Here is a 144,179-nt window from a genome sequence, read left to right on the forward strand (position 1 = left end):
TGGATAAAGGCACAAAAAACTTGATAAAACATCGAAAATGAAACGTATAAAATAGTATGTAGAACTGCTTGGAAGTTTACCAACAATATCAGCAGAAATCTCGTGTGGTTTTTCAGCAGTAATGTGATAGGTTTCTCTAGATATTTTTCTATTAGCGAACTTAGATGTAGCACAATCAAGGCAGTCTTTCATGCATTCTTGAATGCATACCTCAAACCTTTACAACAGAACACTGATTTAGGAAAAGCTAGCCATTTTCTTTATCTCAAATGTTCGTTAACATGTATCTTTTGGGCCCAATTCCGAAACCATTTTTGAGTTCTCGGATTTCTTTGATAAATTACACCATCCAAAATTTTTACTTTATCCAGGAACTGTAAATCTGCTGCCAGAGATCTTATCTTTACACAATAATCATCTGAAACCTGACATTCTTTTATTTCATCAAAATTGAGAAGTGACTCATCTTCTTGAGACATGAAATTTACTCTGTATATGTGAGGTTCCTTTTCTTTGACATCGGGCGGATACCTGCTCAAAATGTTCACGAATCTGTTTTCTACTCCTGGAAAATGTACAAACTCCAAGTGAAACCTCTGGAGTTTTAGAATCATGAGGGTCGTGCGCGGATCCAAGTTCTTTAGAGTCAACGGATGTTTTATTCCGGCATTATCACAATGTATGATAGCTTTTATTCCTAATAGATAGGAAAACTGCTCTCACAAAAATAACACTGCCAGTAGTTCTAACTGAAATATTGATAACAAGATATCATGGGCTTTAAAACGTCTGCTGGCGTAAACAATTACATTCATTTCTTCTTATTATTTAAGATGTTTTGCAATATAACCAGCGAGATTTTGGGCAGTGGCATCAATATAAATATGGAATGTTAGATCAAAATGTGGCTGAGTAACGCAGGAGGTGAACTCAAGATGACTCTCAATTTATCGAAATATTCTAAAGCTTCAGGCGTCCATTAAAATGTATTCACTTTCTTTAAGAGATCGTAAAAAAGGTGATGCTAACTTTGAAAAGTTACTCTTCTCCATCCAACGAGCCCCTTTTTATTTTAGGGATAATGAACCAGAAGACCTTCAAGTGCTTCTTCTTTTGGGAATTGGAAAATGTCGATTCGCTTTGTTATGTTTGGGATTCATCTGTATAGAATTTCTACTTATTACATGTCCTAAGATCAAAATTTCGCATTTCAAGAACTGACATTTCTTAAAGTTCAATGAAAAGTTTCCTATTCGGAAAATTTCTAATACTCTTTCGAAGTGAGAAAAATGATCCTCGTACGAAGCTGAGAAGCACGTCACATCATCTAAATAGCGTATGACAAAATTCTTAGTACTAATATCAAAATAATGATTCATAACACTTTGAAAAACTGATCCTGAACATTTTAGTCTCATTGGCATTTGTTAAAAGATGAACTGTTTTCCTAAATAAAGGAAACTAGTACAAAGAGATTATGCTGAATGAAGAACAATACCATAGTATGAATCCGTAGAATCCAATGAAAAAAAAAACTTGTTGACCCTGACATAGATTTGAAATGTCTTTTGTTGGTTCTACCTGTAACCTTGGTGATACGACTTTAGTATTCAATTTTCTTAAATATAATACAGGCCTCACGCTTCCTGATGACTTGTGAACGCAATGCATTGGGTTTTTATAACGACTAACACATTGTTTCACGATACCAATTCGTATCCATTTACTTAAGTTTTTTTTTCTTCCGAATTCAGCCTGCACATATTGAGGAATAGGGCAAGATTTACCTACTCCTAGTTAATTATCCTTTAACTGGATATTATACGGCTCCGTCTTTATTTCTCTCGGATACTCACAAAACAGCGTACAATATTTCAGCAACAATGAAAATAATGTTGACTTCGTCTCATTATCTAAGTCACTTCCTTGACTAACAAAATTCTAGATTTCTTCTTGGGATATTACGCCCTCATCTTCTTTTTGGATCGGATCATGCACTTCTAGCATTACCAGATATTATATTATATATTTAAGATATTATATTCATTTAAGTTTACTGTAACTTTAGTTTCGTTAGAATCCTCGAAGGACAGGATTTTGTTTTTCCAATCTAGCACGGCATTATACCTTTTAATGAATGGAGCAGCTAGTATCACATCGGTCTTTAGTTTTTTTCACCAAATACACTGGCGTCTCGAATATATTACCCTGGATATCTAGATTCAAAAGTTGATAACCATTTACTAAGTATTTCTCGTTTCCAGAAAAAACTACACATAATAATATTCGGAACTGGGCGCAATTTGGCGAAATGATATTTATTCTTTATTTTATTCCAAACAGATAAATTCAGTAAATGTAATTCTGAGCAGCAATCGATTATGCATCTTCTGGGAAAAACAGCTACTTGACAATCTACAGTAGGAAGATGACACTTTATAATAGCTATCCTAGGATCTCTTAACTCACTGTCTGAATCAATAACAAAATGTATTTGCAATGGCACGTCTTGACTATGTGGTACAAGTAGATCATATTCTTGCCAAGATTTGAAAGCTAATTCTGAGGACGATTTTTCAAGTTTTTTTTTTTTTTTTTTTTTTAACGCACAACAGCTACCCACTGAAATCTCATTAACTCGAATTTGTTCTTCATCCATTTCTATAATGATATTAGACACACAAAAAAGTTATCGCCATGCAAATTGTTCTTTAAATTGAAGCCTCTGATACTTGAGTTATTTTCGAAATGTGAGTACTACAGGGAACTCAAATTGCAGTCGAAATCGGCCCCTTTTAACTTCGACTGCACGGGAAATTTTCCTAGCGCGAGTGATGAATATTACCGTATTTCTGTAAGGATTTCTCAGTGGAATGATCTCCCGTATGATAATTTACATTTATTTTGCCTTCATCATTCTCGGATAAATATTGTATTCTAGGAAAATCATTAGGATACGAATTTGACTCGGGGTTGACACGTCTCCAATTTGTGTGATAAATCCTATTATTATCACTATTATACATCCTCCTCTTACCACGACCATTTCTTCTGAATATTATTCCGATGGTAACGATAGGGCTTGTAAGAATACCGATAATTCTCATGATCGGATGCTTCACTGTTTCTATTACCAATAAACTGTTATGCTTGCACCGAAGAATCAATTTCCGTTCTTTTACTCTCTTGAACATGAACGTTTGTAACAAGAGCTCTTTTTGTTTGCTTTAAACTAGAGAATTGACACTCTGCAACGTCCGCCTGTGCTTCCAATTCAATCAGATGAGCAATTACGTATCCGTAAACTGACTACAGACTAGTCTTAACAATTTTGACTCCCCTTCTGGCAAACCCTCGAGCATTAAATCTACTAACTCTGTTTCATTAACCGTATCGCAAATACTGTAATATTGCTTTATAATGTACCTTACAAAATCTACCGTTCGTGGGAGCTTCACTTTATCGTAACGAAGAGCTTGCAACTGTCCTTTCTGTGCACGTTCCAGTCGCGCTGTGAAATATTGCTTTCTAAACTGATAGACAAATATATTGAATGACTTTGTTTCTCTCGAAACTCATATTAGAAACGATGACGGCGAATGTCTTAACAATCTCTCAATAATCAAACATTTTTTTCTTTTATTCAACAAATATATCACTGATCATAAATGTACTATACACATATATATATATATATATATATATATATATATATATATATATATATATATATATATATATATATATATATATATATATATATATATATATATATATGTCTCGAACGAACATACTGGTAAGCGCCACAACAGCTGACAGTGAGTTATTAGGTGAAATGGGTTGTCACAGTACCGCAGAAGAATATTGTATACAGTAGTTAAGTTTCGGAAATGTATCTGGAGATGAAAGGGCAATCTTGTTGGAATTTGACGTTGAATGCATGGGAATTGTCAACGTTCTCTTTCGGTTTACGCCAGAACTACGAAATGTGACAAGTCACTGTGTTCGCCCCAGCCGCCCATATATGCTCAAGCGATCCAAAGTCACAAACATCCAAATTCAATCTTCTATTATAAAGTGCTTTGGTCGAAAAGTTTCATGGGTCTGGAAGATAACAAAATGAGTACTAATAACAACACATCTGGGCTCGTTTGAGATATTGACGACACAGTATTAAACATGCGACGCATGTAGTAGTGCTTTGTGTATTCCTTTGCGAATATGTTTTTTTTTCAAAGGGCAACAAGTTTTCATTATTGAACATTACTTTCCCGGTGGATATTCTTATGCACGTGATGAGGATGAATGTCGCAGATAATATCCTCATGAAATGAAATGAAAATCTTTCAGATTAGGTACCACGGTTTTCCGGGACGTGCTAAAGGAGACGATGATGAGCAATGAATGCAATGGTGAAATGAAAAAGTGGGATTAAATGGGAAAACACCGAGAAAAAACACACAAAAGTAGTTTGTCCAGCACAAAGTCCACGTGCCACGATCAAAAATGTCCCGATCGGATAGTGCCAAACAATGCAACCATTATCAGATAGACAAACTGATAATTCCATTGTTTCACAATAATTATATAGAATCTTTTAATTTCCTGTAATATAACGTAAATAATGGTTTGAAGTACGGTGAATTCCAAATTTAATTTGTAAATATAAAAGAAAATATCTGAAAGTACCCAACTTTCTATGGAAATCCGAAATACAGACAATTAAATATTTGTAACGTTGGCACTGTAAACAAGTATTGTATAATATAGCTTCGAGAGGATGTTACCTGACAACCTCTCACAACTTAAGTTACAAATTCCGATTGCAAATTTCACCAGAGCATCGTTTCAGGTATATATATATATATATATATATATATATATATATATATATATATATAGATATATATATATAGGTGTGTGTGTGTGTGTGTGACTCCGCAAAGAGGTTAATACACGAAAGTTTCGATCTATTCCTCACATTGATGTTTTAAGTGGGGTCACATATACCTAGGTACACTCCGCATCAAAAAAATTGCGACAGCTAACGCCGTGCAGTTAGGCCACCCAATATACACCTTTTTATCTCATAATCGTGTCTGGCAAAGATACCCCATATCTCTCCTCCTTTCTTCTCTCCCATACTAAAATTAGCTAACAACATGAGCGCAATTCTAATTTCAAACTACACATATATTAGTATCGATAAAATGAAATAATAAAACCGAGACGGAACAAGATTCGTAAGTTGATTTAATGAGAAACTGAAACACACACAATGGAAATTGAAACCAATGGATGTCTATTAGACAGAGTTTCAGAAATTTGGTAGAGAGAGAGAGCAGGTGAGAGAAGAAGAGAAATAAAAGGGAGAACAGATAAAACTGTGGAATTCAAAAGTAGGAAGAAAAGAATCTAACATTATAAAGTTCCGTTTCCAGAAACCCAACAGTAATACAGAAATAACGTTTGTTTTTATATATTTTTTCAGGACTATTCGAATATATAGAGGACGCATGAAACATTCATTAAGTCACTTTCAAAAAGGGTAGCATACTCAATTTCCAGTAGAACTGTAGATCTCACAGACACATCTAAGATAATGTCAACAGTTTAACACACATGCTTTGATTCCGCGCGGTTCGGTTGTAAATTCGGTAGCGTTCATTCGACGTACTGATGCAAACCACATCCTAATAAACCCTGTAGGTAGATTAGGTCATATCTTTCCTTCCAGTATACTAATACAAAGTAAACTAAAAAGGAAAAAACGAAAAGAAAAAGGAAGAAAGAAAGAAAAATAAAATTGAATGAGCGCTATTTTACTGGTAATTTTATTAAATGTCCAAACTCTGTCATAATGAAAAGTTACAAATGTTCAAATGGAAAATTAGATGTTCCTTATAGATATAGCAGACCTTGCATGTTTCAAATTTCAACGTGAATAAATCACATTGAATTATAGGATGGAAACAAATTTGTGTCGAATTAGTATAAATAAAATTTTGTTTTCAAATAACCAAAGAGGTTGCCATTTTCTAGTATTTTCCGAAGATTGTTCTGTTCCGAACATCCAGCATCACTTTCATCTCTTGCGGATATAACGTAATTTGCACAGATAAAATGAACACGCTAGAGCTCAAACGAATCATAGTGTCAGTCTAATGATGTTGGTTAGCTTATGGACCACCACTTGGTTCAGGATTCAAAGCCGTAGTGACCCGGTTATTCGACTGAGACTATGTAACCAAGATGATAAAAAAATATATTTTGCTTCTTCCCTTGCGTTGAAACAGTATTTCTTTCAGAGGTGACCAGGACTAGAAATGTTATCCCCAGAGCACCAAAACTCGACGCTGAAGTTGCCAATGAAATGCATTCTCCAAACCAGGTCAATCGGTCTCTTGCTCCGTTTTAACCTTGGAACACGCACACGCACATGAAGTGCGTGTGTACGTGAGAGAGAGGGGATAGAAGTGAAAGATGTAAAGACAGGATAGAGAAACGCCAAGAAAGAAAGAAAGAAAGAAAGAGAGAGGCGAATATAAATATGAAACATACTTATCACTACAGTCCATGATGAAGAACACACACACTGTTTATTCGTATTTTCGTCTGTGATGCTTTGAAAGTTCTCCAACACAAGATAAATCTATGTTTGCAGCCATTATTTTATGCGAAAAAGTTATACTACATGACGAGTAATCGAACTCAGATTTTCCGCTTGGAAGTCTGGTACTTTACAACTACACCACCGATTGCTCTACCCAAACTTTGTCCAACAATTGCTGTAATATTTCTTTCTGAGAACGATAACACGAAAATTGTTTACTGCAGATCAATGAAGTGTTTCGAATATCCCAGCAAATCCCTTGCCCTTTCTCGAACAACATTCGTCAATCGTTTCTATCATGATAAAGGTGTTTGCTTCCACATTCTTAAGCATTGCATGTATAATATGACAAATCGATTCCTCACTATCGCTTTGTAAAAAGTGGAACTTGGGTGTGAACATGATTTCAACCTATGCCTGACAGTTTTATTAATCGTAACTCCATTACGTTACCGTTACACTATCATGCCACCTGAAACTTGAACCCAAATATTACTTACTTTAGGCTTGATCTTTGGAACGATCAAGCTTCTTCCTGTAAGGTAATTTCCACCTACGTTCACAACGAAATTCATTTATCCAATGACCTAGAGAGAAATTAGTGCCCACTAGTAAAGGAATCAACATAAATCCATGAAAAATTACAGAAATAAAAACATATTATGAATTAATTTCACCTTGCAAGTTCAAAAGTACACGAATAATAATAATAATAATAATAACAACAACAACAACAACAACAACAACAATAATAATAATAATAATAACAATAATAATAATAATAATAATAATAATAATAATAATAATAATAATAATAATAATAATAATAATAATAATAATTATTATTATTATTATTATTATTATTATTATTATTATTATTATTATTATTATTATTATTACTAGCATCAATTTCCCGCTTTGCTGGGCTAAATTGAGAAAAATAATAATATGCTCCGCTATTCAGTCACTTTTTTCTATTACTAGAGCGCTCTTTGATATCGGTCATTTTCGATCAGTTTTATATTTTCCACGTTGCGGAGCACAACCTCTTGAGTGTTGTTGTTCATTTTAGCAACCCGGAACACTATGAATTGGACAATGATATTGGTTATTTTGATCTTTTTAATATGTCTGCCCTTCCTCCATCTTGCGGGCCGAATTTCGATTTAAACGGCATCACATGTGTCACTATTCATCTCAGTGTGTCCAAAAATTATAGATTCGATACTAATATCGGTCGTTTTTCGTTCTCTTCTAAATGTTGCTATCCTTCTCCCTTTCTGAAGTTACACTATCAAAATGATATGAGGAAAACCATCTTGAGTTCGAACTTAATCCAGCTTGAAAATTTTATCGAGATTGGTACGGTGGTTCAATACTTATATATATATATATATATATATATATATATATATATATATATATATATATATATATATATATATATATATATATATTCCTTTTCCATTCCCCTTCTCTAAGTTCTAGCGTCAAAGTGATATCATGAGAACCACTCCAGGCTCGAACTTCATCCATATTGAAAATTTCATGCAGATCTGTCCAGTGGCTCAAGACTTATTAACTGATTAACATAGTCACTTTTACTTTTATTTGCATTGATTTTTGTATATCTCCCCGTTCTCTCCCTTCCTTACATTCCTCCATCAAAGTGAAATGGTTAAAAACATTCCATACACAAACGTAATCTGTGTTGAGAATTAATCCAAATTGGTCGTTTGGTTCAAAACTTATTAAGTTTTCTTCATTTTCTATATTTTTCCATTCTCCTCCTCCCCTAAGTAACACCACCAAAACGAATAGATAAAAACACTCCAAGGTCCGAACATTATAAATGTTGAATATTTAATCGATATCGGTCGGGTGCTTCAAGAAACTATAAGTCACAGTCACTTCAATTTTATAATATAGGCTATTATTATTATTATTATTATTATTATTATTATTATTATTATTATTATTATTATTATTATTATTCGCGTCCTTTTGAATTCGCACGGTGAAATTACTGCATAATATGTTTTTGTTTCTGTATTTTTTTCCTGCATTGACTATGGTTTCCTTTATTAGTGGGCACTAACTTCTCTCTAGGTCGTCGAATAAATTAATTTCGTTGTGCACCTAGGTTCAAATAAATTACAGGAAGAAGCTTGATCGTTCCAATGATCTAGGCTAAAGTAAGTAATATTTGGGTTCAAGTTTCAGGTGGCATGATAGTGTAAAGGCAACGTAATGGAGTTTCGACTAATACAGCTGTACAGCATAGGTTCAAATCCCATTCAAGGCAAAGTTGCATTTTTTACAAAGTGATAATGAAGAATCGATTTCTCATATTAGTCGTGCAATGCTTAAGAATGTCGAAGCAAACACCTTTATCATGATATAGACGATTTACGAATGTTGATTGGGAAAGGGGAAAAGATTTGCTGGGATATCCGAAACACTTCATTGATCTGCACTAAACAATTTTCGGGTTATCGTTCTCAGAAAGAAATATCACAGCATTTGTTGGACAAAGTTTGGGTAAAGCAATCGGTGGTGTAGTTGAATATACCAGACTTCCAAGCGGATAGTCTAAGTTCGTTTCCCCGTCTCGTAGTATAACTTTTTCGCATAAAATAATGGCCGCAAACAGAGATTTATCTTCTGTAAGAGAACTTACAAAACATCGCTGGCGAGAATCCGAATAAACACTGTGTATTAGGGTGGAGTGAAAAGAGGCCAAAAATTTTTTTTTTTCGAAATTCGATTTTGGATAGGGGGCAAAACTTGTATCATATCGTAGTACTTTACCATGCAAAATTTCAATTCTCTAAAATAATTTTTAGCCGGGGCGCAATGGGCCTTAAGTTTGATAGATTTTATAAATGAATGAAAAGAGCCCAAATTTTTCTTTTTTAAAATTCGAATTCGGATATAGGGCAAAAGTTGCATCATATTGTAGTACTTTACCACCGGAAATCTCAATTCTCTAAAATATTCTTTAGCAGGGGCGCAATGGGCCTTAAGTTTGATAGGTTTTGTAAATAAATACACGTTTGTTGTTCATTTGTGCAATTATTAGGCAGCTCTTCGCTTGAGGAAAACTGTAATTTGAAGATGTTAAGATTCGTTGTCATGTCCAGGTGGATTTTTAAAGCTATCAAAGTTCATATTCTATGTTACAGGCTACATCAACCCATAACTCACCACATGGAGGTGGCTGCCATCGAGTTTCGTCCCACTTACCCACCAGTATTAGATTGAATGTTTCATAATTTCATTCACGTCTTCAAGCAAAATACTGCGACTTTATTTGAAAAGTAGTCATGTATTTTTTTTGTCAAATTTGGAACGAATAAAAAAATCTCTCCTGGCTCATATACTGACGAAGAATCTTCACTAAGTATTTTCACTAATCTTTCCACTGCTTGCGTATAACATGGAAACTCAGGGATAACAACATTTGTACTTTCTCAAGAACAAATTTCTCGCAATTTATCATCTGTGATATGAGTCAGTATTGGCGGTTCTGTTGTTACACCCATTTTAGTTTATCATTTCTGTGTAATTACTAGCCTCGAAGTTTAATAATGGCACCTGGAAGGAACGAGTTTCACAACGTTTACATTGTTTTCTGGATTTGAGGATTTTATCGGCAGCAATGATTCGTGTAGCTGATCTGTAGTCACCAATCATGACAATAAGAATATTTTCAGAATTCGCATAGAATGCATTTCTGGAAATTACTTTATTGACAAAAGTATTTTATGGTTCTTGCAAACATCTCGAAAGTCTTATGATCAAGAACAAATGTTTAGCTCCGTATTTGGCAAGAGGTTTGTTTTATGCTGAACCACACTGATACATATACTTTTACTACGAACTTTACGAGAGTTTAGAGCTCCTCTGAAGAATTTGGCGTTGATATATATAGACGCGAAAGTCTGCAAGCCATTGTTAACCAGCTAGTATGAGTAAGTTTCCTAGGTTTCTTATCTGCTTGGTTTTTATCACAGCCTCCTCTTATGACAGATTGACATATTCCATACAAATATATTTGATCATAACTGAGATGACGCACGTTTAGGCATGTAGGGAGTTCTGAGAAAATCTTTCCGAAGCTGCACACTGGATTCGTCTCACATTCACCAATGATCTAACAATCTCTTTTCTTTGTCCAAGTAACACCAAATCCACAGATTACCATTTTTCTACTTATCCTTTGGTCTGATAAAACACTCTTTCCTATTCAGGCATTTTGAGTGTCCAGTACAACGACACACTGTGAAATCTAAACACTTACAAGCTGCTAAATCGAATGGTTTATTGCCCTGCTTCTTCAATTCTTGCAATTTATTTCTTCTTTCATGCTCTCTCTTACTGCCAATTTTAAACATATTTCCTGTGGTAACTGTTGATCACTATTGATACACGGCCGAAAGAAACAACATGAATTGAAACACGTTACCAAATGTCTTCCATCTTTTCTACCACCTTCGTGGAAACCAAATTTTCTGCTGGTTCTTTACTTCCGCCCCCTTTAGCTGCTGACGCGTAAATAAATAACATGCCATAACGTCTTCGTAAGTTGGAAGCGCTCTCCAGTCGAGATCTTTAGCACTACAAAACGTCTCTTCTGCTCTTGACACATTCTACCTGGTTGATTTTGCCATCTTTCTTCTTCTTTATAGCACAAAACAAAACCATCAGATGTTAGGCTGTAATACAGTGGTATATAATAAACCCATCAGTAACTATAAAAGCGCAAAACTAATCAAGTCACTAACGTAGCAACATGGCCCCTTACCAGGCACGTGTCCCGAGCACTCGTACAACACACCAACAACAATCGAGAGTCAAGCTGCCAAACAGTTGCACAAGACTTTAGCACCTGCACGAGTGCGCGCCCTGATTTCGTTCTATACCCTCTTATCTCCACCCACCAAACTATTATACTAGTGACTTAATACTGCCAACAAGTTCATTATACCAGAAAAAGACTGTTACTAAAAAGCAAAAAGCTTCTTTACGGTAAACTAGCAAATTGCTTATAGTTGATCACTTTTCGTCTAATTATTCCCAAATTTCAGGGCCATTGCGCCCCGGCTAAAAATAATTCTAGAGAATTAAAAGTTCTTGTTGTTATCTACTGATACAGGATGCATCCTTTGCACTTTATCTACACTAAAATTTACAGTCTGCTTCCAGCTAAGATCTGCCAAATAGTAACACAGTAAATGGAAATTTTTACAAAATCGCAAATTTAAGTCCCCTTGCGCCCCGGCTAAAAATTGTTTCAGAGAGCTGAAATTTTCTGTAGTAAAATATTATGATATGATGCAACTTTTGCCCCCTATCCAAATTCGCATTTCGAAAAAAAATTTTTTCACTCCACCCTACTGTGTATGGTCCTCATCATACACTGTAATAATAGGTATGTTTCATATTTATATTCGTCTCTCTTTCTTGCTTTCTTTCTTGACGTTTCTCTATCCTGTCTTTGCATCTATCGCGTATCTCCCCTCTCTCACACGTACACTCGCATTTCATGTGCATGTGCGTGTTCCGAGGTTAAAACGGAGCAAGAGACCGATATATCTGGTTTGGAGAATGTATTTAATTGGCAACTTTAACGTCGAGCTTGGTCTGGGGATAATATCTCCAGTCCTGGTCACCTCTGAAAGAAATAATGTTTAAACGCAAATAAATAAGCAATATATATTTTTATCATCTGGATTACCGAGCCTCAGTCGAATTATCGGGTGACTACGGCTTCGAATTCTCGACCAAGTGGTGGTCCATAAGCTAATCAACATCATCCGACTGACACTATGATTCGTTTCAGCTCTAGCGTGTTCATATTATCTGTGCAAATTACGTTATATCCGCAAGAGATGAAAGTGATGCTGGATGTTCGGAACAGATAAATCTTCGGAAAATACTAGGAAAAAGCAACCTCTTTGGTTATTTGAAAACAAAATTTTATTTATACTAATTCGACACAAATTTGTTTCCATCCTATAATTCAATGTGATTTATTGACGTTGAAATTTGAAACATGCAAGGTCTGCTATATCTATAAAGAACATCTAATTTTCCATTTGAACGTTTGTAACTTTTCATAATGATACGGTTTGGACTTTGATATAGGGTATTTCTGATAAAAATTTACCAGTAAAATAACACTCATTCCATTACCTTTCTTTCTTTCTTCCTTTTTCTTTTCGTTTTTTTTAGTTCACTTTACAGTAGTCTGGAATGGTAGATATGATCTACGCTACCTATTGGGTTTATTAAAATGTGGTTTGCATCAGTACGTCGAATGAACACTACCGAATTTACAACCGAACCGCGCGGAATCAAAGCATGTGTGTTAAACTGTAGACATTATCTTAGATGTGTCTGTGAGATCTACAGATCTACTGGAAATTGAGTATGCTATCCTTTTTGAAAATGACCTAATGGATGTTTCACTCATCTTCTATGTTTTCGAATAGTCCTGAAAAAAAATGTTATTTCTATATTAGTGTTGGATTTCTGGAAAAGGAACTTTATAACGTTAGGTTCTTTTCTTCCTACTTTTGAATTCCACAGTTTTATCTGTTCTACCTCCTCTTTTTCTTCTTCTCTCGCCTTCCCTCTCTTTCTTTCTCTCTCTCCCTCTGCCTCATTTTTGAACCTCTCTGTAATAGACATCCATTGTTTTTTTTTTTCAATTTTCATTGTGTGTGTTTCAGTTTCTCCCCAAATCAATTTATTAATATTGTTCCGTCTCGGTTTTATTATTTCATTTTATCGAAACTAATACATGTGTAGTTTGAAATAAGAATTGCGCTCATGTTGTTAGCTAATTTTAGTATGGGAGAGAAGAAAGGAGGAGAGAGAGGGGGTCTTTTTACCAGACATGATTATGGGATAAGAAGGTGGATATTGGGTGGCCTAGCTGCACGGCGTTAGCTGTCGCAATTTTTTTTTAATGCCGAGTGTACATACCACTCCTTGACCAACACACTCCAAACGAAAGGTTAGAATTTATAATGGATAAATTTCTTCGTGGATCAACTCCCCAGCAAAAACCTGCTCCATTGCCTACAGATTTGACAACCTTCGTTAACGGGCTTAAATGTAAGGCGTGGGTTGCATTTTTTTCAGGCTTTTGTGTTACCAGCAAATGGGTTGCACCCATCATAATGGAGCTGTAGCGGTAAGTAGGGGAGTTAAATTTACTGTTCACTACACAAGGCCTACAATGTGAGAACTATTATTAAATGATAATTCATACTGACTCATGTAATAATATTCATTAAAAAAAATGAAGTTATTGTATTTTTGCAGAATCATAGATATAACTTATCTATATGTGAAAGCATTACTCTTATTCATATTTTTTTATTATATAACTCTTTATTATGTTAGCTTATTCGTACTTATTTTTATTATTCCTTCAGCCATAATACTACATCAGAGCAAATCTCAGGAAATAACATGAATCCTACTAAATATTTGTCAATTAATGCTGGTGACGTCATTCACTCAAAACTTTGTACATCGTCAGGGCGTGCGATGCGTCCGTTACTTCCAAAATTAAATAAAACACCGTCATCGGGAAAATGTCCCAGCCAAAGAAGAAAGACAGTCGTAAGTCAAAGACTTACTTGGGCCTCAAGGTAAGTTAGAAATGTTAATCTGAACAAATAATAATAATAATAATAATAATAATAATAATAATAATAATAATAATAATAATAATAATTATTATTATTATTATTATTATTATTATTATTATTATTATTATTATTATTATTATTATTATTATTATATAGTTTAACCATGAAAGATTTGAGCAATATATAGGTAATTGGCATAATTTTTAATATTACAAAATTACAGAGAAACGATTCGGGGGTTCAGTTTGCAATCACATAATTGTATAAGAATGTTCAAACTATTTTGAAATGGAAGAGCCAAGAAACAAATTTTATTTTGAGAAGGAAATCGGACCTGAGCCATTGATCCCAACTTGTAGAATAACGTTATATATGATTTACAAATCAGTCAGTCTTTGTTCAACGCGTATTACCTGTAAGTGCAGTATTGTTTCCAAATTAAAATAAGTAAAACGTACTTATTAGTCTGACTAGATTATCAGTTATAGTGACAATAATGCACTTCTACAAAATGATGCTTAAAGTTATTGTTAATAACTTGTCTATGACATATACATCGGATGTAACTTTTTTTCAATTGCAAGATTACATATTTTATTATCAAAATTATTTTTTAAAGTTAAGTATATGCGTCATTTTGCCACTTTATTCCACAAATATATGACTGATGATATGCATACAGGGTGGCCCAAAAGTAGACATACATTTCCGTACTGACCGGCTCAGGGTATTTTCTATAATTTGTTTATTGTTATTCATACAAGCAGTGACTTGCATTCTCTTGATTATTTGTTTTTAATGTTTCTTCAATCATACCGTAAACTTGGAACAAACAGCAATAAATCAAGTAATTATCTTAATAAGCTAAAATGTCCTACTTTGTAAAATTGTTATCCTACTTTTGGCACACCATATATATATATATATATATATATATATATATATATATATATATATATATATATATATATATATATATATATATATACATATGCGTGTGTGTGTGTGTGTGATAGGCTCGAACGAACATACTTGTCAGCGCAAATACAACACAAACTAAGTTATTAGGTGAAATGGGTTGCCATAGTGCCCAAGAAAGATATAGTATACAGTGTTTTAATTTAGAAATGTATCTAGAGTTGATAGTCCAATCTTGTTGGTGAATGCATTTGAATTGTCAAAGTTCTCTTTCAGTTTGCGCCACAGCTAGGAAATGTGGCAAGCTATTATGTTCTCCGCAGCCTCCCTTATATATTCAAGTGATCCAAAAGTCACGTACATCCAAATTCAATCTTCTATCATATAGTGTTTCAGTTGAAAGGTTTCATATTCCTGGAAGAAGTCACCATGGGTACTAACTACAACACATCTGGATGTGTTTGAGATATAGATGACACAGTATTGAACGTACGACGGGTGTACTAGTGCATTGTGTATTCCTTGGTGAATATGTTTTTTTTTTTTTCGAAGGGCAACAAGTTTTCATTATTGAACATTACTTTCCCGGTGGATATTCTTGTGCACGTGATGAAGATGAATGTCGTAGAAAATATTCTGATGAAATGAAATGAAAAATCTTTCAGATTTACGTTCCACTATTTTCACGGCCATGCTAGAGACGGTGATGATGCTAGAGACGGTGAGACGGCCATGCTAGAGACGGTGATAAGTAATGAATGCAATGGTGGAATGAATAAAGTCGGATGTAAAGAGAGAACACCGAGAAAACCCACTGAAAAGGTGTTTGTCCAGCACAAAGTCCACCTGGCACGAGCAAAAATATCCCAATCTCACAGTGCCTAACAATGCAACCATTATCAGATAGAAACCTGATAATTCCATTATGTAGAAGTTTTTAGTTTTCTGGAATATAAAGTAAATAATGGTTTGAACTACGGTGTATTCCAAATTTAATTTGTAAATATCAAAGAAAATATCTGAAACGACCCCACTTTCTGTAGTAATCCGAAAGTCGGAAAATTAAAAATTTGCAAATTTCGTGCTGTAAACTAGTATTGTTTAGTATAGGTCTGAGAGGAATTTACCTGACAAGATCTTATCGCAAGCCGTGTGGACTTTGTGGTGGACAAACACCGTGCTCGTGGGTTTTCCGGGGATTCTCCCGTTTCTTTCCACTTTCTTCATTCCACCATTTCACTCATATCTCATCATCACCGTCTCCTTTAGTCTAACCGGCATAACCACGGGAACTAAAACTTAAAGATTTCACTCCATTTCATTTCATCTTATCACAACTAAAGATGCAAATTTCATATTCCGGATTGCTAATTTAAGTAGAATCTTAATCGTTTCAGGTATATATATATATATATATATATATATATATATATATATATATATATATATATATATATATATATATATATATATATATATGTGTGTGTGTGTGTGTGTGTGTGTGTGTGTGTTTGTGTGTGTGTGACTTCACAAACTAATTAATGTACGAAAGTTACTCTCTATTCCCCACAATGGTGTTTTAAGGGGGGCTATAATATAAAATAATAAATGCCTAGGTTTATACCACTCATTGAACATTACACTCCAAACGAGTGGTTAAACCTTAGAATGTATAAAATTCTTCGTAGATCAACTCCACAGCAAAAAACCTGTTCCATTGCCCTACAGATTTGGCAACTGTCATTAACGGGCATAAATGTAAGGCGTGGTTGCACTTTTCCAGGCATTTGTGTTACTAGCAAGAGTATTGCACTCATCATAATGGAGCTGTAGCGGTAAGAAGGGGAGTTAAATTTGGTGTTCACTACACAAGGCCTGCAATGTGAGAACTATTATTAAATTATAATTCATATTGACTCATGTAACAATATTCATAAAAAATGAAATTATTGTATTTTTGCAGAATCATAGATATAACTTATCTATATGTGAAAGCATTACTCTTATTCATACTTCTTCTTATATTACTCTTTGTTATGTTAGCTTATTCGTACTTATTTTTATTATTCCTTCAGCCACAATAATATAACAGAGCAAATGTCAGGAAATAATATGAATTCTACTGAAGATTTGTCAACTAATGCTGGTGACGTCATTCACTTAAAACTTTGTACATCGTCAGGGCGTGCGATGCGTCCGTTACTTCCAAAATTAAATAAAACACCGTCATCGGGAAAATGTCACAGCCAAAGAAGAAAGACTGTCGTAAGTCAAACACTTACTTGGGCCAAAAGGTAAGTTAGAAATGTTAATCTGAACAAATAATAATAATAATAATAATAATAATAATAATAATAATAATAATAATAATAATAATAATAATAATAATAATTATTATTATTATTATTATTATTATTATTATTATTATTATTATTATTATTAATATTATTATTATTATTATTATTATTATTATTATTATTATTATTATTATTATTATTATTATTACATAGTTTAACCATGAAAGATTTGAGCAATATTTAGGGAATTGACATACTTTTTAATATTACAAAATTACGGAGAAACGATTCGTGGGTTCACTTTGCAATCACATAATTTTATAAGAATGCTAAATTCTCATACTAGTTTGAAATGCAAGGCCAACCAAAAAAAATGTTTTGGGAAGAAAATCGAAGCTGAGCCAATGATTCCAACTTGTTGAATTACGTTATATATGATTTACAAGTGAGTCAATCTTTGTTCAACGCGAATTACCTGTAAGCGCAGTAAATTTGCAAATTAAAATAAATGAAAAGTACTTATTAGTCTGACTAGATTATCAGTTATAGTGACAATAATGCACTACTATAAAACTGATCCTTAAGGTTATTGTTAATAACTTGTCTATGACATATACATCGGATGTAACTTTTTTCAATTGCAAGATTACACATTTTATTATCAAAATTATTTTTTTTTAAGTTAAGTATATGCGTCATTTTGCTACTCTATTCCACAAATATATGACATGATATGTATACAGGGTAGCCCAAAAGTAGGTATACAGTTCCGTACTGACCGGCTCAGGGTATTTTCTATAATTTGTATATTGTTATTCATACAAGCAGTGACTTGCATTTTCTTTATTATTTGTTTTTAATGTTTCTTCAATCATATCGTAAACTTGGAACAAACAGCAGCAAATCAACTAATTATCTTAAAAAGCTAAAATGTCATACTTTGTATGATTATTATCCTAATTTTGCTCCACCTTGAATATATATATATATATATATATATATATATATATATATATATATATATATATATATATATATATGTGTGTGTGTGTGTGTGTGTGTGTGTGCATGTGTGTGTGTATGTATGATAACCTCGAACGAACATACTGGTCAGCGCAACTACAGCAGAAACTGAGTTATTACGTAAAATGTGTTGCCATAGTGCCCAAGGAAAATATTGTATATATTATTTTAATTTAGAAATGTATCTAGAGTTGATAGTGCAATCTTGTTGGAATTTGACATTGAATGCATTTGAATTGTTAAAGTTCTCTTTAAGTTTGCGCCACAGCTAGGAAATGTGACAAGCTATTATATCCTTCGCAGCCTCCCTTATATATTCAAGTGATCCAAAATTCACGTACATCCAAATTCAATCTTTATAGTGTTTCAGTTGAAAGGTTTCATATTCCTGGATGAAGTCACCATGGGTACTAACAACAACACATCTGGATGTGTTTGAGATATAGATGACACAGTATTGAACGCACGATGAGTGTACTAGTGCATTGTGTATTCCTTGGTGAATATGTTTTTTTTTTTTTTTTTTTCGAAGGGCAACAAGTTTTCATTATTGAACATTACTTTCCCGGTGGATACAGAAAGTCGATCCGCGTATATGTGTCCAACTTTGAAATAGCACTAACCTTATGAAAATCAATGGGACCACCATCGGTTGGCCTCAATGTGATGGCCATGTGTTCTAGCAATAGCCCTGCACTGTAACTTCCACTGTAGAAGACTACGACGAAGTACAGGAAGTGGAATCTTCACCCATTCCTCCCGGCAGGCTTTCCACAGGCCCCTGAGAGTAGTGACACGACGAGAAGAAAGTGCCCTTTTCAGTAGACAAAACCCACAGAAATCTATGGGACTGGCATCTGGTGATTTCACTGGTATATCATGAAATGGAATAGCACGAATCCCGGTGTCTGTTTCCATCTGCTTCAGAAAGTTCTGGGTAGAACGAGATGTATGTGAGGAGGCCTTATCCATATGCACAGACACTTGCTTTATGGCATGCCCATACAAACGAGGCAGATCTTCTGTGTAAATCGGGGTCGGTATATGTTGCTGAAAGAATGCAGAGTTGATTTTACAGTTCTTAGGGACCTGACGAATTGTTAACTTGCCCTGATAAGAGTAACCGGCGACAACCATAAATCCTTTCGAGAAAGTTGCTTTGCAATGAGGGATGAACGCAGGACAGCTTTTTGCATCTCGCGAAGTATAAGTTATCGAGCGAATTTTGCCACAAACTGATAGATACACCCATGCTTCATCTAGTGTGTCCACCAACTTCCACTTTTCCCCAGACAGATGGCGTTCATAGAGGCGCCTGCTCTTGGTCTTTCTCTCACGGCGATGGGCCGCACTTAGGTAATGTCCATGAGTTTTAAAGACCCTCCGGAGGTTTAATTTCTCACTCAGGGCGCGGTTAACAGTTGACTGTGGTATGTGGAGTCGAGCTGCCATCACACGTTGCGGAGGGAGATTTTCTTGTAAGGCTATTCGCCGCAACTTAAGAGGTACTTGTGGAGTCACTGTGGTACACGCTCGCTTCCTCGACCCCTTAGTGGGTGAATGCTTACCTGGTATGTCTTCTTTTTTATACTGGTTGATTATATTCTTGATAGTCGTCGAACCAAATGCACAACCATTTTCTTTGCACTGTTCTTGAATTTTAGAAACCGAATATTTTGCGTGGAAAAGTCCAATTACGTAGCCATTCCAAAAGCGGTTCACCTTTGGAGCCATGATGCACACGATACACAGTTTTGCTTGGCAGACGATAGAATGGACCTCCATGTATAGCACACGCGTTTAACCACTTGGTTCGGTCGCTGCTGTAGTCAGGGGTACGGGTGTAAAATTGGGCACATATACGCCGATCGACCTTCTGTATTCTTGTGCGCGTGATGAAGATGAATGTCGTAGAAAATATTCTGATGAAATGAAATAAAAAAAAATCTTTCAGATTTACGTTCCACTATTTTCACGGCCATGCTAGAGACGGTGATGAAAAGTAATGAATGCAATGGTGGAATGAATAAAATGGGATGTAAAGAGAGAACACCGAGAAATCTCCCAAAAAAGTGTTTGTCCAGCACAAAGTCCACCTGGCGCGAGCAAAAATATCCCAATCTCACAGTGCCTAACAATGCAACCATTATCAGATAGAAACCTGCTAATTCCATTATGTAGAAGTTTATAGTTTTCTGGAATATAAAGTAAATAATGGTTTGAACTACGGTGTATTCCAAATTTAATTTGTAAATATCAAAGAAAATATCTGAAACGACCCAATTTTTCTATAGTAATCCGAAAGTCGGAAAATTAAAAATTTGCAAATTTCGTGCTGTAAACTAGTATTGTTTAGTAGAGATTCGAGAGGAATTTACCTGACAAGATCTGATCACAACTAAAGATGCAAATTTCATATTCCGGATTGAGAATTTAAGTAGAAACTAACATCGTTTCACGTATATATATATATATATATATATATATATATATATATATATATATATATATATATATATATATATATATATATATATATATATATATATATATCGGGTGGTAGGTAATTCCAACGACAAACTTTGCGAGGTGATTCTTTATAGAAAAGTTCTTATAAACATAGGTCGAGAAACCTCTCCTTTCAGAGTTATGAACAGCCGAAAATTCGAAAAATCATGTCGAATCGAAAAACGCTCTGCCTTAGAAACTATAGATCCTATCCCAAGCGGTTTAAGGGACTACACAGGAAATAGTATGCAAACTATCTAAAATCTACGTTTTACCATCCTCCGTTATCGGCGAAACGAACGCGGTATTAGTACTTAAAGAAGTATCTATATACCTCAATTTCCTTTCTACAGTTCGTTTCCCCGATAACGGACCACGGTAGATCATAGATATTTAGATAGAGCGCATATTAGTTCCTTTGTAATTTCTTATACCACTTGGGACCGGTCCTGTAGTTTCTTAAGCAGAGCGTTTCGAAATGTGAATTTTCGAATTTTCAGCGGCTCATAACTCTGAAAGGAGACGTTTTTCGTCCCATGTTTATTATAACTTTTTTTCTTTCATTTCATATAAGGAACCACCTCCCAAAGCTTGTCGGTGGAGTTATCTATATATGGTATAGATATATAGGGGGTATATTTATATATATATATATATATATATATATATATATATATATATATATATATATGTGTGTGTGTGTGTGTGTGTGTGTGTGTGTGTGTGTGACTCCACAAACTAATTAATGTACGAAAGTTACGCTCTATTCCCCACATTGATGTTTTAAGGCTGGTTATAATATAATTTATATTTAGGTATATACAACTTATTGAACAACACACTCCAAACGAATGGTTAAACCTTAGAATGTATAAATTTCTTCGTAGATCAACTCCACAGCAAAAACATGCTCCATTGCCCTACAGATTGGGCAACTTTCGTTAACGGGCTTAAATGTAAGGTGTGGGTTGCATTTTTCCAGGCGTTTGTGTTACCAGCAAAAGTATTGCACCCATCATAATGGAGCTGTTGCAGTAAGTAGGGGAGTTAAATTTCATGTTCACTACACAAGGCCTACAATGTGAGAACTATTATTAAATTATAATTCATACTGACTCATGTAGCAATATTCATAAGAAAAATTAAAGTTATTGTATTTTTGCAGAATCATATATATAACTTACCTATATGTGAAAGCATTACTGTTTTTCAAACTTCTTCTTATAGGTACCTTCCATTTCAACTCAGGCAAAAAAATATAAAATTGTACCATCACCATCTCAGATATTGTTGAAACTATTTTATAAAAACTAGACATGTTTTAAGAGACCCATATTTTTTTTGTTTTGTCGAAAAATAATTTCCCGCTAAGTAATGGGCCATCAAAGACGGGGAGTACAATTTTTGAATTGTAGAAGACATGGAAAATGGTCAACTTCGGAGCCTCACCATTCGGCTATGGAGACAGGTAGAGTTATAATTCTTGTTGTGGTATGTACATAGGGATATAAATAAACTATATTTTATTATAATTTGGTTTACGCATGTGTATCTTTCTGTACATAAATTAACAAATGAACGTCAATTTATCTGAAAACTCGAAGTTTGCGAATTTTTTTCGACCACTTTGGTTCGAATTTTAAAATTGTGTTTTCGCCGTTGGTAAGACCTAGCTACCCGCTTTCCGAAATAATGTTTGTGTCGCTTCTGTGTGCAACCGTTTTGTCGCAAAAAAAAAAAAAAAAATCGAGAAATTGTAAAATTTTCAAAAATCACCATTTCTGGGTGGCATTTTCTCGAAAACACCATCTTTTAATATTCTGAAATTTTGTCAGATGGTTCAACTTTACATGAGTAATAAACACATCAAATACCATTCTCGATTAATGCTTTATGAATTAACTGCAGTCTTTTAAAGTTAGTGAAGTTTCGTTAACTTTGATGTCACAGTTAGCAACACTGGGAACAATAAAATTGCAATGATTTGATGATGTTTGTGGTTCACATTAATTAAATGAAGAATAAAAGGTTTTCTTGACTGTTTTTTTTTTCATTATTTTGATCAAGAAGGCTCTCTGAAATAGTAAAATGAGCCTCCCCCTACTCCTCCGTTTTCTTAAACCGAAATAATCTGAGGCGCAAATTATGATTACGAAACGCACAAATTTCAAGTTCACTTATTTAAAATGGTCTTCGGAAACAAAATTTCACTGATTTATTTTTATTTTTATTTATTTATTTATTTTTACATGGACCAATCATTTGCTTGGTTGGTATCTTCTTCACTGATAGCATATAACCGTGCAGGTGCTCCAATAGGTGTTGGCTCACTCACAACTCGTCCAGGAGTGGATCTAGGGGGAAGAAACTTTTTTATTTTATATATAAATATAACCGATCTCAGAGTTTTGAGCTCTTAAAAGTAGCTCTAAGTAGCAGAATTACGCCCCTCCCCCCTGCAGAAGTCCGTCCTGGATCTGCCCCTGCGTAGCACATTGTCGATAGTCACAAATGCTGAAGGTCCATGTGGAAGCATAAACAGCACTTCAACTTCACGTAATTCACGATTTATTTCTAATATTTCTGCTACGCACCACTGGTTATCATATGTATGTAACAAAAGTTCCTTTTTGCAGATTTCTTAAATCTACACTTTGAATTGCAGAAGTTAAATTTTGGGGGAAGCATGAAGTTAGTTCATGGTGACCCATTACTATCATAAAAACTTCGCCATTTTCCGAAAGCCAAAGATGACTTCGTTGAATACCAGTTACCGGTCGAATACTTTCCCTTTTTTTTCTTCCGGAAGTCGTCGAATTCAGTTCCAGGCAACAAAACGAGAGTCATACCCGGAGTTTGTACTTGCACTATACTCACGAGTTCTTCTGCGGTTTTAGTGGGGGTGCGGTGGCTCAGCAGTAGAGCGTTCACCTCCGGTGCTTGGGGTCCCTGGTTCGATCCGAGATCGCGCCGTGTGGGCTTTGTGGTGGACAAACACCGTGCTCGTGGTTTTTCTCGGGGTTATCAAGTTTCATCCCACTTTCTGCATTCCACCATTTCATTCATTTCTCATAATCATCGTCTCCTTTAGCCTAACCGGCATAAGCATGGGACGTAAAACTTAAAGATTTCATTTCATTTTTTTTCTTCTGTGGTTTTAATACTGTGTATCTGTATTTGCCTAAGGTTATGCCACGTTGCCACATTCTTTACACCTTCCCCCCACTCAATACCGTCGCAGAGACTCTTGCATAGCCTTTTAACGAGATTATTGTTTTCCCATATAGCATACGTAACACTTTTATTTTCATCAGGATCAATAATTAAAGACTCCACACTTATTCCTTCCACTCCAGGACATTCACCACATTCTTGAAGAATACAGTAGTCATTTTCTACAGATCATACTACTAAAGAAAATAGGTCACTCATGACAGCTTCAATACAGGCTGCACCTTTGATTTGTAGCAACGCAGTAGCAGCTAACTTAAAATTTGCACAACACACATACACACTTCTCTCGCAGGTTGCGGACTGATCCACTTTAGTCCAATACTGTAAAATTCCGAGTGACCCGTTCTTATGTTGGGATTGTTCTGTTTAAAAAGTCAGTAAATTTCTTTGGAACGCGTAAGAAAACGTTTCGTTTTTTTTAAAAAAAAAAAAAAAAAACTTTTTGTCCTTTTTCGATCACTGTAATGGCATCGCACTTAATTGAGACTTTGTCTGGAGCATTCCAAATCATCACTGAAGTAATAGTTCAGGCTTTTTGTAGATCATCAGAATTTATTGGATGGCCATTTCAAGTAAACTTAAAATTTGTGTGTTTCGTAATTGCAATTTCCACCATAGATTATTTCGGTTTAAGAAAACGGAGGAGTAGGGGGAGGCTCATTTAACTATTTCAGAGAGCCTTCTTGATCAAAATAATGAAAAAAAAAACAGTCAAGAAAACGTTTTATTCTTCATTTAATTAATGTGAATCACAAGCATCATCAAATCATTGCACTTTTATTGTTCCCAGTGTTGCTAACTGTGACATCAAAATTGACGAAACTTCGCTAAATTTAAAAGGCTACAGTTAATTCATAAAGCATTGGTCGAGAATGGTACTTGGTGTGTTTATTATTCATGTAAAGTTGAACCATCTGATAAAATGTCAGAATTTCAAAAGATGTTCGAGAAAATGCCGCCCAAAAATGGTGATTTTTGAAAATTTTACAATTTTTCGAATTTTTTGCGACAAAACGGTTGCACACAGAAGCGATACAAAAATATTTCGGAAAGCGGGTAACCAGGTCTTACCAACCGTAAAAACATAATTTTAAAATTCGAACCGAAAGTGTTCGGAAAAAAAAATTCGCAAACTTCGAGTTTTCACATAAATTGACGTTCATTTGTTAATTTATGTACAGAAAGATACACATGCGCAAACCAAACTATAATAAAATATAGTTTATTTATATCCCTATGTACATACCACAACAATAATTATAACTCTAACTGTCTCCATAGCCGAATGATGAGGCTCAGAAATTCACCATTTTCCATGTCTTCTACAATTCATAAATTGTACTCCCCTCTTTGTGGCCCATTACTTGGCGGGAATTTTTTTTTCGACAAAACAAAAAATATGGGTCTCTTAAAACATGTCTAGTTGCTATAAAAAAAGTTTCAACAATATCTGAGATGGTGATGGTACATGCTCTGCCTGAATTGAAATGGAAGGCACCTATATTATTCTTTCTTATGTTAGCTTATTCGTACCTATTTTTATTATTCCTTCAGCCATAATACTACATCAGAGCAAATCTCAGGAAATAACTTCAATTCTACTAAATATTTGTCAACTAATGCTGGGGACTTCATTCACTCAAAACTTTGTACATCGTCAGGGCGTGCGATGCGTCCGTTACTTCCAAAATTAAATAAAACACCGTCATCGGGAAAATGTCACAGCCAAAGAAGAAAGACTGTCGTAAGTCAAACACTTACCTGGGCCAAAAGGTAAGTTAGAAATTTTAATCTGAACAAATAATAATAATAATAATAATAATAATAATAATAATAATAATAATAATAATAATAATAATAATAATAATAATAATAATAATAATAATAATAATTATTATTATTATTATTATTACTATTATTATTATTATTATTATTATTATTATTATTATTATTATTATTATTATTAATATTATTATATAGTTTAACCATGAAAAATTTGAGCAATATTTAGGTAATTGGCATACTTTTTAATATTACAAAATTACAGAGAAACGATTCGGGGGTTCAGTTTGCAATCACATAATTGTATAAGGATGTTCAAACTATTTTGAAATGGAAGAGGCAAGAAACAAATTTTATTTTGAGAAGGAAATCGGACCTGAGCCATTGATCCCAACTTGTTGAATAACGTTATATATGATTTACAAATCAGTCAGTCTTTGTTCAACGCGTATTACCTGTAAGTGCAATATTGTTTCCAAATTAAAATAAGTAAAACGTACTTATTAGTCTGACTAGATTATCAGTTATAGTGACAATAATGCACTTCTACAAAATGATGCTTAAGGTTATTGTTAATAACTTGTCTATGACATATACATCGGATGTAACTTTTTTCAATTGCAAGATTACATATTTTATTATCAAAATTATTTTTTTTTTAAGTTAAGTATATGCGTCATTTTGCTACTTTATTCCACAAATATATGACTGATGATATGTATACAGGGTGGCCCGAAAGTAGATATACAGTTCCGTACTGACCGGCTCAGGGTATTTTATATAATTTGTTTATTGCTATTCATACAAGCAGTGACTTGCATTTTATTTATTATTTGTTTTTAATCTTTCTTCAATCATACCGTAAACTTGGAACAAACAGATGCAAATCAACTAATTATCTTAATAAGCTAAAATGTCGTACTTTGTAAGATTGCTATCCTACTTTTGGCCCACTTTATATATATATATATATATATATATATATATATATATATATATATATATATATACTGTATATATACATAATACTTTATATATTGTATACATAATTTCGGAAATGTATCTAGAGTTGATAGTTATGATATCACCCATTTTGACTTATGCTAACCTGTCTGAGATCAAAAATATGTTGCAGCCTTTGCCTTCAAAAACCTTGAGGAAAGCTCAAACTCAGATTTCGTATAGAAGTGATCAGAAACCAATGAAGAGATTAGACTTTTGTGTGTTTAACAATCGCAGTAATCAGGAGTTGAAGGATCCGAACAAAGAAAAGCGCGTAGTATACTGTACACGGTTTCGCTCATTTGTTGAAAACCATTGAATTTCAGAGTTTGACCGTGCTTTCTTCAGTGATGAGGTGTGGTTTTAACTTAATGCCTGCGTTAATATTCAAACAATTCGTTTGGTTGAACTAAAAATACAAATGTGTTAATACGAAACCCCCTGACACTCTTAGAAAATTGTAGTTTGATGTGTCATATCACGTTGTCGTATAGTCGGCTCCATTTTCTTTGAAACTACAATGAGCTGAGTTGTGTAACAAGACATGATTACTTGTTGTGACTTTATGAGACTTTCCCAGTTCTTGTAAGACATACTAATACATATATTTATATATATATATATATATATATATATATATATATATATATATATATATATTGTTTTTTTTTATTATTTCATCATCTCTTCCGTGAATGTTCCTTATTATCCTAGAATTATCCCACCCTGTTCTAATTTAATCCTTCGTTAGAATCAAGGATTTATAATAGGGGATTTATGATATTTTAATGTTAATACGCCTACTTATTTATAACTCCACGCGAAGGTTCTTGAACGAAAGCCAATCTTTTTTTATTGTATTGTAAACATTATTTTTATGTTTTACTTTATTTATTTATTTTCTGCGGTAGTTATTACCCGTCGCACGAGTCTGCATTTGTTTAGTAGTGGCGCTGCAGTTGTGTTTATGTTTTGGAACATGGCGAAGGAGGTGGTGAAAGGGAAGGCAGGAATGGTTTTCCGTATTCCTTTACAGGGTTGCCAGAACGTCTTCCTACAAAGTAACAGGCCTTGTGCCTCAGCTAAATCTTCCGCAGTCAAACACCCATGTTTCCCTCATAGAGTATAGCATGCATATCATTTCCCTATTTTATTCTCCTGTTGACCAATTAACAAATCTCGTGTGTTTCAGCTTCTCTTCCGAGGTTCATGGCGGTGATCCCAGACTTGCCTCGAAGAGGCAAGATGAGCGCTTTCGTTCGTCTCAAGGGAAAAAGGAAAAAACGAAATAGGGAAAGTACTCCGTAACTATAAATAAGCTATCACAAAAAATATGAAGCTAATCGCAAACATATTAAGTTAATGCATACGTGGAAGTTTAGTTAGCAGCCATTTAGATGTTTTAATGTTTGATTCCATATCAAATATTTTTAGATAGTCCTCGCAAAACGATTTGAAATATGTACAAACTACTCTCACGCAAATTTGATTCTGTTCATATCCGTTTGATTTTCTCGAAAACCTGACCATAAAAGAAATCTCAAGATAGTAGTACCTCTGGCGACCCTGCTATGTTGCTCCTACCAATTGTAAACAAAGAAGTTATTTCCCAACTTCGCCATATGCAGAGCAAAATCAGACCGGTAATTGATAGAGTGACTATCTTGACCGATTACATTAATAGACTCAACCCGTTAACATTGTTAGGGGTAGTGCTGACTTTAACCTTGACTACCCATATCTCATATTTCATACGCATAAGTGCACACAATGATTATTGAACGAAATGATTTCTTTAATTAGTTTTTTCCACCATATATGGCTATAACATGTGTCTCAGTCGAGCACGTTAACAGAGTTGATCTTTTAGCTTATTCGGTATCGTAGTGGCACATGAGTGTGCAAATCCTATCGGACGCTGTTTCTGCATGATTCTTAATTATTATATTTTAGAGTATAGAAAAAACACATGTTGCTACCAAATATTGTTGTCGGTCTAATCTTCAGCCGCCATTAAAAATGGCGGATGAGGCACTTTTAGTTGACGTCATTATATTCGTAAATTCAGATCAGATTTTTTTTAAAATTTACTTTTTAATGAAAGACAATAAAGTGCATGTCAAGACTAGTGCTGACACTCTTTTGATATCTCTCATCCTTCCTGAGTTAAATGCTACATATGAAAATGAAAACTAAAGTGATTTCATTTGTGCCAATTCATTACAATTATTTACTTAATTAGTTTGAGAATTCTTGGCTAGTAAGGCAATCTCTGCTGGGAAGTCACCTGCAACGATACAAACAAACAAAAAAGTCATTATTTTGTAAAGATTAGCACAAAAGTAAAAATAGCAATGCCATTCCATTTCTACGAAAATGTGCTATAATATTATAATGAAAAATCACATGCTATGGTTCTGTTAAAAAAAAATGCGTAAATTTCAACTTGGCGGAAACCATTATGTTGTGCCCTCAAACATTTTCTCCTATCTTTATCCCCTACTTATATCTTACTTCGGTTATATTTTGCCACAGTTTTTGACAACCTAGCACTATATATATATATATATATATATATATATATATATATATATATATATATATATACTGTATATATATATATATATATATATATATATATATATATATATGTGTGTGTGTGTGTGTGTGTGTGTGCAAACCGGTTGGAATGTCCAGTTCTTTGCACGATGAAAGTTGGTTTATGGGAAATATTGCCCTATTAGGATACGCATTTCAGTGAAAGTGTAATGATAACAAATTCCTTGCAATATTTCTTGAATAATTTCTAAATACTGGAAACACACTATCCCTCTACAACAACTCAGTAATCAAAATGATGATAAAATTCCAGCTTGAGATGCGTACTATGCTTCGATAGGGTCAGCCGTTTTCACATAACTCGAAAACTATTGATTGGACACTATCTCGGTCATTCCCGACATTTACTTTTTAAACTCTTCTCTCATGCATGATGATGGGGCTTACCAAGTTTTGATATAAATATGCTTGATTAGATAAGTTTAAGCGTATTAGGTCCCTGCATATGCGACTTGTCTACTGTGTTGTCTTATGTGTATACTGCAAATAGAATGGTTGATTAAAATATACCAATTTTTATAGCAGTTCTTATTCGTCTATTTACCACATAAGCAGCTCTTTGCATTTTATTAAACGAAATATGAGTCTACCTTTTTCTTACTTTTCTACAATGGTTCAAGAACTTAAATGCAAAATCTAACAACTGCATTTAATTGTAAAGATTTAACAATTTAAATGTAGTTCTTCTAATATGTATTACTTTGTCTGGCAATTTTTGATCGTTCCCATTTTCCACTTTAAATCACAACCATGAATTTAACAACGCAATTTAATAAACTGCAACAATTAAAACAAATACAAAGTGATCAGAAATATTATATTTTAGAATATATAAAAATGTATATATACTTGTAGTAATTTTAATACATCATAATAATATATTATTGTTATTTTGATTAGTAAATGGTGGACACTTCTTTGCATATTTGACTTTCTTGCATTACGTAATTTAAAAATATGTTGAATAAAACTCAGAGTAATTTTTTCCAGAGATCAGAACGTGCGTACCAGGTCAGCTAAGCCTCCTGTTACGTTAGTCTGCGTGATTACTGGTCCACAAGGTAAGATTAGACATTCAGGAAACTCATTTAAATGTAACTTTTAGTATTTGGATGTAATTATTACTTAGATATATGCCTAAAAGACTAGATAATTTTAGTTAAACTAACAACAGTCAGCAGTTGATTTATTTTTTTTTTTAAATGATAGATGGATGGCATTTCAATTCTTGAAATGAAAATGAAAATGAAATCTCTGAGTTTTACGTCCCACGTTGTGCCGGTTAGGCTAAAGGAGACGTTGATGATGAGTAATGAATGAAAATGGTGGAATGAAGAAAGTGGGAGAAAACGGGAGAACCCCGAGAAAACCCATGCACACGGTGTTTGTCCACCACAAAGTTCACTTGGCGGGGGCTGGGATCGAGCCCGGGACCCCAAGCACCAGAGGTGAACGCTCTACCACTGAGCCACCGCGGCCCCTCATTTCAATTCTTTTGATAAACTCTTTGCTGATTATTCAGGAAGGGAGCTCGCTATTGTTGAATTTATGTATAGCGAAATTACCTTAGCTAGACAAAATTATATTTTTTTTAAAGTATTTCCTAATAGGAATGATAACTGTGCATGAAAATTCGAAAGTATCATTATGGAATTGTTAACGTTGTTCTTCAAAAATGTCTTATTTTGAGAATACGGTAGTTGCAATTTCCATCCACGTTTACCAACATGGCTATAAGTAGTCACTCCGAATAATAAACATTTAGTTAGTATTTTGTTATATGTAATCAATTTTGAGAATTGTTATATAGAACACATTACGAAAAAAAAAAAAAAAACAGAAATGCTAACAAATGAGAATGATTTATGTTGTATGCTTATAAAATTTAACATGAATAATCTAAATTCATTTTTAACTTGCAAGTAGACAGTATCTCAATCAAGTATCCGTTAATGTTCCTTAAGCCTAAAATGCAGGTATGTTTAACTTAATTCCTAGCATGTATATACAATCTTCTGCATGACCACAACTTCAGTTTTTGTAAAGAAAATACTACATTGTGTATCATTATTGTGAACTTTATTTCGTCCATTGGAAAGATGTCTGGTGATCGGACAGGCCATACAATTGGCCCATGGCGACCAATCCATGCTCCAGGAAAGTGTTCATCTAGGTACTGATTCACCCGGATGCCAAAGTGATGAGGAGCACGGTCTTGTTTATAAAAATAGGAAATGTTCCATCTTCCGACAGCAACCCTGGCAATATCTGATCCTGTAACATCTCCAGGTATAATTCCGCAGTTAAAATTTCATGAATGAAAAAAAAAGACTGATAATTCGTGTTCCCCATACACCCGCCTACATCATAACCTTCTCTGCACCGATTATCTTGAAGGAATCTGTCCATGCGTGGTTCTCAGGCGACCAATAGCGCATGTTCTGCTTATTCACCTTCCGATTTATGAAAAAGTAGGATTCATCATAATGGAGTATCTCCATCGCAAAGTTTAGATTTAGCGGTAATTGCTCGATCGCCCACTCGTAAAACTGCACGTGACAATCTGGATAGTTATAGGATAGACGTTGCAGAATTTGCACCTTATACGGATGCCATTTGTGCATCTGTTGTGGCCTTTACACTGAACTGGAAATCATATCACCTTGCATGAAGAGAAGATTTTTGCTCCGCTGTGGTGACATCGAGAAAGATGCCAGCACTGCCGTAGCTGTTGCATCGTCCGTTGCTGTCCGCGGTCTGTCCGCGACCGTGCCTGTCTCCTGAAATTTGATTAATAACTGTGCCACTGCAACATTTGACACATGGTGATTGTGGATGATGCTGATTGAAATCGGCTGCTACTTCACAGGAACTTCCCCCACCGCATAGTTTGATGATCTTGATGTGTTCCTCAGTTGTTAACGGCATGGTTCACCACCTGCAAAAAGATGAATAATCACATTGAGTTGTCCATAACTTTTCACCAAATAACGATACCTGAAATCTGATTTCAAATTTCATATCCTGAGTAAATTCTAGCTAGAGGTCATGCATCACGTGACCCACTTATAGTTTGAAATTAAAAATCAAACTCAAGATTGCGGCCGTCTGTGAATCATCATCCAAAGAGTTTGCCCCCAGACCTATTATATTTTCCCTTCATCAAGTTTAATATACATCCGTACGGATTTTAAAACGGGTGGTAAGGGACTTATATGCATAGAGGGTGGACTGGAAGTGGGCGTACCCCCGTTTGTTTCAACAGTATAGTGTTAGTTATGGTAGAATGTCTGTACATAGTTACCTTGAAGTCTTAAGAGTCTGAAGGAATGTTACCAGACAATCCCAAGCAATGTTACCGAACAAATGTAGGTTAAACCTAAAACCGTCAGAAAGTACCAATTAGGGGTATATACAGAGGGTTGATTAATTTGTGTGTCAATTTCATTTGTTCATTGTGCAAAAGTGGTATGAGGTAAAGCTTTGCAATTTGGTGTAATTTTAGACGAATGACATAAGTTTTGTTACACCATAGAAGCATGCCACTTGTACTAAAGATTGAAAAGATATAGGGTCAAATGTCAAATGTCAAATTTCGATTTTTTCCTTATGAGACTGCAATAGTAAATTCCGAAAGAGCCTAAAAAAACGTAAATCAAAGTGATAACAAAGAAGAAGCTGTATGGTATGATTCTATGTCGCAAGCCGACCAAATATGTGTCAATCAAGTGTCATGGTCATAGGTCACTGTCAGATCAAGGTCACAGGTCATCTTGAGAACCCATTTGAATACACTGAAAACAACGCATGGGGACGCTTGGTCTACCTGTGTAAAAGTTTCTTAGGCCAGCCATCATGAGTGAGGTTTCCCTCATTCACACCAGGCAAATGCTGGAATGGTACCTAACATACCGGTCCCATGCCGCTTCCCTTCCTCCCCAATCCCTCCTTCCTTCCCTTTCCTCGGATAATGTGATCGCCCAGGGACGTCATTCCTCATACTTGATAGGCTAACATAGCCACAAATTCCGAAAGCACATAAAATCTAATTCCTAATCCTAATCCTAGTATATTGTAATGTATTAGGTACGTTTTTCTTTCTCGTTAGGTTATAGCGATAAGATTTTAAATTTTACCGATTTGATTTCCTTCAAGAGCAGCCACTTTTCTGTCTAGTACTTTGTATAATTGTACATTTACCTCAAGTTTATAATTTATTATAATGGAAATTCGAGTATTATGAAAAAGATAACGTTTAAAATAGGCCACTTACGGGTTTGCAGCAATGCTGGATTTGCCAAAAGTTCGAGGCCATAGGCTAACACTGTTCTAAATAAAAATACGAAAAAAAAAAAGAAAGTTGTTGGGAATATATGGTACAATTATTTTTTTTTTATTCAATTGCATTAATCTTTTGCAGTCCATTCTGGTAAGTCGTCCAAGTTTAAATGAAAAAGTAGCGTTACCAGTTCCGCAGTTTGTTCGGACAGAACGTAACGGCTAGCAAAAATGGCACTGTGAAGGAGCACATTTTCCTGTGAGAAAACCTGGAGCACATCAGGTTTCCCTAAAATGTAGTTATGGTGAAACCCAAGGGAACAACCTGCTGAACTAGCAACAATGTGCTTTCGTGTAACGTAGGGCACTTAACAATGTTAAGCCCAAACGGCTGGTGCGATGGAAGAGAAACATCCAATAGCTTCAATTTCTTTTCACTTTTTCGTATCTTTAGTTATAATTGAGTTGATCTATGGCCCTAGACCTTTGATACACCGGATGTATCGTTTGTGGAAACAAATGTAGTTTAACATTCATCATTTCCAGTCGAAATAATACTTATCTGGTCTTTGCTAATGTAATTTCAGATTACTACATGAAAACAACAATTACTTAGTGCTAATGTTGTGGACACAGAATTAATTTTTCGTTTTACTATATAATTTATATTATTTTCTTTTAAATACATATTCTTTTTATTATTTTTTTTTAAATTTTATTCAATTGCACTTATTTTATAGACGACAAAATATGTTGCTAATTAGCTGTTAGTTTAATGTCCGTTCCTTTGCATTGACGCTCAAAAGGTTATGATCACAAGATAACAAGCAATCCTACTCCGAAGACAGCATGCATAATTTAATAAAAAAAATGAAACATTTTACAATTGTGTACTACGTGTTTCAATTTTCTACTTCTGTTTTTCAGGTAATAATCCCCTTGGCGCTCCTTCAACCGCTACAAGCGCAAGAATCGCTCCGTTTGTCTCGCCAGATCAAAGAAGTGTAGATACTATAGGGCTAAACGAATCAGATAACATTCCAGATCATCAGGAAGTAAGTGTTTTTGAATCTACGCGTTAGACTAACATTACTTGATTTAATGATCGAACTTAACGAAAAAGAGTTATAGGAATGAAGTTTAACTTTAAAACTCGGAGTTGCCACTTGGTGAATGATGCTCTAAGAAGCTAATATGATTGTAGAGTGCAAGTAACTGGACGATACGAAAAAAGCCCTTCCCTTAGGAGTAATAACGTCGAATTTATGTAATTTCGTATTACACCGTTTCACCTAATCAATTAATTACCTCACGCAGTTGTGACTGATAAATTGGTAACATTTATGTCCGTTATTTCGATAGAATCTGTGTTTTAGTTATGTCTACATCCCATTTTGCCTAAAATGACAGGCAGTGGAAAAAAATCGCCCAAATGAAACTGCAGATAAATTATAAAGTAGCATTCTCTGCTAAGTGAATTGATTTTGATTGTTTGATTACAATTTAACGTCCTTTTCATTAATGAGGTTAAATTATGCGTGGACTTCCAACTTAAATTGAAATTTAAATCGCATGAGTTTCCACAGAGTATCAAACCTGGACCTCGCACGAAAAAGAACTTCATGTATGTATGTGTGTATGCATGTATGTGCGTGTTTACACTATTGATACTGATATTCACCTCATAATCAACTTTTTTTCTTTTCAATTTAATTAGTAACAAACAAATCACTACGCTTTATTTCTATAAATATCCGAACTTTAAAGATTTTTTTTTCTTATTTTGTGCGCATGTTTATTTTGAATAATAATTAGAGAGATACCTGCTGAACGACGACACAGAAAAGTAAATTTCAAAATTCTTATATGTTGTCCTATATATATATATATATATATATATATATATATATATATATATATATATATATATATATATATATATATATATAAAGTTTTACGAGTCCAGCTCTTAAAAAATATAGAAAAAATAACTCGCCACATGCGCAGTGGAATTTTCTGTTCCTTTGTAATACTGATATTTCAAGAAAATTTGGTGTTATTTTGCTTTTTGAAATCTGCAACATCTTTAGAAACAAATACCAGTTTTCTGTCAACCTCCAGTGCAAGAGATGGGTCGGATAAATCACATATTATACTAATGAAACAGCTGATTACTCTTTTTTTTTTCATAATCCTCTTTTTACCGTGCTGATTTATATGGGGTTTTCATAAATTATTCTTTAGTATTCCCTCGAAGGAAAATTTGATTTCATTTGATTTCAGTTCAGCGTCCCTTTCAGCAGCGAGGCTATATCAGACGTGTAGGTCGAAGGAGGGGAACTTAGACAAATGTATGTATTAAGGACACTCGAATTGGCAGTGAAACTATTAGCAAATTGCGTGAAAAAGATGGTAAATCATTTTAGTCTGTTTGAAGTTTCGATATTTTTTCCTACTTGCATTGTCTATTTAATCATTCCAGATTAAAAATATAAACGTTGTATTACATTTGCGAATAACAATTGCTGTAACTGTCTGTATTGCAGCTGTTTTGTTTGTCTATAATGAAATTTTCCTATGCATACTAGAATATTATCAAACAATTTCCACTCTCACTATAGCACAAATGCAGGGAATTAGATCCCGATGAAAAGTAAATTCGTAAGAATATAGGGTTATTTTTTTCGGACTTAGTCTTTGCAAGACAGTCTAGTTTCCTTGTGACCAGAAGTATTGCAATCTCATGATTCACAATCTCACGGATATCAAATATGTTTCCACATTATTTTGATATGAGATTTTGTTTGCTGGAAGTTTTTGGTCATGGAGAGTCATCTGTCTCCCGTTGGGCATTTTGTAGTTTTGTTTCAGGGTCATACGTGAAGATACATGTGTAGGGCCCAAAACTTCGCCCTACCTCTACAACAGGTCTGTGTTCACGTCCACCCTTCTTTGCTTTCGTTCATTGGTGAGGCATTTTGGAACCATTTGACACACACTTTGCTTATGTCAAGGTCTTGAATTAAAATTTTCCGCAAAGTTTTTCTATCAATGTTCACTTCGTATGCTATGAGTTGCATAGTCAGTCATCGATTTGCACTCATAAGTTGACGAATTTTAGCAATATTTTCATCTTTCCACTCGTTACGGGATGTTCCACCCTCTGCTCATCAGCAACTTGTTCTCCCCTCTCTGGAAATAGTTTAACTCATTTATACACTGATGTTCTTTTCAAGACATTCTCTCATTACACTTGCTCTAATATTTCCTTGTTTCAAGTAATAGGCTTCTGGAAAAAAAATCAAAACTTCTTGCATAGTGCTACCCTCAATCACATGTTGGCAAGCTCGCGAACTTAATTGTCACATTTATTGTTATTGTTATTATTATTATTATTATTATTATTAGTAGTAGTAGTAGTAGTAGTAGTAGGGGAAGGTCGGGTAGTATCGGACACTTAAGGAAAATATGATATAACAACTTTATGATAATCAGAAATAAAATAAAAACCTCATAAGTGCAATCCTCATACATATCTTTATAACACTATATAAACCATATTTCACTTTTACTACAAAATTTAGAGAAACTGAAAAAAATGTAAAAGTCTAATTTTTCAAGATATAAAAAACTGGCGGGTTATATCGGACAGATCTGTTATTACCTTCTTACATTCTTTACATGTCTTCTTACATACCTTACAAACTGCAGATTGTTATGTTGTATTGCAAATATCACATTTATAATAAAATGCATCTCTCTCAAGACTTACACAGTTTTCACGTGCCCAACCTTTGCACGAATTACACTGTATCCAGTTCTCATCAAAGTTTTCCCCACAAATTATGCAATCAGTCTTTGTTTCACCGTCGAATTTCAGAGACTTCCTTGCTGTTCGAACCGCTTGGTTGAGCATCAAATACGGCTTCCTTTGGGAGCATCTTTCGTAAGTTCTTTGTCCATTCTTACTCTTGGGAACACATTTAATGGAGGGATAAATTGATCACCAGACGCGTTTATGCACAGAAGAATTCTTACGTTTTTGCCTTTTTCTCCAGATGTTAATTTCCCTACCTGCTTTTTCCCTTTTATAGACACAACTTTTAACAGATTTTCATGAACTACTGACACACCAGTTTCATCAGCATTAAAAATTCTCGATGGTTTAAAATAATATTTTTCATAAGTTCAGAGAGTTTGTCAAAACAATATACCAACGTGCTCCTTGTTGAATCCTATAGCCCGCCGCAAACTTGTGGACTCCGCGCACCTCAAACTTAAATCGGGATGTCTCTTCATGAAAGAATAATAAAAATCTTTCCCGGCTAGTCCTTTATTTCTGTTAAATTTATGGTTCAGTTTCAAGTGTTCAGCGAACTGAAATGCTAGTTTCAAAAATTCTTTCTTGTTGAGAGGCATCAACTGGCTGTCCAGATTTTTGACAAGATTATACAGTAACTTATCTTGTTCATCCGTAAAAGTGTTTTGAAATTTACCCATTGGCGGTTTTACTTGAATTTCTTTTCCCAAGGAAAGAAATCTTACCCTGTCACCTAAAGTGCTTTTCGGGACGGAAGACTGTTTATCTGCTTCTCTTGTACTGATCCCACCACTTATCACTTCTTCAATTGCTGTTTTCATATTTTCCTCTGACCATTTACCTCTCTTTTTGTCCATTTTTGCCTGATAAACATGAGAGAACTATAAGATTTCGCATTGAAACTTCGAATATTGCTGTCCGATATTGCCCGCCAACACCCTGTCCGATACCACCCGACCAACGTGCATGATAATAAAGAGTCTTGAAATAATTTGTCTTGCAATGTAGGCAATGATATAATGACAATTAGGATACAAAACTAGAACAAAAATTTTCAACTACTTAAATTCATATTTCACTTACTTTTGTTTCTGTAATTAGCCGACAAAATTAAGTACGTGCAACCACAAACCGCACAAAAACTACAAATCGTCGGACCACGTGTACACCTTCCAACGTACTATCTCAGAATGTTGGCGCTACGCTTCCCTCACAAAGAACTACTAACACGTGGCTAAAGAGTGTCGCCATCGTGTTCCGAAAATAGTGAACTATACACTGTCCGATACTATACGCTGTCCGATACTATCCGACTTTCCCCTAGTAGTAAGTTGGATTTCAAATTGGAACTATCAAGCAGTAACTTATTGTTTTATTTCAATACGCATTTCTTTTGTTCATGTATGTTTTGTTTCAATAACGTGGATAATTTCAAGATATTTCAGTACTATTTATACTTACTTATATTACAGATTGTTGTATACGATCCCAATTCCTCCGAAAGAGCTGCTCGGAAAGAAGTAAGTGAGTCTCATGTACTAGGTGCTGGTCACGATTTTGCTGTTAATAGTCTAGAGAAAATTGAACCTTGGGAAGAAGATGTAATAGAGAATGAAGTAAATACAGCCACGTCCTCACGCAGATCGTTTTGTAAAGAATGTGAAATTACAAATATGAAGCTGTGTGACAAATGCCTGAATTGCTCAGAAATAACGTTTAGAAGTTTTTCAGATGAGGTTGAGTATATACATTCATTGAATTTGGAGGACACACCGAACTTGGAAGATAACCGAATATACGATGATGAATCTGAAATACAAGATAAAGCTTATACTTACACTTGCTCTCTAACAAATAGCTCATTTTTCAAAGTTCTCGAAGTTCCACTGGAAATGAAAATATCACAAACCGGAAAAATACATGTAGGTGATTACAATGAAGAAACTGGCGCTATGGTTCCTGCAATGAGTCCATTTTATGCTTCACCTCCGTTAAAATTGAATGCAACTTCACTAAAAGTCGCATCGAGATTCAACACTAGGAAATGAATATGAAAGGGGGAAATTTTATGTAGGAAATTAGTAATATGAAGGATACCTATAGCGACAAATATAGAACGGCAGTTATCATAACATGAGTGTTTCGGAAGTGAAACTTGATAACCCTCAAAACGAATAAATGGAGAGAAATGCATTTCAAAATTGGGAAAACATATATTTTGGAAACCTGTAAATAGTATTACAGAAATATACTAAATTATTATATATGTATATACCTCTGAAATATAGGATACCACTGCTTACAATATATACATATATATATCACGTTAGCTGCCATGTGAGTCCAATCGGACCTACTGGAGTGGTCTATGAAAATGTCCTCGTAGGTCCGATCGGACCCACGATTTTTAATTTGAAGAGTTGTCCTTACAGTACTTGTGTTTTAAAGTGCTGCCTCTAGTGTTAATGATCTGTAGTGTTTCTATCACATACAATATAGGAGATATTTATGCTGTAATTTTTTTGTTAGATGTTGCTGATTAACGCCGCTAGAGGCGCTGAATATCAATTAACAAACATTTGCTGTTTCTGTAGAGCCGATCGGACCTACGAGTTGCTTTTTGAATGACTTACTCTAATTTATTTTAACAAGATGCCAGTATTGTGAAGTCACCGTCAATTTGTTGAATTTTCAGAAAGGTCTACATCACTATATTGTTACTTCAAATGACATTAAGTTCTGCACATATTTATTCGTTTTTCATTGCCCAAAGAAACTACTTACCAGCACTAAAAGCAGCAGGAACTCATCAACTTCTTATACAAAGCTAGCTAGCTCCTTTATATAATAATGAACAAATGACTATCAAATAGAGTTGCCAGTTCAACTGTAATTTATCCCCTAGCTCATAAACAAAAAACACACAAGTAGGTCCGATCGGACCTCCAAGTTTCACGCACGCTGATTCAATACATCGCCTTAGGTTATGTTTCAGCATTACCATTATGTTTTAAAAAAATATGAACAAAACAAATATAATGTAAGTACGTACGTTTGGCACTCTACCGGTAAACAACAAAATTCACCCCTGGCAGCTAACGTGATATATATATATATATATATATATATATATATATATATATATATATATATATATATATATATATATATATATATATATATATATATATATATGTGAATGTGTGTGTAAATTGCATAGTATTACCATAGTTACGTAAGGTGCTTCTTATCATGATTTACGGGCAATGACGTGACATTAGCATATATTCTTCCCTACGTATGTTATCATTTTTGTAGTCAATATAGATATATTCTGATGTGAATATGTGTGATTCTAGTTGTTTATCATTATTAGTTTACACTGGCGGTACTAGCTGAAAACACTCCATCAGGTCACGTGGATTCTTTGGATGTACTGGGTGTGTGATGTGCTATATTTTGGTCCTTGAAGCATTCTCTCAAAACATGTGAAATATGTGATGCAGGTAACAATGATGCACTTAGTGAATATATATTTATGATTCGTGACTCCTAAGCATGCAAAAATTGATAGTCCTCAAACATTTTTCTGGGTAAGCATCTGGTATCAATATCATGGTCATTGTGCAGTCAGAAACACTAGTAAGAATAGGTTGGAGCTTTAAGAAATGATAACTCCAATCTGTACTTAATATTGTTCCTGACTGTATACTAGTAGTAGGTCAGGTTTTGTCTTTTATTTCTACAATAATGTAGGTTCCAAAATAAATTCCCAATAAACTTCTATATTCTAGCACCAAACGACGCATGCAGAACTTTGCATCTACATTATCTTGTGTATATCACCAAAAAATGTAAACAATAACAAAATACAACTCACTTTGCTCCCCAGACTTAGTTCTGATGATATTTCACGCCCAGAACGAACGTAGCTTTCCCATAGAATCATTACTTACATATCCTGAAAAACTATTTATTATAATCTAGAAATCTGGATCGATTAAGCAGCAATGCTTGCTAATTTTCGTCATATTTGGGAGGCTTATTAATTATTATGTGTAAATCGTTAATAATTACGATTAAACATGTGATTCATCCGACCATCTACAGGGTTCATAATTAACTTCATTCACTGTTGTAAGCATTCAGTACACCACATAAACCTGTACCATGTGTTAACTCCATTTAAATCGGTTTATGGGCCGTCAAATTTTACTCCGGAACTACTCAAAAAACATCACCGAATAGTGCACAATAAAGCTTACAACAACAGCTTGTATTACGAAGTTAAGTATTTTCATTATACTTTCATAATTAATTTATCAAAATGTCATATTAATCTACAGCGTGTTGTAAATAGCAAGGAAACAAGACATTATTATTTTGTTTTATATAAAACTACGTTAGGATGTCCCAGGGTCACACCTCACCAATGAATATACGAAGCTAATTATTCAGTACTTAATGATAACGATTAGTACAAATTTAATTTCAGCTTTAAGTTTATTTACGAAAGATTGATTGTACGCACTTGTCAAAAGCCTTGAGACATACTGAATTTTAGAAGCACCATCTATTTGGCATAATACTTAAAAAAAAACTGATTTTTTTAATTTGACAATGAAATTGTAAACAGAATAACTTTAATCATATTGTAAATTAGTCTTATGTAGTAAACTAGTCCTATTTTATGTTTATGTACTATGCTAGATAAAAGTATGATGTTTTTTCATGATATTTATTATTTTAATATTATGTTTATTTCATTTATTATTTCCATTATCTTCATTAAAATTTATTTGTTATTTCCATTTGTAAATTATTCCCATTTATAATGTCCCCTTTTCGCTTAATATGTTGAAATGTGATTTATTACAACTTGTTCGATATGAAATTATTTACCCACAATAAATTAATTGCATCCAATCTCCATCGAGTGCACTGTACAGTAGCAATAATAAATTAATTATCGAAGCACAGCCTGTTTTGTTCCAAACTTCGCTGAAATAGATTTGCATTGCTTAAATTAAAACTGATAAGCTCAAATAGACTATATTTGGCTTTGGTTTCAGAACTGGAACATATTTTCCAAAGAAAACGATTGCGGCCACGGAATGCGATGACGTTTTATAACAAATGGAAATTTAGACTGTGTACAGAACCTGTATAATTTTATATTATGATATATATTTACCCTTTTGCGTACGTTAGACAAAACTATGTAATTGTGTTGTGATATTAGTAAAGAATAGATTTATACAAGTATAGATATATTTTTCATTGTTAAAATAGAATCATTTTAAAGTAATTTACTGATAGTTAACATGTGTATTACTATATATATCTTATGAATTGCAATGCAACTTGTGTACTCAATTTTATATAGTATTTATTTTTTTAAAAAACATATGTAGCATAACTCATAGTATTTGTTGTGAATATATGTTTATATTTGTTGTAATTTGCATTTATTATTATTTTTCCCATCTCACGAACATCTGCATATATTAATATTACTAACACTAGAAACAGAAATTATCTGGTTCGAATTCTCTGTATTTCTCTGGTTCGATCCGAGGCATGCAAGTACCTGGTGGGCAATATTCTGTCCGTGAATATTCTTAGGGTTTTCATACATGATTGCTCCTAGGCCATCATTTCGCCAATTCTTTCACAACGATTTACTTTCGTCTATTATCCGTCTTCTTAACTTAAAGACATATAAATGCAACTTAGATTTTATTTTTCTCAGCAATACTTTTGAAATATATGCATTGAGAACAACACTTTCAATTGATCTTCTCTCTGGTATACTGGACAGCGCGCAGTCGTTTGGAAAATTGAATCCCAGACACGATTCAGAGTCAATTCGAGAGCCTCAAAACGGCTTTTCCAGTGACTACCTACTTTCTTGACTGGTGAGTACCGTGGTTGACATGGGTATGTAGGGAACCGGTAGGCTCTGCAGGTCACGTACAAGTTAGTTTCGATGTCACAAAGTAGTCATCGTGCGCCACTGGAGAGGATTCATGTGGAAATTTTTAGATCTGTCATCATCTCTTGACTCTGCTGCGTAATTCTGTGCCCCATACTACCGATGAAACCAGCCCCATTATCCAGTACGATCCTCATGACGAGAACCGGCCCAGAAGCACGACTTGCTTACTTGTGGAGGTGCGTATCTCCGGTGACCGACAGAGCCATCGGGCATCGTGGGTACGGGAAGAACGTGCGGATACGCTAGTTTTCGAATATGCAAACCCTGATGTCAGATTTGAAGTTTTCCTAGTGCCGGAACTCAAAACGGCCAGACACTGCTGATCCCACTCAGCTATTCCAACTCATGTGTCAGCTGAGCTTGGTTGAAACCCATTTTTTGGTTTAGTTGTTATATGCAGCAGGCCCGTAGCTAGGAATGTGTTGTGGGGGAGGCACAGTTCAATTTTTTCCCTGATATACACACACACAAACAAACCAAACTCGACTGACGCATGGCGCGAAGTAGCCGCGTGCAATCAGCAGTGTCTGCCTGTTTGGGCTCTGGCAGTGGAACAACTTCAAATGTGACATCGGAGTTTGCATATATATATATGCATATATATATATATATATATATATATATATATATATATATATATATATATATATATATATATATATATATATATATATATAAACTAGTGCGTCCACACGTTTTCCCCATACCCACAACGTCCGAGGGGTCTGTCGGTCACCGGAGATACGCGTTCCCACATGCACGCAATCCATGTTTCTAGGCCGGTTCTTGTCATTTCTCCAAAGATTTCCACAGGAATCCTCTCCAGTGGCTCACGGTCACCAGGGAAGTGACTGTCGGACTGTTGATCAGTTTTTCGACCTCTGTTCCAACACACTTCACTTTGTGACATCGAAACCAACGTATTCGTAACCTACAGAGCCTATCGGGCCTCTACATACCCATATCGACCCTCGTACTTAGCGGCCAAGAAAGTAAGGAGTCAACAATACATTGGGTGGAAATGCCCTGTAATTGTTTTGCGGTGGTTCGGATTTCACCTTAAAATGTAGATCCACGTCTGAAAGAAGACTGAACTCCAATCCTACTAATCCAAATTTTACGACTGTTAAATTAGCATGATATATATGAAATCAGGAGCATACAATATATATTATCTTGTCCAATTTTCAACATTGTAAGTGTCACAAATATAGATAGTATAAAAGGGTGTTCCGGAGCAAAAGTATTTTTAAGTTGTAATACGCGGAAAATTTGCAAATTGGAAATACTAGTAAGGAGTAAAAAATAAAGTCGGTATATATCTTCCGGCTGCGCCTATGTTCTAATGTTTTCCGAAATTTGGAAAAGAAAACTCACATTTTTACGAAATTTTTCTATCGTACTTAACTTGTCAATACATAAATATAATAGAACCGATAATGATTTAAAAAAAGAATGTTCAAATCGATCAAGGTATTTCGCTCACGCAATGGCTGTCAATTCTAAGAAATCCAGGTATTCGTTATAACTTGCTCGGGTCAATGATCACAACGTTCTACTCACTCATAAATCAAATTTCAAAGTACCATCAGCTAAGAATGACTGAAAACGGTGATCATTAATTGTTCAACGTAAGTTTCTTGGACTTACGACTCTTCACACATTTTTTTTTTTAAATATATATTACTAGTTACCTAAATTTTACTTCATATACATTTAAACTTGTATTCAATAAAGAAATCTAAAACAAATACATGTAAGTTTTTACTACGTTTTTTTTTCACCTTGAACTATGATCTATTTTTATTTGAAGTTTTGTTTCAAACTTTCATTAACTTTGAAGGCAATGTTTGACGGGAATAGGTTGACGGATTTAAATAATATTTAAACACTATTTTATGTAGTGTTCTACTATATAAGAATTTAAGCTATTATATTTGGGAAGAGACTAATATAAAAATGTTAAAAATTATCATAAAATATGAAGTTGTCCAAATTTCGACAAACTTTAGAGCGCATACGTTATTTTATTTAACTCGATTCTATTTACTTATTACTCCTTTTTCTCCAATTTGCAACTCTTTCCTGTTATTACGATTACAATGACTCCTTTAGATCCATCCTATTATACAGGGCGATTTAAAAAAAAAAACACGGATTTCATTTGGGTCTAGATATTCTAACTGGAGTCCGATTTTCATGCGGCTTGTGGTAAATAATCAAGGAAGGATAGGAGATTTATCGGATTGTGTTTACTGATTTAAATTCATCCTTCGTAATATCGATTACGCCTCAAGGAAAACAGCACATTTTTGCCAGTGTAGCTTACAATTTGATTGAGGTTTTGAATTTTTGAAGCGAAATTGCAGAATACAAATTAAGTGTAAGTGGCAATACCCATAAATCACATGTTGAATAGCTATAGCTTTTTTTTCTTTCCACAAACGACGGAGAAATTTCTTGGGTGACCGAAGGAGTCGACAACTGACATATTCCACAACAGTTGATTGCGGGGTACGATGCTTCCCTCTCTCACTCAGAAGCGATCCTGTTTCTTCCAATTTATTCACTAGCGACCATATTATGTTTCTGTCTGGGGCAGAATGTGAGACAAATTTGTTTCTGAATGCTCTTTGCATAGCAACAACAGATTCCGCTCTCCAAAACGTTTAACAATAAACTTATGTTGTTCCAAAGAGTACACTATTCTCAATGAGCCCTGATCATACTCACACAGTAACACAGAACAATACAACACAATTTCCAATACAGCGACAAAGATTCCTGTTTCATATTGACTTTGACGAGATTGCCATCTAACGAAGAAAACCCAAATCTCCACAGCGCACCACACCTCATTAAAATAGTAAGGTTTACTGACGAAAATTTGCTGTTTTTCTTGAAGCGTGATATATATTATGTGATGAATTTAAACCAGTAAACAGGAGTGCCCACAAGGGGGGGGGCTATGACGCAAACTGCGTCATTGAAATATGTGGGGGTGGTTAAAAATCTATATAAATATGCTTGAGGGTGTGTAAAAATTAATCGAAAATATTTTTTTTCATGGAAGAACACCTACGGATAGACAATTGAGGGGGGGTGCGTCATGGACATGAGGGGGGTAGGCACCACTGCAGTAAATATAGTCCCCATAAATTACCCGTCATTCCTTGATCATTTCCCAAAAACAGCATGAAACTCTGACTCCTGTTAGAATTTCTAGACCCAAGTGAAATCCGTGAATTAAAAAAAAATCACCTGTATAGTCATCGACAAAATAAAACTTGCAAATATACTAATACGAAACATGCTATTTATTTTTGTCGATAATTACACCTCATTCCCTTAGTAATAAAATAAAAAGAAATGGCATAAATCCAAATAACTTCGTGTCTTCCGACATATAGAGGAAGTCAGTTGAATATGAGCATAGTTAATGAAAATACTAATATATCTCAAAAAAGATGTATTACAGAAAGAAAAAAAGTCTCACCAAAAGAAGGCTTGATCTTTCGTCTACAAACGCTAAAAAGTACAAGGTTATACATACTTTTGTTCGTGAGTAATAAACAGGTTAGTAAGGTAGGTGCGCAGTGCTCATATTTTCCGTAGTATAAGGGTAATATGAGCACTTCATAGGGCAAATATGAACAGCGTTTCTTTTTTTTTTCAATATTTTCACATAAAATACAAAGCAGATATAAAAAAAATGTACAAAAGAAGAAATAAAACGTAAATTATTACAATAACGAGCAAAAGATACTTGCACATACACTTAAAACACAGTTCATTTCAATAGTCCTGTCTATTGGTGTGACGTAAATATGTAGGCATTAAATCTGCTACAATAATCACAAAAAAAAAAAAAAAAACTCAGGGCGCTGAACGTTCACACAAAGAACATGATACCAGTCTAGGCACATATCACACTTGATCCATTCTTACCTTTGGAGTCTCTACTAAACTTTTCCTCACAAATATCACAAAGACTTTCATTCTTCTCACACTGTGTGGATGAGACTGTCCTCTTTTTTGGCGCAGCATTTCTGGTGTTTTCTTCAATGAAATTATTATAATCTACTTGAGCTTCAGATGTATTTGTGGATGTCTGCAAGCTTTAGATTTATTTATAGATGTCTGCTTGTTCACCATCTCCGCACGCATAGACTGTGACAACACCTATCCCACATAGGGCTGGGGTGATAGACTGGAAATGGATTAAATGTATCCAAGCTGATTATGAACTTGAAGACTATAGAATTTATATCATTCATATTATTACAGTTATGTTATTACGGAATGTCTACTTTAGTTATCATCTGCAAAAGCTCCTTACGTCCATTTCCTCATTACTTTCAAAAAAAAAAAAAAAAAAATGTGTGCCCATATTGAAATAAATTCAAAAGCTCATATTTCATCTACTGTTAATAATATTTTAACGTGTTGTGGTTGACAACTCCCTTTCTAGAAAAGAAGTGAACAAAAGACTGGCGCTATGTTCCTAGACAGAACTGACTATAAATTAAGTCACAAATTATATACAACGCATAGAGACCAAGTTTTAGCTTATTATCCATCACCCAGATTTAGCTCTTGCTCTAAAATGCTACACTTTTTTATTCTCCGTACCTGTAAACTTGTTTCTTATTTCACAATAACTAAAGCGAACGAACTTCGGCTACTCTCTGCAAATTCATGAAACTCCAAACAATGCTACGAACTTCGTTGTTTTCCTCTTGAGCAAGGTATATGTGTGCTGTGTGAGTTTAAGCTTCGTGTTGCTCATATTTCCGGACTGCTCATATTAAACTGACTTCCCTTATATTACATTACGTTGCCACTTACTGTATCCTAAGAGTTGCAATAGCACAAATACAATGTACGACTCATACCTACTTATATATTTGTGATATTTATTAGTTATACAGTACTTCAAAAAAAAAAAATAGTCCACAATTTCGAAGAAATGAAGAAAAGAGTCAATACACAAGTTTTGGGTAATATTTATTCCTGTGAACATGGATCAGAAAGAAAAAAAAAACAATCTGGGTGTGCGTTGCACAAAGCTGGTAGACAGCCGTATAACACACAATGTAGCGAACGTAGACAGTCATGTGTTAGACGCATACGTACCCGTAACTGTAGGGAACATATATGGAATAGTATCCATGGGGAGTATGGATACTGCATGGCGTAGGAACAGCAAACAGTAGGACGCTAGGTAAAATAAAAAGGTTGGTGATGACTGGGATTAGAACCATGAATCCGGCATGTTAGGAGGTTCTTTCCATGAGCGTTGGATACGTACAATATATATATACCATATATATATATTTGGTCTAGGAATTAATTCGTGCGGTTGGTACGCACACATTGAAGCTGTAGTACAAACACAAAATACATAAATACCTTAAGAAAAATATTGTCCATCGCTAGCCACCACTTTCGCCCATCTGTCAGGCAATGTACGGATTCCGTGGCGAAAGAAGTCCTCATCCTTGGAAACGATCCAGTCAGAGACCCATGTTTCGATATCTTCTGAAGAAGTAAACCGCTGTCCAATCAAATCGTTGTTCATGCAATCGAACAAGTAGTAGTCCGAAGGAGCAACGTCTGGTGAATACGGCGGGTGGGGTAAAACTTCCCATCCGACATTTTCTAAATAGGTTTTGACCGGCTTTGCGACATGTGGGCGAGCGTTATCATGTTGAACAATAAGTTTATCATGTCTGTTCTCCCATTCTGGTCGTGTTCTGGCCAGAGCTTGCTTCAAACGCATTAATTGTCGTCGATAACGTTCTCCATTCATAGTTTCAGCCGGTTGCAGCAGCTCATAGTACACCACACCTTTCATATCCCACCATATGCACAGCATAACCTTTGCACAGTGAATATCTCGTTTTGGTTGTGATGGACCTGGTTCACCTGGTTTCACCCAGGCCTTTTTTCGTTTAGGGTTCTCGTAATGGATCCACTTCTCATCACCCGTAATAATTCGATGCAGAAACCCCTTTCTGCTCTGTCGTTGAAGCAGCAATTCGCAAATGGTTTTTCGTCTTTCAACGTCTCTGTCTTTCAATTCATGTGGAACCCAATGTGACATCTTTCGAATCATTCCCATGGCTTTCAAGCGTTTGGAGACTGTTGTTTGATCAACGCCTAATGCTGCTGCAAGTTGTTCCTGCGTTTGACACGAATCCTGCTCGAGCAATGCTGTCAATTCTTCGTCTTGAAATTTTTTTGGCTGTCCAGCTCGCTCTTGGTCTGCCAAGCCGAAATCACCACTTCTAAACCGTGCAAACCACTTCTGACACGTTCGCTCAGCTAGAGCATGGTCACCATACACTTCCACCAAAATACGATGACTTTCAGTCGCACTTTTCTGCATGTTAAAGTAATGCAGCAGAACACCCCGCAAAAACACTTTATCAGGCACAAATTGTGCCATGTTCACTTAACTACAAACTGGTGTTGTTGACGCTTTAATCCACTGCCCTATACTACGAACGATACGCGATGACAGGGGTTTGCAACACATGTGTGGATACACGGAACTGTGAGACGCTCCGTTCGTTGCGCCATCTCTTGTCCACCCGCACGAATTAATTCCTAGACCAAATACTTCAGAGGAATTTAAGAAGAAATTATACATTGTCCGGTTACAACTGTTTTCTCCAGTCAGTCCCTAGCACTCCTAGATGGTGGGAGGGTTAACATATAACAGTATAATTAAAATGATCGATGTTATTGTCAATTCCATAGTTTTCTAGGTTTCTAAGGTGATACTTTTGATGTCATTTAAGTTGACGTTCAGCCCCATTAGTACCCCTGGCGGATGGGAAGGGAATGATATACAATAAAAACATTTAAAAAATATACATAAACCAACTTCGAGAAAATACATTATAGGGCAAAAAGTAATAAAAGAACTAAACATTAAACGATATTAATGTTAATAAAGCATTAGAAAGCAGAAAATAGTTTAATATTATCTGCGTACCAAGCCGATCGAATTATTGACTAATAAAGACAATATTTCGATGGTAATTTTATGAGTCATTAATATGTTTAGCTTGGTACGACTTCATTTTTTTTTGTAGATAATAGTAATATTTGTCTGCTTTCAAGCGCTTTATTATTATTATTATTATTATTATTATTATTATTATTATTATTATTATTATTATTATTATTATTTGCCTTTTAGTGTCTGTTTGAAGTAGGTTCATATTCCTTAAAAATAAAATAAAATAAAATGTTACACCTCCTTACGAAACGTGTGAGAGGAAACGCATAATAATTAACTATGAAATTATGAAATATTTGTTTTTATTATAGGTAACAGCCTTTCTTGAGAATAGCTCATTACATTAGTGAAAACCGCAGCTAAATATCACCTAGTGTAAAATGTATTGTAGTTATCCTTTCTTCACGAGATTGAGTTACTATCCCAAATCGCACGGTATATCAGTCGCAGCGGGTCCAGCCTAACATTATAACTAATAGCTGAAATTCTTAGAATCAGATGTAAGGTATTGTGCCGTGAAAATGAATGAACTTTCCAAAAAATTGCGCTACATTTTGCAATTTTATTTTGGAAAAGCGGCAAATTTTCTAAAACAGCCATCATCAATTCATTGCTGATGTGGCTTAATATACTCCTTTCATTTAGAGATAAATTTACCTTGATTTATTGGACTGCAAACGACTGAAAGAAATTAGTGTTCATCAATGACTTATTTATTTTATTTCTTATTAACTACATTCAAATATACTATAGTTCTTGAGTACTGTTCATTTATATTATGTCTATTTTGGCTATTTTATATGCCTATGTTTAGTTTTTGTTTTAGTACTTTTTTGTCTATGTTCCTTGTTTGAAGTACTAAACACACACAGCCTACCAACAACTCACGAGACACGATTGCTTACTGGTACAGTGCTTATATCTGGTACCAAGAGTCTGAGATTTGATAATATATCATGTGAATTCGTGGCGGACGACAGTGAGAGAGAGTGAGATAGATTCAAATGTGTGGACAAAGACGAATACATTTATATATGCAAAATTAGAATTAGACAAACAAATTATCGAGCAACTTCCACATTCTAAGGAAAATTGTGTTTTGTAAAACACAAAAATCAAACTTTCTCAGTCGAACATATAGCAGAAGTTCGAGAAACGAAAGTTTTTATTTTTACTTCCAACAATTATTCCTTAATGTTCATTAAAAGTGAATATTTCTGACATTAAAATTTTATGCTCTTCCACCGGGAATCTAACCCGGGACAACGTACACAAAGATACACGCGCTAGCCACTAGACCAGCCATGAGAGCTTGTTAAAGATTGAGACCAACGTGCAAAATTTGATTTTTTTCCATAGGTTTCAATGTTAGTTTTAGATTCTTCTAACTTCTATATCCTTTTATCAGATTCCGTATTTTTAAGAATATATGTGTCATGTTTAGATCCCCGTTTGTTGGGTGAGAAGATTTACTTGTGAAACTTTGTAGTATTTCAGACATTGAACTTTCTTACCTATCATACACCTCAAACATTAATTTTACGACATATTGCAAAACCAGTTTGAGTAACCATCCCTAATACAAGTAATAGGCTAATATTTTTCTTATCTTCAAGCCTCGAAAGTCTTCATTCTTTAGATATGGGAGAACATAGTTTATGAGGTAGTATTTCCCACGATTGAGTGATTAGCATCGTGGTTTCGTAACCGAGAAATTCTGGGTTCAAAACACATCTCCGAAAGCTGTGATGTTTTTATTTTTTTATTATTCACACATTAAGATCTTTCTCTTACTTCGCAGTTATCTGGTGCTTCGAAAATAGTTATCCCTCTATAATTTCAAGTTTTAACCTTACACGCACCCCTGGAACGGAAAATATGTTGGCATGTAAAAATAATTGAAAACAATTGATATTAGTATCAAATCCGTAATTTCTGAGGACCGTAAGTTAATTGGTGAGGGTCCTGGTGCCTTTAGGTTTAACTTGGGACCCGGAGTCCGGAGAAACGGTGAGACCCTCCAGAACACTTAGGAGGAGTGAAACGGAGTGATATAAAAATGATACAAACCGACCGGTATTAGTGTCGAATCCATGGTTTTCGAGTCACTAAGATGAATTGTGACTCTCAATGCCATTTCAATCCAAGTTCTGCTCCTACTAGCATTCCTGGTGAGAGATTGTGCCATGTAAGATAATCAAATACGAGCAATACTAGTATCGACTTCATAGTTTTCGGGGTCCGTAAGTTGATTGGTGAAAGTTTCTACGCCTTTAAATCTAACCTTAGGTCAGAGTGAAGATAAAACACACCAGAACACTTAGAAGTTAGAAAGAGTGACATAAAATGATAGAAAACGGCCGATATTAGTGTCGAATCCATAGTTTTCAGGTTGTTGAGACGAATTATTACACTCTCGGTACTATCTACGCCCAAGTTCAGAATTCACTAGCATTCCTGTAGGATGGTGACATGTTAAAAGGGGCCAATGTTGATGTCGAATCCATAGTTTCCGGGGTTTATAAGTTGATCAATTATAGCCTAGATGCCTTTCAAGTCCAAATCCAAGCCCCAGTGTCAGTAAGTCCCCCAAGCATTGCTAGAAGTACTAAGAATTGACGTATAAGATGGTTGCAAATGACCGAGACCGATTGCAATAGTTTTCAGTTCATTAAGATAAACAGCGAGACTTCCAATCTATTTTAAGACTGCGTTGAAACCCCATTAGCATTCCTAGGGAATGGGAAGGGGTAAAATCAGAAAAAATGATCGAATTCCAATGCCAGATGTTATTAGGATAATCTTGATGTCACCGTTAATAAATCTTCATCGAAAAATATATCCCTTGTAAACAATCTCCTTTCGACTTTAAGGTAATTAAAAATATACTCTTCATGTGATTAAAAAAAACTGCTGTTTTAAGGTAATTAAAATATACTCTTTACGAAAATACCTTAGATAAATAAAAGGTATTTTCGGAACCTGTTGCAAATAAAAGTCAAGAATATGGATTATGAAATGTGGAAGCAATAATGTGCTTTTGCTTTCCACGCAACTATCAAATTTATTAAGTGTTATTATTATTATTTTTGTTTAGCGAATACTATTTTCTTGTGTATCCTCATTATGCATAAATGATTACTGGTTTCAGAATTTGATATCGTAGATAATTAATAGCTATAGCTATAACTACTTACTAACATAATATAGAGGTTGCTCTCTTTCTATGGAAACAAATTAAAGTTTTGCTTAACTAATATACATCAACCTGCTACCATCGACCAGTACGACTTTGCTATATTCCAACCTGTACGACATTGCAGTTTTCAATGCAGCAGGCTTTGTTGCTACTGCAACAGAGGCCTACTCCTGCTTGCAAACTTTCCAGAGAACAAAGTACAGTAAAACCTGCCTTCAACGGACCATTTATTAAACGGAAAACTGTCTTAAAGGGAAATATTTCATGGTCCCATGGATTTTGGAGTAAAAGACATGTAAAAGTCCCTTCATTAAGCGGAAACTGTGTTATGCGGACAACGGAAAGCAAAATAAACCTTTAACGGAAAATTCTGAGTTTCAAACTACATCGTTTAGAACATTTTTAAACATCCTGTGAGAGGGTAAACATATACTGTCTGCGATAAATACTTCGTTCTTTTGTTAAATCTTTATGGGCAGTGTTGACCTTCGTCAATCACTACTCATATTCAGCTCCCACAATTTTTCGCTAGTCCTACGTAGCATGTCAGCTGTCAGTCTTTTTTGTAGGCGTACTTCTGTTCCACTTGTGTAGCAACTAGCGACAGCCAACAAAAATGAGAAGAAAACTGACAAAACAAAGTTCTGGAAAAAAGGAATTGAGGTAAAGCAGAAGTCATATATCTCCATCACGTGTCCTGAAAATAAGGAGGAAAGAGTTCAGAGGACAGAGAAAGCTTTTCTGTGTCCTGAAGAATACCGCAGCCAAGTAGTAGCAATGTATGCAAAAAAATCCTGTTTGACTATTGGGAAAAATAAAGGAAAGTGTGCACAGCATAGTTTGTGTTTATTTTAAGTTTTTTGGGGTATTAATCCGTAGAAGGAAAAAGTACTGTAATTGAACAAGTTGTGTACATCAATATATTTTCTCATTATGTTCGTTATAAGCATATATATTTTTTTTTTAACGGAAAGGTCTATCTCCATTAAGCGGAAACCTGTCTTTAACGGAAATTTTTGCGAGGCCCGCTCGATTCCGCTGAAGACAGGTTTCATTGTATTCCTTTTCCCTGTATTTTGCCCAGTACAACACGTTAATACTGCTACCTAACAACTTACAAGCTGATATATGCTTACAGCTTTATTTTCCCGAGAAATCGAAATTGTAAGAAGATTATCGTTGGTATGTGATTAGCCTACATGTGTTTCAGGTGGGATAACTGCATTCGATTCCTGGTGGTACTCATTGCTTTCGCATTTAACCATACTGTAATACAACGTGTATGTGCATGGTTGCTATTCATAAATGTTGATGACTTTCTGTTTTCGGGAAACAAAACTGGATGCATTTTATATGATTATACTGGGTGTATCAGAAGTAGTGACTCGCCTTTTGATTGATCAGTACATTTTTAATATAAACAAGAGTAGCATGAAATGAAATTGTAGGTACAGAGGGATGATGTAAAAATCAAGTGCTTTACAGTATCTAATCTCTATTCTCCATTTGGAGATCCATCTGGTGGTCATTAACATCAATGTATGCCTGCATTTGGAGACGCATATTTCTGCAATCATCTTGGCACATCTGAAGGGAAATATTATTGAATTCCTCGGTTATTCGCGCCATCAATTCCGCAACACTATTTATGGGTCTTGCATATACCTTGTCCTTCAACTGTCCCCATAGGAAGAAGTCGGGAAAGATGAGGTCTGGTGACCGTGGCGGCCATTCCACAGTTCCTGACTACCAATCCAACGCCCGGGGAAGGTGTTGTTGAAAAAGTCACTGATAATCCGATCAAAGTGTGGTGGAGCACCGTCTTGCTGCCAACACAATGTGTCAAAATAATCCCTCTCCTGCAACAGAGGTATCACAGATTCTTCCAGTAGGTTCAAGTTCGTCTCTACAGTCACCTAATAAGCGAGTCACTACTTCTGGAACACCCTGTATACTGCTCTTGTGCCTAATTTCCTCATTCGTAAGTATTTGAAGAAATATGTCCCACGATCATACATTTGTGATTTGTTTAACATTGTGCATTAAGTAAAAAAAAATTAGTCGTAAAACATGAATATTCATGTAAAAAAGAACTTAGAATATGTAAATACATAAAATTATCAGACCGCCATCTTTACTCGTAATTTTGAAAGCATTGATCGGAAATTTAGTATGCTTCAGTGCTTGGTTTAACATATTGCTTGTAAGAAGTACAGCTCAATTAATAATAATAATAATAATAATAATAATAATAATAATAATAATAATAATAATAATAATAATAATAATAATAATAATAATAATAATAATTTGGATACAGTCAATTTCATTTCTGGACTTTCCTAGACTGTAATCTGTGAAGTCCACAAAACAGATTAACTTGTTCATAATAATCAGTGGGATAAAAAATAAAGGATTACAATGAGTGGAGCTTCAAACTACATTTTGAATTAAACATAGAGAATAAAGAAGTCGTCCTAAAGCAGGAAAGAAGATAGAAAATCGTTCTAACACACTATCTGTACCAATAACTTCTTTTCCCATCTATTTTGGTTGATCAAATGAAAAACCTAAAAGTTTATTTTTGAGTTTAAAGTTGCAATAGATGAAAAAAATATTTTAAGAAAATGCAAAGAGGAGAAAAGTAAGAGAACTATTTCCTTGGGGAAAAGATTTTTGGCCTCTGATAAATGTTGGTCTCTTTGCGCAGGATTCAAAATCTAAGAAGGGTTACATTTCACGTGGGATTATTGCAAAGATTCGGTTAGCTTGAGAAGTTTTAGTTCTGAAGACAGTAGGCACTAGGATTTTAAAGTGAACTATGAGTGTTTGGGTTTTGCTAAAGGAGGGACATAAAGACCAAGTCTGAATGAAAATCGGATTTTATTTCCAAGTAAGCGAACTAGAGAGTCCATTTCGTATTCCTCGTCTTTCTTCGTTTTCTGTTTCATTTCTTCTTCTTTAATGTAAGAAAATACTTACAAATTTACGGATATAGCTTTAAAACCTCCTATGTTATTGATATTTAATGGAAAAGAAATGTTATAACATGACACACATGGCAGTCAATACATCGCATTAAGCTGAATAAGATGATGTAGGTAAATGTAAACCTTCATGGGGAGTTATTTTTGTTTGTTTAAGAGTATTTTAGAAAGAAAAAATACTTACAAAAATATCGTTAAGGTAAATCTAACAATCGATGTATATGCTATCCCACCTATTAAGTTGTAATTGATATTGAAATATACCCTTAACAAATACTATACTATGTCACTAGGAAAGCGACAATACACAGTATGGTTAATGATATATACTTAAATAACCCTGTATTTGGCACTGTTGTTCTCAAGCAGCATCGCATTCTATTGCGTTATCCATACGAATTATAACTTCAGTGATCGTTTAACTGGCATTATTACTTTCATGCAATAGTCATATACATGGTTTGAGGGTCGCTTGTTTAGGTATTTTTAATCTTCGTCAACAGGGGACAGCAAATATGCTATTGTAGAAGTTTTATCTCCTACGTTCTGCGAAGGTTATCTATTTTATTATTATTTTTTTTTTTATTTGTGGTTTCTTAATCTGTGGGAAGACATTTCAAAGAAACTGCTGCTAATTACTGAAAATATTCTTATGTTATTTGACCATAATAGGGCAATGCTGCTCAGTAGCAACACATAAGACCTTTTTTTTATGGCAATGTTGCTTTGAAATTAACATCCTGTATTTTGTAACCAAAATACAAAAATGATTTAAAATTACGTAATTATGATCAGGGAGACATAGCTCAACTATAAAAGCAAACTAAATATTTTAATAGTAATGCTATCAATGCTTGCCAATTAAAGGGTTAACCATATAGGGTGTTAACGAAGTATAACAACAGACTGGAAGGGGTGATTCCTCATATCAAAGCAATATTTTTTATAAGAAAAGATTCATGCGGATCTGCGAAGAATAAAATATAGCCTAGAACATGTCGTGCATACGCAATCCAAAAATCCATATTTCATCAATGTGCAATGGGTGTGCAAGGAATTGTGTATAGGATATAATTCGCAGACATGTTCTCAAAAAAAAAAAGTCTGTGAACCTATGTCGATAATATGCATGACTATACGCATATTAAAGTTGGTTAACTACGCTTTTTACACTATACTTGTTGAGGTGGTCCATGGTCTAGCTCCAAAGACTATGATTTGATACTAATGAAATTTAGATGGAATAACCAGAAATATATGTTCTTTCAAACAAAAAAGAATGATCAAAATTGGTGGAAGTATGATGAAGTTATGCGCGAACATTGACACAACGTATATATACAAACTTCACAAGGACATAACTGTAGTCGTCGCAGCTAAACCATAAAACTCCTCATAGGCTGAAAGTGTTCATATCATAGTTGAGTGTGTGATCACATCTTAACTATTATATAAAACTACATGAACTGACATAAAATAAAGGGGCACTTCCAGTTTACAGGGAAAGTTGAAACTTATCATGATTATAGCTTTTCGGAACTAACCTAGAGGAAAATTGTCAAAAGTGAATATTTTTAATTTTAATGGTACTAAGGGGGGGGGTGAAGATATTACCGATGTTATTTAAAGGGTCTTTTCTTTTACTTATAATCTCATATTTTAGGTACTTGTAATTGAAATACAAACTTAAAATTCGGTGTACTTTTGCGTTTTCGTTAGCGCTAACTAAGTAAATCATCAAGAATAAAATTTCCAGCTTTAGATTGGATTTATGGGTAACCGAAAAATCTTCCCCATGTTATTTATATGGGACATCTATTATTCCCAAAAATTATCGGGCATTTTCTGTAGGGGTAGAATGATTAAATCTAGCACGATTGTAGCTTTTTGGGACTAACCTACAGGAAAATTGCCTAAAGTAAATATTTCTAATTTTTAGGTAGTCTAAAGGGGAGATGAAATTCTCCATGTTATTTAAATTAATATTTTTTTTTTTTTGGACTTATAATCTCATATTTTAGGTACTTGGAATTCGGTATGTTGGAAGGTTTACCTCAGCGTTGCCTAAGTGAGTCATAAAAAATCCAAATATAAAGTGGTTTTATAGGGAACTGAAATATCTTTCTTATGTTATTTATATGGGACATCTTCTACACCCCAAAATGCTAAAGCATTTCCGGCAAGGTTAGAATGATGAAATTTGGCATGATTGTAGCCTTCTGGGACTAACCCACAGAAAAATTGCCAAAAATGAATAATTTTAGTTTTTACGGGGTCTAAATGGGGGATGAAAAAATGCCATGTTATTTAAATAGGCATTTATTGGGATACAAAATCTCACATTTTAGATAGTTAAAGTAGAAAGAGAAACTTGAAATTTGGTAGAATTGCAGGCTTAAGAGATGCTAGGCCGTAGGCCGAGCAAACGAGGGGGTCTGGGGGTGGAGCTTCCTGTTGGAACTTTGAACCCTGGCACTGGAACAATTTCAAATGTTACACCGGGGTTTGTATATTTTGAAACTAGAGTGTCTTTCCGTTCCCCATACCCACAATTTCCGAGGGGTCTAGAGATATGCCACTACATGTAAACAATCCGTGCGTTTTGGCCGGTTCTCGTCACTTCTTGTGAGGATCCTGAGGAGATGAAGAAATTTCCCATGTCATTTAAATGGGTCTTTCTTTGGACCTATAATATCATATTTTTGGTACTTTGAATTGAAATAATAACTTGAAATTCGGTATCCTTGTACGTTTCTATTAGCATTACCAAACTAAGTCATCAGAAATAAAATTTTCTAACTTTAGAGTGGTTTTATAGGGAACTGAATAATCTTTCCCATGTTATTTGTATATGGGACGTCTTCTACACCACAAAATGTTCAGGCACTTCCTGTAGAGCTATAATGAATAAATTTGACATGGTTGTAGCCTTCCGTGACTAACACACAGGAAAATTGCCAAAAGTTAATATTTTTAATTTTTAAGGAGTCTAAAGGAGGGATGAAGAGACTCCCCATATTATTTAAATGGGCGTTATTTTACACCTATAATCTCATGTTTAGGTACTTGGAATTATTATAAGGAAATGCACGAAATTCACTCTTGAAGCAAAGTATGATAGATATGTGATGCAAAGCCGTAGGGAAAGCATACGTGGGGGTCAGAGGTGATGCTCCCAGTTGGCTAGAGGCTAGTATACATATAAAGCTTTTATGCATATTTTGTATCACATATATTCTCGAAATTCAAAATCTTCGATTCTAGATCGTAACTGACTATTACACTGTACCAGTATCTATGACAGTAGAATTTGGTTCTATAAACAAGGAATTTTGAACTCTGTAGCGTTTTAGGGCAAATGTATCTTGTAAAACAATGTTCATATAAAATTTTAAAAAAAAGTTCTATATGCTTCTGGATATACATGTTTTAGTACAAATTTGAGCCAAATACTTATAGGAGAAAGTATAATATGCGATCATATTACGTGATTATGTTTTTATAGTATGAGGACATTCATTGAGCATCGCAATATAACAATTAAACTATTTTATCTCTGTATATTACCTTATTCAACATTCTTTGTGTGTCCTTGGGTGCTATATTTTATAAGTTTGAAATATGAAGGTGAAGCAATTTGTAATAGAAATTCATCTAACAAATTGTTGGAAATATGGCACCGTGGTCCCATAATCTTATTATAAAGACACACGATCAAGTAATCTTTTTTAATTTACTTTCCGTTTAATGTTAAACTTTGCTAAGGTAGCCTCCTTGAATGACACGTTATAACTGCGGCTCCTGATATTTGACAACTGGCGCGATATTCAAGAACGCAGTTGTTACTATGGAAACACTACCATGATGGTCACTGCATACCACATAATCTCACCAAATAAAAAAAAATATATGAAAAATATGAATTATATCGATATAGAAAAGTTTTATTCAAAACTAGTTGAATATACCCATGCTTCGCACGGGAGCTGTATTTGGAAATCAACGCCTGTGGGAGTATCACCATTGATCTCAGCGACCTCGAAAACTATGGATTTGATACTAATATCGGTCATTTTGTGCTATTTTTCCATGTCTCGGTATCCCCCGCCCCCCGCTGACTTCCGGCCCGCATACAATTCTAACTAGATTTGCAAGTCATCGCTAATGGAAGTGTCACCATTGATTTCAGCGACTGCGAAATCTATCGTTTTGACACTACTATCGGTCATTTTTTATTACTTTTATATGTCTCGGTATCTCACCCCCCCCCCGGCGACCCCCGGCCCAGAGCCGAATAGCGTGAATTTGGAAGTTAATGCGATCGGAGTTTCACCATTGATTTCAGCTACCGCGAAAACTATGGATTCGACACTAATATCGGTCATTTTCTACTACTTTTACATGTCCCGGTAAACGCCCCACTGAGACCCCGCTGGTTCGAATTTTGACAAAAAACGTTTAAGTCTGGTCTGGAGCCTGGACCAAGGTATTCGTGACTAAAATTTGGTAATTCTCGGTCAATTTGTGTGGTTCCCAAGCCGGTTCCGGTAAACGCCCCTCCCTGGTACCCTCTGGTTCGAAGTATGAAAAAAGGGCTTCGTCCTGATCTGGTGCCTGGGCCAAGGTACCCCTGAACAAAATTTGGTAACTCTCGGTCCACTCGTCTGGTCCCCATTTCGCACATAGACAGACAGACAAACACACAAACAAACTCTTTACTTTATTTATATTAGATTCCGTAAGTGAACTTTATTAATATTTCAACTCCATGCCTTTTACGGCCTCCAAAGAACTACTGCAGGTCATCTGTTTCAATGGTTTTTATTTTTATTTTATTTTTACTGATTGGAGTTTAGTGTTCCTTTCAACATCGAACTACATGAAACTGGATTTGTTGTTAAAATTGGGATTCGAATTACTGGTGTGCGGTGTATGTTAACCAACATAGGGTCCATATCTTTAAATTTCCACTTCACTTTTCCGAAGTTTGATCCTTCATCTCAATTTTATCTTCTAACTGTGTTGAATAGTACTAAAGATACGTAGCTCAGCGACATTCAAACTCGGCATCCCTACTCAATAACTGTAAACTACAGGAGTAAAACTGTGGACAACATTCGCCATGATGTCTAAAAGAGTATGCGAAAGTGAATCTGTACAGTCACACAAATTTAGTTGTCAGCCCCATATTCCGGCAACCTTTACCCTTAAAGTTTTTCGTAGAATTCTATGGAAATGAGGCAAAATCCTAATCCGCATTGGAACTAGAGTAGAACACTCCTCGAGGGAGCGATATCAAGTGTTCGGTTGGTTAGTTGGCATACTCCTTACACCAGATCAGAGCGTTAATGCAGAATTTTCAAAATGTTCCGGTCTGATACTTATATACCGCACCTAACCGTTCATGGCATATAGTGCAATTTATGACAGAAATAACGTATCGGATTCTACAGTTTAGTTGTGTCAGTTCATTGAAGTTGAATCGACCGCTGAGCATTGACCTCATGACAACGCTCCAGTTCAGATGACTGTTGTTTCCATTGATATAGTGAGAGACTGTTGCTTCAAGAAAATTCAATAGCTATACTACAATCCAGATTTAACGATGTAGACTTGAAAACAGCAGCCGTGTGGGTTGGAACATTGCAACGCACTATGTGAGCTCAACGCACAACGACTGTTTCAAATTATTGCCTCCAACGAACTGACGCAGCTAGACAGATTAAACTAATATAGTATTTTATCCATAGATAGCACTATATTACATGAACTGCTTATTACCAGTGGCACGATATTTCAGTGCTAATCTGGAAACATTTGGAAATACCCTCGTATGTGTTTTACTTTTAACAAATTGGAATATTTTATTACCAAATTTCAGGTTTTATTTTTACCAATGTAAAATGTTTAATTCAAGGATAAAATAGGTTGCTATATCATATAGAGGCACCAGGGATTTCGATTGCATTGTTTGATTTGCAAAAGAAAGTGCTAACATGCATTTACGGATTGTTTTAGGTAGGAAATAGATACTATACAGAGTTTGTATAAACGATTCGTCGGGCTGCGAAACGGTGTTTATTTAGAAACATAAAACCTACAGAGATGGGTGATACTTAAAAAATGTGTACATTGGCCAAATTCGATTTACATGCTACATATGTTCAGTAGGCGTTTCCTTGAGACACAACAAATGTTCAAATGATAATCCAGTTCATTGCATACGTTCAATAACACGCTCCTGTTAGCGCTAATTGCATTCCTTCAGTTCTTGCAGTATTGTTGACAGAGAAGAAATACCAATTGCGCCTTTCACATACGCCCAGAGGAATAAACCAAATGTCATGAAATCTGGTGACTTGAGCATCATGTAAACCATGACGCCCAACCCAGTGATGCAGCAGAACCTTTCATTGCGATCATCTTGTAAACTATCGTCAATGACCTGGCATGTAGCGTGCAAACGCGCACTACGTAACGCCATACAAACTTTGTTAGCTAATGTAAATTTTCATGCATTATCGATCTTTGTAGATCATATACTTCTAAAGACACATTGTTTTGTAACCTGATGAACCATTTATGCTTATAATATATGTAGAAAACCCACGCATTGTAAAGTGGTTAGTGCAAACTGTTCTAAATTATCCCCCCCCCCAAAAAAAAAACAAGTTTTTTTTTTAATTTCAATCACGAGACACACATATGTACCTTTCTCAGCTTCTACAGTCGAGAGAGTTTTGTTCTGCTTCGGTTTCGTTAACGTTATTTAGAGAAAGCACTGGAAAAAAGATGGAAAAAAGAAGAAGAAAAGACCAGACGTCTGCAGCCAACAAATTATCTCAGCTAATCGAGTTCCTCATCAGGAACAAGAAAAAATATTGTGAAAAAGAAGAGAAAAAAAAGTAAATATAGTTTTGCTTTCCTCGGCATAGAACACTTTGAAACAAGTTTTTCCAACCTTTATATAACGCCAACAAATAAAGCAGCAATATTAACTGAGTGCGTGTTCCGTAACCAATCTAATTGCTCCCTGTAGAATAACAACCATAGCATTAGAGCCAGATGTGCGGTGAACAAATGATCCATAGAGTAAATTCCTAACAATTTTGTTTCCGATAATACATGCATGCATGAAGTTTGTTTAATGTACATACAGTTAATTTATTGATTAAAGTTAAAGCTATTTCTTTAAAGTAATTTATTTCACCAATTCTCCATAAATAATAGTTTTTTATACACATAATAATATTAATGCTGACACTAATATCATTACTGACATATTCAAATATTAAAGAAATATTTATATAGTAAACGAAACAATTCAAAACTATACAATCAATAGTAGAAGTGGAAGTGGACCAAAAATATACACTTCAGTTGTCATACGGAGTAATAGAAGGCAATACCAACATTACAAACAAAAGGAGACATAAGGATATAATAATAATAATAATAATAATAATAATAATAATAATAATAATAATAATAATAATAATAATAATAATAATAATAATAATAATGGATTATTTTTTTAAATTTATAGTGCTATATAAGCAAGTACAGGATATAAGAGTATAATATTTTGGATGAGATTCAAACTCTATGCAGATTAATCTTCTTCCAAATAATTATCTCTTGTGAGTAATTATTTTAAAACTATGAAGTTATTCCATGTCTGAACTAGCTACTATGTTGCATTATTCCCTCAAACTATGCTCTTACTTAAACATACTGAAAAATGATAAATCTTACTCCATTTCCAGTTACAGGTGGTTGTAAATGTGAAATGGATTAGTTTTCAATGTAGATAAACCTCTCTGAAATACAGGGATGATGGAAAAAATGATTACTCTTTAGTGCTTCCAAGCGTCTTTAGGTTAAAGCTAAATTGATTTTAGTTTAAATGATTTAATATTTGGTTTCTATCGAGACCGATTTTTGCAAGCTAGCTTAGAAGTTAATGTTATAATAAAGAATTTTGTTAATAAATAGAAAACCAGTAAACTGCACAGTGTAAACTGTTCTTTAAAATCACAAATGATAATCTAGATTAGAATAATTATATGTATTAGAATAGTACAACCTTTGATATTAATGTGTATCAAGCCCTGGTCCTAAGTAATATCATTGTCTTTTGCGGGCTCTTGAAGTGAGTGAGATGGCAGAAGTTGGGAAAATGGAAGAAATCGAGTACAGGTCAATCATCAAGTATTTGCAGTTAAAAGGAATGTCGGCGTCTGAGATCCACCATATGGTAAATACCGCAAGTGAGTCTGTCCCTTCATACGACACCATCAGAAGATGGTTGCAGAAATTCAAGCGTGGTAGCCATCAAGTGCTACCACCACGGGAAACATTGGCCTGGTACTTGATATGATCATGGAAGATCGGCGATCGTCAACTCGACAGATAGCAGAGAGGCTGGGCATATCACAGAAGTGAGTGGATGATATTCTGAAGAATCAGCTTGGTTTATCAAAAGTTTCTGCTCGATGGGTTCTACGTCTTCTGACTCCCGAACAAAAACGTACTGGGTACCTCCTATCCGTGGACAATTTGAAACTGTTAGAACGTGATGTGGAAGATTTTCTCTGACGATTCAGCATTATGAACGGGTGTTGGGTATATCATTACCAGTCAGAAACAAAACAACAATCCAAACAATACAAGCATCCCTCCTCCATTATCCCAAAGAAAGCAAAGGCGATCCCCCTCCGCTGGCAAAGTGATAGCCTCTGCTATTTTCTTTTGGGGGGATTCCCAAGGTGTGATATTCATTTATCACCTGAAAAGGGGCCATACCATCACAGGACAATACTATAGTGACCTTTTGAAAAAAAAAAAAAAAAACTTCGAGTACAAATTCAAGAAAAAAGACCACAAATGCTGTCCAGAGTTCTCTACCATCATGACAATGCTCCCGGCCACACATTAGCAGTTGACATGGCTACTATTCAGGAATGCAGCTTTGAACTCGTTCCTCATCCACCCTATTCTCCAGATATGACCCTCTCAAACTTCCACTTGTTCCCTAATCTTAATACAAAAGGCTCTAGCAGAACGATGTTCTGTAAGCGATAATAACGTCATGAAAGCAGTGGAGGAGTTCCTGTGGTCACAACATAAGGATTATTTTTCAACTGGGATAAAAGCACTGCAGCACCGTTGGAGCAAGTGTGTTGCTATCCAAGGGGATTAAGTTGAAAAATAAAGGTATTACCAAATCTGTACTTCTTATAGTTTCCTCAAGGCTCAAAACTTTTCAGTCACCCCTCGTATATATATTCCTCAGCTAATTTCTCAATTTTTCTGCATACCCACATTTTGAAAGCTTTAAATTGATATTCATAATTTTTGCTTAGTGTCCATGTTTCTGCTCTATACATTACAATACTAAAAAAAAAAAAATATGTATTTTCTTCAACTCTTTGTTCAAGGTACCACAAAATACCATTTTCTTCTTCTTAAAGACTTCTTTCGCCGCTAGTATACTTGCTTTTACTTCTCGTTCACACTTCATATCATCACTAATAATGCTACTCTGCTAACGAAAAATAACCACCTGTTCTTTTCTCCCCCTCCTACGTTTCACACCAACTGTTTCGTTCCAGTCTTAGTGACCTTAGTCTTTCTAACATTTACTTTCATCCCATATTCATCACAGCTCTTCCTCAAGTTTTCTAACATCTTGTTGATGTCCTTTTCAGATTCCACAACAAGCGCCATATCATCTGCAAACCCTATAACCTAACCATTCTACATCATCTGAAATGCTGTTTCCATTATGTAGGCTCTTTTTCACTATCTCTTGAAGATAGATGTTAAATATTGTTAAGGAGAGAAAACATTCCTGTCAAACTGAAACTCCCTTTCCTCTGTCATTAGCTCCCCTATTCTAGCACTTATACCTTGGTTCATATATATATATATATATATATATATATATATATATATATATATATATATATATATATATATATATATATATATATATATACAGGGTGTTTCAGATAAAACGTCCAGTGCTTATAAATCCGAAACGGCTGAGAATAAAAAGATGAAACAAAAACTGAGATAGGAAAATGTCATAGGGCGCATCTCATGGTGTAGTTGTGGTGACTTCCAGGGCCCTCCTTCAAGGGGGCCCAGGGGCCAACTTCAAATTTTCAAATAGGAACATGTGTTGAATCATACCTCATTCAATAGTACTTAAAAAACGAAACAACTTTTGTAGGAAACAATTTTCGATTTGGGCCACCGTTTTTAAATGGCCGCAAAAAGTGGGTCCTATATTAGATAAAACGTCCAGTGCTTATAATTCCGAAATGGCTGAGAATAAAAAGATGAAACAAAAACTGATATAGGAAAATGTCATAGGGCGCATCACATGGTGTTGTCGTGGTGACCCACAGGGCCCTCCTTCAAGGGGGCCCAGGGGCCAACTTCAAATTTTCAAATAAGAACATGTAGTGAATCATACCTCACTCAATAGTCCTTGAAATACGAAACAACTTTTGTAGGAAACAATTTTCGATTTGGGGCACCGTTTTCAAAATGGCCGCAAAAAGTCCTGTATCAGTTTGAAGTTGGCACCTGAGCCCCCTTCACGGAGTTTCCTGAGGGTCACCACAACAACACCACTTGATATGCTTTATCATCGTTTCTATCTCAGTTTTTGTTTCATCTCTCTATTCTCAGCCGTTTCTGTTTTAGGCCTATAAGCACTGGACGTTTTATCTGATACAGGACCCACTTTTGCGGCCATTTTGAAAACGGTAGTCCAAATCGAAAATTGTTTCCTACAAAAGTTGTTTCGTTTTTCAAGTACTATTGAATGCAATACGATTCAATACGTGTTACCATTTGAAAATTTGAAGTTGGCCTCTGGGCCCCCTTGAAGGAGGGCCCTGGGGGTCTTCAGAACAACACCATGTAATGTGCCTTATGACATTTTCCTATCTCAATTTTTGTTCATCTTTTTATTCTTAGCCATTTCGGATTTATAAGCACTGGACGTTTTATCTGATACAGGACCCACTTTTGGGGCCATTTTGAAAACGGTGGCCCAAATCGAAAATTGTTTCCTACAAAAGTTGTTTCGTTTTTCAAGTACTATTGAATGACGTATGATTCAATACGTGTTCCCATTTGGAAATTTGAAGTTGGCCCCTGAGCCCCCTTGAAGGAGGACCCTGGGGGTCACCACAACAACACCACGTGATGCGTCCTATGACATTTTCCTATCTCAGTTTTTGTTTCGTCTTTTTATTCTCAGCCGTTTCGGATTTATAAGCACTAGACGTTTTATCTGAAACACCCTGGGGCCGCGGTGGCTCAGTGGTAGAGCGTTCACCTCTGGTGCTAGGGGTCTCGGGTTCAAACCCTGCTCCTGCCAAGTGAACTTTGTAGTGGACAAAAACCGTGTGCGTAGGTTTTCTCGGGGTTCTCCCGTTTCCTCCTACTTTCTTCATCCCACCATTTCATTTATCTCTCATCTTCACCGTCTCCTTTAGCCTAACTGGCATAAGCGTGGGACGTAAAACTCAAAAATTTCATTTCATTTCATTTCTGAAACACCCTGTATATATATATATCTTGAACCTTCCATTTTTCCATTCCAACACAAGCTTATTTAGAACTTCCAACAAGAATTCCCAACTCACGAAGTCAAAAGCCTTCTTTAGATCAATAAAAGCGCATACACCTTCTACCTTTTTGTATAAACCTTCCACTCATGACCTTAAGAATTAAATTACCTCTCTTGTGCCCTTACCTCTCCTGAACATTCCCACATTTCTCTGGGTTCAATTTTTTAGCCATCGGTATCATGATTTTCTTTAGGAAGTATTTTCGCAGCTGTTCTTTTTCATATATTAATTGCAGAGTCGGAACAATTCTTTGTTACCCTTCTCTTCCACATTCTTCATGAATTGGATTAGTATATTATCTACTCCGGTTGCTTTTACAATCGGAATCTCGTATATAGCTTTATCAAACTCATCCTGAAGAATAATAAATCCTTTATTCGCCTCGTGGACTTTCTAATTCAACAACTAGGCTACACCGTATCTCCGTGTTCTCATATAAGTCTTCAACGTACTACTTACATAAACGCTGTGATATTACTTTATTCCGACATTACTCTATTTGTTTTTTTATATATTTAAATTAATTTAACTTAATACAATATGCCGAATATCAGTTTAAAATTCCACGATTATGCTCTTATCCAAGGCGAATTTCGATTCGAATATCATGAACCGTTATTTCCTCAAACATAGGACTCCTTTCCGATACATAGCGATATTGAAAATTGATATTGCCTTTTCCATTTCAAATAAGGAATTGTTGCATCTTTTGGCTTAGTCTATATCATTTGAGTGCTAGTTTTAAAGGTTGTGCTATGAAATTTACGCAAAATGCTATGAAATGTTATATATGGAGTAGGAGATGAAAACCTTGAGATTTAGGACAATTGAACCTTTTACATGAGTATTTTTGTCCCGAGTATATTTTTGCTGTACTAAAAAAAAAAAATAAATGTTTTGTTGCCATATTATAAGGATCTAAAAATTCTTCAAACGAGAAGCAATATGTATTTACTTACTGAAATTTACTTATTATAAATTGACGAATATGATTTATGTAGTGATATTTCTTCCTAAAGCTTGTTTGCCGCCCAAATACACCAAGATTGAAACTAATCAGATATTCCTAGCGAAAAGCAAATCGATTATCTGACGTTTGCAACAAAATCTCCGGCATTGAAGATGCAAATGCTAAATATTTGAAGCTAATGGATGATTCAATGGTTGCTTTCAGAGAAGGGATGCGATTTGCAGCATTTTATGTTGTCAGTGTATATAGAATCAACAACTGATTGCTCATACCTTTTGTGTGATTTTGGTTTAGATGTTCACCGCATACGAAATATAGAAAAAAACACACACACACTAATATATATATATATATATATATATATATATATATATATATATATATATATATATATAAAGGGATGGATTCTAAAAAGCCTAAGTCATTTTTTTCTTAATTTTGAGATGTGGTTCTATTAAGCTACATTTCATTATCTCCGTATATTAAACTGGGTTTCATGCTAAAATTCCATAAATGGAATTAATTGTAGAAAAAAGAAAACAGCGTTGTTTTCCAAGATGTACTAATTCAACAGTATTCTCTGAAGTTATTTTCTGTCTCATGCCTAAAATCACTTATAAAGCTTTTGTTACATAACCGATAATTTCACCGTTACCTTACGAAAAGTAGCCAATTATAATTTTATTTTAAGTATATTACTTTTCTTTCAAAAAATAAGACGATGGAGAAACACAAAAAAAAAAAAAAATCGTCTCCCGAAAATTTTACGTTTTGAATTAGGCTCTTTTGGAATTGAGCTCTTTGTATATATATATATATATATATATATATATATATATATATATATATATATATATATATATATATATGTGTGTGTGTGTGTGTGTGTGTGTGTGTGTGTTTGTGTGTGTGATTTTACGTGGAACATAAATAATTAATCTCGATTCTTCGACAAAGATACTTGCATAATCATTTAGTTAGAACAAAGAGCAAACGGAGTGAACACGCAGTAGGTGACGGTGTGGTTAGCCATCACCTTCAGAAGATTCTGCGGAAAATGAATGGAATTACTAGTAGTATAAACAACAGAGCTAACTATACTATTGTTTTATATTTATTGCTTATAGCTAAAATATCTGTTCTTCGCACGGGGTTAGTAGGCTTATGGGAAATGTTTCAAAACCCTTCTTGCTATAAAATTAAGAATTCGATACAAATTTCACAAGGGAACATTCTGATTTGGTGAATTCAATTGGTGAAAACGATTGCTAGCACTGGATTCAGCATCAAAAGAAACATAAAAAGAGGGTGTTTAGTGGCAGTCCATATACAAGGTGCTAGATAAGTGAGGGTAAAGTGCGAAAATATAACTTAGAAAATATCTGGAAGTGCCTTGCTAATTTTGAAACGAATAGAGGGATTGAGGTCAAATGTTGGATATGAGGAATGTATATAGAGTTCCACTGAATAAGGCATAATGTGAATCATGGAGGACATTTGAAAAGCCGCGATGTTGGAATTAGCGCAAGAAGAATATATGTGAAAGAGGTCATGTGATATATGGATCTTGACGCACACCCTCTATTGAAAACAATAGTGACCAATACAGATTGAGACCTCTGTAACGGGAGGCGTTCCACGCTATGGTAATGTACCAATAATGTCGTAAATGTGACATGAACGAGGAAGAACAACAAACGTGAATGAGACCATTTTCCAGCCAACAAACGTCCCAATCCACTCAATATTCGTTCCTATGCTGGTAAAAGTGCAAATATGACCAAGGACAACCTGAAAGAGTTCATGACTCGCATCTTCTTGCATTCTATAGAACATATAAAATTGCTGCTCCTCGTTGATTCATGAGGAACCAATAAAGATGTAGAGTTGACACAGAAACCGGACAATCTTGAACTTACCCGATTCTTTATCCCTGAAGGTTGCTCGTTCCTCATACAACCATTGGATGTTTTTTTTTTGTCCGTATAAGAATTTCGTAAAATACTTTTTTTTTTTTTTTGTCATTTGGCTTAAAAATATGGAAACGAGACAACTTCATTAACTTGCAATCATTCACCAACTTCCAGTTTACAGCACTAAGTTTCCAAGCTATGATTAGATATGCTTTCTACAAAACTGAATATTTGCAAACAGCACCTGGCGCATTCATGACACCTGTCGATACTGCTTCTATTTCAATACCGACGACAGGTGTGATGAGCAGGTCTGTATCCAAGGGGGTCGGGCCGCTCAAATTTTTTACGGACCTCACTAAAATGTTCACGGTAGTCTTGCAAATGAACTATAATATGGTGATGAACTATAACATGGTTAGATCGGGCCTCCCTAACTTCTACCGGGACCCCCCTGTATTTTTGGGGTGGCTACCGGCCGGGGACGAGCCCGCTTGTCCATCTTTATCATTTGTCATATGTACCCACTCTTTTCTCCATATTTGTATCAATCACAAAATCATTCTTAAGTTCCATGACAGTTGCAATCAAACAGAGGTCTCAAATTGTCTAGTATTAATTTTAACTGATAGTGTGCGTCAAGAGCCATTATGTCACATGACCCCTTTACTGTATATTCTTCTTGCACTAATTCCAACATGGCGGCTTTTCGGTTGTCCCCCTACGACTCACGTTACGAATATTCAGTAGAACTCTATATGAATTCCTCATATCCAACATTTGACCTCAATCTCTCTACTCGTTTCAAAATTAACTTGGCATTTCCCAGACATTTTCTACGTTTTATTTTTGCACTTTACCATCATACATCTCCCACCCGTATACCGTCTGCCTCTAAACACCCTCTTTTTCTATGTTTCATTTGGTGCTGAATCCAGTGCTAGCAATCATTTTCAGTAATTGAATTCAACAAATCGGGATGTTCCCTTCTCAGTCGTTTTTTTTTTTTTTTTTTTTTACATTTAATTTCTCGTACCACCCCATTCTCTGCCGATGGGATAGAAATTGGGCTTAAAGGGAATTGGGGACGTCACTACTCACATCACCAATCCTGAATTCTACTGTATGTTTTGCATTATTTTTACATGCAACTCCTTCCATCTCCAGCCACTTGGAATATCTTACTCCAACATTTTTTTTTTTCAGTTTGAAAGTCATTTATATGGTGCGGCAGCGTTCATGGTAGGATATTTAAAAGAAAGAAAAAAACATCAGGCAGTAACTGTAATTTATTTATTACCTCTTATGTCAATTAATAGTTAACGGTATGCCGTTTACAAATGCGTAAGTCATTGTCCATTGCGTGCATCAGTTTTTAAATATGACTCCTGTCAAATGCACAACACATTCATCTAGGCGGCGTTGGAAACTTTCCATACCTCGGCGTAACATATTCCCTGGAGCATTGCCGACGGCAGTTCTGTTGCGATCCTTCAACTCAGGAATGGTGGCACAACTTGTTCGGAACACTTCTTTCTTCAGGTAGCCCCAAAGGAAAAAGTCTGCACATTTTAGATCAGGTGAGCAAGGCGGCCAGAAAATGTCACCAAAATGGGAAATTACTCTACCTGGAAATGTCTGTCGCCAGAAATCCATGCAAATTCTCGTTGTATGCGAGGTCGCTCCGTCTTGTTGAAACCATAATTGTTCCACATCCACATCGACCATACCTAATTGGGGAAGAACGAAGTCTTGCAGCATCCTTAGGTAGCGTTCACTGGTGACAGTTACAGCCACACCGCTGTCATCCTCAAAGAAGTAAGGGCCAATAATCCCAAAGGAAGCAACTCCACACCACACTATGACACGAGAACTGTGCAAGGGCTTGATGTGCAGTTCATGCGGGTTTACATCACTCCAATAACGTATATTCTGTTTATTCACTGAACCACATAACTCGAAATGAGCTTCATCTGACATCAGGATGGTGTGCAACATTTGTGGATTTTGGCGAAGGAGATCACGCATGGTTAAGCTGAATGTTTCTCGTGAAACCCAATTGCGAGACCTAATTTCCTGAACAATCTGCAGCTTATATGGGTGAAAATGGAGAACTTCGTGCAATATTTCCCTGAATGAGCGATCGGACATATACACAGTTTGCGAATGACGACGAGCATATCCTTTTGGGCTATGCAATATTGCAGCACGAACATTTTTCACGGCTTCTGGTGTCCGCACAGTTCTTTCACTTCTTCCCGGTTTGCCATTGCAAACAGAACCTGTTGTTCGAAATGCACTTACCCATCTCACAATGGTCCGTCCATTTGGAACTTTCCCATGACGTCCCAGGTTGAAATGTTGCCGAAATAGACGATGGGTAGCAATAACAGAGTCGTTATTCTTGGAATAACTTTCAACAGCAAAAGGACAATGTTGTGCACTCCACCGCTCAATATCACTGTCACACTCGAAATGGCAGCTCATTAGTACACGAATGCGGCACAAGCTCGCGCGCATTCATGCAATACGTCATTGTACTACGCAAGTCAAATTACGTTATGAACGCTGCCGCACCCTGTATATCAAGTTTGGTTAAAATTGCTCCAGACGTTCCGGAGTTACGATGGAATATACATTCACATTTATTCGCCAATATATATATATGGACCAATATACCATTTATAGGAGTATATATACGTATAGTATATATATGCGTTGCCCTTGTCAATTCCCAATCCAGCTTAAATGTACGTTTATGCCTAAACTTCGGATTAAATTTAATCTCCAATGTAACCTAATAACTTGACGACCTAAAACTATGGATTCGAGAGTAATCTTAATCATTTGAGAAATTTCATTTTTCACCCCTTCTCACCTCATTTGGCGATGGGGGGAAATTTTGGTTTTCACTCTATCCAAAGTGTAATTATTAATCTTAGCCACATCAATAACTATGGATTGACACTAATATTGGTCGTTTTATATTATTTTGCAGGTCAACCCTTTCCGACCGTCCTTTTTGTAATAACGAGGGTTAAATGTAGACTTAAATAATATGAGAAGAGTCTCAAATCAATTTCAAAGTCCCAAAAGCTATGGATTCGATACTAATATCAGTCATTTTTTAAACATTGTTTTTCAATACAACATTCCTAAAGGCTCTAATGTGAGCTGAACTTGGATTTGAACTTATCTGGAGTGCCACTACTCATCTCAGTGGCTCGGAAAGCTATGGATTTTACACTAATATCGAAGAGTTTTGATCATTTTAAGTATTATCCACTTTCAATCTCTCTAGATGTGCAATGGGAACTTAACCCTACTAGGGGCTAAATTTGAACTTAAAGGTCATCGGAAATGATGACAGTTAACTTAGACCTTTATCCTCTTAACTTAGATATGTATAAAAATATTAAACAAGGCAAAAGCGCTTGGCGGCCACCTTGGATCCGCCATTTTGGATGGATACGGATATGGAAAATTCCGGTACTTTTCATAAATCGTTCTGCATGGAAAGAGGAACTAATCATGATTTTTTTTCCAGCTAGTTGTAAATGTTTCTCCAATTGCATTCACCGATTTCGTTTGTAGGAGCTCCATCGTGGGTAAGCCGTTAGTGTACGTGCCTTTAAAGTCTTTTAATTCCCGGCGGAAATTCATGTGGTTCCGACCTCACGTTAAACTGTAGCTTCACGCCCCATATAGTCTTGCTGCTGAAGGGACGTTAAAATAAACTAAACTAAAATCAAATCAAATCAATTTAAGTTGTGGATATAGCCCTTCCATGTAAATTCATCGTATTTTCAAAACGTTTTCCTTCACAATTCAGTTGTATACGCAATTTTATCGGAATGCGTTACTTTGTAGTAGGCGTTAATATAACAAGCATTGATGAGTCGCCTACAAGTCAAGTAGTAAAAGTCGGAGAAATATAGTAGGAATGTGTCTTCATTTGTAGAACCCATGGAATTAAAATTCATGTCCAGCCCTCCCGTAAGCGCTACGTTTTCACGGACGCATTTGCTGGTCGAGTTTCTAAGTTCGATTTTCGGTGGAAGAGGCTTGAAGAAATGTTAGTGTATTATTATGGCTTCTATTTCATATTAAGCTGTAGGTTTACGTCTCATGTAGCTTCAGTGCTGGAAGCGGATGGTAAACCCCAACCAGCCACTCAACTGCATCCAGAAAATAGTGAAGAAAGAGCTGGGGAAGATTCCAGATGACCACTAGTCGGAGCCCTATGCTCTCTAATTTCAGGCCCTAATTCTGTGCAAATTCTCAGCAACTTTCTGGGATATTAGTGCGATTCATGGTAACCAAACCTGCTTCATTAATGCAGCTGGGCACTGTACTTTAGACGCAACAATGAAACACTTCCGTTGCCAGAAATATCTGTGAATATTACAAAGAAGGGTGACAAGCGAAACTTGAATATGGTGAACTTACAGAATACTAACGTAAAATAAATGCTTTTGTTCTATATGTATACAGTGTCCAATCACTTTTATCTCACCAGTATATGTCTTGTTGAAAAGTCTCTCTTGCAAATACGTAGAAGTAAACACTCATTTTAAAATGATAAACGTATGGCATCTCAAAGAAGGATCGTTTCAACAGACATAATATGTTCAACCACTAAGTTGCTTTACCATGAATAAGCTTGTTTAAAGAAAGAGCTTAAAACTATCCACCCTTGTGACTGCTCTTAAAAGAGTAGTGAAACAGAGCAGAAAATGGAAAGTGGGATACTCTCTGAGCAAAATTAATTCACTGTAACCCATAGAGTGCGGCAGGAAAGAGATTTATGGCGCTGCGAATAGACGATTGCATTATCTCCAATTCGCATAGTGACTAAGTACCACTGCTAGCCTCAAAGGTGTTTCCAATGTCATTATGGTTCTTTTGAAGATCCTCGCTTTGTGCACGAAGTCACGGGTAGCAACTTTTATGTAGCACCACAATCGAAAGAGAGGATATCCACATAATACATATGATGTTCTTTCACTCGGATATCTTAGAATGCTTTTCGTTTTACTCGAATATACAAAGAATCTACCTGCATAACCTATTTTGATAAATTGCTCCTTTTCCCTTTTTTTTTATTGGAATCAGTAAAATATGGATTCATTTGGATAAAATAAGAAAAAACAAATAAATATAAAGTATATTCATACGAAGTACATACAAAAATATTATATAGTACATACTATTCACATTATGCTATTTTTTGTTGAGTGTAAAATTTGTGAACAATATCATGTCTAGACTGCAATCACTTGTTGCAGTTAGAAGCACTTAGCCCTTCTCGCTGGTCTCGTGGCTAGGAGTTAGCCATTTGCGCATGTGATCTTAGGTCAACCATTTGGTGGACGAACATTGAAAGCATTATGGTGGTTAGGACCCCACCGTAAGCTGTAAGTCCACATCACATATAGTCTATATGCTGTAAAGGTATGCTAAACCAAATGAAAAGCAACACAAGCTGCTACTAGCTGGCATCTTCTCTCGTATTCACGTAAAAGGATAAGATCTTCAGCATTGATATCAATTTGAATATGTTTTTTCCTCCGTCATCTTTCGAATTTTCCATGGCAACGCATCAATCTAATGCCAATTTAAAATCGATCATCAGAAACATTTAACCGTCCAAGCAAACATGTTAGGATCCCTAGACCAACGGTTCGTTGCTAAACAACTTAATTCGATAGAACTCTATTTACAGTTTGTAACAGAGGTGGGCATTTTTGCTAACCCTCACTCACCCTCACCCTCAATTGACTCCCTCACCCTCACCCTCAGCCACCCTCAACCTCAGTTGGCTCCCTCACAGTCATCCTCAGCCACCCTCACCCTCAATCGACACTGTCACCCTCACCCTCAGCCACCCTCACCCTCAGTCGACTCCTTCACCCTCACCCTCAGCCACCCTCACCCTCAATTGACTCCCTCACCCTCACCCTCAGCCACCCTCACCCTCAGTTGGCTCCCTCACAGTCACCCTCAGCCACCCTCACCCTCAGTTGATTTCCTCATACTCGCCCTCAGCCACCCTCACCCTCAATCGACTCCCTCACCCTCACCCTCAGACACCCTCACCCTCAATCGACTCCATTACCCTCACCCTCAGACACCCTCGCCCTCAATCGACTCCTTTACCCTCACCCTCAGACACCCTCGCCCTCAATCGACTCCCTTACCCTCACCCTCAGCCCCCCTCACCCTCAATCGACTCCCTCAGACACGCCCTCAGCCCCCCTCACCCTCAATCGAGTTCCTCACCCTCAGCCACCCTCACCCTCAATCGACTCCCTCACCCTCAGCCACCCTCACCCTCATCCACCCTCACCCTCAATCGACTTCCTCACCCTCAGCCACCCTCTATCAACTCCCTCACACTCACAGTTTCTTTCATGTATTAAATAAACAATAAGTAAGGGTTAATATGACTCTCATTCAAGTGATTGAAATTTATATTACGTAGATATACGTTATATCTACGGTATAATATTATTTATATTTCATATACTTGTATATATATAATAAATGGCCATTTTGCACTGGGATCGCTCGCACTCGAGTTCACCAACACAAGAAAGAATATCAAAGGGTCGCAGACATAAGCTCACCGGCATAAGCTCACCTTTGTTAAAGCAAAAGCGGACAAAAGCTCTCCGGACATAAGCTCACCACTAATAATATAATTATATTATAATAAGATAATTAATGCAATAAAGAATACAATAATGATAATTAAATACATTTATAGGTTAACTAATTTAATTGCAAAGGAAAATAAACCTGAATAAAATTTTAAAAAGCACCTGAAAAATGGCAAACAGAAAATATGACAAAAATGAAAACCAGATTTTGAATGTTAACATGAAGTAGATTTTGAATATTAAAATATAAATTGAAAACGGATTTGGACAAACAAAAGAGTACTATTTCCTTTTACTGAAGAAAGTAATCCAACCCCCCTCCCCTATGCTGAAACTTTCGGTGCAGGGAATTTTGTAGCACAGAAATATTGGTAAACGAAATTTTGGTGAAAGGCTGTCTCCTTTTTTTTTTTTTTTTTTTTTTTTTTTTTTACTATGGCTGAAATCAACTCAGAAATATTTCATTTTCCTTTAGAAAGAAATGAAATGAAATCTTTTAAGTTTTACTTCCCACGATTATGCCGGTTAGGCTAAAGAAGACGGATGAATAACGAATGAAATGGTGGAATGAAGAAAGTGGGAGAACCCCGAGGATACCCACGCACAAGGTAGTTGTCCACCACAAGGTTTACTTGGCGGGGACTGAGATGTAACCCGGGATCCAAGCACCAGAGGTGAAAGCTCTACCACTGATCTACCGCTCTCCCCCTTTAGAAAAACGTATGATGGGTATGAAGATGTATTAAAATCTAGACTTTGACTAGTAGTAGACCTAATTCAGTAGAAAATAGAGCTATTAATGCTATATATCAATTGTCAGACATCAGAATAAAATAATAAGGATGTTGCAGGGTTTAATGTGTTAAACGTGGGTTGACTTTGAGGAACTTGTAATAAAATGCTCCAGATATTTAAATCTGGGCTTTGACTACTAGTAGGCCTACCTTCTCAATAGAAAGTAGGCTATATTACTAACGTCATATAGGAGTTATTAGACATCAGAATAAAATATTAAGAATGTTGCAGAGTTCAAGTCTTAAGTCTATTATTATACTTGCAGACCAAGGCTCATCAAATGAATCTCTTTCTTATTTTATTTATTAAGAACAAAACAAGAACTTATTAACCAAAAGAAAAACCTTTGTGTTAGTAAATTAGAAAGAGATTTCTTTGAGTGTTAGGCTGCAAACATGACGACAGCACTAAGAAGCAAGCCCTAATTACATCTGAGTATGATGAATTCGTAAAAATAAATAAATAAAAAAAAAGCAGAATCCCGTTAGGTAACCAAATTCTATTATGTAAGTATGCATGCCTAATCATCAAAATATTTTAATGCAGTGATGAATTGTCCGACCTATAACAGGCACGTAGCCAGGATTTCCTGAAGGGGGGGTCCGTGACATGAAATGCTGTGGTCATCACACCAGGGGCTCGATCATTCTGAACAATTTTACTGGAACATATATTGGTTTGTTTAGCCAGGATTTCATAACGGGGGGTGGGAGGGGACATGAAATTCTGAAGACTCAGGAGCTCGATCAATCTAAACTACTTTACTATCAACATATATTGATTTGTGAGGATATATTGGTAAGTATTTTAATAAACTATGAAGAAATCTCGAGTAAAAAAAAACGTATTGAAAAAGATTATACAATATGTACATCCTTCGTCTGTTTATTCAAATATAACAATTTTCCTTTCATTATGACCTCAACTATTATAAAAAGTACATATTCACTATTATAAAAAGTACATACTCAATAATGTCTTGTAAAATATTTTGCAATATCTGCGTTCCTTTTTCTGTTGAATCAAATGTTAACCGAACTTTTATCCACATATATTTATGTTTTTATTATTCAACTACTGTCTGTTTCAAATGACAGTTTAAAGGAGCAGTAGAAAATTGTTTTTGAAATAACATATTCGATATTGCAATGGTGCGATGACGAAAAATTATGATAAAAAATGTCCACGCTGTTACACAACAGCACTATGCTTTCGGAAGCTTGAAATCTCCCTGACTAGTAGCAGAAGTTCTGAGAATTCCGCAACTTTTCTAGAAATTTCGAATTCCTTGACTCATACAGGATATATCGCTCACCTCGCAACCATGTATTGCAAGTAATACAAATTTCCTCATAAGAAAGAGTAACCAAAAGCTTCCTGTAGTTTATTTTTAACGCTGATTATTCTTTGCCTCATTTCATTTTCTTTCATCCTTCCCTATTTTTTTCCATTTTTGGTCTCGAAGGGGGGGTTCCGGATCCCCCGGACCGCCCCCCCTTGGCTACGGGCCTGCCTATAAGAAAAATTTGGTCCCAAAATTTCCAGGGCAAAAATTACGCCTTCTGTAGCCGATGCTTAACACATTAAACTTGCAACATTCCTATTTTATTCGGATATCTGATAACTGCTATACAACATTAGTAGCTCTGCTTTCTACTGAATTATTAGGCCTATTTGTAATTGTAGTCAATGTCTAGATTTTAATATCCAGGGTATTTTGTTACAAGTTCTTCGTGTCGCCACGTTTTGCCTAATCCTCGTTTCGCCTAACCAATTATCTGACACTTTTATGACCGATAAATGATAAGATTTCAGTCCGCCATTTTAGGCGAAAAAAGGATCCTCGTTTGGCCTAATCCTCGTTACGCCTAAAATGGCGGACAATAAAAAAAATCACGGAAATTCAAGTAAAGGGAAATTACAGAAGAAAATTCCCTAGAAAGAAATGCATTTTTAAAATTAATATTGATATTATATTAACCCGCGTTCAATATTTTCAAGCAGTTAGGATTAGCAAAACTCCTTTATGTATTTACCATGTCCGTATATAGTATAATGTGTGTGTGTGTATGTATGAGAGAGAAAAAGTGAGTCCGCCCGGGAGACAAAAAGATCAGTACTATGCAATAAGGATGTTAGATTCACTATTATGCACACCAGTTAAATTTGATTGTATCATGCGTGATTATCCTTAACTAGTATCATTAAAATTTGTTCAATTTTTACATCATCTCCGAGACGCAGCAATCTTAATCAGAGACTTATGCTATGGACGTTCCGGTAGTGTCAAACGAGTAAAATTTGAATTCAAACGTTATAATTTCACCAATGCAAAAAAAAAAAAAAAATAGTTGATTAAGTGCTTTGAGAAAATTCAGTTTGTAATGTATTGGGACGACAAAACTATAAATGAAGCAGAGACGTATAAAAAACTGCTAGAGTTTAAAGAATACTTGTTTATCTTGAGCTTCTTTCAGATGCGTTCTTGCACATCTCACCTTAATGTACTTCAGAACATTTTACAATAAAAAATACAAATGCTGAAAGTAGTGGGAGAGCTTTGTAGTCATTTCATGCATTCGAATTTCAAAGATTTGAGCGAATACTGTACTGGGAAACATTCCAGTATCATGTGAAATTCACTTGCTACAAAAAAAAAAAAAAAAAAAAAAAAAAATCTATAACGGAACATCATATGACTAAATAATTATACAAATAGCAGATATGTTTGAATCGAATGAAATACCATGTTCAAGTGTACGTTACAAATTTTGTGTAAGGGTTATCTTGGGCTTCATGCGTTTCCTTCCACTTTCTTCACCCCACCAGTTTCGTTCATTGTCATCATCACCGCCTCTCTTAGCCTTGGAGCATAAAAATGAGATTTAAACCAAAAGAAAAAATAAAATATTACGCTTATTTTCAATAGCGAATTCTCAGAAATGTTGAAAGGAAAATGAGAAACCTTATTTTTTCAGAATGAACGTTACTTTTATTTCCCAAAATTTTATGTAAAATGAGTAACTAAAAAATAAAGTTTGCATTAAAAGTAAACAAGTAAAAAACAACTTCGCATTTCAGTCATCTAACATTCTAAATGAATGCAATACGACATAGCAACCAAATAAGAAACTAACTAACTCTATGGCTTATGGAACCCGGAGGTTCAATGCCGCTTCAAAAAAGCTCTCCACCGACCCCTATCCTTAGCCAACTGGATCCAGTTTCTATTTTGTATTCCTATCTCTGCGAGATCCATCTTAATATTGTCCTCCCATCTGCGCCTAGGTCTTCCTAATGGTCGTTTTCCAATTGGTCTTCCAGTCAAGACTTTGAAAGCGTTTCTACTTTCTTTCATCCTAGATACATGACCTGCCCACCTAAGCCTCCTAGACTTGATGGCGCTAACAATGTTTGGTAAACCATATAAATTATGTAGTTCCTCGTTATGAAGTTTCCGCCATTCCCCATTCCCGTTCCTCTTGGGTCCGAATATTCTTGTCAGGATCTTGTTCTGAAATAATTTCAGTCTATGTTCTTCTCTCAGAGTAAGCGACCATGTTTTGCAACCATATAGAACAGCAGGTATGATTGTCGTTTTATGTATTTTAAACTTCAAATTCCTTGACAGAATTCGCGATGATAAGAGATTTTGAACTGAATAACACGAATTCAGTACTTTTAATTGGCATTTAATTTCTTCGTGAATATGATTGTCCTCTGTTAATATTGATCCCAGATATTTGAAATTATCCACTTTATCAAAAGTATTATTTAATATTTTAACGCATCCATAATTTGCCGTATTACGGTCCCGACGCATTTCCATGTATTTAGTTTTCTCTGCATTTACTTTTAAATCCATGTTCCAGTAAGCTTTTAATAAGATCTCTGCATTTCTTTCTATTGTTCTCCTGTCATCCCCTATTAAATTTACATCATCAGCATATGCCATAACCTGGTGAATACCGTTCAACTCTAGTCCCTGTCTATCTTTTATTTTCCCTATAGCGTATTCCAGAACGAAGTTGAATGATAATGGTGAAAAAGCATCTCCTTGTTTCAGGTCATTTTCGACGTGAAAGCTCGTGGACAAAAATTTTCCTACCCGGACTTCACCTTGGGATTCATTTAAACATGCATCCAAATAAGCAAATAAATAATAGTATCATCAGTAATTGACACCATTGCTTTTAAAACTTAATATTATTTTAAATAACAATTTATACAATAACAATATATAGCAAATCTTTTTCATAGATCCTAAGAACAGTAATTAATATTTAAACGTAAATATAAGAATTATTTATAGAAAAGTAAAAGGACAGTTACTTGAATACATAATAGATACACCTGAAAGACGTAACAAATAATTGCTTCTGATTGGCCAAAACTGGAAATAGTAAAAAAAATCTTATCTGTGATTATGCGAATGCCTGTCCACGATATTTGAAGGGAATGTCTAGGAATACTTATATATATTTTTTGTTTATACATTTTTATTTCCTTAACAGATTTTCAATAGCTATTTGCTAATGGTTACTTAGAATTCAAATGTATTTTTATTTTTTTCTTTTGTTAGTAACACATTGAGATATTTGGGATTGTGGAATTATGCAAAGATCAACTTGCTAGTAGAGCGATTTGTCCAAGTCATTCATTTCAATCACAGTTGTCCATTTTTATGAGCTAATTTAGATATCTCTTGTCAGATCTAGCTCGAAACGTTTTCAAATTTCATATTAATTAAAATAATAGGCCTATAGAATCACAATAGTATCTCTTATAATGGATTAACAGTTTTAAAAAAGCATTGAAATTGGAATGAAATCTGAAAAACCAGCAAAACCTACAATAATATAACTTCTGCATCCACATTAGTACGAAACAGAAATATAAAATCCATATTTTCGTAATACTCATGCAAACTACATTGCCTTTAAGATGCTTATTAGCAGTACCATTTGACAATATCAGATATTTGGAAACAAACTGCAAAATAAAACACTCATCTTTAAACAAAATTAATAATAGGGATTAAAGTATGAGTAACTAGTTTTTTTTTTCTCATCTGAAATATAGCCACTATAGATGCTGTGAGGGCGTTAAGTTTAAATGAATGGTATATCGAATGTTAATGTTCTCAAAATGGAATGGAAAAATAACCATAAGACAAATGTCGAAGCATTTTCCCTAAAGCAAATGCTCGTACTACAAATTAGTTTTGGGGAAATAAAATATTCTCAGTTCTTCATATAGTAGGGAATAATCTTTCGAAATTTACCTCTAGTCTTACTTCCGCGAATTTTTTTATAGTCCGCCATTTTAGGCAAAACGAGGATTAGGCCAAACGAGGATACTTATTTCGCCTAAAATGCGGACACAAATCTTATCATTCATCTGCCATAAAAATGTCAGATAATTGGTTAGGCGAAACGAGGATTAGGCCAAACAATGCAAGATCCAAGTTCCTCAAGGTCTGTCCACGTTTAATACAACGCAACTCCCAAACGTTTTTTTTTTTTTTTTTTTTTACACCTGATAAAATATAAGATAGTAGCTCCATTTTCCGCTTAGGAAGTAGCTAACGCCTAAATTTCAATATTCGGTGAATTTTATTAAATGTCCCTGAAGGGAGCTAATGTTTGCTATCGGTGAGGTTTTTTCCGCCCCTGTAATATAAGACTACCGGTGAGCTTATGTCCGACGGGCGGCGGTAATTTTGTTACTGGAAACTTCGTCACCGGAAAGTTCGTCACGGTAATTTCGTCACCGGTAATTTTGTCACCAAAAGATTATCTCTTATCTCAAATATGATATCTAAAATACGTAACTATTTAATAGGGATGGCCAGATCCGGATATTTTTGGATCCGGATATCCGGATCCACTTGGGTCCGGATATCCGGTATCCGGATATCCGGACACTGGATCCGGATCCAAGATTTCGGATCTTGGATCCGGATCCGAAATTTCGGATCTTGGCTCCGGATCCGAAAATCCGGATCTTGGATCCGGATCCGAAAAAACGGATCTTGGATCCGGATCCGAAATTTCGGATCTTGGATCCGGATCCGAAAATCCGGATCTTGGATCCGGATCCGAAAAAACGGATCTTGGATCCGGATCCGAAGAAACGGATCTTGGATCCGGATCCGAAAGAACGGATCCTGGATCCGGATCCGAAAAAAACGGATCTTGGATCCGGATCCGAAAAACCGGATCTTGGATCCGGATCCGAAATTTCGGATCTTGGATCCAGACCTGAAAAACCGGATCTTGGATCCGGATTCAAAACTCCGTGTCAGAAAATTCGGGTGTTCCGAATCAGCAAAATTTTCGAAATTATTGACAAAGTGATTTTCATTCCTATGCTTAAAATAAGATTTTAAGACACCTTTGGTATCTGATCGTGTGACAGCCTTGCGTTCTCTTCATTCTGTTGATATTTGGTTTTCGTGCCTTAATATGTCACAATTACTCCAAATTTGATTGAGTAAAACTGTCGACTTAGGTGAGAGCAATCTCATTGTCAGATTTGATTCTAGTAGAAATACTTGACCGAAAAGGTAGTAAATCTTTTTTAAAGCGGTCGTCCTGATGGAAATTTGTCCTTTGTTTTCTGTAACACTAGTTAAATGCTGGGATGAAACCTTAGTCTCAAGCCCAAGCTTCTTCATTAGACTCAGGCTGCTTACTTTTCTAATTCTTTCTGAGTTATTGTGGTCACTGAATGAGGCCATTTCCTAGTCGTGATGGGCTAGGCCATTGCTAATAGAACAGCCCATAAAATATAGATCAAATCAAATTAAGGAGCAACTTCCTTTTCTTGCTCTTGATGAGATTTTTTTCTTTATTTAAAAATACGTTTCTCTGTGACCGTACCACTCCAGTTAGAATTAAGAATTGTAGTAGAGATGAAGTTCTAAATGGCAATTAATGTATCAAAATCAATGTATTAATGTACTGTATGTGTATACAAAATACCATATGGAGCCTCGAGCAGTAACACGTATCTTTGTAATTAGTAATCCATTACTATTAACTCTGCATAGGTTGTATAAGGAGCTATATCATTCATGTAAACACATAGGCGGATGCAGGGGATGGCGAAAAGTCGTTCGCCTCTACCCAGCGCCACCATTAACAGTGTACTTTAGTAGTAATTTGTGGCAATTTCAGATCATCTAAGTAATTTTTCACTGCTAGCATCCCCAACCGCCCCCTAAGAATCCATCCGCCCCCTCCAGGAGTCCGTTCTGGATTCGGCCCTGCGCAAACATAATATACAACTCATTCAAGAGTACATTTTGGTAGCTTTTTAAAATTTTTATCTTAAAGGATTGTCATTTCTCGTGGCTACTTATGCAATTTTGTCCACAGGCATACATGCAATTTCCAGTCATTACGCAAATACATTTATGTACTTAATAGACCTCGGCTAGTTGGGGGCTTCGCCACTAGACCCCCGTTACTAGGGCCTCGCACCACTAAAGCCTCTAATCATAATCAATTTAAAAAGAAATGTCTGGGGATTTGCCCTTAGACCCTCTGATATCTCATTTGATCGGCCTATGACCTCGTACCTCGTAAACCTACAACCATACCGAATCTCAGTTCAAATATCAAATTGTATGTAATAACATTCCGGTATCCCGAGACATACCGAATTTCAGTGCGAGTACATGGGGGCTTTCCCCCCAGCCCACACATTTGCTCGGTCTACGGCCTCGCACATCATACGCCTGCAAACACAACGAATTAAGGGGACGCGGTAGCTCAGTGGTAGAGCGTTCACCTCCGGTGCTTGGGGTCCCTGGTTGGATCCCAGCTCGCGCCGTGTAGACTTTGTGGTGGACAAACATCGTGCTCGTGGGTTTTCTCGGGTTTTCCCGTTTCCTACCACTTTCTTCATTTCATTTATTTCTCATAATCACCGTCTCCTTTAGCCTAACCGGCATATGCGTGGGACGTAAAACTCAAAGATTTCATTTCATAACGAATTTTTGTTCAAATAACAAGTTTCATTTCTCTAACATTCCAGGATTCCGAGATATAAAAGTCTTTTCTCCCCGCCCCTTTTCTTCCCCTCTAAGACATACATCAAAAAACGCTTAAGTACATACCTAATTATTTCAAATGCAAAGTCCAAATACCAAATTCTATGCTCCTAACCTTCAGAGGTTCCCAGATATCGACATGTTATTATAATAATTACAATCCCCACCCTCTTTCCTTTCCATCTCTTCTCTTTTCCTTTTTACTAAAACGTCAAAAAACACTGAAACACATGTCAAATTATTTTCAATGAGAAATGCAAATACCAAATTTCAAGTCTCTAACCTTAAATGATTTAACATATTAATACGATAATTCTAATCTCCACTTAATTTTCTTCTCGCCCTTTTTCTTCCCTTCTGGGCCACATATTAAAAAAACGTTGAAATACGTATCTAATTATTTTAAGTGAGAAGTTCAAATACCAAATTCCATGTTTCTAACCCTTTAAGTTTCCGAGATATAGGCATATTATTATACTAATTGCAATAATTGCAATTACCACCCGTTCTTTTACTTTCTACATCTTCCCTGCCCCTTCTAATTTAAATAGCTATCAAAAAGCACTTTAACAAGTATCAAATTATTTTCAATGAGAAACCCAAATACCAAATTTGAAGTATCTAACGTCAAGAATCATCATTATTTTCCACCCCATTTCCCCCCTTCCTCGTCGAATTTCCCAAAGTCCTTCCTTAGTAGTATCCTACGTCACAAAGCCTATAAACTGTCCAAATTCCACGTTTGTAGCTTAAGCGATTTGGCCTGTACGGTGATCTGTCACTCACTTACTCAGGACTTTGCCCTTTTTATATAGAGAGATTTAAAATTTTATGGGAAAGCCATGGATTTTGTCCTAAAGCCGCCAGTGTCTTAGAAATGTAATAGCTTTGCTATAAACTTTAAGCAATCAACTGACTGAACTGCGTCTATATGTATTATGTAAAATGCCGCTTATGATATTTATTTTGCTCGTAATAAAAAAATAGAAATAATGACGAAAATTCAAAGACATCCATGATTTTAGCGTAATGCTGCAGGAGTTCAGATCATTGAATTAATCATAAGAGCCGACTGTATAAGATAGACTACATTAAATTCCAATGTGGCACAAAGAAAATATGCAGCATTACTATGCAGTTTTTCAACGTTATAACCCATTCTGAAAATATTATCATAGGTCTCACAAACAATCGAGTTTTAATCCTAACTCAATTAATATATAACAAAAGGCAGATCTATACAATTACTGACTTGAGATGAAAGTGGCATACTTGTAGTACGTTTAAAGATATACTAAAGACTAAATGATGGGGTGTGCGCAACAGTGGTCTAACCCCGAAAAATGTGAAAATGAGATTTTCATGTAATCTTTTGTCATTTAAATTGAATTGTCTTCCCACTGAGTTAGATAAAATTCACCTAGTCAATTTTATACATATGGATATTTTAGTTCTGGGTCTCAATCTAAGGCCTAAAATATTCAAATCAGGAGTCCGAATCTGAACTTCGAATTTTGGGTGTGGATAGAGGAACCGAATATCCGGATCCAATATTCGAAACTTCGGATCCGGATCCAAGATCCAAAATTCCGGATCCGGATTCAAGATACAAAACTTCGGATCCGAATCCAAGATCCGAAATTCCGGATCCGGATCCAAGATCCGAAATTCCGGATCCGGATCCAAGATCCGAAATTCCGGATCCGGATCCAAGATCCGAAACTTCGGATCCGGATCCAAGATCCGAAATTCCGAATCCGGATCCAAGATCCGAAATTCCGGATCCGGATCCAAGATCCGAAACTTCGGATCCGGATCCAAGATCCGAATTTTCGGATCCGGATCCAGGAACCGGATATCCGGATCCGGATCCAAGATCCGAAATTCCGGATCCGGATCCAAGATCCGAAATTTCGGATCCGGATCCGAGATCCGGATCTTATAGGATCCGGATATCCGAGATCCGGATCCGTCTGGCCATCCCTACTATTTAATAATAATAATAATAATAATAATAATAATAATAATAATATCAGCTCTTTGCAGAGGTAGGTTCAATAAAATAAGTTCACACATTTGAGCATTTATTATTATTATTAAAGTAAGTAATACAGTGAAATGATTCAAAACGGACATCGGTGGAACCGATTATTTGTCCGTAAATGAGAGGTGTTCCTAAAACGAAGGGTTCTATTTCATAACACCACACCACACATATTTATGGCATGGAAGAATAAGAAAGTTTGTCCTCTTATGAAGATGTCCACTATTGAGAGATGCCCGTTAAGAGAGGTTTCACTGTATTGGGAATTAACCTCCACTATTATACCCAGTAATTACATGTGAATTAATTACATACGTATTATTGTAATTATTTTGCAAAATTCTGCTATTATTTCAATATATTCACCCCCAGCAAGTTTTAGTGGGTGATTTTTTTTTTTTCAAAATATTAATTGGGAAAAAAATCCTCGTCCGATGCTGAAATCACATTCGTTTAGTAATTAATACTGTGCATAGTTCCAATTTCATTATTTTAATATTCTAACCCTGTTGTTAACGTTAATTATTGTAATATTATTTGATCTCTTAATCTCCGTTCCTGCCCCTTCCTGGCTACGTTATTCGCTCTGAACATCTTTCATAAGAAAATTATTCATTGATTTAGTTGTTTTCCAGAAATCCAGTTTTTCAATTTACAAATATTTTGTATCTTTCTGTTTTGTCTTCTTTAATATATCCTAATTTTAATAATCCCAGGGCTCATAGTGGTCTGGTCTCTTGTAAATAGTTGAAAAGTGACAAAAAATGTCCAAAAGCACACGAAAAAGTTAACAAAATGCCATCATGCCCCTTTTTTCCTTTGTCAATTTCTCCATCACCTCTCTCTTTGTTGTTCTGTTTCTTCTTTACTTTTTCTTTTTAAGCTTCCTCCTTTCTTAGGTTTTCAAAGTATGCTTTGTAGTTACGGTAAGCAGATTTAGCAGATGTAAAAAGCTTCTGAGTAAGTGAAACCAGTTCTGGCCTATTTCCGAATTTCTTCATCCCAGACATTATATTTAACTTCGCATTAAGAGTTCTCAAAAACGTGAAATAATCAAATTAATCAGCTACTCTTAAGAAGAACATACAAAAAGCATAACACAAGACGAACATGATGAACCACACAAACACAGAACACAACGTTGAACGGAGCGTTAACTATTACGAGAGAAAACTAAAAGATTATTACGATAGAAGAAAGAATAGACACTAAAGGGTTCTCTACCCCACCTTAAGAGCTTATGCATCCACCAACCGTCCACTGTGCTTTAGAAAGAATAAAAGCTGAAGTGAGAATAAAGCTGGCTGTTTCACATGTGGCAGCAAGTACTGAAGCTTTCAGAAGAGTAATGAGTAACAAGTTTCTGCCTTTTTCCATTTGTTTATATATTTTTCTTAGAAAACTGACAATGCAAAACACAAATCACACGAAAAAGTCACTTTACCTCTTAAAAAAGTAACTTTTAGTGACAAATTTGAAAAAAAGTAACCTTTAGTGATCAACTTGAAGAAAAGTAAATTTTAGTTTAAAAAAGTGACTCGATATGAACCCTGTTCTGCTCAATGAATTTACGTGAATAAAAATATACTTTACAAAAAATTAAGCTAGCGTCAAATGCGTTCCTGCATAACATTAGACTCAGTTTAAATATATATAATTCTTTCTTCGATCGATCTCTTCGTTTCTAAAAACGTTTTGACTACACCCTTCTAACGTCCGTCCGTTGATACACCACTTGCAGAAGAGGCTCGAAACCAGCCCAGAGCTTTGGGCTGCCATGAATATGTTAGAAGGGACCAAGTCATTAAAAATTCTCTTACAAATATTTAAATTGTGCATTTTGTATTGAGGTCTGGAGAAGACATGAAAAATTTAGGGAAGGCCAGGCCCTCTCTAGCCCCCCTCTGATTACGAGCCTGTTGCAGAGTAGCACTTACGAACTTATTCTGAAATAGACTTATTACTATATTGCAGGGGCGGATCCAGGACGGACTTCTGGGGGGGCGGTGGGTTGTAATACTGCTACTTAGAGCTACTTTTAAGAGCGTCAAAAAATAAACTATATATTTTATTTATATATAAATTTAAAAAGTTTCCTCTTCTGGAGGGGCGATCGCCCCGATCGCCCCCCTCCTGGATCCGCCCCTGCTATATTGTCACATTTTTCCTTATTGAGGAGGAGGTAGGTGAATGACCGCTCAAGACGTTGCCAATTTCAGTCATCTGCATCTGTCCATCAATCTCTTTTCTAGGAAACGACTGCGGAGTCGAGGAGGGTAGGTATGAGTAGGTCTGTTTTGTCAATTCTTTTGATCGAAACACCGCCCGAAATAATGAGAGCATGTGGTTCTCGAAGCCGTACATGAGAACGAGGTCGCTTCGTATTTTGAAGTGAAATAAATAAATAAGAATGTTGCCTTCTTTCCTAAACGCTAAACCTTTTTTAACTTGATGCAATAAAGAACCTATATGATACTGATTGATACAATTGGATTTGGAGGAGTATTCCTTTTCCATCCAGGGGTTTGTGTAAAGAAATTTGGAGGGGTGTTAGGGGGTATTGGCGGGGTGTAGATTGCTCCCTGGTATCGTGTGCAAATGCACTTTTGTGAATGCCCAGTTGTTTTGAATAAATCACTTGGATCAGTTGAAGACAACCTACCAGTTTTTCCGCTTCCAATCTTTGTATTGTCCTCAATACCGAGACCACCGTATTTATTTGTTTCCGCTGGGATGTTTCCTTTTGGCAAGTACGGTACATCACTTTTTCTTGGAAATTTGTTATCAAAGATTTCTTGCAGACTGACACATGATTGAGTGCAGGGGGAGGGATCAATTCTAGCCTTTCGCTGTTGTTCTATCAACACCACGAGGAAGATTAGGAGACTTCGGGAGGGCAGCTATGAGGCTGTGTTTTTGTCACCAGCTGCGCATTCAGAAAAGTTCGCTTTTTCCTAAAGAGACTCCTGTTTCTTGGAATTCGCCCCAGGCGAATTATTTAAACTTGTTCCTTGCATACCAACATCTGGAAGGGAGAGTTGATAGGGATCCGTTCTTTTCCAGCTTTTTCCAAAGTGAATCTTTTACCATTAACATATACATTTTTGAAATTAAATTAGCAAGTTTTCCATCCTGACGTGGTTCTTGCGTGTAGTGGCGGATCGTGGACATAAGCTCACCTATATTGATGCAGAAGCGGACAAAAGCTAACCGGACATAAACTCACAGTAAATAACACAATTATGTTACAACAAACTATGTTATAACAATGATAAAAATTATGTTTGTAATAACCTAATAATAATCAGCGCCGTTGCTACAGAGGGTCTGATCCTCTAAACCCTCTGAAAAATCTATCGTGGTGGCAAATCTCAGCATGTCATAGAAAACAGCATGCCAAACAAAGGCACTAGTGTTTTTTTAAATATTATTAATTTACAATAAAATGATAGAGAGTACACACTCCACAATATGGGTATATATTATTTTGTATTGTACACAGTTCAAAATACATTGTTGCCATTAAATATATTAAAATACTCAATTGCAGCAGCTTTGTCAAAGTACTGCATAATACATATTTTCTATTAAACCGTTTGAGACTTACGCTTTTTTAGGTAAATTTTAGACTTTCAGTCAAGCAGTTATTTCGTCGAGACTTTATCGCAGGATCATGGTCCATACCAGAGATGGGCATTTTTGCTAACCCTCACTCACCCTTACCCTCAATCAACTCCCTCACACTCACCCTCAACCACCGTCAGTCACTCTGGTCACCCTCAGCCACCTTCACCATCAATCGACTCCCTTACACTCACAGTTATCTACTTGTACTTACTAAACAATAAGTAAGGGTAAATATCATTCTCATTCAAGTAAAAAAAAAGAAAAAGAAAAAGAAGAACAGATTTTACTATTTTTAGGATTTTTGGATATCATATGACCCGTTGCTGTTGACAAGTTTTAAAAACAGGAGACAAGATGCCAATAAATACCATAAGTGCTGTTCTTGCCTTCATTAATTAGTATGGTAGTGCAGTTGAAATTTTTCCTTTTTTTCTGGGAACAATACGTGGCTTCGCATTATATTGCACAAAGCCTTCGGGAGCAGGAAACTTCGGTGTACGGAAAACTCGGTGTGGGGAATGTTAGGTGTCAAGAAAGATTCGTTGTAGTAGACCGTAGGATTTATTAAAAACTCAACTTTGAGGATAAATGAGCGTATTAGTTTCAAGGATGTAATGGAGGGTATACGCGGTATACGGCGTATACCCACCTCTAATTTTTGGAAACTATCGCATAGCCACCTAAAATTTAGGAAGTACGCCGGTATACGCTACATTCGATCAATAGTATACTCACTTCATTGGAACAAACAACAACTGCTTTTCACGAAATTTTCAAAACAAAAATATCTCACTAAACAGCTGGTCGTCAGGCTGTTACCGCGAATGATGTCTAAATTCTTTTAAAATATTTGCGTTTTCGGGATGTGGGAATCAAATTTTCTCAGAATCTCTTCTATAATGAAAGCAGCGCTCTGAACATGCAGTGATTTTTCCTCAAGATGTCACATGCGTTGTTCCTACCTTCCAAATTCCAAATTCAATTCAAAGTCTGTCGATTGGATACAATTTAAGCAAGGCAATATGGAATAGAAAAAGTTCCTTTCTTAACGCGGAAGGAGGTTCCGAAAAAAAATGTGGCCTTTCCTTTGAGAGTTAAGAGGAAATTAAATGATTGTATTTGCGCCAAGAAATCGTTGGCCTCCACAAAAATAACAAAACATCTGACCTATCGTTGGTCTAGTTTGAAGCATTCACCGTCGTTCTGAATACCACCGAATACAACAGCGAACCTCGGATTAGTACTGCTCATTTGTAGCCGCAGTTGACATGAAAGAAAGGAGCGATTGATTTCGATAAATACTCAGCAGCTAGTACTAGTAGTACTTTTTCCTCAACCTACTGAAGAAAAAAAAGAAACGGGGTAAAAGTAAACATATTTCTTCGTTATTTCATTTTCTTTCAGATAAAAAAGAAAATTGAAGAAAATTTGTTAACAGGAAGAGGTAGAAAACAAAAGCCAGGAAAGACTTGTAGCGTATGAGCATGTCACACCAATCTTTAATCATTTCGATACAGCCGTCACTTCGAAAATACAGGTATTTGCTTAGTAGTGTTTAACCCTTTGGGAATTTATGGTACGAATCGGTACCATGGTATAGTGCTGTGTTTAGACGCTTATTAAGCTCATATAACACGTATTGAACCCGTTTTTTTTAAATGGTCAAGTCAAGCATGGACCAAAGAGCACCCCAGATGCGTTTCGGAACCGGATGGTAAGCTTGCCGGTGTCAAGTGGGGGCGGATGGGTGAGGTAAATAAAAAAACACCCTTAGCTTTCAAGATAGCAAGATTAAAATTTTGCATCAAGTGTGTGTGCACCTTTGAATATTTCTCTCTCTCTCTCTCTCTTTTTTTTTTTTTTTTGATGCCAATAAATATCATAACTGCTTTTCTCCGCTTTAAAAAAATGTTATGGTAGTGGATTGATTTTTTTTTTCTGGGAACAATAAGTGGCTTCGCACTATATTGCACCGGGAATCTGAGACTCCGCAATAGTGTTACCAATCGTGCCCCACACTTTCTAACTGGATCAGATTACCTTCTTTTCCTTAATTGAAGCAAGAAAACTAATATTTTTAACAGTGTGACTTCCCTCAAGAGCAGCCTCTACTTTTAATTTTGTGCTTGGGAACATATTGTCCTGCTAGAACACATTCAATATAAACATTTCTTTATTAAATCCAAATTTAATAATAGAAAATTTAAAAGGGCGAGTTGATTATAGCCTGTATTTTGCTAAAACAACACCAATTAAAGTGAATGAAAGCTCAAGTAAGATATTTGTGACTACGAAATTTACGTCATAACACCACATTGAGTCTAGAAGTTATGTGTAATACATTTGAGAATGATAAGCATAGTGTGGTTCTAGTTTTCGATTCATCTATACATTTCTTTAAGTATATAAAAACCGGTTCTTAAGTAGCATAATATAACGGAAAAATAGTACACCATATAAAATGAGTTAATATAAAGGACTCCGTTAAAAGAGAAATTCAATTTTCAATTTACGAAACTATCGTGTAACTTAGGATGTTTTGTGTTCATTTTGAGCTAAACATTTTTTTCAGCAGCGAGATTGTATGGGACTTCTCTCGTCCTGAAGGCGAGAACACTCACCACTCATTCGCAAGGAATCAATACGAATATATGTGCCTGGGAACACTTAGCTGTTTCTTCAGGTATGTGGTAGTCTTTACTGGAAAAAGAACTGATATATCCTCAATAAAAGTATTGTGGTAAACAACACCAAACTCGAGTTGTAACAAACGACACAGCGTTGGTTCAGAGTAGCTTTCGAAAAAATACTTTAATAAAAGAAAGGGTGTGTGTGTGTGTTTTCTAGGATGTCGACTTGCCACTTTCTTTTTTATTCTAGCCCATTGTTTTATTAGAGAAAGTATAATTTTTTAATGTTCGTGATTTAAATTTTTTTGATTTTTAATTTCTCCTTCTGGCCTATTTTGGTGTCCCTTGCTTTAAAAGCATTCTTATATATAATGTTATGTTGCTTTAATTTTTATTTATAAACAGGGACTTACGCAGGGGGTGGGTCCTGGGGGTCCGGAGCCCCCGAAATCTGACTTTTTTGTAAATTTAGTCTTATTTTAGGGGCAATTTTACAATTTTTAATATAATTTAGCCTGAAATTATGTTTGGACCCTCCCCGAGAAGCTCTGGAACCATCCCGAAATAAATTCCTGCGTACGTTCCTGTTCATAAATATTAAAATTACATAATACAGTAGTAACATTTTGCGTAGTATACATTTAAAGATGTCAAGAAGAAATCAGTAAAATTAACTTGCTAAAATTTTCGTTTATTTCAAAGAATAAATAGAATGTTTAATCATACAAGTTAATGGGCTGAGAAACCATGATGCCGTCGACATTCAACACACTTAAGTGCTACTCTTGTTTGTTGGGATTTATAAAACCTACAATTAAAATAATACCTATTTCGCTAGATATTTCTATGAACGCACGGGTTCATTAGTTGTTAGTATATAAATTTCCTACCTTGGAAACTCAACCGGTTTCCGTACTGTATGATGTTTATGTAAAAAAAAAAAAAAAAAAGCAATGGAATTTGTTACTAAAACAACAAATACAAATGCCGGCCTCAAACACTACTCATGAAAATCTATGAAAAAGACATTTCTATTTCCAAAACCAGCCTCAAATGTCACACACTCTTCAAGTGAATAAATATCACACATTACAAATACTGTAGTACATCGACTCTCTCTCCCGACTCAATCGACTCCGTCACCCACCCTCACCCTGACCTTCAATCGAACACCCTCATCCTCAGCCACTCTCACCGTCAATCGTCTCCCTCATACAGTTACCTTCATGTATTTAATAAACAATAAGTAAGGTTAAATATGATTCTCATTCAAGTGATTGAAATTTATATATTATAATATAGATAGGAATACATTATATCTTCGGTATATTATTATTTATATTACATATGTATATATATATATATATTAAATAGATAGTCATTTTATATTGCGCTCGCTCGGACTCACTTCGGTCAGTTGTGCTCGCACTCATTTCGGCTTGCTCTGATTTATTTTATTAGGAATCGGGCTCGCTCTTAATTATTGAACCCGAGCTCAGTTGAGCGCGAGTGGCTTGCTCGAAAGTTTGGTCACCTATGTGCTAAGCCAAATTTGTAAAAAAAAAAAAAAAAAAAAAAAAAGGATTCTTGGATATCATATGACCCGTTGCTGTTGACAAGTTTTTAAAAAAGGAGACTAGATGCCAATAAATACCATAAGTGCTGTTATTGCCTTCATTAATTAGTATGGTAGTACAGCTGGAATTTTTATTTTCTTCTAAAAACAATAAAGGTTTTCGCACTATATTGCACCAAGCCTTCCTTATATATATTTGGGAACCTGAGACACCGCAATATTGTTCCGAATTGTGCCCTGCACTTTCTAACTGGATCAGATTATCTTCTTTCTCTTACTTTGAGGCAAGAAAACTATTTTTTTTACCAGTGTGACTTCCCTCAAGAGCAGCCTCTATTTTTAATTATGTGCTTGGGAACACATTGTCCTGCTAGAATACGTTAAATATAAACAATTCTTTATTAAATCCGAATATAAGAATAGAAAATTTGAAAGGGCGAGTTGATTATATTTTTATTTTATTTTATTTTATTTATTTAACAATCTAACTCCAACAGGGACGATCATTCCCAATTATAGGATCTTTTACAACAGTTGACTTACAATTTTATAGCCTGTATTTTGCTAAAAGAACAAATATTAAAGTTAATGAAAGCTCAAGTAAGATGTTTGTGAGTATGAAATTTACGTCATAACACCACATTGAATCTAGAAGTTATGTGTAATACATTTGAGAATGATAAGCATAATGTGGTTCTACTTTTCGATTCATCTATACATTACTTTAAGTATATAAAAGTACACTATATAAAATGAGTTAATATAAATGACTCCGTTAAAAGAGAAGTTGTCGTGAAATTTAGGATGTTTCGTGTTTATTTGGAGCTAAATATTTTTTCAGCAGCGAGATTGTATGAGACTTATCTCGTCCCGAAGGCAAGAACACTCACCACTTTTTTTCCAAGGGATCAATACGGATATAAGTTCCCGGCAACATTTAGCTGTTTCGTCAGATATGTGCTAATCTTTACTGGAATAGGAACTGTTATATCCTGAATAAAAATATTGTGACAAACTACACCAAAATCGAGTTGTGGGAAACGACACACCGTTGTTTCAGAGTAGCTTTCGAAAAAAGACTTTATATAAATTTCCTACCTTGCAAATTCAAGAGGTTTCCTTACTCTATGATGTTTATGTTTTTAAAAAAAAAAGAAAAAAAGATGCAATGGAATTTGTTACTTAGACAACAAATACAAATGCCAGCCTCAAACATCACTCATGAAAATATATGGAAAAAAACATTTCCATTTCCAAAACCAGCCTCAAATGTGTCACACTCTTCAAGTGGATAATTATAACACATTACAAATAGTACATCTACTCTCTCGGCCGACTCCCGACTCAATCGACTCCCTCACCCTCAGCCACGCTCATGCACCATCCCTTACCCTCAAGAAGTGTTGGTAAGCCAAGCTCCTTAAATACGAAATTAGAATGAGTAGGTTAAGGTTCCACGGCTATGCCCTTTATTCTAAAGGAGACGGGTGACTAATGCAAATGAATAAAGGTAAAATTAAGTCCTTGTGTTCGCTTACCGAGAATTGAACCCGTGACCCTGTGCATCACTGGCGCACACGCTAACCACTAGACTTGTGATGAGGAAAGTTAGAAAATAAGTAACAGTAGTTTAAATTTGTATTATTTAAAGTTGAACTAACCACTAATTATGTTTCTGTATGGGAGTGGCAAAACATGATGTGTACTGTACATTTAAGCAGGCAACCAAATCTCAAACTTATCAATTAATTTTAAAATACTTTAAGTTCAGTGGTGAAAACGATATGTAGAAGCTAGGCATGTAGAAGCTAATACGTCATTCTATTAAATTATAGATCATCCGTTACAACGAATGTTATGAGAACCTGTGACTATGACACGTCTTAAAAGGAATGCTTTTCCAAGAATTACACAATTTTCGTGACCTTTCTACCCCTCTCGAGCCTCTATAGTTTGCTTCTGACAAAAAGAATGTGTTTTCCGCATGATTAAGTAACTATTCCAAGAAACAAAGTATGTGATTCTAACGACTGCGAAAATGTTAATAACCTCTTTTAAGTCAGACATAAATGCTATGTTTTTGTTTGGTTACATAAAATATGTTTTCTTTTCTAGCTATATGACCACTCGAAAAAAATACTAGAGAGGGGAAAAATTAAAATGTTCTTCTGGGAGGGAATTAATTTTTTGTCACACGGAATATCCCTTTCACCATCCACATTAATTCGTACACTGCACCAACTGATGTTTTGTGGCCTAATTACGTCACTCTGTGCCAAACAGGTTGCTACTCTATTTGAGAAATGAAATGAAATCTTTGAGTTTTACGTCCCACGATTATGCCGGTTAGCCTAAAGGAGACGTTGATGATGAGAAATGAATGAAATGGTGGAATGAAGAAAGTGGGAGGAAACGAGAGAACCCCGAGGAAACCCACGCACACGGTGATTGTCCACCACAAAGTTAACTTGGCGGGGGCTGGGATCGAACCCGGGATCCCAAGCACCAGAAGTGAACGCTCTACCACTGAGCCAGCGCGGCCCTACTCTATTTGAAGTTCGCAGGGAACTGCTATTTCTTCAACCATTTCCCAAATAAATAACTTTCAAGCAAACATCCTTCAGGAATTCATTCTGGTGATGGGCATTTTCGCTTAGCCTCACTCACCCTCACCCTCACCCTCAATCAATTCCCTCAACATTACCCTCATTCACCTTCACCCTCAATCGACTTCCTCACCCTCACACTCAGCCACCCTCAGTTGACTCCCTCACCCTCAGCCACCCTCACCCTCAGTTGATTTCCTTATACTCGCCCTCAGCCACCCTCACCCTCAGTTGAATCCTTCACCCTCACCCTCAGCCATCCTCACCCTCAATTGACTTCCTCACCGTCACCCTCAACCACCCTCACCCTCAGTTGACTTCCTCACCCTCACCCTCAGACACCCTCACCCTCAACCGACTCTCCCACCCTCACCCTCAGACACCCTCACCCTCAGTCGACCCCATCACCCTCACCCTCAGACACCCTCACCCTCAGTCGACCCCATCACCCTCACCCTCAGACACCTTCACCCTCAATGAAATCTGTCACACTCACCCTCAGACTCCCTCACCCTCATCTACCGAAATGAGGGAGAGTGAGGGTGAGGGCGGCCCTCTTGAGGGCAAAAATGAGTGAGGGTGCCCATCTCTGGTTTGTAATGTTGAAAACCTGTTAATAAACCACTAGAACTAGTTAACACTCAATGTATGTTGCCACAGAGTTCTTTGACAACACTAATAAACTTCCCTAAGCTTGAAAAGTGGATTAGGAAATGAGTGTGTTTCGTAGTTAGCGGTGAATACGTTAAACCATTTCAGCAAAGTTAAAGTTGAAGAATTCCGGACCTTAAAGGCAGAGGGGAGTAAGCTATTTTATTACATTTTCAGGAGAGACAGAAAACAGTGACTTACTTCTTTTCGCCTTTAAGTGCCTTCGGACTTATATCCAATTTTATTGTTGCTGTTTTATAAAGTATTCAGAATACAACTACAAGCTTTCTAAGAATAAGAGATATCAGAACACGCGTTTCAACTCTGGCAATCTGGCAATAACTCATTTTCAGAAAAAAATAACTCCTCTCTGCCTTTAAGGTCCGGAATTATTGGTAAAGTGATCGGTTTCTTAACTAGATTGGAGAAACTATACATATAGCCCTTTAGCTGCAAGCATTGGCATTCGCGTAAGAAAAATGTTACTGCCTGTGTTTATGGTTGAAACGTATCTTCATGGACATGATTTCATAATTCTTAAAACATTTCTATATTTTGGATCAAAGTCCACGGATCGATCGAAAAAAAGGTCGAAGTCATCAGATTATATTTCCAGTAAGGGGCTACTCATACTTAGAACGTGACAAGAAACATGGACAAAATAAATACCCAATCCAAACGTGAAGCACCTAATGATTGGTGTAAGGTCATTCAACACGCACGGAAACAATATAACCTTTCACTGTGATAGACTCTAAGCCGGATTTTTTTTCCATCAATGGGCAACAATTCTTGTGAAGAGATACAAGAAAAAATGAATTTTCGCACAAAGGACAATCTCATAATTCCTTGTGAAGAAGATGGATACACTGGTCCACCTTCGAAATTCGTAGTTCGGTTCATATAAAACATACAAAATCATAAAACCTCTCAACTTCGAAAACTGAAAGCAGATCCATTGCCTTCAATAAAACAGCGACAGCCGATTGGAATTTCCATTAAAAAAATGAAGATTTCCAATTCTTGAATCAATTTTGTGGGCCAGAAGCTCAAAAGTACTTCAGTTCATTGAAAATACACGAAAATGAGATAGGTGGAGACAGTGAGTGAGTTTCAGTAAAGCCACTCCCAAAACAAGAGACAAGGTGGAATATTATCCCCATGCATGTATTATTTACTCAAGAAAGGTTCTGTATCTGTATTCTGTAACTCTATTTCTTCTTTTTTTTATTTGCAATAATTGCAATGCACATGAGCGTAGAACTCAATAAGAAACGAAAACACATCCCGTAAGACAAAAGTTGCATGGTGAAATTTCTAGACATGTATTATTTGTTCAAAAAAAAGGTTTTGAATTTGTGTTCCATAACTGTATTTTTTTAATTTGTAACTGGCAATCATTGTAATCTAAATGACTGTAGAATTCAATAAAACTGTGTATTACTTAAGAACAGAAGAACATTGCGTAATATTATCGAGAACAAACTGAAAATGGTACTTACACTTTTAAATCGCTTTTCGTCGAAACGTTTAAAAATGGACTTAGATCGTTTTTAATCTTGTACCCTTCATTTTTTTTTTTTAGCCTCAATGATAAATAATTGTTCACTGACGGATCCAACAAATTATGACTTGTACTCAAAGAATGTTAAGAATGTATATATACAATATATTTTGCACAAATCAATGAACTAACAACATTTTGCATTTAATAAGTGAATTGTTTTAAGTTTTGGTACGGAAAAGTTTACATGAGAATTGTAGTATATTTCCTTTTTAATAATTTGCTGCATAAACGGCATTAATCTTAAAAGGTGTAACATCTACGATATGAGCTTATCTTGCTAAAACTACAGTTAAACATATGTGCCTTATCTCTTTTCGTAAACGCTGGAGAAATATGTGTGGAATTGCATTCGCATACGCTGATAAGACAACGTTGAGGCAAACAAGAATATTTCACATATTTTGATTTGTATTAGTCGTACAATTTCTACAATATATAAAATAGTTTCTGCAATCCAGTAGATAGAATGTATAAACAAAGCAGTTGAAATAATTGTATGCGCATCAGTATTGTTCGTTTGTTTACAAATTCAGAATGCACTGTTTGTAATTGGTGAATGAAAAACAGTAACCACGCAATCAGTCAGTATTGCTATATGAACGTTATTTTTTATCTTTTGTTATATAGTTTTCACCTAGACAAGAATATACAAACGTTTTATCAGTGAGAAAAATATTTAAAGATTGTGATTTTGTCGGAAACAAATGTAAAGCGTTTGTTCATATTTCCAGATGTTATCACCCTCTTTCTTAAAACAAAACCAGAAGATTTGTTTCACGTTATTTATGTCAGAATTCGTCCAGTTTCCTCTTCAAACCTTTATGTTACGTAGAAATTATGAGCATTTTGCGTATACATTTCGTTTTTACTCTTTGTATTTGCGTGTAAAATTCTTTTAAATCTGTTACCTAGAATTTCTAACTAAACACTCAAAACACAGAACTATCTAATCAAGGTATCTCGACTATTTCAGTTAATTAATTATTGGAAGTTATCACATGGTACTATACGGTATATATACGATTTTTAATTAAATGAAATGAAATCTTTACGTTTTCCCACCCACGGTTATGTAGGCTAGGCTAAAGGAGAAGGTGATAATGAGAAACGAATGAAATGGTGGAATGAAGAAAATGGAAAGAAACGGGAGAACTCCGAGAAAACCCAAGAACGTTGGGTTTGTCCACCACAAAGTTCACTTGGCGCGAGCTGGGATCGAACCAAGGACCCCAAGCACCAGATGTGAACACTCTACCACGGAGCTACCACGGCCCTATACGAGTTTTAAAATGTAAACACAAGGGACATGGTAGCTCAGTGGTAGAGCGCTTACCTCTAGTGCATGGAATCCCTTGTTTGATTCCCGGCCAAATAAGCTTGTGGTGGACATCATCGTTCAGCCTGGGTTTTGTCGGAGTACTCACGTTCCTCCGATATTTCTACCTTATTATTAATTATTCCGTCATCATTTACTTGCCTTAACCAATTCTTTACCAAGTTTTCTATTTTTTAATTCTTTGATAAATGTTGTACGAAGTAGTACTAAGAGATCCCTCATTGATGTACCTAACGTTAGTTTTACAATTTTTTTTTAACCACCAAAGCTAGGTGTCCTATAAATAGGTCAGTGGTAAAGAGAGATACGTGAATGAACAAATATTATATGGTATGTTTTGTGTTGGTCTACATTTCCATTCCCCACAGTACAGATCGAATTGATAGCAGTGGGATCCGAACTGATCCCACGAAACGCACACAACTTGTATCCGAAACGCACTGATTTCCTTTTTGTAATCCGCTTCAACGTATTTCGTCTCTAGTATTCTACTATCATCTCATCTACTGCCACTTTGTCTTCGAACACACCATATTTACAAAATGTTTCATTCACTTTTTTTTTCTATCAGGGGTATTATATTGAAACTTTATCACGTTTTGTTAAATCATTCAGTTTATTGTTGTCGTTGAAGTGAATACTCAATTTCATTGTAGTAAATCTATTACGCGACATGGAATTTGCCACCAGAGCCATTCTTGTTCAGTCCAATAATGATTTACACGAGGCACTTTTTGATACCCGGACAGCAGTAAAATACCAAGATTTTTTTTTAGTTCGTTAGCGCTGAAAATTAACAAAGGATCATCATCAAACGCGTAGCATACTTCACAGTCTCTTGAACGATATAAATCATTATTTCATGTGTAAAGAATCATTCAAACACTTGAACTGGATTGAAATGTTCTCTTTCACTCACTAACTTATTCCAGCACTGTTGTGCCATATCATTTTTTTTTTTCTGGTAAGTTATACTCAGCATTCATCTTTCCCTACTTCAAGCGTTCACCAAACTTCCCATCACTGGGCTCAGTGCCCTCCAATTCAAAAGTTTCGTCACTCACTCCAGTCCCGTCGAAAAACACTTCTATTGTACCTGGTGCATCATTCACATCCACTCTGTTCTGAGTTAAAACATTTTCGTCAATGACCTCTTCATCTATTATATTACCTTCAATCTCCGGCGACAATACACATACTTCAACATTCTCGACAGCTTCTCCTTTTTCTAAATCGGAAGGAATTCCTCTGATTTCTTCAACAGTCAATACCTGCAAACAGCCATTGTTTACTACACTAAAATCCTGCTTTCGAAAGGAAGTGAAAAATTAGCACTTTTTCTTTGTCTTCTCGGAATGTGAATCAAAATAGCGAAATTGTAAAATCGAGAACGTTTACTTGGAAATGTGTATTTAGAACCGAATTTAATTCCAATGTATTTTCCTTGAAACTGTAGAGGGAAGAGCTAGTTGTACTAAAGAAATTTCTAGTCCGGAAAAAAAATATTCGTTTTTTTTGGAATATTATATATTGCATTTTGCCACTGATCTATTTATAAAACAGTAAAATAAATCGTACTTTAAAGCCAATATTTTTAATGCATTTTTGAATAAATTTCTCGATCAATGGCCTTTAGCATCCTTTGACATAGAAACAGCACTTAAGTTATTCTTTTTAATAATAATTTACAATTTTAGTGGAATAATATATTTCGAGATGTGAAGTAACGGTATTTTACGCTTTTTTATACTTATAATTATATGTGAGTTATGATTGCTAAACTACAATTTGTATACCATAAAATCAATATATTTGCTTATTTTCAACTGCACATATTTCCAAACTTATTGTGAAGATTTTTATGCATAATAATAAGCAATTTCATAAGTGTCCTATTTATTGGGCAGTGATAAAAAGTGGGTTAATCATCCGTCTCCGTTAGAGTAACGAACACAATCGTGGGATGTTAAACTGAAATATTGCATTTCAGTAAACCATAATCTGAACAGCATCAGTGCCTAGTTGAAATACATTACGATTTGAGAAATTAATATATAAGGCATACAAGAGTTGAGAAATAATGTACACTTATTGAAAAAAATGTAGGGCCATCTGCAATAACAAGGTAAGTCGAGTTACCTTGATTCCTTGTAAAACATAGATAACGAAAGTGTCAACTTACTTTCAATATCCGTCACTTCTAGTGCATATTCGACGCGTCTGTTGTGAGAAAAACACTATTCATCTCCATCGAGTCACTGTCTCCCGATTCTGATAATAGAGGTCGCCGCTGTATGCGGCTAGTGAACCAAACACGGGTAAATGCGAGGAGGCGAACCAAACACTGGTAAATCAGAACGACAGAAGCGGAAAGGATGAAAGAGAAAGATAAATCGTAAATTCTGGCAAAGAAATACAGCAAAATCAGGACGAAATGCAGTATTTTCTTTTTTATTTGACGTTAATATGGAAATTCAAACAGTGCTGCCAAAAGAACCTGATATTGGAAGATTTAGATTTTGAAAAATGCGAATTCCGGATATCCGGATTCAGATTTAAATCGGGATCTCAGGTTTCTGTTTTGAAAATCAAAAGTCACGATTTATAATTCGGATATCTAATCCGAATTCGGTTTTTGGAATTACTAGTAAATCGGGCAAGGGTAAAGGGAATGAAACCCTCCACATAGATCTGTGTCAGTTTCGAAAACATAATGGTGTAGGAGAAAAAGCTTACTCAGTGCAGGCAGCACCACTGGACACCATTCTGTTATTCCTCAAGATATCAGCCAAATCGGGAATCAAGATTCCAAAGAAGGATGTGGAAGCTCTACTATGATTTGTTACTCTTGCCTAGAAGCCGTTTTACAAGAATGTGCGGAACATAGCTGATTTATTTAATTATTTTGTATCTTTGCTCCCGGATTCTAAATATGAAATGGACTCAGAACCTTGCAGCTTCCAGATTTTGTTATCTACAACGCCAAGATCATTGATATTTTGTATCTACTTGTGTTACAATACATAAATGTTCTCAGACACACCGTTATATTTCCTACTCTCCTTTTTCTTCTCACCATTAGTTTAGGTTATGCAATAACAAGGTAAATGCTCACTTTTCCACCTTCGTTTTTTTATTATTCCGCAATTTTGGTATTCGTCATTTTATGATCCAAACACAGACCAGGTGCTACACCACTTTTCTCTATAGTCATATATACGCAGATTTACTCCTGTTAATTAGCACGTTACGCTTTAAGTTTATAAGCTGTGTAACTCAGACTCTCCAGTTTTCGCTTGCCTTGTTATTTCACAGGGTCCTTCAAATGCATCGAGTTAAGATGTTTCCTTTAGCCACATAAGGTAAGTAACTAATGTTAGATATTTATTCCTAAATAATTTACTATTTTTAGTCTATTGTATGTTACGAAATATATCGATTTTCTATTAATTATATATTTAGAAAAGGATTTTACTTCTTAAATGAGGTTGACAATGATACTCACCAATTTACTCATCACTATATCATTTGTGGTATGTATGGACTGTAAGTTTAATCCCTCTTTTGTTTTATGTTCACTCTTAACATAGTTTTCCCGCTATCTCAGATTCCATTTTTTTTTCTATATCAGACACGATGATAGCAGTGTGAGTGTTCGTAGGTGTGCAGGTGAGCGGAGAAATACGGTAGGCACATGCTTACACCAAAGTTAGGGAGGGCCGTAGTTCAAGTGCATCCGGTGGGTGGATTTCGAATGGGGACACTGAGGGGTAAATAATCCCGTATATGACGCACTGGGATTATTTACCGCAGCTACTCATAGCCCACCATGACACACTTCGACATACATCATCCACTGTGACCAACAATCCACTTTCACCTACCACCTCAGCTTCACCTACCACCCATTTACACAAACTGAATCTATCACCCAGTACCATTATAATTTATATTTAAACTTGCAAATATCTTGTGTACAAGAAAACCTGTTCGCTTATCTAGTTTGTGAATATAGCATTAAAATAAAATTTCATTTTTTTAATAGAGAAAAATATCGCACTAGCCGTATTAGTACACGTAATCATACACTAACAGGTTTAATATGTGAGTACTGTTTTAAAAAAAAATACTGTTAGAAAGCAAGTAACTGGTCCTATAAAGGCAATATCCCCTTATTGCTCATTATTTATAAATAAACAGCTGAGAAATGAAATGCACATAGATGATTAAGATTTAATTACGTTTCCTTTCTTATGTGAAGACTATTAACAATAAAGATAATTAGTATTTAAACAATGCAAATGATACATGAACGAATGCTGGAAACTAATTTTATTATAAAATAATAATGCTTGGTTAAACCTTGAGTTATTAAGTAACGAAATAGATAAATGATTTTCATTCTTTTATAGGTGCGAAATTCAAGTTAACTTAATTTTAAACACAAGACTTATCCTCAGATGACCTCCTTCAACTAAAAATGGTATTTAGTTCATTTATTGCATCCGAACATACATTGCACAGTTATGACAAAATCTGATCAGACAATTGGCATGGTGAAATATTAAATTCAATGTATGAGGAAGCAAAGCAGATTTTAATGACCTATCTCTTCTGCTGGGAAATCAATTAAGCTCCGGAAATTGTTGATCAAATACCACCAACCGATTTGCATTGAGGAATTTTGAATATGCTATAAGAGAAAGCTGGCTTGCTGCTACCTCCCAACTAATCTATATTTCGTTTTGTAAAGCTGAACAAATAGTGTAAGTTCTCCACTAAATCAGACGAAATGGTTTATATATTTAAAGAAAAACAAAGTAGATTGAAAAAGAATGGTAAGTACAATCGAATATATACAAGATTATAATATAATTATCTGCTTAACTGATCTAAGCGAATGAAAAGAAAAGGAAAAGTTTCTTACAGAATTTAAACATTTTTTTGCGTTTATTTACTAGAAAATAAATGAAATTTTCTTCTTGACTTATTTCATATTGCAGGACAAATATTTTCAAATTCACCCTATGTTCTACAGAAAAGAGTATATCGTTTAGTGAAGAAATATGTTTGTAATATACATTACTGTCGAAAATTTAAGCATGATGATTGTTCGAGAAAATAGGGAATGAAGAACGTAAGAAAATCGCTCCAAAGGGAACCACTATACCAACACAACACACATACACATACGAAAAAGGCAATATATGCAAGAACCTTGGTAGTAGGGGTCACACAACGCAAACGCAAGAAATGTACCTCAGCTTAGAGACCACAAAAACTCTTTGAGACGTACTGCCAGCATCAGAAATAGGTTAATACTGGGAATGATCAACCATAACAATCACATGTTATGTTTTCGACACTTCATGCTGAAAATTAGGTTGTTAAGGAGCTCTTGGGCGAGCTGATTCATCGTCTCTCGAATATAAGTGCAGGGTTTCATGTGTGTTCTGGAACGACTCGCGGGCTACAGTGTGTGTCCTTAACACATACTAAGCATGCTCAATTGGGTTTAGGTCAGAAAGTTGCGCTGGCCAAACGGTGCATTGGATGTCTTACGTTGCTAGGTAGTCGTCCACCAGGTTCGTACGATGAGAACGGGTATTTTCATCCTTGAGCAGAAATTATTGGCCAACTGCGTCCCTGAGAGCCGCACATAGGCATACAGAATCTAGTTTCTACACATCTGAGCAGAGATGGATCATGTATCGGTGATGTTGAAGCCAGTATGACTATTACCATAATGTATGATTAAACTCTTTCCACAATGTTCATGGAAAGAAAGGAGGACCGCTAGTTGCGCCCGATCTGTGTGTGATGGTAATTGTTCTGAGAATTGTATTGGAATTCATATGTCAGTAGTACGCGGCTTCATTAATTGCGGGTTCAGTAGCGATGTTCTCGATAGCACTCCAAGCAGAAGCTATTGAGCACTGAAGTTAATTTAATCACAATGGGACACATGCTGCTGGTCCTGGGCATACTGAACACTCCCACTCAGTTTGCAATACACAGTTTGGCACGATCAAGCCTGAGATGGTTGGAAACTCCTCTGACAGTTGTCGTGAAGTCATAGATCACTTGTGACTGACAGTTACAGTAAGGGCCCTGTTTGTGGAGTTATCACAGCAGATGACCTCACCGGGTCGCTGACGTCTTCTGTGTCCATAAAATTTCCACAACCGAAACATGACACTTTGATGATTCATGTTATTGTTGTCTTTGTGCTGCTTCGGCTGAAACTCACGATGATGCAACGTGCAATTCGAGTTACATTCGTGTACAGTATAAAGGTCTACTTCTACATGGTTACAAGAATGAAAAAATAATAGACATTATGGAAAATTTCAAAAAGTAACACCATGATGTAAGAATACAAAGTGTTTACAGTAGATAGTAATGAAGCATGCATTTACGTTGTAGTTAGCAGGCTCTGAGAACATCTTCATAAAATCCTCTTGCTTCTTCCGGCATTTCGAAAAAGTGTAAGAGTTTCTTTAGGTCCTTCTTCTTCTCACTAGACACCAGAATCATCTTTTGTAGGCATCAGGATCTTAGCGTTTCTTTGTGGCATGTTTTAATGCCAGATCTGAAAACAGAAACCTCCACAGGTAACCCAATGTAAGTGTACTACACACTTACACTATCAGTACATACTTCTGTAGGACATGACACGTTGCATTACTATGTGAAATGGACACTTTGCTTTCAGAATCTTCTGAGAAATCTCCTTCAATGTTTTGATTTGCCATTTCATGTTAAGAACTTTGACAACTCCACGAGATTGCAGGATTCAGTAGTATTCAGCTATGTGCTGTATCGAGTTTTGAGAAATTGCTGTGCATGAGCTCTATCTGGTTCTGACAAAGCGCTCATGATTCAGTATACTATACACACGATACATATCGAGATTTGCCAATTCAGATTTCACAGCTCGATTGGTAGCATAAAAAGCATACCTATTCCATATATACATCCGATTCTCAAAATTTGTGCTCTATCGAGTTTCGAAAAAAACGCTCCTCGTATTTATCAAGGAAGCCATTTTCTACTTGTTGTATGTATAACTCACAAAATTAAATAATACAAAAAAATATTGGTATGAGAATAACCATCCTAACGAGTTTTATTGCAAAAGTAGTGGTAGATTTACGTAAAATTATCTCATCATTGGTAATAAACCTAAACTTTGTCCAGATGTTCTAAATCTACCAGCTTAAAGTTAATCATACATGAATCGCTTCCAATACTTCTAAAGATAAAAATCAATATAATGCATATACACATCTCTCTGCCTCTTTCTATGTGTGTGTCATTCACATTATTCACATTGAGATAATCTTTACTTGGATCTCTCCAAATGGATTTTGAAATATTTTCCCCCTCAGTTGACATATAAAAAACAGCTTTCACTTAACAAGCACATGAACGAAAACGCAATGCTTTCGTATTTCTTTCTATGCAAAACTGCTAATGGAAAAATATATAAGCTACGTAATAACTTTATTCAATGTAGGAACCCCTTTGAAATAGAAGACATAATTCATGGCTCGAAATTAAGTGAGATAACGTTTTAAAGATTGCAAACTCCATTCTCTACCCTGAAATTAACTTTACCGTTATTTGTTCTCCTTTTCGTTTCGGGAACGCAAGGAGCACAGTAAAGAACTGGTATATGAGTGTTGGTGACGGTAGATATTATATAATTTGTAGTTGTAACTAGTACTTAAATAGTTGTTTGGTAATTATAAATATTAGAAAGATGAAATTTTGCGGATAGATGCATTTGTCCTTTACCACCTAACTGCAACTAACCTGCATTTAATGTTTTTGCACTTAAAAAAATAACACAAACGATCAACGTGACAAACATATTTACACCAGTGCGAAGTGATCAAATTTCCCTACAAACCACGGGAAAACCCACCAACATCGATTTTCTTCTAAGGGAGGAAATGGGGAACATTTTCATATTACTCAAATTTTCCTTTCTTTGTTCTGAAAATGCTAGATGTGAAGATTCGGTTAAATTTGAGTTTTGAGACTCGATATAAAGGGTGGGTGGAAAGTAACTTCCTATTTTGAATTGTCAATTTCTACTGATGTTATGTGTTGATAGCAATTAAAGTTTATTTCTGATAGACTAAAGTATGCCACTTTTCTTGTGTTTTGTAGTCCCTATGAAGCTTTTGTTGTTTCTTTGAAGTAGTGCTCTCAACGGGTCGGGTCGGGTCGGTCTTCAACCCGACCCGACCCGACCCGTGACCCGAATTGACTGACCCGACCCGACCCGACTACCCGAACCGTGATCAGATCTGATTGACCTGACCCGATAACCCGACCCGAGCTGACCCGGTTGACCCGACCCGACAACCCGACCCGAATAGCCCGACCCGAGCTGACCCGATTGACCCGACCCGACAACCCGACCCGAGCTGACCCGACCCGAAAATCCGACCCGAGTAGCCTGACCCGACAACCCGACACGAACTGACCCGACTGACCCGACCCGACAACCCGACCCGAGTTGACCCTACCCGACCCGTTTGAGAGCACTATGGTCACGACACTGGGTGAACGCCAAAATGCACTCACATTGGGAAACTAGTTTTAAAAGCATAATTTTAGAAAATAAAGCATAAAGCATAATTTAAAATATATAGCACAATTCTTGGAAAATTCTCTTTAACTGAAAGTTTAACATACTGTGTTAATATTTTTTAAAGCCAATATTTACAATGCAAAATCATTGAGAACATAACAATGCAACAATGAAAAGCTTATTTTCATTTCTGTAAACTTTACGGTGTAATCCTTTGATGTGGAGAAAAGAAAGTAAAATAAGAAATTTTTTCGCCAACAATGAATAGTATGCAAGATCTAAATACTATATTGTTACAGTGACGACGCCAGCTTTAAGTTCTTAGGGGGGCAAAGGAGGGGCAGATACATTTTCGGGGGGCGGCTATTTGCCATACCAAAAATGACATATTTATTACGTTTGACTTATTTTACATTACATTGTGTATTTCGTTGCTGTCTTTTATGTTAGATCTATATGATTAAAAATTAAACTTATTTCAAATAAAATTTGTAACTAACAAATAAGTAACGTCTGCACATGAAATATTTTTCAATAAAACTTTTGAAGCCTAAACATAAATTGAATTACTTTCGCGTATGCTACAAGTAACACATTCATCTATATGCTACGTATCTCTCGCTCTCTCCCTCCCTCTCTCTCTCTCTCTCTCTCTCTCTCTCTATATATATATATATATATATATATATATATAGAGAGAGAGAGAGAGAGAGAGAGAGAGAAAGAGAGAGAGAATTTACAAGGAGCTGCTGAAAATGTCGTAGTCCAATCCAGAAGGAGTGTAGGTACTAGGTAGAAAAATGAAACCGTAGTTTAGGAAAACTTATCTCTGTATGTACAAATATAAATTTTCATATTAATAATGAAATTCTTATTGTTTCTCAGGCCTCTGAAGTGATTATGTGTGCCCAAACAGATAATTTCACGAACATTTTTGTTCCACCAAGGAAAGTCACCGAAGTAAATTAATTAGGAAATCAGTGAAACACCACGGGACTCTCCTCCGTTATATATAGTGGTGAAGAAGTAAGTGGCTTAGTATAAACGTAGCAATTTCTCAACAAATTATGCTTTACATCCAGGATGATTAAAAGCAATGACTCTTCCTGGAATCATGGATGCAATTTGTGACATTATTCTTGAAAATTGCAGCATTTCAGCCAGTGGCGGATATAGCCCGGGGCCGGAGGGCCTAGGCCACCCCAGTTTTTGTGTGACAAAAATAATTTAAGCTATTTATATTTATTATAGTCTGGGGTCTGCACCCCGCTTTCTCAGTTTTTTACCTTCTCATCAAAACTTGTGTCAGGGATTCTGGGCATTTCTTTGGAACTCGTCGGTAGCATAATTCAGAATGGCTTGGGTATGAGCAAGTTCTCGGCATAATGGGTTCCCAAAATATATGTCAGGAGAATAAAAGGGTAACGGCATTAAGAGAAGTATTCTTCCAATTTGATCGTAATGCTGATCAATTTCGCTGACGAATAGTAACTATAGATGAAATATGGTTGTACCACTATGATCCTGAATCGGAACAACAGTCAATGGAGTACACTGAGAAAAAAAAAATGTAGGTGGCATACTTAAAAACGTAGGTTACATTCGTAATTCCTGTAGTTTCCGGACTTAACGTACAACCGTATATAACATCCTGCAGCAAACGTATAGCTGAAAAAGTATGTATTATACATACTGTCTGCATAGGTGCAATGACGTCATTCGTGTGACGTCATCTGCAGTAACAAGTATATACGGAGGTAATATCTAGCTTTGTGACGTCACGATCGTATGTAGCATGTGGGTTAATAATGACGACACTCACTGACTATCAGGACGGAGCATAATTTCAAGAAGTATGCAATATACGTTCTGTACGTGTGTTTCTTGCGTTCAACCCCGAGGCAGCATCTATATTGTACTTGTGCCCCATACGTACGACTAGATACAGTATGCGTCATGTACGTATGTATTATACAGATTTTCCTTATGTCGCACACAGCTTGTCCCGATACAGCATACAGAATATCCGTATGCACCATACAGAGTGCACATATGCAGCTTACAGACTGTGTGCATGCAGCATATAGATTATACGTATGTCGCGTACAGGCTGGCCATATGTAATGTATGGATTGGAAGTATGTAGCTTATAGATTGTCCGTATGAAATATACGGATTTTACCTGTATCGCATACGTATTGCCTTGTTGTAATATATGGATTGGACATATTCAGGATCTAGATTGTACGTATAGTGCACCGTTATTGAAGTGCTGCAACATACTGAGAAATGCATGATACATTCTTACTGTAATGTTGTCACATATTGTTTTTCTCTGTATGGAAACAAAAATAGCTTAAAATATGGTTGATCTCCTTTGTGCCAATAATAATAAAATTAAAAATACTACACTTTTCAATCTTAGTTTGGAGCCGTGAAATGTCCAGAGAAATGTATTTACCTGCAGGGTGTAAGTTTGGACTTCCTGCTAATTCTTTGGAAAGCTACTGCAAAGCCAAGGTTGAAAAGTGTCACAAGCGTTAATTTTAAAATTATTGGCACAAAGGAGGTTAACCATATGTTAAACTATTTTAGTTTTCATACAGAGTAAATCAATATGTGACAATATTACTGTAAGAATTTATCATATGCTTTGCAGTTAGTTAGTTGCAGCACTTCAATAATAATGCAAAATGCACAGCCATGTACAATCCTATGTTCAAACTCAAACAAACTTACGTACAGTCATTTATTAAGCCGTTATCATCCATTGCTTGTACAGTCACGAAATTAAATATTCTTCAGTTGACAAAATTTGTTTTCCTAAAAACTCAACAATAAATTAACCTATTAGAGTACCGACTTTGGCAGGTTGTCAAGTTATAACTATTCGAAGAATAACAACAAAAAGATCCAAATAAATTCATTTGTTCCCGAGCTATTGGCAAAAGAAAATTTGTCAACTGTCAAATACTTTCTTTTCCGTGTGTACTATATAAAGACGACTTTACCTCATTCTTTTCCTTAATAATATCCTCTTCCAAAATGCAGAAGTTGTTACCACAAGAGGCGTGAATAGAATTTTCCAGAAATAACTTCTCTGCACATTTTAGTTAACAGATAAGTTATTTTTTAAATGACGCTATAATTAAAAACATGGTGTCAGCTGAAAACGTGTTCCCTCACAAGATGATTCCTACACAGTACTCGCCATTAAAAACGCAACTTCAGGGAGACAGGGTAGCTACGCCAAAGTTCCCAAGCCGATATCTAATAGTAAGTGTCGAATATGCTTAACACCTAACATACTAAGCGGGGTACTCTAGGGACTCCAGAGAGTGATATTTAGTGATACTGCCGCAATCATAAGAATCAATTTCTTCTCAATTTTTATATGTATCCTGCAACCCTTTGAGATATTAATTACATGATTAGATCAACGACTCGTTTCTTTAAAAAATACAAAAAATAAAAACACACTTGAAAATGTAAAAACTCCATTGTTAAACCTGTGTTTCAGATTTACGAACACAAAAATATAAAATTGTATGGAGAACTGAATAGTGCTCAAATATACATAATATTTGATGTCAACAATGTTCATTTAACTTAAGTATGCTTCTAGACATCCAAAAAATAATAGCTGGAGTAACCCTCTGCAATACTATGTTGAGACATTAAAATAATACTTGGGGTCTCCAGAAGACTCCAGCCTGGTAAACAACTTTGACGACTTAGGCTTGGTACGTTAAGGGTTAAACTTACCGCTGTTTTCGCTGTGTGACAACGTGGTGACAAAGGAGCAGAACTGACCCAACATTGACAACCAGAACGACTGTAACACAGCGAGACATCGAGAGGATGTTCTCTTCTGGTATGGTAAGCCATGCGTCTTACGATCCAATGCCACAGCTCATCAACTGTAGCTGGCGGAGTTCACAGGTATGAGAAGCTGTGCAGCCATCGACCAAACATATTTATCCTTCCCTGCTCTATACATTCTGCAAATTTGGACTTTCCTGGATGTATCCTTCTTAGTTCAACATTTTAAGTAACGAGCAGTGTAATAGTCTCATACATTATTTAAAGAAAGAGCGATGATTCTCAGAACTACTCGGAAGTTTCTAGTTTACAATTTTATATGATATAGATATAGATAGATAGATAGATAGATATACAATAATTTAAAACGGTTATATCAAAGTTTGCAATTCAGAGTACAAAAAGAAGTATAGCTCTCGGAACACTGATTATAGCCAGATAATACCACTAGTAAACTCAACCACACTCAGTACCGTTAGTTGCATGGTATTGTCTATGAGGCAAAGATCATCGTATCTCATTGCGTGTAGATTTTTGTATTTGTTTAACGCTAAAAATTGTTTGTCGCTAATCGAACCCAGTAACATATATATACCGACAGGACGTACGTTAGTCACAAGGTTACATGAGTGAAACACTAAATTATTCGATTGACACTTGCGGCCTTGTCAACACTAGAGAAAGGTACAAAGTGATTAAATAAATACGAAACATAGTTCATACAAAATATAGCGATGTATGAAGTCTCCTTTTCATACGATTTGGATAAAGGATACATCTGTAGAGAGCAACATAAATGATTTCTCTGGATAATTTGGATTAGTCCAGAATTCGAACAAAAATAATTTTGAAATTCGTTGTTAAGTCCAACATTTTTTTCTTTCTTTCTTCGGATTCTCAATAAAGTTGACTACTGAAAAGCTGAGTTACAGATTTTATGTTAAAACATGTTCACTATACCATTGCCTTATTCACAGAACAATACATTAGTTATTAATGTATGTCTGAAATAATAGTGCTTCGTGCAGATACTTTATCCAATCGGAATTGCACAATGATAAAAAAAATGTTGCAAGGTATAATGTTCTTATTTACAGAGAAAAAGAGTTGAAAGGACTTAACGCTAACAAACATTTTCTTTAAACAGACATACATTTATTCTCATTTATGGAAGAAAGAAATAATTTGTGGAGCAGTATATTTATTAAGGTTACATATTCGTACAAAAGAATGTAAATATAATCGGGTCTGTCTTCAGAAAGGACGTGCTTTTAGCCACAAATTACACTGCTTCTTTTCGCTGTCTTTCATGCAGAATCCTGGTTTTGTTTTGATGCATGACATACCTGAAACAAAAATCAAAAAAATATTTAAAATGTTACATTTTAAAATATTTAACATTTTTTTAAATTAAATGGACAAAATCTGTTCAGTCAGGTATGGACTTTTGGGTTTCTGGTAGAAAAACGATTAATTAAAAAAAAGTGTTTATTGATGCTGAACAACTCGAAATGTATTACTATGCAAAAGTAAGTGGGTACCCAATGGCGTTCGAGGTACTATGGGGTACCTAATGTCTGCATTTTTAGATATGTGGAAATATATGTCTCTAAAATGTAAAGAACTGATATCTGTTTAGTACAGAAAACCGCAACTCGGTAAGCCTTATGGATACCGAGGTATGGGAAAATAAAGAACAACACCATAGAAGTGTGAGGTTTGCGTACCAGATTGTGCAGTTTCGAAAACGTAATTACTGAGAGCTAACAACAACCTCAAAAGTAGTTTCAATTCAATACACTACACACACGTCCTTATGGGGGTTTTCGGATACTATGGCATTCACAGACCTCCCATTTCTAAACATTCTAAAATATATCTTAATAAACTTATAAAGAACGTTACAGGTGTGTGTTTACCGAAACCGCAAGTCGGTACGTTTAACAGTTACCGAAATATGGTGAAATAAATAGGAACGCCATAGGTATGTGGGGCTTCCATACTTGACAGTACAGTTTAGAAAATTAATGAAAATATGACTAATGGCTATCAAGATATTGTCAAATAAAGGGAGGACCCACACAGTTATGGGGTTTTGGTGTTAGGTGGTAAAATTTCCGAAACCGGTCATGAAATCTGAATAAGCACCAGTAGCAATTTCATCCTAAAGTAACTGGGTATTTCTATGGGGTTTTAGAACATCATGGGTCTAAAAAGATTAAGTTTTAAAAGCTTTGGAAAATATAATTTGACATTTGTAAAGAGTATTAGAAAAGAGAATAGAGTTACCCAAAACTTCCAGCCAGTACATCTTACAGCTAGAGAGACACCGTGAAATGAAAGAGTATTAGATCTTGAAATATCATAAAACAACTTTTGATCTTAATAAAAGTTAAATAAGATGGTACTTATATGGGTGAAGTGAGTACCTCACACTCGTCGGGGCAATTCCGATCGAAAGATTAATTCAGCTCGAAGTTTTCTTCGGGTAAATCCAAGCGTGATAATTCCTAGCGTACAAAAAGAATGAAATTTCTTTGTCAATATCTAATATAGCAACCGAGATATAAGTAATTATGTATTTTATGACGTCGTAAAAATGGAGACCCACATGGATTTGTACTGTTGAGTCTTTGCTGTAAGAAGAAGAAATTTCAGAAAATTACCGTATATACCTTAATAGACAATTAAATGGGTGCAGGCACGGTGGCTTAGTGGTAGAGTGCGTACCTTTGGTGTATTGGGTCCCTGTTTCGATCCGCGGCCAAGTCAGTTTGTAGTCGACATCGTATTCGTGGGTATTCTCGGGGTACTCCCGTTTCCTCCCACCTTTGCACTCCATCAATTCTATCATCAACATTCATTTGCCTTAATTTCATTTTAAAATTAAATGGGCAGTTAAGTGTGATCGTATCTCTGTGGATTAAGAGAATACTCCAGTGTAGTTTCTGCAAAACATACTAGGTAAACACCCCACCACGAAGTTGCTGTGTCCTCACTGATTTAATTGTCTATTAAGGTATATACACAGTAGGTTTTTGAATTTCTTTCTTATAGCAAAGACCCAGAAGTACAAAACCTAAAAGATCTCTATTTTTACGTCATAAAACATATGACTCGTTATATTTTGGTTACTATATTAGATATTCACAGGGAATTTTCACTCTCTTACACAGCTCGATGAATCTTTGGAACTGCCTGAAGAAAACCTAGAACTAATCCTTCTATCGAAATTGTAATGAGGTACTCACTTAACCCATAGAAGTACCATCTTATTTAATTTTGTTGGGACCAATAATTTTTCCGAAGTTTCAACATCTCATACTCTTTTATTTTACGGTGTTTCTCTATATGTTAGATGTAATGGCTGGAAGTTTTAGGTAAACATATTTATACTTACATATTTCTAATACTCTTTACAAATGTCAAGTTATATTTTCAAAAGCTTTTAAAATTTAATCTTAGTAGACTGTAAGATGTTCTAACACCCCATGGAAATATCTAATTACTTGAAGATGGAATTACTACTGGTGCTTATTAACTTTCCATGACCGGTTTCGGAAATTTTATCATCTAACACGAAAATCCCATACTTGTATTGGTCCTCCCTTTATTTGACAATATCTTGAAAGCCTTAGTCATATTTTAATTCATTTTCCAAATTGTACCTTCAAGTATGCAAGCCCCACATACATATCGTGTCGCTCTTTATTTTCCCATATTTCGGTATCCGTAAGGCTTACCGAGTTGCAGTTTTCAGTAAAAAAATATCAGTTCTTTACATTTTAGACACATGCATTTCCATATATCTAAAATGCAGAAATTAGGTACCGCATTGGAACCCCATTGGAGTACCCACTTACTTTTGCATTGCAGGGTAACAACGCCAGTGGTTCTCACTTTAAGGTTGAAAACATACTATTTTGTCTCTTCTCCGAGCATCATGAATCTGTCGGAGCTGTACTATAGTTGGAAAGACTCACTGATCCTTCCTATAATGACCATGTACTCAGAATTCAAAAAGGAGTAGCCGTTGAAGGAAAAACCATATTTTAAAATCCTTGCACCAGTAGTCGTCAGCTTAAAATCAAAATGTTCCAGTAGTAGTCAGAATTTTCTACCAGTGTTCGTCACTCAAATAACTTGACATAATTTATTCAGAAACGCACTGTTTATCAGTTTAAAATTAAGAATAGAGTATAAAGTACTAATGTTAATAACTGTGCATCACTTTTGGCACTCAAGAAAGAAAATAAAAACATTTTTACATACTTTTTTAAAGCAATTTCAGTAAGAAAAATGTTAACTGAATTCAAAAGTTAACTGTATATTATTTTAACGTTAAGAGTACAATATTAAATACTATGTTTAATAACTATAGTGACTTTAAGCACTCAAGAATGAAAATAAACATGTTTGTACATACATTTTTAAAACAATTTGAGAAACAAAATAAGTTAACCGAATTCAAAACTTAATTATACACCCTCCATTCCAAAAGAAACCGAACTTTTGAAAACAAATAGTACCACTAGTGCCATCTGTTGTAATATTTTACCGGTATAGGCGTAGTCCCTCATTGACAACTGGTATAAATGTCATGACATTTGGATGCACGGGAACAAAGTTATTGCGTTTCAACTGTCAGTGTGTTGTGTACATCGGTCGGAAAATGAGTTTCAAACAACGAGCTGCAATTGAGTTTTGTGTTAAACTGAGTAAAACTTATGGTGAAACGCACCAAATGCTACAAAATGCATATGGTGATGAGTGTCTATCCCGTACGCAAGTTTAGGAGTGGTTCAGGCGATTCAAATCGGGTAGAGAGACGCTGGATGATGACGAAAGATCAGGCCGTCCCAGAACCGGATTATCGGAAGAAAACATCGAAAAAGTGCGTGAATTCATCAAACATAACAAAAAATCGTCGGTGAAAGTTATTGAAATGGAATTAGGCATTCCTCAAACAACAGCATACCGCATTTTGACCGAAGTTTTGGGCCTTAAGAAGGTTAATTCGCGGTTTGTACCCCACAAACTCACCGAAGACCAAAAAGTTGATCGAATTGCGCATTGCAAAGACATCGATAAAAGTGCTCGGCAGGATCGAAACTTCTTGAAATCGATTGTAACTGGTGACGAGACGTGGTGTTTTGAATATGAGCCCGAAACAAAGCGGCAAAGTGCTGAATGGAGAGCGCCGGATGAAGGAACACCCAAAAAAAGTCGCTTGGTGAAGTCAAAAGTTAAGGTGATGCTGATTTGTTTTTACGATTCAAAAGGAATTATCCACAAAGAATTTGTTCAGCCCGGCCAGACAGTCACTGGAGAGTTTTACTTGGGCGTCATGAAGCGTTTGCTGGCAAGAATTCGTCGTATTCGGCCCGAATATCGCGAAATCGGCAGTTGGACTCTTTTGGACGATAATGCACCATCACATCGTTCGCGACTTGTAACTGAATTTTTGGTCAAAAATCACATTATTCGGTTGCATCATCCGCTTTATTCACTAGATCTCGCTCCGTGCGATTTCTATCTGTTCCCGAAACTGCATTTGGCGATGAAAGGAAAGTGGCACGCATCGATTGATGCCATTGAGAAGGCGACGACCGCCGTCCTAAAGACCATTCCAATAAAGGACATGGAGAAGTCGTTTGACAACTTGTTGGAGCGTGCAAATATGTGTATCGATGCAGAAGGGGAATACATTGATTAATAAAAATGATTTGTTCCAAAATGTACATTGCTTTTTTTTTTTTTTAAACGTTCGGTTTCTTTTGGAATGGAGGATGTACATCACCTTAAGATTAAGAATGGACTATAAAATACTGAGGTTAATAATAATGCATTACTGAAGAATGAAAACAAAAATGTTTTTAACTACCTATATTGTATTTACATGTTGTTATTTCTCATTAACATGCTTTTTGATAACGCACGATATGAGCTAGGGGTGCGCACGAGAAATGATTTGAGACTGTCACCTCTCGCAAAGATGTCGCGAAAGTTTTCTCCTCTCGAAATCTGTATCTGTTTCTATTGGAAGAGCTATGTCTCGTTTCGAATTTCGTAACAAAAATTCTGTCTAGTCTCATGCCGTGCGCAACCCTAATCAGGCCATAGACAAAAACTTCATTTCGGAGGGGTTTCGATAGGGCTTTGTGATATCCAAATTTTGAAATAGATAATCGATATTGAAATACTATTGAAACTTGTTCGAAATATCAAAAAATACAGCAATATCAAAATATAAGCAATATCAAATATCGAAAATATAGAAATTGATAAAGATCAAAAACATCGATATATCGGTCAAAAATTTCGATATCGATAGTTTGATATTTGAAAATATTAATCGTTCGATCGAAATATCGCACATCCCTTGGCTCCAACTGTTACCACCTTAAAAAAGAATGTGAAAATTGCTAACTACCTAGGTAATCTGTAAGTACCTTAAGACATCTTCAGGGTTAACTTCGCACAAAATACGAAAAAAGTTACACAGTCTTCCGTCGGTAAACCCATGAACTGTAAAGAGAAAGTTTCAACTGCCACCGTAAAATAGAACATCTAACTGGATTTTGGCTATAATGTTGGCGGTTAACATCAGTTCTAATCACCTGAAGCGTTTGTTGTTGTAGAGGTATGGAAAGCACTCACTGTAAATGCAGACAAAATTTGGAAGATATCACCTACAAGAATTTCCGTCAAAGTTAAGTCGGTTTCGTAGAATTCTACTGTGTATGATGGGACTTCCAAGCAATAGTTGAAACTGAAGGGTGAAACATTGTAAAGTCATAGAAAAAATAACACTGGGAGAAAGCTGTTTTGAGCCTCAAATCGTGGTTACTTTGCACCAGGTCAACGTAACCCCTTAAATGGGAAATTCTTACTACTGGCACCTCCTCCCGTCTAACTTTAGGAAAATATCCTCTTTAGGTAGATGTCGAAATGTATTTCTTGTTGGAAAATACATTACGAACAGCGGCGGATTCAGAAGAATAGTTTGAGAGGGACTTCACACAGAAATACTTCGTTTATTTAGAAATCACTAGACTTTTTGAAGGGCTTGACGGGCATACGCATAGGAACGACTAAATTAGATTTTTTAAAAAAGAAATCCTGCAATTTGGGTGGGCTTCAGCCTGAAAGCCCCAAATCCCGTAAATCTTCCACTGATTACGGTTGAGATGATATTCTTGGATATAAAGAGCAACCAAGGCAAATCTGTTCACGGAGATTTTTTCTGTTTTTCAGTTGCCATTTTTGTGGGTCATGCTAAACTATCAGAATGTGGCTCCTATTTCGGTACCAGAAAATACATAATTTGCTTTACAAATATCGATAATTCATACTAAGTACTGATACCGGTACCATAATTCCAACATCAATATTTGTAGACTGCATGCAGTTTTGTGTAAAAAGTGAAATGTATAAATACAGGAGAGAAAACGTTGCAGACAAACATTATGTTAGTATGTTGAACATACCTTTTTGTATGTGGTGCAAAATATCTTCATCTATGGGGTTACTTTGCACCAAAGTTTATATGATATGAAATCTTTGAGTTTTACGTTCCATGATTTTGCCGGGTATGCTAAAGGAGACGGTGATGATGAGTAATGAATGAAATGGTGGAATGAAGAAAGTGGGAGGAAACGGGACAACCCCGAGAACACACGGTGTTTGTCCACCACAAAGTTCACTTGGCGGGGACTGGGATCGAACCCGGGACCCCAAGCACCAGAGGTGAACGCTCTACCACTGAGCCACCGCGGCCCCTCATATAGAGTACAAGTAACAATATGTTGTAAAAAAAAATGGCCCGTCTGGAGGTCATGTAAGCTAAACACCAATACAATTGTTACAGATTTATTTACTAGCACTGTTTAATTATCTACGGTGCTGAACATCGCAACACCAATATCATTATGTCACATCCTTTCAAAACTATGCTAACTGCAAAGTAGACCTGCTTTGCTTCGTAATGTCCAAATAGTTGATTACTGTGCTCGAATACAAGCAAGTAGCATACAAATTTATGATATTGAAGGCGTTATTTTTCACAGCTATGAAGAAAAGACATGAAAACGAAAAATAAAAATAAATCTTTGTTTTACGTCCTACGGTTATGCTGTGTATGCTGACAGTCACAAATGAGTATTGAAAATTGATGATCTTGGAATACGATTTGGTGGAATAATGAGGGGGAAAAATAGACATTGATTAAATATAAAATTCAAAAGAAATAAGGGCCTGACGCTCAAATATTTATCTATCTGGCAGCCATCTTGATCCCTCTAAAATATCATGAAGTACTTGATTGATTCTAAACCCAATAATAGTAATAGTAATTATAACAATAAACACAGAATATACCTAGATATAATTTACGCACCTTGAAGTCTAGAAATTAATAATTGCAATCCTCAGCATTTCAATAGAACTTTGGTTTCTCCAAATGAACATTCAGACATCGGTTTTCTTCTCAAGCAATAATGTGGTACAATAATCAGTTGCAGTCCAAAGCCAAGTCACTAAGCATGAATATAAAAGATTTTGTGTTAAATATTTCAATGTAAATTTCATGAAATACAATTCATTAGTTAGTTACATACAAACTCTTACGCATGTAAGTCAGAATCTACTTGTAATAGCTTGTAAATTTAAACAAAATTATACTACAGTTATAGGGACATCAAACATATATTCCATAAGATATATAGGGTGTCTCAAAAGTTCCCTGACATAAAGTAACTCGGTTATTATCAGAGTTACAACAAAATGCAATTGGGAAACCGTCACCAAATATGATGTTTCCAATGTAAGTTGAAGGAATTTTCGAAATCGGATGAGTCGTTTGGCTGTACACTCTTTATGCGTCCAATGTTAAATGAAAATGCAACGTTGCCATTTACCTGGACCCACAACATAAGTGAATTAAGTTACTGTATTTTACGTTAACATGTCGATGGCCCATTTCAAACAGTAACTTCATTCACATATGTTGTGGGTCCAGGTAATTGGTAACATTGCATTTTCATTCCACATTGGGCGCATAAAGAGTATAGCCCAAACGGCTCCTCCGATTTAAAAAGTGTTCACTTTAGATTGAAAACAACATATTTAGAAATGGTTTTTCCTCTTACATTTTGTTGTAACTCTGATAACAGAGTTACTCTGTGTCAGGGGACTTTCGAAACACCCTGTATACATCATACAAAGTTCCTTTCTAAATTCTACACGGGTGTAGTTTAATTGAATGTGAGATGGATGATACATTAGGCCGTTTGGGAATACTCACACAGATGGCCGCCATTTTGGATTAAATTTGTTTGTTATAAATTGGTGGATAATGTGATATATATATATATATATATATATATATATATATATATATATATATATATATATATATATATATATATATATATATATATATATATATATATGGCCGCGGGCTAGAATTTTCTCAGTATGTCAAATATGCAATCAGATTCCATGGAGCTTAATTTGGTGAAAAGTTATTGCCAATTGAACGTTGTATTTACCTCTTTCTTCTAGATGTAGAACCATACCGTTAGAACGTGAGGAATGTATCGAAATATTCAAACTGTGGGGCGGGAGGAGTGCCTGTGCAGTGGTTACCGATTGCAAACAGAATCATCCACAATGTGACCGTGTTACATGTTGCAGTGTCACAGTAATTAACTAAATTTGAGGAGACGGGCACATTCGTGGACATACGTCATAGCGGACGATCGTAGACAGCTACAGATGAAGCAACGCCTACGGCAGTGCTGACTTCCTTCTCGATGTGGCCCCAAAGGAGCACACGTCATTTATTAATGCAATGTGGGTTGAGTCATAGGGTCTGCGCGTGTATAAGTGCATCCGTACAAGGTGCAAATGAAGCAAAATCTCCACGAGAACGATCTTGGTAGCCAAGTGCAGTTTTGTGACCGAGTTATCGAGTAATTATGGTTAAACTCTAACATTTTTATGCAAATACTCTTTTCAGATGAAGCTGACCTCTACGTAAATGGGAAGGTTAATAGGCAGAACATGCACAATTGATCACCTGACAACCCCGCGTGCAAGACCCCTCCAACATGACCAGCGCAAAGAAAATTAATTATGGTGTTGGCAGATAAATGAGGAATACGTCTAATCAGTCACTTTTTCATTCCATAAAATTAATTGCGGAATAATACCTCACGCTCGTACAGGGATAGATATTGCGAGCTGCGATGCCCGAGGATGGTATATTCTCGCAGTTTTTTCAACACCATGGCGCTTTCTTCATTATGGATTCGTGGTGCGTCACTACTTGAACAATTCCCTAAAACATGGGTTGATCGACGAGAGGCAGTTGAATGGCTGTCCGATCACCGGACCTAACGCTGTTCAATTTCTAGCTTTGTGGACATGTTAAGCCTATGGTTTGTGCAGTAAATATTCATAATTTTTATCATCTAGAACAAAGTATCGCCATCGTCTGTGCACGAATTTGACCCTGTATCCTACTTTGTGTCCACATTAATTGGAAGAAGCTTCTGCAAATGTTTATTGCTCAGTAGGAACATGTGGAACATATACTATAACCAGGGGTAAAAGTGGACCTGAAAAGGTGGGGGGACGGTAGGTAGCGGCATCACTCCACGCCGTTCCTCCTGCATATCTTTGCCCATTGTACCATTTTAGGGTCTGGGAGACGCCGTACATGTTTTTCGAGGTGAGGAACTGTGTCCCCCGCGTTCCCCCTCGCTTTTACCTCTGACTATAACAGGGAAATGTGTTCGAAGTGGGAACAATCAGAGGCGGTGCGTTTTATTACGATTTTGACTCGACATATCGGCTATCTAAATGTTCAAATGCAGTGAAGTGTGAAGCCTACAAGATTGCATTTCTATTTACATAATGTCAGAAAACCACTGGAAAGCCTCTTTAGTTACGGAGAAAAAATGGAGAGACTGATCCATCCATCGTGAACAACTTTCTGAAAAAAAAATAATAATAAATAAATAAAAATAGCCCCTTACCTTGTATCAGAATTATACACGAAAGTGCTCAAAAACCGACTTTTAATATTAACAATTTCCAGCGGGAAAACTCCTGGACCACACACTCGAATGAGGGGTATTTCAAACTCCCGTAAGATTCGCCCCCACTGCAATCCCCTAAATCCGCCCACGCTCAAACCACGACGCTTATAAGACTTCAGACAAGACGACACATACCAACATACGAAAGAAACAATTCAATATGGCACATCAAAATATAAACTAATGAACTTCTTTGAAAACACCTCATTTTACAAACAAATGGTAGAAAAAGGTAAAAAAATGTCAGTATTGTCAACTTAGAAGTTACCTCTACATGAGAAATAAAATCTTTGTCAATATATAAAAATGGATTTATTAAAGGTATTTAGCATTTATTCTTCCCTGAAAGTATATCTTGATCACTAAAAAAACAGAAACGGTATGTCTCTATCACTGAAAAAAAAAAACAGAAGGGTATGACATACCACTACATATAGTCTCACTTGGTTCACTGCCAATAACATTTCACCAGAATAAGTTAAATGATATCTGATTGCACATTTGACATCCTCAGAACATTTTAGTGCATGGCCATGTATCACACTACCCACTTATCATCCGTATTACAATTTCGAATCTAATCTAAGATGGCGACCGTCCACGTGATGTAATCCGAAAGTATCCCTCTGGGCCTAATGTGTATCTCTTATCTCGCATTCAATGAAACTACATTCCTGTAGTTTTCAGAAAGGATGACAAGGGACTTCTGATGCATCCTGTATATAATAGTTGTATCAATAATGAAGTTGGAAGTATGTGATCTAGATCGTTGTTTCCAATTTAACCTAATGTCTTGCTGAAAAGGGAATATTTGTTGAAATCTGAGTTTTACGTGCGACGGGTATACCGGCTAGGCTAAAGGAGACGCTGATAATTATATAATGAATGAAATGGTGGAATGAAGAAAGTGGGAGGAAACGGGAGAACCCCGAGAAAACCCACTCACACGGTGTTTGTCCACCACAAAGTTTACTTGGCGCGAGCTGGGATCAAATCAAAGACCCCAAACACCAGAGGTGAACGCTCTACCACTGAGTCATCGAGGCCCGACAGGAATATTTGTTGAAGTCTACTGTCTTCTTCACTACCAAGGTTACACAAAAATGAGCCTATGGTTTGATGGAATTCGAACCAACATTATATGTATACTCTCTCAGCGAGAATCAAAGCTGGCACCAAGTTTACATATGCGCGCGCATTGTATGTTACTTATATAGCTCACAGAGCTATGGGCGAGCAAGCAAGGTACGTGCCCCGGGCGCGTGGTTGGAGGGGCTACTAAAAGAGAGGTTATATATTAGTACTTTTCCATTTTGGTGTTTAATACTTTTCATCAGAGTGCAAAATCATGAAATCAAAGTGGGGGAGACTGAAGGACTGAAGAGAGCGAGAGAGAGGGAAAAACAAAAAAAAAAAAAAAGCAGTGCAGTTTTACACTTCAAAGAATTGTAGTGAAATGAGAAGGTCAGAATTCAAGATGACATTCGGATGCTTGGCACGAAGAAAAACATTGCAAGCAATTAAAAAAAAAAACTTAAATAATGTGATATATTTTGTAGGCTTTGGATATGTATGTTTTAGTTGGCATCAACAATTATTGGTGTGTTTTGTCACAATTGACAGTTTAGCGAGAGACTAGGCTAACTGACAATTTTAACTTTCTGAAAGAAAAGGAAACAAATGAAAACAGCACGTTACAAAGGATACGTCTGATATTCATAGTTTGGCTTAGTATACAACAGGGGTGGATCCAGGATGGACTACTGGGGGGCGGTGGGTTGTAATGCCACTACTTACAAGCTATCGCTACTTTTAAGAGATTCAACTCTGGGTGGATTTTATTTTATATTAAAATACACAAAGTTTCCTCTTCTTGGGGGCGATAGACCCTCTCTGGATCCGCCCCTAACTCAGGGCAAGCTATACCGACAAGTGGTTGAGGCAAAGGTCAATTAATGACATTGGTATGCTGTTCCGTCAAAATCTCAATCTTGACCTGGATGTAGGTTAGCCTGGTCCTCACTGAACCCCTCAATTGCATGTTTAATATGTAAATTAGGCACTCCTACATCACAAACAGTAAATATAACCTACCTTATTCTACGTTTTTAAATGCATTTCTACAACTGATTGTAACTTTAAAGGTTCTCGTGAAGATTAGCTGGCGGAGGTTACCTAACATAGCCATGAGTTATCAAATTAACAGTTGTGCATCGTGGGTGATGGTAATGATCCTGAGGTTAGATGTTAAATTGGACTCGAGAGCGGAACAAGGGCTGATGTTATTCGTGTCTCAGACAGGGCATGGAATGGAACGAATATGAAAATAAGGTTCCTGTAATAGTTTTCCACAGGGTTTGTAAGATTTTCGAAACACTTGGCATTTTTTTTTTATCAAGACTTGACATTTAAAAAAAAAGAAACCAAGACTTGGCAATTTCAAGTTTCATCCCCCTCCCAATCTTGTAATGCTCGCTACGCCGCTGTAAGCAATACACATTTTCGACAATATTCGTTGTTCATCCGTTTCCGCTGGGTTACAACGTGGTAAGCTGCATATGGGACTTTTAATAGTCTTATTATAATGAGAAAGAATTGCAAATTATGTTGATGTTCCTAAAAGAGGGAAATTGAAAGAGAAATTAAATTAAAAATAAATAAGGGAGAGAAAATTAATTACTTGAAAATAAAAATAAAGTCTTTGAGTTTAATGTCCCACGATTATGCTGTTAGGCTAAGGGAGACGGTGATTAAAGCAAGTTAATGGTTATGGAATATTTGGTGGAATGAGAAAGTGGGAGGAAACCAAGTCCCCAAGAAAGCCTACAAGCACGTATATGAAAATGAAGTAAAACATACACTGGACTATGCTTTCTTTGTCTAGCAGAGTCATAGTTTGGAATCGAAAATGTGTTTTGAATCCTTGTATTTAGAGATTGAGAGTGTAAGTAACGAAATCACTTAATACATCCATTAAGATTTCGGAAAGCGAAATCTAAATTTAGGTAAGCTAACTCCATGTACTAACTGCTTGCATCCGCTTCGTACATTGTTCGAAGGGTCACGAAGCAAATCACCTCATTTAGTCTACACATACCTAGTACTAGTGTTAATTACCTGCTTCGTTTGGGTTCGATCATTCTAAACTATTTTACTGGTAGCATATATTCGTTCGTTTAGCCAGGATTTCGTAATGGAAGGGGGTGCGTGACTTGAAATACTGTGGTTACAACACCAGGGGATCGATCAATCTAAACTATTTTACTGACTACATATCCATATTGATTTGTTAGGACAATAAAATGAGGATATGTTAGTAAGTATTTTAATTAAAGAATTATGAAGAAATCTTGCGTAAAAGAATAGAAAAAAGTATTAACAAAGACATAGTCTTCCGAGGTCATTCGAACTCGGTTCTTCTCGTCTTCTTTCTATTTCTCTTATCTTAGTTTAATGCCGTCAAGGATAGCAACGAGATCTCTCTCGGGAGTAAAGACATCCTATAAAATGGATTAGTGTTGCCGCGAAATTCAAAATGGTTCATATTATTGGTAATTCTGGGCATTGCTTAAGTTCTAACTGACAGGCTATATGAAAGAACCGGTTTATCGATCGTCATTTTAGTCCATAGGGTTACCGGCGCAAATCCCGGGGGGATGAGGACATGTCCCCTCCAATCTTAGAACTGGGGGGGGACTTTCCCCTCAATAATCCGATTTGAAATGCGTTTTTGGGGGAGAAATGTGATGATTTGTGTCCGATTGCCACAAAGGAAAGTAAGATGAAATGATGTCCCCACCCCAGAATAAGCCTCCAATCTGCCCGCCTCACAATTTTGAAGACAACTCTGCTCCCCTGATCCTCCGCAGCATTGTTTTTCAACTTCATAAATATTTTGAACATCTTTAAAAAAATTATGAGAACTGTCTTACGCGTCCCTCTCAATGTTGAAGACAGATTTGCGCCGCTGCATAGGGTTAACATGGAGCTAGATGGAATTCGGAATGTTCCGTTACAATAATATCCAATTTCAACTTGATTCCCCCCCCCCGTTTCCTCCACACAAAGCTCCTCGTAAGAAAGAGTAACCAAACGCTTCTTGTAGCTTTATACATTTTTCATTTCTGGATCCAAAGGAAGGGGGTTTGGACCCACCCCTCGGCTACGTGCCTGCTTCCCGTAAAAAGCTTCATTCGAACCCTGAATCAAACAACTCCATCTGTAAAGCAGTGCTGAGTTGATTTTAATATCCTTTTCTGCAACGAGGCTGTATGAGACGTGGACTTACTGATTAACATGGACTCCGAACCACTCCCGCCGGGAATCGAACGCGGGTCTCCCACACCAAAGGCGCGTACGCTAACCACTTAGCCATGAAGGAGCTCATCTCTAAAACAGTGTAAGCAACAACAACAAAAAGAAACAAACACACACACACACATATATATATATATATATATATATATATATATATATATATATATATATATATATATATATACATACATACATACATATACTAGAAGTTTGCGCAATTGGGGATCAAAACATTCTCAATGAAGTATGAGAAATAGTAAACGTCAATCAAAGTGGGCTTCTGCTTATTCTTTATTTCGTTAATACTTAATTCCTTCTAGAAATAGTGAAACAATACTATGAAGTCACAGTACTTAAACATAATCGAAAGAATAAGACAAGGAAACAGAGTAATTTCCGACTGATTAAACTAGTCATATATACTATACCTAACTGTTACATTGTATTTCTTACCATATTACGAAAGCGATATAACTTTTTTACCAGCGATAGAAGCTGGACGCAATCCAATACTGCAATTTAGACGCTGTAACGAAAGCTGCAAGTCAAACGCCTGACACTCCTAACTCTTCAAGCTGTGTAGTAGCTGTTTCAAGCGGTCTGCAACTTATGACCTTGAAACTAAGTGCTAGTAACCAAATTAATGCCAAGGTACGATACAAACACCCCAACTTGCCACAATGACGTCAACACAAGGAAAAAAAAGAAAAACATCTAATTTTTGGTTCCAAAATTATGAAACAATAATAATAATAATGTTTTAATTCTCAGTAACTCAAACATTAGTTAACTAGAGAACATAACAAGCAAAACAAAACAAAACAAAAAGAACTGACTGCTGTTTTTAAATTTCAGTGAGGCTGTAAAATATGTTTTGTTTTATTGTTAAAAAACAAAAAGAAAAAGAAAAATAAACAAAGAAATGAAATAAATGTTGTTGCAAATATCCTAGTAAAAATAAATTTTCTAGACACAAGTGGCTCCGCGTAGCGTAGTTGCTAACGCTCTCGCCTTCGGTACGAGCGGACCCAGGTTCGATTCCGGTAGGGGCACTCGGTTGAAAAAGTATCAAAAGCTTTTAAGTCCAGCCATCCTGAATGAGGCTTTCTTGGGTTTTCCTCATTTCACACCAGGCAAATGCCGGGTGGTACCCAACATATAGGTCCCAGGCCGTTTGCTTCCTTCCCTTTCCCCGGATAGTGTGCTCACCGAGGGACGTCATAACTCACATGTGACGGGCTAACAAGGTCATTGATGACGAAAGCCCAGAAATCTAAACCTAAATCTTCATTCACTACACAAGAAAATGTTCGCGCTTAAAACGGTTTCTTAGCAATTATGTTAAGCAGTCCTGTAGTAAATCTCCATCAAGTAATAAACCGTCACATATAAAAAGGAATGAATAAACACATAACATTCATTTTGAGTACATTGAAATGTAAAATGTTACAAAACATTAATATTCAAAGATTTCTCAAAATTCAGATTAACCCATTCCTTTCTCCTCAACCATTAACGAGTTACAATAGTAAGAATTGTAGTCATAAATCACATTACTTGTTTAGTACTATATTAAAGCAAGTTATACTAAAGGAATATTTAACTAAAGTGATAGTTTACTATTGCACTTACCCAGGCTTTGTTTCCTTTCACTCTTCTTTTCCGTTTGTAAACAACCTCGTTTATAAACCAACTCGCAAGCAAACGACCGTTGTTTCATGACGTCATCTATGGTGCAAGAAAGAGGTGTCTATAGGAGGTCAGGACCTCACACACAGATGGACGTATATAACATATAGCTGAAGTATTTAACATACGTATACGTATGTAAAATACAGAAGATTGTTAGATGTCAGACATCCTGCAGCGACATGATGTAATATCTAAGCGGGTAAAAGGCAATACCTGTGTAGCATATGGATAAAGTACGCTCCGTACAGATTTCCTTAGTAAACATAACGAATCCTTGTATTTGTACAATATACCGCTGTCCGGATAATGGATTTTTCTCAGTGTAGTAGCACTCATTTCTCCATCGCCCCAAGAAGTTCAAGACATAGAAGTAGGTTGAGAAACTGTTTGGAACATTCTTCTGGTATAAGTATGGAGTGGTAGACTACCTCCTCAATGGTCAGATATTTAATCCAGAATCTCTACATTACTTACAAAACTGAAAGAAAAATTCAAAGTTCAACGCTGCGGAAAATGAAAAGAAAGGAATTCTGTTCCTTCAGGAGAATACACCTGTCCATCAAGCCCCTGCGAACATAACTGACATTGCATAATCTAGAATTTCAATGTCTAGATCATCATTCTTATTCCGCAGATTTAGCTCCGTCTAACTATTACGTGTACTTATTTCCCAAACTTAAATAACACTTGAAAGACGCCATTTTAGATCTGATAGGGGTAGTGCTACGAACAGTGGTGCGAGGAAATCTAGATTTTTTTTTTAACTTTTCTGCAAAAGCTGGAGCACTGTACAAGGTAGTATATTGACTCTCGGGGGAAGAGAAAAAGAAGTAAAACTTCACCAATCCACGTGCACTCCTTCTGGGTTGGGCTACGAATTTTTCAGCAGTTCCTAGTCAATATTGTAGACGCCACGTCAGTACTTTGAAACAAAATAAGTAAAGGAGCACTAGTATAAACCAATTACTAACTAAAGATCAGCACTCTGACAATACATTTTATTGGGAATCAATTTCATTCCATAATTTTATTATTATCATTTGCAGGAAGGGAAAACACAACTCTTTTTTTCTCCTTCAAAAAAATAAGCCCTGGTAGTTGCAAACTAAGCTGTTATAAGCACATCCTCTGAATATTGGAAGCCGAGAGTAATGTTTCAGAAAAAAAGAAGTTTTAAATAAAACAAAATATGAAACTAACCATTGAGAAGAGAGCCAAAATTTCTGCAAAGTCTGAGGTGTAGCAGTCCGTAAATCAGGTTCAATGGTGGTGGATGGGTTAACATGAGAGGCGAGTTGTTCTGGATCCAAAATCAATTAAATTTAGCCATATACAACTAATGAATACCGGAAGCTTCGTAGACATTAAGAGATTCAGTGGGCCCTAGAGTTCGGTAAATGAGGAAAATCAACAAGGCAGGCTGCAAGAAAGAATGAATTACACGCTATTCTGTACGGGCATTTGTCACAAAGTGTTACATTACAGTCCATAGAACTCAGAAGCCTAAGTATGTCCAAACGTTGTATCCAGTTGATTGCGACAGGAGTGATAAATTGTGTGAAATGATGCATGCATGGCACGAAGATCATCCACACCTGTTAAAAAAATGTAGAGTGATGAAATTGTGATTCTTGTAAGGGCGCGTTGGTCGTCATAATAGTCATTACTGGGCAGGAAATGATCCCAAGGAGACAGTTGAAGAAATGCAGAGCAAGCCGAAAGTGACAATGCGATATGGATTACTAATTCTCGCATTATTGGACCCTATCTATTGAGAGACAGTATGGACACCGAAATATACTTGGAAATGTTAGAAAATTCTCTATGGCCTACAATTTCTTAACGGGGCGAATTGCATGAACTGTCACTTATGCAAGATCCTGTTCTCTGTGCCAATGATGAACGATTTCAACAAGTATATATAAAACAAAACAGTACAACATACTTAATGTGAAATATATATTTTTCTACAGCTGTACAAAAGTTCAATTAATCTACTTTTATATTTTATCTATTCATCAATTATAATTTACAGGTAATACGGAATTTCATAGCCAACATTTGTAATCGATGATTATTTCATTTTTAAACTAACCTAGTTCAACATTAACGATCTAACTAACGAATCAACAACAACATTTATACTCAAACATATACTAAAGAAAACTAAAGAGCTCAAACTATGAATTCGGCACTAATCTCAATTGCTTGAGATATTACATTTTTTTTCTTTTTTACTCTTTCTCACCTCCCATGCCGATGACAGCTAAATTTGGGCCTGAATGAAATTAGGAGTGTAATTATTAATCCTAGCGTTATTGAGAGCTATGGATTAGACACTGATATCGATAGTTTTGAATTAGTTTTATATGTCACTATATCAGCCCCTCAAGTTGCTAATAGAGACGGAACTTCAATTTGTATGACACTTGGACACTTTATCTAAAAGAGCTCAAAAACCATGAATTCGACACTAATATCGATCGTTTTTTTTAATAATTTTTGTTTGCCCCTCCAACTACTCCTGCCCCTCCAAGTGCTAACGGAATCTTACCCCCACTAGTGGCTGAACTTGGAGAACTTCCACCACTTAACTTACCGACACTGAGAACTAATGATCCAACACTAATATAGGTTGCTTTCGATATTTTTAAGTCACCATAATAGGGTTAGAGACTTCAACGGCATCGGGAGTTTCAGTGTTTATCTAAACGACATCAAAAACTATGGCTTCGACACGCGGTGGCTCAGTGGTAAAGCGTTCACCTCTGTTGTGTAGGGTTCCTGGTTCGGTCTCAGCTCCCGCCAGGTGGTCTTTGTGATGGAAAATAATATACGTGGGTTTCCTGATATTCTGATAGCCGAAATTGGAAAATTCTAATACGTTGATTGTAAATGAAGATTTCAGTTGACTAAATACAATCCACATTTGATTCATTTGCTTGATTTGCTTTGGGTTAGAGTGCAGGGCTTTTCAAAGAACAGTGGATAAGAAGTTCCTTTTTCTCTCTTTCTTGAAAAACACTGTACATATATACTAAAATATAAATGTATTTTATGTCGTCAGTGTGGATCAATGTACATATAATAAAAACTTTCATTGCACATTAACCGATACTGTATACGGTACGGAAATTAATTTTCAATTTTACATGCTACATTATTCAATTTTGCCTGAGAATGAAGATAACGCGATGTGTATATATACGTTATTTACACTATGTTTTATTATTATTATTATTATTATTATTATTATTATTATTATTATTATTATTATTATTATTATTATTATTATTTGCAGACCCTCCTTCAAGATATTTAGTGAGACTGATCAAGTAAAAATTCGTATGCATAGAATTCATATTATATACCTTACAAATCATCCTTGCTAAACTATTTATCTAATGCAATTTCAGATTTTGGAATTGTAACTGCTTTGTTCGCTGTACCCACACGTCTTTCTTCTCCTGAAATAACTCTTTGCTTCATAAGCTTATGAAATATTCCTACATAATTTTATTGAAGGCATATATATATATATATATATATATATATATATATATATATATATATATATATATATATATATATATATATATATATATATTCCTGCGCTACAAGGTTGTAATTTTCGAACCTGGTGGGTTGCCAGATCTTAAACCACACTACCGCACTAGATTCAGCTGCGACGTAGCCTTAATTTTGCAGTAAAGTTTTATAGTACCTTAGGGAAACGACACAGGTCAGACTCTAAGTTCAAAACTTACAGCTTCACGCTCCACTCTTTATTCGATAAGGAATGATTTGGTGCGGAGGAAAGAAAATGTAGAAATACGAGAACATAAGGCAATGAAACCCTATAAGAACATAAGGAAATTCTCAGCGTGCAATAAATGTTGTTTTATATATGTTCACAAAATATCCATTCCCTCCATTCTGTGAATGTCTTGATATTGTTGAAATAGAGGGTTGAGATATAAAGTTGAAACTTTCGGCAGTTAGACTATTTTACATTTAAGTATCTAATATTACTGAATAAAGGCAAATCTGCATAGAAGGATTGTCATTTACTCAACGAAACTGCACGTAACGACCTTGTCCAATTTATATATAAATTTAATTTGCCAAAAGTAAGAGAGAAAGTATAATGTATGTAACAGAATATTAGGCGATTTGAGGAACTAAATGTAAATGTCTTTCATAGAATGTAATTTTTATATTATTTGTTTAATTTTTGTTCGCGATTCCAGACGATTTTATGTTCTGTAGAAATTATTTATAGTATACTGCATTGTCACATTAACCAAATTGCAAACATTGCAATAATACATCCTAGTATCTGGAATAAGTGAACGTCAAGGATAGAATGCTTCTTTCATAATCGGGAAGTTCATAAATTACATCCTCGATATGGAGTTTTCATTGTCATAAGGAATTTCAATATATTGCAGAATACGAGTATGCATGAGTTCTATTTGATATTATTATTGGCAATCTTGAGGATTGAAATTATAATATAACGTATGGACCTAATCAGTAATGCCCTATTCTAAAAATATATACGTAAAACCAAAGAAGCTGTTATATAAAACGTTTTAACTCTAGCAAGAATTAAAAAAAGCAAAATAAATAAGTGTCACATTAACTAAAAGAGGAACAACATATAAACAAAATGAAACAGGAGAAGAAGGTCGTTTTAAGCATAAGGTTATTTCTTAATGAATAACATTAGAATTGTGAACATTGTGCACATAAACTTATATTAGATTGACTGATTTGTATTTATGTCCTCTGACTGCAGCAAAGCTATTCACAAAATGCAATTTACAGTTTAAAGTAAGATCTGAACCACATTGATGGTTCCTTGCTCTCCCACAACAATGAGGACCAACATCACGCTAGGTGCGTACACTTTTAGCACTTGAATCAGATGACTACATCGATCTCTTACTTTTCGCTGTCTTCTTGAAAGATTGAAAATGTTAACATTTCAGAACAACTTGACTAACCGTGAAATGAAATGAAATGAAATATTTAAGTTTTACGTCCTACGGTAATGCCGACTAGGATAAAGGAGACGCTAATGATGAGAAATGAATGAAATGGTGGAATTAAGGAAGTGGGAGGAAACGGGAGAAACCCAAGAAAACCCACGCACACGGTGTTTGTCCACAACCAAGTTCACTTGGCGGTACTGGGATTGAACCTAGGACACCAAGCATCAGAGCTGAACGTTCTATCACTTAGCCACCACAGCCCAACTTGCTAAAGGTATCTCAAAAATACCACATATACGTATGTAGTGTAATAAAATAAACACTGACCAAAGCTTAAAACCCACTGTATTTTAAATTATAATATGTAACGTTACATATTATAATTTAAAATACAATGGGTTTTCAGCTTTGGTCAGCGTTTCTCTTGTTGAAATAATCAATCCAAAGCCATGAATAGTCTAGCTATATGTATTGTATATACACACTAGTGCTTGGGAAGTTAAATCGAGTCTGTATCATCGGTCTGCTAGCGCGCACATTGGATCGATATTGCACTTTTACCCGTATGAAGCGGGTTGATCCAATAGGACCGTGTGACCCGTTAGACTTATTTGGACCGTCGGACCCGTTTGAACCATTTCTATCCGTTTGGACTGTACGACTCGTTTGAGCATTTTGTTCCGATTGACCTGGTATACAGTCTAGAGCTTGTAACTCTAGTGAATACTTCAAGTAAACACAAACTAATATGAGGGATAGTTGTAGTCTACTCTTAATAATCGTAACTGTTGATTCAGGACAGTTTTCTATAATTCTAATTGTACAATTGTTATAAATAAACGTGAATATTTTCTTTGTAACTGTTAATTTGCTTAGCATATGATTGTAACAACAGACCATACACCCGCGCTTAAGACAAACCACAATATGAATGAGCTATTTAATGTATTATCCCAGAAAATTAATGTAAATATTCCAAAGAAATTTATTATTATTATTATTATTATTATTATTATTATTATTATTATTATTATTATTATTATTATTATTATTTCGACGGTCGCCATAAAAGTGATGTCATACTGTTTCTTTGCCCGGCGGACCAATCTGTCGATACTTTGAAAATTAATTATTTTCCGGTAAACGTTGATTTCAGCACTGAGGCTATGTGAGGCAGAACCGTCTGGCCAAAAGATACAAGAGCAAACCAAAAAAGCTTAGGAACAAAGCTGCTTACGAAGCGAGATAATAAATATTGTAGTGAATAAACAAATATCTTCGAATAGACACAGATATATTTTCCGAGGTAAAATATAACTTTTACAACACCTACTCGAAGAGAAACGGTCTAAACTCTAGTTTTGTAGGGAAACCTATTCAGAAGCATTATTCGAGGTGTCATATTCTACCTGAAATCAAGTCCAGGATGACACACACACGATACATGCAAATCTCGTACTTAGTCACGAATATGGTTGAACTTTGGGATGCTATTCGTTAAGAAAAAAAAATCCCCTTACATTTGCCAAGAAGTAAAACATGTTTACTTGTGATTTTAAATGCCTTTTTTTTATTACTTTCCTTTTTTAAGCAGAAATAATCGTACAGTATGTTAGAAGCTTGTATGAAAACAAAGTATTTTGAAAAATGAAATGCAATCTTTAAGTTTTACGTCCCACGTATATGCCGGCTAGGCTAAAGGAGACGTTGGTGATGATAAATGAATGAAATAGTGAAGTGAATACAGTAGGAGGAAACAGAAGAACCTCAGGAAAACCCACGCACACGGTGTTTGCCCACCACGAACCTCACTTGGAGCGAGCTGAGATCGAACCAAGGACACCATGCACGATAGATGAACGTTCTACCACTGAGCCATCGCAGTCCCCAATCAAATGTTGTTTATATCGATTATTATAACACTTTTTTGAATACGAGAATTCATAATGAATTATTGGGTCTAAGAATTTTGACAGGTCTTGGTTTTAACGAGTCCAAAGGGTCTATCAGTTTTAACGGGCCAAACGGATCAAACAGTCCAAAGAAGTCACACGGGATAAAACGCTGCAAACTGATATACGAGCCAAACGTATCAAAATATCCTGAGCTTGTTTTGGGTTAGGTAAAATTGAATGCATCAGGCAGCGGACGGGCCACGCGTGTCCGATTATCCGAAAGTTCTAGGAAAGTTATGTCACAATCTGCTACCAATGCTAAATTGTATTTCTATTGTTATGTTTTCTAGAAAATCTGTTTTATTTAAATACTACCTAAATGGATAGGTAGCTAGTTCGATATTTGAGAAAATGAAGCTTTTCGAGCTCACTCCAAAGCACTCTTTTCTCTTAGCAAACTGCTTTCATATCATTTAGGTCAAAAGCGTGAAAATAGGATTAACGAACATGGCATGGTAGAATTATATGAGTGATAACATGAATTACGGTTTGTCTTTGGATCATGAAAACATATTAATAACAGAGTATAACTGTTACTAATATGTTTGATAGTGCTTGGAGCATGTGATCAGTATAGTCATTGTTAGGAACAATCTGATAGCAATGGATACCACCTGTTGATTAACAGTGCAGTTTTGTAGCCATTGCACTCACAAATAAAATAAAGTATTTCAAGGTAGATGACTCGGAATCGAACCAGGGAGCAGAAAGTCGGAGAGAACATGCATTGACAAAGAATAAACCGTGTGAATATATAGTGTTTACGGATCTTGATTGAATTTATCCTTCAATTCGCAAGTATCTTAAATATAAATGTTTGTCCTTTTTCGAATATTTCATTAATCCTGTCTATTTCTCATCGACAAACATATATTTCTTCTAGCATAATGCAGGGTTAGCATAAATGATTCATATTTTCAAAAAAAATATTACACGTACACACATGAAAGATATATAAAAATAACCGCAAACTCAGCAAGTTTGTATTGTGTGGCAGCACGAGTCCATTATCTTTCCGATCGGGCGTGGAACTGTGCAGTGTGGCAGTTCGTGGTTAGTGTCTATCAAAAATGGAGTGAGAGCAAGTAAAAAGTGTCCACGTACTTCAATGTGCCAGATGTTCGCCTATTATAGTTGGGTATAGCCGTACAACGCGCTTTCAGAAGAGGATATGGAAAAGAACTGCTATGCAAACAAAGTATTTTGCGGTGGTAACAGCAATTCAAGGACACTGGTTACTTGTGTAAAAGGAAATGCACCTGGCTTCCCGGATCTCCTGATTTAACACCCTGCGATTTCTTCCTGTGAGTGTACGTTAAGGACCTTTTTTACGTACCCCCACTACCGCAATCCTTAGTCGAACTCAAAGAACGCATCAGTGCTGCAGTGCAGACAATTCACAGGACTATGCTACAAAATGTATGGAATGAGCTCGAGTATCGTCTGGACGAGTGTTGTATCACCGAAGGGGTACGTATTGAACATTTGTAGAGTGTGTACAAACTTGGTGATTTTTGTAGTTCTTTTTATATATCTTTCATATGAAAGTACGTGTAATTCTTCTCAAAATATAGCCTTTTCAAAATGAGCGAATCATTTATGCTAGCCCTATAAATTACAGGGTATACAGGGTTACAATAAGAATGCCGAACCAGTAATTTTTTACAACTAGATGAAAAAAAGAAAATAAATATTGTGCTTGTTAAATTATAGAATTATTCAAGTAATATGTTCATATATTTATCAGAGTTGTCAAAGTGTACGAGTATTTATTTTAATGAGAAACAGTGAAGTGCATTGTATAAAGTGTATGTGAAATGAAATGTACTCGATATGTATAGTGGTTGGACTATTTCATAATGTAATCTCATTATGTGCTGTCATGAGACTCGAAGTTCTCTTTGCTGTAGTAGTGGGACATGCATTCATATTCCACTACCACTTTCAACTACTGTTGCTGTCGTTGGGATCTGCTGACGATGCGAGCGATATTTTTTTTCCCTTTACTTTCCAACTTTCTTGCGGTCACTCTCGGAAGTTTCATTTCCGTCAGCTGCTGCCTATCCCATGGTTCACCATTGGGTCAAGTTGCCAACACAGTTGATGTTCGTATTACGATTGACTTTGGATTCACTCTAGGCTGAAGTGTGATTTTCACAGTGCACATTTATGTCTCTTAATACCAATAAGAGTTCTTCTGAAATGAAACAAAAGTTATCATTTAATGAAGTAATATAGTAGTTAACAAAGTTAAAACTGGAACTTCCTGCAACGAGTTCTACTTTTAGTATTAATTCAATTGGACGCAGTTTATACTCATGCTACCATTTTATTGCGTGATATCAGAAAAGCTAAATGGAATATTTTGTATTAAAATATAATTCTCTTTGCACTAATGCATTATGTAATGACTTTAGTCTTCCACTGCGAACTAACATATAACACACATTAAGCTATTGATCGGTGGCGACATTCGATGGAAAATGTATGAAGACTTTTTGAAGCAGCTATCCTGAATGAGTTTTTTTTCTTCTGTATTTTCCTCATTCACACCAAGTAAATGCCGGAATGATACCTAACATAACTATTTTAAGCTGCTTATTTTCTTCTATATTTCCCCGGTTACTGTAATCAGAGAGGGAAGTCATCGCTCATGCACGATAGGCTTAAAAGGACATAGATGCCAGTAGTGCCCATTTCTAAACTACTGATAGTGAGCACAATGGCTCAGCGGTAGGGCGCTTACCCCTGGTACTTGGGGGTACCGGTTAGATCCCCAGCCAAGTAAGTTTGTGATAGAAAACACTGTACTCGTGGTTTTTCTCGTGGTACTCCCGTTTCCTTCCATTTTCTCATTCCATCAATTCTTCCATTATAATTCACTTGCTTTAATCATCACTAACAGACGTAATCGTCGAACGTTAAACTCAGAGATTTAATTTATTTTACTAAAAACACAACTATTGATAATGATGAGTGCTACAATTATATGTTTACAATATTTGAATAGTGATTAGTTAAATGCACTAGTTTGTCTACTTGGTCCCTTATTGCTAATAAGTACAATAACTTTAACAATTTCTTTTATGTGTAATTCTTGAGTCAATCAATATATTTATAGAACAAATGTATGTGATGTAGAGGACTTAGCTGGATTATGCTTACAAATCTTCTAAAACGAAACGAAATATTTCAGTTTAACGTCTCACCATTGTTATTAGATTAAGGCAGATGGGTAATTAAGGTAAGGGAATGATTATGGAAAAAATTGGTTCGGTGATAATATGGGAGGACATGAAAGTACCCCGAGAAAACCCACATACATGCTGTTTTCCACAACAGACTTATTTGTCCGGGGATCGAACAAGATACTCCACACTATAGGTAAGCGCTATACCAATTAGCCACCGTATCCCCAATTATGTCTGTCATATTCGTCATGTAAAAATTACTTGATGCAGCTCTTTTTCTCCTGTCTAGATTGATGGGAAAGTAATGGGAGCATACATTTTAATCTCTCACGCTTAATGTACAGCACAGTTTTAAAACCATTCCATTACTAATGGATATTATCGAGTATAATCATCTTTGTTTAAGAGCGTCTACTCGTACAAGTGTAAGTAATAGGCAGCAGTAATCTGAAAGCTTATTAGAAGCCGAACACTGCTTATATACGATAAGTACACCACACATATGTGCCGTTTTGTTCTAATTCCTAGAACAAGAAAATACAGGAAACTAATACGTGTTTATTTCTCAACAAACTGTCCGTCTTTATTGATGCACAGTTTCCGTCGCTCCGTCCACTTTGTATAGCACGTTGCATAATCATATTTGGGGGTATGTTTCAGGTACTGGAAAATAGAACTTAACAGAGATGTTCTACTGAAAAAAAAAAGATGTATATACAAGAAGAGAATCCTTGAGGTTTGGAAACAACCAGAAGTCAGTCGGAACTAAATTTGATAGTAAGATGGGTATGGCAGAAGTTCAATAACGTGGTCAGCAAATAACGATGTCACATCAGCACAGTGTGACGGTGCATTGACCATGTGGAGGATGAAATTGCCATTTGCTGTTTGTGGTCGTTTCTCAGTCAATTTATGGCAAAAATTCTGTATCCAAAATTGTTCAAAAATATACGCCCGTAATTGTATTACCTTTCAAGACAGGGTGGGGCAATATCACACCCTGGGAGTCCCAAAAGATAACGTACAGTACCTGCACATTGGATGCCACCTGACAACCTATTTTTGTGGGTAATGAATCTGTTTCCACTGCATTGATCGCATTTTTGTTTCTGGGTTAAATAATGGAGTAGGTGATGCATCCATTATCACAAAAAAATATTCCACAAAATGCAGAATTTAACTGTTTTATTCTATATCCGAAGGGAAAAAAATGAACACAATAAGTAATTTTTCAATGTCTTTCAGTTATGTTCTCATGAATAAAAATGATAGAACTGTTTTTTTTTAACCTTAGATTACTAGACTTATTTTTTTTCTCTTCTAGTACTAGACTGGGTGAAAATTCACTCAGATTTTTTGTTTACCTTTTTCCTCTAGGTATGATTTAATTAATTTGAAGCTAATAATTATATTTTAACATAGATATATTTATG

The sequence above is a fragment of the Thermobia domestica genome, chromosome 6 (genome assembly GCF_964235325.1).
Source record: "Thermobia domestica chromosome 6, izTheDome1.hap1.1, whole genome shotgun sequence".
In the NCBI taxonomy this organism is placed as follows: Eukaryota; Metazoa; Arthropoda; class Insecta; order Zygentoma; family Lepismatidae; genus Thermobia; species Thermobia domestica.